The sequence below is a fragment of the Micropterus salmoides genome, unplaced genomic scaffold (genome assembly GCF_014851395.1).
Source record: "Micropterus salmoides isolate LMB-PRFRI ecotype aquatic unplaced genomic scaffold, ASM1485139v1 Ms_hic_scaffold_5, whole genome shotgun sequence".
Taxonomy (NCBI): domain Eukaryota; kingdom Metazoa; phylum Chordata; class Actinopteri; order Centrarchiformes; family Centrarchidae; genus Micropterus; species Micropterus salmoides.
The window spans coordinates 15,794,471-15,938,649 of record NW_024044237.1 but is presented as its reverse complement, the minus strand read 5'-3'; the positions used below and the strand labels follow the sequence as shown (position 1 = coordinate 15,938,649).

Sequence of the window (144,179 nt, the reverse complement as noted above, 5' to 3'; positions counted from 1 at the left end):
AGAGAAGGACGACAGAATGGGTCCTCTGGTTCATGTTCACCCCTGTTCATAAGTGCATTGCGTACACACACATTTCACACAGACAGACGGATAAAACTTCCAGTCTCTGCAGTGTTCATGTTCATAGGGTGTGGTAGACTTGAGGGAAAATAAAAAACGAATTCAACACAGATAACAGCAGAAGCGCGTTAAGGAAGCAGAATAAAAGTAATGGGCTAGTTTTCATAGAATTCATGAATATCTCTCTCCCTCCCTGCTTTTGCAGTCCTCTCTGAGGTCTTCTGGCAGCCAACGGTGGAGTTCCCTCACACCCACGGCCCCGGGGTGGCACGGCTTTGGCTCCCAGTGTGCACTACTTCCCTAGGAACACCTCACCATTTGGGTCAGTCTCCTATCTCTCTTTCTATCTCTCTTCTGGTGTCTCTCTCTCCCTCACTCGATCTCATTTTGCTGCAGTAGGTATGAATAATTAAACCTGCGTTTCCTCTCCTCTCATGTCATGTCTCTGTCTGCCACCCCTCCTCTCGTCCTCTCCGCTGCGTCTCTCACTCAGGCTGAAGTGTTATAACAGAAGTGAGTCATTTAGAAGAGGGAAAAGGCTGCAGATCAAGGAGGGTTGAGTTCAGTTTGGAACTTGGCATGTTACATAAGCTGTCACTGTGTGTTATTGACTGAGGGGTGGGGGGCAGAAAGAGTGAGGTGAGACTGTGATAATGGTGAACGGAAAGAGCGAGTGAGAGAAAGATGGAGAACGAAGGATCACGAGTGAGTTAGTGGCATGTAGAGTGATGTCGCAACAGTGGTGATAAAGTTGCATCTTCTCTTAAAAGGTTTTGTAAGCTGCCCTTCAAAGGCAGAACACATTTCACAGTTTGCAAAAAACAAATGGCTCTTCAGAACCTGAAGGATCCATTGTTTCATGTGTTACAAATGTGGAGTTGAAAAGTTACCTTTGTTTTCAGTTGTTTTGTGTATCGATTTAACTAGCAAGGAAATTACATATCTTCCAATGTTACAAAACATATAACACAGGCTTACAACAAAATAGATCAGATCTAAAGACAATATGAGCATGGAAGTTCATTCTTGACACTGGGAACATGTTCACAATTAAAGAGAATAATCAGTGACAGATATGATCAGTAGGATTATGTTAAAGATAACTAAAGTCAATGTATCATTACAAAGATCGTGAAACCAGATAAGCAGTACATTAATGTGGTTATAATCAATATTTTTTATTAATGATCACATGATTACTTGTATATGAAAGGGATTGCACATACTCATGTACCCACAGAATTATCACAACTCTGCAGTTCCCCTTAGCTCTTGTAGTGTCTTTCAGCTCATTGTTATTAGTTTTAAAGTTTTACTTTTATTCATCAAGTGGTGAGAAACACAACTTCATGTGAATGCTTATGTTGCTCTTTGCATCTGCCTCTATATGCAAAGAGGCAGCTGTTTGCAACATGTTTTTCATTTCAACTTAAAAGGTGATGACTTGTCAGTGCTGTGTTCACAGCTTGTTTGTGGCCAAAGTATCAGTTATTGCAGCTTTAACCGTCTAACTCGCTGATGGTCACAATAAATCCAATAAAGAATTCAATAAACTTGAAACCCAAAAACTGAATTGTTGATAAATGATAAATAGAGATGAAGAAAGAGAGAGAAAAATCAGCTTGTGAGAAAGATAAATCAGCTTGTTTGTCAAGATTACTTCAGACGAGTGCGAGACAGTTTCAAGATCAAGTCACGACCCAATCCTGGGGTTGATAACAAGTCAAGACCAGAAAAACAAAACAGTGCCCATTTAATATTCTTCATATTATTGTTTTACTGTTATTCTTGGTGAGAGTCAGTGGTGATAAAACCTCAAATATCAAGTTTGAAATCTGATGGGAACAGAAAATAACCTACATTTGCCTAAATGTTGCATTATTTACTAAAACTGTGTGTGTGCATGAAAGTCTGAGGAAATGAAATCCAACATATTAGACATTCAAAGATTCTTGCACAGTTGTACCACATTTTCCCGCACATAAAACTACACAAATGAGGATGCTTGGTTGTTAGGTGGCAATAAAACACAATAAAATATATTGTAAATTACCAGTGCATGTAATATTTGTCATGGGTTTGGGTTGGTTGGGTGTGTTTTGTATTTGTTTCTGTGTTCATTCCCTGCCATTTTGTTCGCTCTTCTCTGTAGTTTGTGTTGTGTTACTTTGGTCATTTGTTTATTCATCAGTGTTTCCTTGTTATGAGTTATCATCAGTGTTTCTAGTCTTATTTTACAGTCTCTATGTTCTTTGCTTATGTAGGTTTTGTGAGCAAGTCACCTAGGTTGTTTGTTATGTTTCATTTTGTGACAGTGTTCCTTGTGTGTTTCAGTTAACTTTACTTCCTGTGTGTTTGTAATTAGTCTGCTCGTGTTACTTGTCATGTTTTACTTCCTGTGCTTGTCCTTGATTGTCTTAGTGGTCTCACCTGTGTGTAATTAGTTTCTCCCTCACCTGTGTATTTAAGTGGCTGTCTGTCTTTGAGGGGTTGCCATTCATTGTGGCTTTTGTTAGTGTTTATTTCTTGTGCCTAACTTCCAGTGTAGTCTCTTGTTTCCCGGTTTCTTGTGGACTATTCTCTCACTTGGATTTTTGGACTTTGTCAGCCGGACAGCTGAACTTAACAATATTACTGTAAAGAGTTTGTGAATCTGTGGAGAACTGACAGCTGTCTGACAGCAGAGCAGCATCTCCAGCCTGAAACGAGGGCTGCCAGTGACGCTGGGTGAACCCAAAGACTGGGTTGGTCTTTGACTTGGCCAAGACGGAGACAAGTCCAAATACATACTGAGTCCAAGACAAGCCCTAGATAAAAGGGAAAATGTCTCGAGACTAGAATGAGAACCAAGAATGGCACTGCCCAAATCAAGGAGAATTTTTTTCGTCGTGTGTGTTTATGCAAGTAGATTCCTGAATCTTTTATGTCCAACCATAGACTGTATACTATAGATGTAGCCACTGTGATGTCACCCATTGGTTTGTGGACTTCTCGACTCCTCGACAGCACATTGGCCATTGCGATCTTGCTGTTTTGGAAGCAGAAGTGATCATAAAGTGGACGAGAGGGTGGAGCTGGGGAGGGATACTCATTGCTACTCATTAAGAAAGTATTTACTGAGGTAATGAATCAAGTGAGTATTACTTTTGTCTAATTTTGACTCCTATGCTGTCGGACTTCTTTTTGCAATCAGTGGACTCACTCCCTGCTGTTCACTAGAAAGAATGCAAGTTGAAGGCGCTTCAGCATTGCTTCACTTTGTCAGACCTGGAGGTGCCCTCTTGTGTCCAAGTGAAACATGTTGCATTTAGAGAGAGCAGCATGCGTGAAGTTTCTTAAATCTTCTTTCAGTTCATAAGGAGTAGTTTCCATTTTAAAGTTCACAAGCTACATTATCACTTTTATTCTCCTGCCTGTAAACGAAACATAATTCATTAGCCTGCAAAGCACATGATATTGCAGAATTTTCACCAGTAAATACCCCTTTACCCTTCTCTGTGCACCCATCTACCTCTTTGTCTCATCTTTGCCCTTCCCTCCATCTCTCTGGCAACTCCTTCCCTCTTTTCGTCTCTCTTCCCTCAGGTGTCATATTACCATAATGGCTTCTTGTGACGGTGATGTACTAAGCTGAAGTATGGAAATGCAATATGCCACAGCACACATTATGAGAGCTGAATGCATTAGATGTCATTTGTGTGAGTATACGGCTGTATGGTCATTATGTGTTAAACTGTGGGAAACAGGGGGGTGGGGGAGTTGGTAAACTATATTCCAGTTACAGTGAGGTTCGGGTATTCTGTAGCTCGCATGCAAAGAGGAGTGAGAATTAACAGGGAAATGAATATATGGAATGAAAATGGCCTCTTGTCATTCTTTTCTTGCATACCTACAATATTTACTGCAGCACAACTGTGGCGTGATTAGACACTGAACTGACTGAGTTTGGTCTGCGTGCGATGCGTACACCTTCATGCTAATCTGTTCATAATAGTTTCTTTTAGTTGCAGGGATGGTAATACCTATTTGTAGGTCACTCTGTCCACCACTTTGGTCCAGACTGAAATATCGCCAAAAACTATTGGATGAATTGCCACGATATTTTGTACAGACAAACTTTTCTTCCAGTGCCACCATGAAGTTAGGCTTAATTTAGGGGTAAAATGTCACAACTAGAAAGATTGCCATGAAATGTGGTTCGCACATTCATGTTTTCTTATAACCAGCAGCTGTCAGACCAGATGCTCTAAATAGAGAATCTTCAGTGTCCTCAAAGTGTGAACTTGGCAAAATTGCATTTTCATACTACTGTATCAGTTCAACCAAACAACATTATCTGCCTCTGTATTCAGAGAGAAGACCGGAAGTAGGCATGGTTAATAAGGAAGTCACATTAAATTGTGCTAATATTAATTGCCAATGGTTTTGCTAAAGCATCAAATCCATTTTCTTTTCATCCCCTTTTCTTTTCAGTTTTAACTAATCCAAGTTCTATGAAGTGTCTGAACCCCACCACCACCCATTAACTGGGGGTCTTGATTTGCATTGGAAACTATTCACAGTAAAGATATAAAGAAAAATATCCTTCAGTTAAAGGGAATAATCTTTCATTTCAATGGGCTACAATTGCATTAAATATCAATCCAACAACAGTAGTGGAACATCATGACACCAAACCAACAATAAATTCCTTTTGTAGACAGATTTTGAAGCTGTGCATACCACTGATTATCAATAAAAATATTCACCACCCTTCCTCTGTATAGCCTCACTACAATTAACCAGAAAAGAGACAAAGCTCAGATATTTAAACACAAATGACCAACAATAAATAATAAGAGCAATGGACAGCTATGAAATAACTGCCATTATAACAGCATAATAAAACATCTCCAAAGCAGACCAGACAACACAGAGATGTAGAAACAACATAAACTCCAGCACAAATATCAAATGCAGAGATGCACAGTTTTTACACACCACGTAGTGCGCATATAATGCTGCTAGGCAACGCAGTGGTTGTACTCACCTGTCTGTACATCACTCTGTGAGTTTTGTGCACAGCAACAGTCTGCTTTTAGCTCACCTTGTTTGGTTAACCACCCTCAGTTCATAGTATCACCTGTCTGTACCACTCTAACCAGCACGCTTAGCCAAACATTTTGCGCTGAAAGAGGCTCCACAAGCGCCGAAAAATAAACAGCATAAAGGTCTCACACACCTCCGTTAAAGTAGAAGTCCCACTGTAGCAAATGTAGAAATCACAGCTGGAGGATCCACTGTGAGCATTTAATATTTAGCCAAACCATATATGCAGCTGTTGGTCATGCAACAACTTGGGTGCGATTGATTTGTGTCACTTAGTGTGTTCGCCTGGTGGTGCATTAAATCAGTGATTAATTAAAGCAGGCAGGTGTTGTTGACTTGAATGGTTTAGGCCTACATGACAAACTTAATTTGGAAACACTGTCTCATATCAGGCATTCAAAAGCCACATTCAAAACATGTTATTATAAGTATATCTATGTTGAACAGTTGTGCTCTCTCCTTCTCAGGTCCATATATTATTGTGCTATGTTGACTTTTTTTATCTGACTCTACTATCTCATCTAAGCTTCTATTTTGGCCAGGTCTCTCCTGTAAAAGAAAAAAATATTTTACAAGACTTCCTGTTTAAAGAAAGGTTAACGTTTCAGCGAGCACCACAGCTAGGCCAGAATTTTAATTTGCTCATTACTTTGGTTTATGACTATATACCTGCAAAACGGATTGCATATGGGTTTCTCTGTGTGCTTAGACCATTCCAGCATGATCTGGCACCAGATCCATCGGCAAAGGTGGAGAAAAGTGACCTCCACATAGTCTTTTTGGACCTCGCCAATTCCTTTCATCCTACTTCCAGGACCTGCAGTTCTACTTTTCCACCTCTGAGTTTATCTCCAGAGGTGTCGTGAGCTCATCAACGAAACGTCACAGAAGGAGGGTGTACTCCTCTTACAACCATCATTAGTTACTTCATAGCTGAGTTTATCATCAGCAAGAAGACTCTCTTCTAAGTGCTTGGACAAAGGATACGGACATCGCATCTTGTGTTTTTGAAAAGGGATATTATTTTACAATACTGAATCACTTGAAATTTTACTTTTGTGACTGTAATGAGGACTGTTCCTATCGCTCTTTCTAAGAACATTGACCTCTGCAGTCCAACATAATGTTTCCTCTGTGTGTTGGTGTGTGTGTGTGTTGCAGCAGGTGTGATTATGTGGTCTCCTCAATGTTACAGGACCCTAGGATGAGTCACTGTGTTGCTGTGGGGACACTTCCTGCACTCCTCATAAATATAGCAAACCTTAAAGTGCAGAAAAATGTTCCTTTTTGAAAATGGGCAAAAATGAATGAAGGGAAAAATATGCATGTATATGAATATTTCAGTATTTATATAAGTTCTAAAAGACTCTGAGGGTCTGTTGTGGCATGATTGTAAGGAAATTAAAAAAGAAAGGTTTATTGTGATGCAGGTGAGAAAAGTTTTTAAATGCAAAGACAGAGCTCAAAGTTCATAGAGTCACAGAGATGGTGTGCTTTTTTGTTACATAAAGGCAAAGAGGGTGGGGGGGCATATCCGTGGGCATTGCTTCAGGGCATCACACTCTGTGTGCCAGAGAGAATGAGACAAAGGAGTAGAGGAGCATCCTGTCACCTATCAATCTCTCCTCTTCAGGTTTTATTTATTTTACTGTTTTTTCCTTCACCTGTTTACACAAATTGTTTTTTCCTTCAACTTTTCTGCTTTTCAAATTATGCATTGCTCAGTGTGAATGCACGTTATTGTTGTGGAAACTCGAGAGAGGGGACAATGAGGCCTCCAAACTCCAAATCTCTCTTTTTGTCTTTAGGCTGTCAAAGTTATCATTGTCAGTTTTCATTTACTGTACAATAACAGTACAGTTTATGCTTGTTTTAGTTCAGTGAAATGTGTTTTTACTATACTGTATGCTCTCTCCTTCAAGTACTTCTGTGCTTTTGCCACAATGTTCCCCGCTTTTGAAATGATTTGTTGTATCCCGACAGAGCAGACGATGGAAATCAGTTTTTGCAGCACTACTGCAGTGATTCAGTGATTCACGCTAACCGCAGCCTTAGAAACACAATACCATTTCCCCAGAACTGGGTGAGAAAGTCAAGAATTCATTTATAGTTTCTACCCACTCAATTCTTTTCACAGTCACCAGGGAAAAGATCACCAGTCAGTCAGTCACAGGGCCATCACAGATAGACAAACGCTCTCTCACAGTCAGATTCTTACCTAACGAGGTTTCCTGAGTGTGGGAGGGAACCACAGCATCATGAGGGAAGCCATGCAGGGCTGGATCGGAGACGAAAAATGGTCCTGGACTTTTTGACTCAGATGGACATTCCTGAAACACCTTGACTAACAGAACTGGTATCGCTGTTCTCACTGGGCTCCTTGCTCTCTCTTCTCTCTGCTGCCAGTGCCTTTGGGCTCACTGGCCTGTGATGATTGAATGGTAATGGTGCCAAATGAATAATTTGTTATTTTAAAACATTTGGCTCTGCTCCCACCTCTCCTCTCTCAGCTTTTCATCACACCTTTACGTTTTTTCTCTTTATTGGTCCAGCTTGCTCAGCTCCACTGTTTATCAATGTAATGTCACCACTTAACAGAGATGGGAAAGGTAAAGTTAGAATGATGTGGACCGAAAGTAATTGGCTGGGAGAGAGAGGCTGACAGATGTAATACCCAACCGCAGGGCCGGTCAGTCAGTCACCTTGGTGCATAATCAAAGTGTGACAACCTCACCTGCAGTAACTTTTGGCATTCTGTTTTTGCAGATGCGCTGTTAAATTAAGGCACTTAGCCCAAAGGCCGGACAGGGGTTTAGAGATGTAGATGAATATTTCAGCAAGCACATTTCAACAAGTGTCAAGAAAAAAAACAATTGGCTGATACCTGTTTAAAAAAAAACAAATGTTTTGATGGCTCAAAAGGCACGTCAGCCCACCAGGAAAGTGCCCAGTATGCCAGATGGCCAATCCAGTCTTGGCATTGAGCACTGTGAAGTAACTGAGACACCTTTATGAGTGAATATAATTTCTTATTAAATCAGTTAATAAATAAATGCCTAGGCTTTCAAATCAGAACAGACCAGAAAAGGAGCCTGTTCTCTGTTGTTATTTTGATGTCGTTACCTGCAGGACATTTTTTTTTTTACACTTTATTGAAGCTGTTGATTTGTTGGCTGCATTATAGTTTTATGTCACCCAGCATCTGTCTGGCATCACAGCTGGACTTGTTAAATGTATGTTATAAAAACAAGTCAAGAATCAGCGCAATGGCACAGTTGTCTCTGTGTGTGAATTAAGTGTACAATTTTATTTATAAGACAAAAACAAGCAAAAAATAAGCACAGGAACAGGCAACCCTTGGTCCAACAATAAGATGACGTAAAGAAGCAAAGAAACAGATTTTCCGAACAGACCTGAAGATGGCGTCTGCTTTTATGGACTATCAATTGTTTTATTTAGTTTTATTTATTTAATTTTAATTTATTTTTAAGAACTTCATAGCGTGGCATAACCAGGTTTTTGTCATAGTGTTACTAATAGTAACCACACATATTACCAGAGGCATCCTAATTGCCTTCATTCATTTGTCAGACCTTCTGTGATTTACGGTCGCTTGTTACCTCACCAATTTGCAACAGAGCTACATACTAGCAGCCATCAGATTGTCTTTTCCGCAGTGTGTGACTATGATGTGGATTGTAACGTTAGTGGGATGTATTCATATGATGGGTTACTCACTAACTACCTGTTGCCATGACTTCGTCAACCCTGCAGAGACAATGCCCTTTCCTGTTGCTAGTTACACAGTCAGGCTTTGATACTGACTCTGTAAACAAGTGCTTGCGATCTCCTTATATAACTATCAAAAATAGAGCAAAAAAGGATATTTCTCAAAATGTCAAAATATACATTATTAACATAATAGATCTTTTACATCTTTTACTGATGGTGAGTTTCTGTAGTGGGAAGATGTACACTATCTGTCTGTGTGAATTCAGATTACAGATTTGTTGTTAAAGTGACTCTTTTTGTCATTGCAATATATTAACAATGTCAGCTCAAATTGCATCACAGAGATCACTTCACCTCCTTTTTCCCTGGTTGCTGAGGAGCTGCTGTTGTTTGCCGTCTCCAGTTTGTGGGACTGAGGGGGACAGATGGAGGAATCCCTGTCTCATCGCCCACTTCTGCTTCAGCTTTCATCCCCCGGGAGGACTCACATCTCCCTCAACACAGAGGTGTTTTCAAATTAAATACTATCTAATGAACTGGAAAACCTGCCCCCACCCTGCTCTGTGTGTGTATGTGTGTGTGTGTGTTTGTGGAGTACACGTTGGGGAAGTGCTGGTGAGCAGGACGAGAAAATGAAAGAAAAACTGTGCAAGAGATTAAAAGAGAGAGGTATTTGGATTGCAATCTAGTGATTGCACAGCCTGTGTATGGCGTCATGAAGCGTGTGTTCGTTAATTGTATATCTCTGCAGTTCTAATTGCTTTAATTCCCTGTAATTAATCAGTAATTGCAGTGAGGAGCCACGCACAGCTTTGCTCTGAACGCAAAAGAACTTTTCAATATGGAGTACATAAATATAGATGAGAGAAAGGAACCAGTGGAGATGGTGTGGAAACGGAGACGAAGGGAGAAGAGAGAAAGAAAGAAAGAAAAACAGAAAGAAGGAAGAACAGAAAGAGAAAGAAAATCTGCTATATTTAGTCTTCTCTGAAACTATGAACAGTATATGGCATGGTCTCATTTCTCATTAATGTATTCTGATGCGAATGAAAATGAGAGATTATGGGTGAAAGTGGAGCAGTCCCTACAGACTTGCAATAGTGCTGTAAATAAATCCCCACAGCTCAGAGGGAAAACCTTTTTATTGCAGAGACACTCGAAGGTTTGTACACGAAAGAGCTACACTGTTTGGGCAACATTTTACTGCACCTCCTTTTTGAGAATCTTGGGTTGATCTCGGGGTTTCTGTCTTTTAATGTTTTACTTGTTCAAAAGTCTTTATGATGCGAGTCCATCTTTCTATGTGTGCACACAGGGAGGGTGTGGCAGCGGTTTCCAGGGAGATACCTGTCCCATCAGTCCTCCAGAGGACTGGAGTGAATCTCTCCCACTCATCATGCTGTTGCAAGGTAATCCCTTCCCCCCTCCCTCTCTCTGGATCTCCTCCCAGCCCTCACGTCCTGCCTCACCCTGCCCCCATCATTAATTCCCAATTAAATCAGCAGACCACCCCCACACACACCTTCTTATTGCACATATTGCACATAAATGCCTTTTCTGGTCAGACTTTTAATTTACAAAGGTTTGAGCTGAGTCTAGCAGATTCAGTGAACTGTGTGAATATGTGCACGTGGGGGTGTATGCGTATGTTGTATAATGATCGCTTCTCTGTTGCTTTCCTCAACCCCGGATGAAAGCAAACCTTTGTCACTCTCTATCGTTTTTTAAATGAGAGTTGGTGGCTGCTGGTTTTCGGTGACCTGCTGCGCCCCTCCCTTCTCCTCTGCCTTATATCTACCCCCCTACACACCACCCCACCCACACCCTACTCATAAATGGCCCCAGCTCCCTCATAACAAGCTGGATTCTCATAGATCTCCATCAATTTGTGTCACACCAGGGACTCCCTGAACAAAGATGCCTTTGCCACATCACCCACAACATCTATGCATTATTAAGGCTAGAAAAACAACCTGCAAAGTGTCTGCTACAGCCTTGGTTACAGAGCTAAAAGATGCGAAGAAGAGCGGGAAACAGGAAGACAAAAGGCAGAGAGGAAGATAAAAGGCATTTTAAATGCTGATATGGCCATGCATTCCTGAGTATATTAGTGATTCGACTGTGTAAAGCTCTCTATACTGTGTTTGTTCATTTAAGAGATTTCCAAGGATGCATCTCATCCACTAGCAGGTCACATGTTCGCATTGATCTCTTAATGGTAGCACAAGTGCAGCATGTCAAAAGGCACTATGTCAGATACAGGACATTTAAGCAGCCTAATATTCAGCTAGTGATTGAAGAGCCCTCAAACTGCACGCTGCTCTGTATAGTTCACACCAACTGTAGCTGATATGCTTATAAACTGAGATTCATTGCGTGTGCAGAAAGGGCAATTAAACTAAAATAACATGCCATGTAACCTGAAAATTCCCTCATGGGCAACAATTCACCTTTAAACTTAATTTATGATGTCATGATCTTTGAGAAATCATACATGATTCATGAACATGAGCAGTTTTCTGTGGCACAATTACAAACTGGACAATCATGCTTTAATTTGGGGTTTAATTAAAGGAAGTCAACATGAAGAAGCTGCGCTGACGAAAAAAATGGCAAATACGTTAACTCAGTGAATGCTTTAGTGAGTATTTGGCCACTAATGAGTTTCATTTAACTGCAGCACTGAAAGGTCATGAACTTCAACATGGGTCCATAAACCATAAAATCACTGTACAGATTAATTCTCATCCTCTACGGAGATCTGCAATTGATAACAAAACCACAGAGAGTAATAGACAAAATTAGGCCATAAAATAAAACAAAACAAAGCATGTGTGACTCAGGGTGAACTGTAAATCTAATGAGGGTGACAATGACATTGAAGGACTCCCTGCACTTGCACCTCCACACATCACGGTGTGTCCAATACCACGTCTGTGTGAGTGCACAACCAGTGGAGCCATTTCTTGCCATGGGTTGGAGATTTCAGCAAATGCCCCAAATCAACATTTTTACCTTCAAGTGACAAAGCACTGTAGTGACAGTAGTGGCAGTAATAATAAGATGGGATCAAAGGAGGAAGTCAGATGATGGTATTAGAGAGCAACAGTGGATGGATGGGACAACAAAACTTTAACGCTAGTACTGAGAGGTTTGAGTTTTAAGTTGCCTTTCTTTTTACAGAAAGTAAATAAAAATCTACTACACTCTTATGACAGTGGCAGAAATACAAAATGACCTCGAGTAGAGTAGTTAACTCAAAATGCATTAATAACACTGACAGACACTAAGAGATGTCTAAATATACAAGGTTGTTTATTAGTCATTATACAGCACAAGGCTGAATAACAAAATGAAAATTATTGTTCCTTCATGCTACACACACAACATATAATTAAATGTAGGCCTATATAAAAATACAGTAATTTATAAAATAAAACAAACCAATATGTAGGCTACACTTATTTATATACATATATACACTGAACAAATGGTCTCAGATGATCTTGGAGGTGAAGATGCTGGATGTGGAAGTCCTGGGCTGGTGTGGTTACACGTGGTCTGCGGTTGTGAGGCCGGATGGATGTACCGCCAAATTCTCTGAAATGCCTTTGGAGACAACTTATGGTAGAGAAACATTCAATTCATGGTCAACAGCTCTGGTGGACATTCCTGCAGTCAGCATGCCAATTGCACTCTCCCTCAAAACTTGCAACATCTGTGGCATTGTGTTGTGTGATCAAAATGCACATTTTCAAGTGGCCTTTTATTGTGGCCAGCCTAAGGCACACCTGTGCAATACCCACCATGTCTGATCAGCATCTTGAAATGCCACACCTGTGAGGTGGATGGAGTATCTTGGCAAAGGAGAAGTGCTCACTAACACAGATTTTGACAGATTGGAGAACAATATTTAAGAGCGATAGGCCTTTTGTGTACATAGAAAAAGTCTTAGATCTTTGAGCAGGGTATATACAGGAATCTTGAAGTAAAATTCAGTACCTTTTTAAAACCTTTTCAAGACTTTTTCAACATATCTTAAGACTGCCACGCCACTTTGAGCTAACCGATTAAATCAGCCACACATTTTTAAAAGGGACATTTTTGAGGTTTTACAAGGAATTTTAGGTATATTTATAACATATTTATTGCCTATATGTGATCAGGTTGTAACGCCACCTAAAAATTGAGGCATTCACCAATGTTCTCAGTTGCCTATAACAGCCTGTATGGGCAAACTGTTTTCTATGTGAAGGACTGGTCAGATTTCCTGCGAAAAGCCACCGTCATACATAAACTATGACGTGTATTTACGCAGTATTACAGCAAAATCATGTGAACCACAGTGTGATTTTGTGTTTTAGCTGGTTTAAACTAGATAATGTGAGCTTGCCTGCAATGATATGGGGATAACTTTCACCGTCCACTTGATCAATACAACAAAATTCAAACAGGCCAGGATAAACAAAGATGAAGAGAATAAAACTGAGTGATGAATAAAATAAGTAGTGTAGGCGGTGTAGCACAAGCACAACCTGGAGGAGGAACTAGTCTAAATGACTATATTAGTATAGCCTAATATTATAACATTAAATTAAAAGTGCATTGTTAATGTAATAGTAAACTTTAAGTTTGATATTAGTATATTCATTATGTTACTATATTCAATATAATTTCATATAATAGTATATAACTTACCACTAGTATAATATTAATTCAAATTACAGCTGTTTCAGTTTGGGGTTGTTTTTTATTCATTAACTTTGTGCAAGAAAAATACTCTAGGCTACATGATAGTCTCCTGTTACGAGGGTGGTGTGGTGTGGGGACAGAGAGGACCCAAACGCAGCATTCTGAGCGAAGGAGGTTTATTTAGGGAAAAAGGGGGTTGAGGGACTGGAGGGAGAGGAGGATGCCGGGGAAACACTGGCACAGGGAAACCGACGGGATGGGAACCAGGGAACCAGGGAGCCAGGGAACACTGGGGCGGAGGAAGGGAGGATGCAAGGGAGAACTGGGAGGACGCCGTGGGGGAAGCCCGAAGAGGAGAGGTCCCGAGGACGAGCCCAGCCGACTGAATGGAGGACGAGGGTGAGTGAACCTGGGAGGGAAACAGACGGAGAGACAGGGTTAGAGATAACGGAGACTAAGCACAGGGAAAATGTGAGAAAACTAGAAACACGAGAGCCTGAACACAGAGGTGGCACCAGGTATGGAGCAACGACGATTAAGCAAAAGTGGTGTGGAGAACCGGGGTTGAAATACAGGCAGGGATGAGGTTGACTACTGGCAGGTGTGGCAGGCTGACGAGGTGGCTGATGAGGTGCAGGTGCGGGTCGTTGGCTGGGCTCAGGAGCAGAGGGAGAGAGAGCACACAGGGGAGAAAACACAGGGAGGCAGGCAGAGAACAGAAAACCAATGAAAAAGCACAATAACTGATAAAAAGGAGAAAAAAACCAGGAAACTCACTGTCAGCCGGGCTGCCACCACAACAGGGCCCCCTCCTCAACGGACGCCTCCCGGCGGCCTTCCCACTGGACTAGGCGTGGCTTGGCAGACGAACGTCGGGGGGAGGAAGTCGCACTGGGGTCCGGCTGGTGGGGGTCCGAAACAAAACACAGGGAATTCAGGGAGGGCTTCAGGACTGGGAAGGGTTAGGTGAACGGGCAGGGTTGAACTGAAGACCTAGGGCTGGACTGGGTGCCAGAGGGTAGAGCTGGGGAACCAGGGAGTTCAGGCGGGGGGCCAGAGGGCAGAGCTGGGGGGCCAGGGAGTACAGACAGATATCCAGAGGGCAGAGCTGGGGGGCCAGGGAGTTCAGGGGCTCCTGAGGGCGGAGGCAGAGGGGCCAGGGGGTTCGGGCGGACGTCCCGAGGGCGGAGCAGAGGGACCTCAGGGTTCAGGCGGATGTCCCGAGGGCGGAGCAGAGGGACCAGAGGGTTCGGGCGGACGTCCCGAGGGCGGAGCAGAGGGACCTGAGGGTTCGGGCGGGCAGACCAGGGGAGCCAGGGAGTTCAGGGGGGCAGCTCAAGGGCAAAGCAGGGGAGCCAGGGAGGTCCGGTACTCAGCCCGAGGACAGAGCTGGGGATCCAGGAAGGGCAGGCGGGCAGCCCGAGGACGGAGCTGGGAAGCTTGAGGGCAGAGCAAGGGAGCCGGGAAGGGCAGGCGGGCGGACCTGGACCAAACTGGGGGCTAGCCGGTTGGGGATCAGGAGGGATAGGCTGGAGGCTGGGGGCGCTAGCAGGCCGGGGAAAAGGCTGGAACGGCAGAGGGCTGGAGTTTACAAAATGTCTTGCTCACTTAGGCAGCCGACGCTGCAGCCATGGCCTTGCGGCTATCTCCCAGGGAGTCTGTATGAGGGCAGCTTGGCGGGATTCGTGGTCAGATGCCAACTGCCACGTAGACCACAGCTCAGCCAAGACATCCAGGAACATGTCCCTCTCCGCTCTTAAGTCTGCTGGGTCCATGGGTGGCTTGATCGTTCTGTTACGAGGGTGGTGTGGTGTGGTGTGGGGACAGAGAGGACCCAAACGCAGCACTCTGAGCAAAGGAGGTTTATTTAGGGAAAAAGGGGGTTGAGGGACTGGAATGGAGGGAGAGGAGGATGCCGGGGAAACACTGGCACAGGGAAACGGGGGTGTTCAGGTGGCCACAGAGCGACTGGCCAACCGGGTTAAGCCCGTTACTCCTGATCGCCACTCCGACTATGTTTTGGACGATTAACATTGCATGTCAGGCGGGGTGGGAGATTACAGTCGGTTGTATATGTAAATCTTTTTCCGGTTCGCATTGATCTATTTTTTGGAGCTTTTAAGAGTGAAATAGGCGCACGGAAGATCGCTGCACCTAATGTTACAGAAACGAATCACACAGTCGCTACTCACTGCCTGTCTAGTATTTTTGGCTATGCATTATAAATAATACGTTCATCTACACTTTTAGCAAACAAACTTTTGGACAAACAGGATTTTTTGAAATTGAAACACATTGAAAAAAATATCTTCAAAATTTAATACCTTGTTTAATGGCGATTAAGACTTTTTAATACTTTTTAATGGTCTTAATTTTCGCAAAATTTATTTATTACCTTTTAAGACTTTTTAAGACCCCACGGACACCCTGTTGAGTTTAGCTCATGGTGAATGGGGGGAATTTGCATCTGGGGTTAATGTAAACAGCAGCAACCACATGATAATATGAAAGTAAAACACACTTCCTCTCATCTTGCCGAGTCTTGCACTGACAACGGAATTCAGAGACTGTTGTGCCCACATCATTACAGAGACCTGCCCCATCAACATCCCAGATCAAGCACTTGGCAGGTGGTCCATGTTCTGCATGCACAAGACTCTGGCAAGATGAGAGGAAGTGTGTGTTACATTGATGATGCTTGGTGCACAAATGCAGTCAAGATGGACTCTGTTTCCCAAATGTCAGACTGTTTATTGTGAAGATGAAATATTAAGTGCTTGTGTTGATAGGGCCGGTCTGTGAAACAATGTGGTCACAACAGTCTCTGAATTCTGTTGTCTGGTCAATATGCATACCATTTTGTCTAGACTGGCAGAATTAAGTCCAAGCTGCAGCATTGTTCCTCTCCTGGCTCTCTTTCCTCTCCTCTGTACAATCACCGCACCCGCCGTGGTGCCTGGTCCGGTTGTTTGGGCCGGGTGGATCGTGGTCTGCTGCTCATTAATCCAAAAACCCCATCTTCATCTTCCGATGACTGTGTCAGAGTTGTATTGGCAAAAAAGCTGGAAGAAAACAGATAATTAAATATCAACCAAACTATAGCAGTGAGTCTCAACAAACTCCGCAGCCAGCAGGAATAGTAGTCAAGGAAAGTAAAGGAGCAGTCAATCGTACAGGGCCACTCCCTTACCCCACCCCCTATTAAATTTGTACATTTATTTTATGTTTGCAAAATTTGCACTTTGTACTTATTTATACTTATACTTATTTTTAACCCTACCCAAATTTCTAACCTAACCAAGCAGGCACTTACTTTACATTAACTCTACTGTCTGACTCTGGTGCAGGAACAAATCTGGCGAGCCCCTGAATCTCCCCAAGAGGTCTTTTCAGTATTCTTTGGCGTACTGGCTGCAATTTAACATGTACGGGAAGTGTCAAGGACAATACAAGAGCTGGTATCATCAGCAGCCTAGTCGAGTCAGGACAAGTCGAGTATACAGGTTTGTAGTACTGAGCGGTCTTAGCAGTGAGCGCATACACCTACAGTAAGCCCATAGGAGAATACATGTGTTAGTCACCACACCACACTGCTTAAAGCAAAGTAAACTGGTCAGATTTCCTGCGAAAAGCAACTGTCTTACATAAACTATGACATGTATGTACGCAGTATTACAGCAAATCATGTGAACCACAGTGTGATTTTGTGTTTTAGTTGTTTTAAACTATATAATGTGAGCTTGCCTGCAATGATATGTGGGATAACTTTCACCGTCCACTTGATTAATACAACAAAATTCAAATAGGCCAGGATGAACAAAGATGAAGAGAATAAAATTGAGTGATGAATAAAATAAGTAGTGTAGGCGGTGTAGCACAAGCACAACCTGGAGGAGGAACTAGTCTAAATGACTGTATTAGTATAATATTAAATTGAAAGTATATTGTTAATGTAATAGTAAACTTTAAGTTTGATATTAGTATATTCATTATGTTACTATATTCAATATAATTTCATATAATAGTATATAACTTACCACTAGTATAATATTAATTCAAATTACAGCTGCTTCCGTTTGGGCTTGTTTTTTAATCATTAACTTTGTGCAAGAAAAATACTCTAGGCTACATGATAGTCTCTAACCTTGATTTTGGGCAGGCTACTAACTCGTCAATAATCATAACCGTTTATGCAGAACATTGAGTTCAACATTTATAAAGGTTGTTGCAGCACATCAAGCTTCTTTTTTAATCCTGCTCCATCTAGGCTGTGATTGATTTGTTCACAAAAAGTGATACTGACGAGAGCATTGGCTTTATGAAAAGGCACCGATTTAGTAAATAGCCGGCTAACATTAGCCAAACCCACATGCTCCTTGAATTACGACTACGTTTTGGACAATTAACATTGCGGGTCCGGCAGGGTGGGAGATTACGGTCGGTTATATTCGGAAATCATTTTCCGGTTCACACAGATCTATTTTTGGGAGCGTTTAAGAGTGAAATAGGCGCACGGTAGATCCCTGCGCCTAACGTTACAGAAAGGAATCACAGTCGCTCTGTGCCTGTCTAGTATTTTTGGCTATGCATTATAAATAAATACGTTCACCTACACTTTTAGCAAACAAACTTTTGGAAAAACAGGATTTTCATATTGAAAAAAATATCTTCAAAATTTAATACCTTGTTAAATGGCAATTAAGACTTTTTAATACTTTTTAATGGCCTTAATTTTCGCAAAATTGATTTATTACCTTTTAAGACTTTTTAAGACCCCGCGGACATCCTGATATTCCTCTTACCCTAACCATCACAGGGTATGTGCCTAAAGTTATTGTTACAGCGGTGATAGGGTTAACCTCCATTGTGTTGCTGTGTTACTGCAGCTATATAACACCATAGACTGTATATAGTATAACACCCGTGGGCACCATGGTCGGCACTTGTGGAGCTTCTCAACTCCGACGTTTTAACACATTTGCGATTCGCCGCCAATTTTCGTAAAACTGCCGATATTCAAAATCTATACAGTTGGTTTCTTGCCTAAAAACTTCTCAGAAGTGTATTTAAAGTTCTGTTGTTGGCTTCTAAAGAATAAAACGGTTTGCATTAGGATCTATCCTGTACGTGACCCGAGATAACGTCATCACGTTTTGTGCGCGGTGTCTTCTGGGACAAACCATATTTGAAAGTTCGACTTCCATCAACTTCCGTCATGTTTGTCTGCGGTCTGCGGGCTGCAGCTGGATATACTTGAGAAATACAATGATCACGATGTTGCCTAGTAAACCAAAATCTGGTTTTCAAAAAGGAAAGAGAGGAAAGAGAGAGAGGAAAGATAAAGGAAAGGATGTCACTCTGTAACCCAGTTTTTCAACCAAGAAAAGTGGTAGCCTTTAGTCTGTGAGTGGTGTTAAGCTGTCGGCTTAATGTCCACAGTGAAATAAGCTACCTAGCTACAGACTAGTGTTAGCCTACATTTCATCAACATATAATCAGTGCATGGAAACGTTTAGCAAGAAATTCATATTAAATCATTTTCCCTGCCAATTTTAGCAGACTTAACAACAGATGAGTCAGCAGCACTGTCTCCCCATAAGTGTAACCCTCCCCGTCCCAGTGAAGAAGGTGAGCACTGTGTTAATGACATGCCAGTTAGCATTATTCCAGGGAGTCTGTGAGGATTTCTCTGTCTCTGTTGCTCTTTATACCATAACAAAAAAGAAAATGAAATGTTTATTAATGACAGAATTTCAAACACAATTTCACATTATGTTCATTATGAAATAAAATAAAAACAACCTCCTGTCTGTACTGGATGCTGGACCGTTGGAAACAGTGAGTAGCTTACCTCAGCCTGCATGTAATTTACAGACAATATTAAAATAATCCAGTTTGATAAGTTCATTTAGATTTAATTATGGCCATTAAATGACAGTTCATTTTACTATAAAAATACATTGAGACTGTAAAAGATTGCCTTAAGGACATTTTTATGGAGGCTTTTAATCTTGCATGAAATAGTAAACTGCATACTGAATGCAGACTTGCATGTAAAAATCACCAGCAGTAAATATTGTGCTGGTACTAGTATTGAACTACAAGAAACAAGACAGTTGCAAGCCTTTAATTACAGTTATGTAAAGCTTTTGATGGGACAGTTTGGTCCTAGAGATGTGGTGACAACAGCTGCGCAGAGGGGGCCCAATTAGATTTTTTGTCATGGGGCCCAAAGTTTCTGGCGGCGCTACTACTGATTGTTACTGTGCTGTCTGACCAGCGATTGACCGCTCACCGCAGCTGGAGATCACGTGATCATGTCACCTGTTTACGGTCAGTTTCGTCAGCTGTTGAGGATGCCGGCCTGCCGTCACAGTTCCGGTTTGCCTTGCTCAATGCTCGTTCCATTTCTAACAAAACTTTTATTCTTAACGAGATTTTCACCAGTGAGAATATGGATTTTATGTTCCTAACTGAAACGTGGCAAAGGAAAAACGAGTTTGTTAACTTAAATGAGCTCTGTCCTGTCGGCTGCTCTGTTACTGGGACGCCCCGCATGGCACGCCGTGGTGGTGGGCTTGCTGTTGTGCATTGTGACAGATTTTCATGTAGAGCTATAAACTCTGAAAGTTTTTCCTCTTTTGAATCACAGATGCTCAAATTAGGTGCTTTTAACGCATTTTACTGTGTGTTAAATTACCGTCCTCCAGGCCCGGCTGGTGTCTTTCTTACTGATTTTACTGACTTTTTATCGTCTATCATCCTAATTATTGGGGATTTTAACCGTGCATATTGATGATATCACATGCAACACAGCTGCGGATCTCCTATCTCTCACAGACTCTTTTAAATTTACTCAGCATGTTACTGGACCCACACAAATTAAGGATCACATCCTGGACCTTGTCTTCTCACTTGGTCTTGATATAGTAAATGCTTGTGTAGAAGATGTTCATGTGAGTGATCATAGCTGTGTGTTCTTTGACATTAACTTTCCTCTGGATTCTCCGCCCATGGGAATTAGGGCCCAAAGGCGAATTATTAATGATGATGCTGTGGAGAGGTTCTCTGCCTTGTTTGATCCATGTTCACTAACGGGATGCAGTGATGCAGATGTTTTTATCCATCCTTTTAATAATAAGTGTTTAGCTAGCTTTTAGATAAAGTGGCACCAGTGAAATCTAACATTATCTCCCATAAAAACCCTTGTCCTTGGATTGATGAAACAATCCATAGTTTTAGGAGAAACTATCTATGGAAATTTTCTAAACTTGAGGTTCATAGGCTTCATCTGAGAGAATTAAGGGTTACCTTAAACGAGATGCAGAGAAATGCGAGAACTCACTTCTTTTCTCAGCTTATATCCTTAAATAAGCACAATCCTAAAATCCTGTTTGATACTATAAATACAATAGTTTCTCCTTCTACTCAACAAGCAACTGTGTCTAAATCAGACTGTAATGAATTCTTTAATTTCTTTGTAAATAAGATCAGAGATGTCAGGGCAAACATCTCACCATCACTTTCTCAGAACTCTGCATGTGACCTGTCTTCTGCTCATTCTTGGTCCTCTTGTGTGAGGACGTGTGACATTACATGACATCACCATATATCGAAACCCTCATCTTGTCAAATGGATGTTCTCGCTACTGTGCTATTTGTACAAGCGTTTGATTCTATTGGCCCCTGTATTGTGGAGATGATTAATACTTCACTTTTAACTGGTGTTCCTAGTTTTTTTAAACACGCTGTTGTTAACCCTGTACTTAAAAATCCCAGTTTGTATCCATTACAACCCAGGAGCTACAGGCCAATATCCAAACTTCCATTCATTCAAAAATTCTCGAAATAGTTGTAGCAGAGCAACTCACCCTTTTCTTAAAGAATCACAAGCTGTTTGACAAATTCCAGTCTGGTTTCCTTAAAAAGCATTCCACGGAAACTGCATTACTTAAAGTTTCTAGTGACATTCTGATGTCAGCTGACTCTAAGGAATACACCATTTTGGTCCTCTTGGACCTTTCATCTGCTTTTGATACTGTTGATCACAATATTATGATAAATAGACTCCATGATCTGGTTGGGATGTCTGGATCAGTATTAAAATGGTTCTCATCCTACCTTTCTGGTAGAAGTTTCAGTGTTGATGTAAATCGGATCATGTCTGAAACTGCAGAGTTGTCGTGTGGGGTACCTCAGGGTTCTGTTTTGGGACCTATCCTGTTCCTTTTGTATATATTTCCTCTTGGAAAGATAATTAGTCAATTCAATGACATATCTTACCATTTGTATGCAGATGACATTCAACTGTACTGCTTGTTTAAGGAAACTGAGTTCCACAAATTGTCTTCTTTAATTAACTGCTTAACCAGTATTAAACAGTGGTTATGTGACAACTTCCTGCTTCTGAACTCAGAGAAAACAGAAACACTAATTATCACCCCTGAAAGTAGAATCCCTCAGATTAAACAGCATATTGGTGACTTAGGCTCGACTGTCCAGCCGATCCTCAGGAGCTCAGGTGTTGTTTTTGATTCAGTGATGTCCTTGGAATACCACAACTAAACAATTAGTCAGAAACTGAATATTTCCAAATTAAGAACACTGGTGTCAAAGGGTGAGTTGGAGATGATCGTTCATGCTTTTATTTCCTCTCGTTTAGATTACTGTCTTTTTACATGTTTGAGCAAGAAGGAGCTTTACCGTCTCCAGACTATTCAGAACACTGCTGCAAGGTTTTTAACTCACATTAACAAAAGAGCGCACATCACACCTGTTTTAGCAGCACTTCTCTGGTTACCAGTCCAGTATAGTTTTACTTTTACAGCCCTGCATGGTCAGGTTGCTCGCTACATAGCTGAGTTGATACAGCTTCATACTCAGACCCGTAGTCTGAGGTCATCTGGTCAGAGGATGTTAGTGGTTCCTCACACTAATTTTAAAACCAGAGGGGATTGATCATTTCACGCAGTGGCACCTAGGCTGTGGAATGCTTTGCCTCCCTTTCTACGTTGTCTTAATTCTGTCGATTCTTTTAAGAAGCAACTGAAGATACTGCTATTCAAGCAGGCTTTTAGTTAGACAAGGGTTTTTTCTGGTTTTGTTCTATGTTTTCCATATGTATTTAAATTTTCTTATGCATTGTATTTTTATATGTTGTATTGTTTTTATTTTATTGTGAAGCACTTTGTGATTTTTATCTGTGAAAGGTGCTATACAAATAAACTTTACTTACTTACTTACTATTCCCAGCTGCGACTTCCAAGGTAAATGGAATGCAGCATTAGTTTGGTAACATACAAAAGCTGAGTAGGCAGGAGAGAGCCTTTGTTGTTTTGCCTTGTTAGTTCGCAAGCACATGTCTATTTCCTGGAGGCAGTATGTACCAGTGCAGACCCAGGACGTATCAAACTCACAAAACTCAAAAGTTTCAATAGAAAATAATCTTTTGTTAATTTTTGGCCTGCATTATTTAACAAGGAGACTGCTGTTCGTTTCCCATTTCCAAACCAATAATCACTGTTGGTTTTTAAAGCATTAACCTAATGTTTATTATAGTTCCCATGATGACAAAGCTCCCGTAACCTTAACAATTACTTCAGCTGAAATTATGATCTATACCTAAACCTAGCCTAACCCAAGTCGATTTTAAGCCTAAACTTAACCAAACCTCAACCACAGCAGTCTAAGATCAGACAACTGATACATTGTTCAACAGTGATTTGTAACTGTTTGGAAAGGCACATGTAAATATTTGTGTCAATTCACTATTTTGTCTTTCACTTTGAAGGACTTGTTGAAGGGTTGTTATCATGACCATCTACCCTGTTGGTTATCACCCCCCTATGATCTTGCCCTGCTGACACCAACATACACACAAACACCCACCTCCCTGAATTCACAGTGCACCTTTACCTTCTCAACAGTTGCAGTAATAAGATCAAACTTGCTCAGTGAAACCCAACCTTTGTTTTATCCGATGGAGGCATGAAATGAGATTCTATTAATACCCGCAGCCCAATTGGGCTGGCTGGCTGACTCCCAACAGAGGCAGCACTGAAAAGGTTAGGTGCGGCAATTATGCAGGTGGAGTTGCAGAGGAGATGGGGGTGAGGAGGAGATGATTCTGCCTTGATCGCTGGCTCTGAACAAGGTGTTATCAGCTGCAGCAGAGGGGGGCGAGATGGGAGAAGGGGGCAGGGGGGCAGAAGGGGAGGTGGGTTGGCTGCCAGAACGGCGTTAATGACTCGCCTTGTTTTTTGAAGCGAGGAGTTGCTTTTTCAAAGGCAAGGCAATTAGAGGGGGACTTGTTCCGTTGTGCCCGGGCTACTGCAGTGACTTAGTAAAGCTGTCACCTACCAGCCAGTCAATGCTGGACAGGAGCGACTGGTGAAATAACACACACAGCAATATGATGTAATGACTGCGCTACACACACGCACACACACACACACACACACACACACACACACACACACACACACACACACACACACACACACACACACACAAATACACGGGATACCTACAAATATCAACCTTTATCTGTGCAAACACACTCTTTAAACACACCTTCCTTCTTTCTTGTCTCAGCGAAGACGACATGCATGCATTAAGATTTCAGTGCATGGTGACATGCATACCATATAGTTATTATATGACTTTCCATGGCAGCCAAACACTGTATGTGAAGCACGGGTGACACACACAATTGGAAACCTTCAAATCACATTATGCTGCCTTGCTCAAAAGGAAAGAGAAAACAAAGAAATTTGCCCCCTCTCGCTCCCCAGCCTCTCTCTTTGTCTCTTTGGATTATCCGGTAGCACAGCAACACACCCACCATTAGTTTTCTGCTGCGGCTGACCCCAGTCATTCATTTAATTGGCTGTTAATTGCTATTCTCTCTACAAGACACAATGTATATGTGGAGCTATATTTAGGCTCGCCCCTCGATGGCTCTTCATGCTAAATTACAACTTTCAGCCAGGCGCTGAAGGGCCCCATTGTGGCCTGTCGTTCTCCCCCTCTGTGACTGACTGACAGGCTGGGAAGAGGGGGAGACGTCCCTCCCTCCTTCTTTCCTTCCCTCTTTCTATTAGCTGCTGTACTGTACAGTCTGACACCTGGATCAGGCTTGTCTTGTCATCCTTTTCTGTTACACAACTGCAGCAACTTTTTTCATCTTTTGCCAGGGATGTCTGAGGGCTTCACCCAGTCTGCATCTGTTTCTCATCAACTTCTGTCTGGTGTGCTACTTGCTGAGGGAAACAAGATCTTTTCATTTGGCAGATTTTACAACAAGGACTCTGAGATGTATTTTATCATGTATGACTCCCTAATTTCCCTGCGCCTATTTCACTCTTTCTTTTTTGTGTTTCCAGAATGTCTTGTTGAATGATCACAGAACATCAAAGTTAGTTTCCTAAAATTGGGTTCTTTGTTTATTTTTTGTATTTCTCCACCCGTCGCTGTCCCCGCACGTCCACTTCAGCAGCACAGAGCAGACCAGCTGCATCTGAGTCATGTAGCATTGCAACACACACACACAGGAATGTTTGTGAAACAGATGTGAGTTTGATGGATGACATGGGCCAAATGCTGACGTCATCCGGTGGAAATCCCGGATTACTCAACCCCCCCCCAATCTGTCCCTCTGTCCATATCTCTTATTTCTCTGTCCTTGTCTTTTCCCAACCGACAGGACAGACAGCCCCACCGTTTGTCTTGGTTAGACGAAGATGGGAGGGGAGAGTGAGGGAAGTGGGGAGGAGGGTGGGTGAACGAAACTTGTGGGTAGGAGGGGTGGGGTGCGTTCCTGATTTATGGCTCTGACTTTTCATTTGTAATACCCTGATTATCTCTGGGGAGCTGGGTGGGAGGGTGGTGTGGAGGGGGGTGGGGAGGGGGAAGAAGAGGGGCAGGGGCCTGGCGCTGGTGAGAGGCCTGTGCAGCTTAATAATGTGTACATGCCCACAGCGGCAGGGGGATGTAAGGCAACAAAAATGCTGCCCTCTTAAAACGAGACTGGGAGATGCCAGAGCAGAGCAAACCTCTCATTTCAGCAAATTTAATTGTAAAAATGCGTGTCTTTGATTTCACCTGCTAACCACTTATGTTCCCTGTCATGTTTTTGTCATCATTAAGCATCTCCGCACCTTTTTGATAGAGATTGAAGATGATAGAGACTTCAAATGAATATGCGCTGAATTCCTCCCTTTTGCTTCCTTAGCTTTTGCAGGATGTGAATCAGGTGAGACAGGCGGTGATGAGACAATTAGGGCAAAGTCTCTCCTAATGACAGCTGCTAACATTAGTTACGAGTCCCACAGACGCAGGTGTGTCATTGTAGAGAAATAGAGATTTATACAATTTGCAGATTTGAGATAAACTCCTCACTGGCTTCTTTAACTAAATAATTCAAACTGCATTATCGAGGTGATAATGCTACTTTTGTGTGAAATGTGACAGATGATGTTTCCTTCACACATAAAATGATTTCAGTGAATAAGACCACTTTCTGTTTCAACCATTTGCTCACTTTCCCTCTCTCTTGCTGACACCAACGCACATGAACACACACACACACACACACACACACACACACACACAGATGTTGAACACACAAAGGTAAGCTGGGCCCTGGAAATAACACCCTCATCATCGCCACAATCGTCCTAATAATCATCATCACAAGACAACATACACTGTTGTTATCGTAATCAGACCTGCGGCGGTACACAGCTTTAACAAAATGCAGCATGAACCCTGCTCATAATAATTGGTACGGTTGTGCAGGCACGTTAGCCGGGAGTGCATCTCCAGTTTTCACACGGTGCTATTATCCCAGCACATAATACCTTGCTGATTATCCATTCAGCGAAGGCGTAGCTATCGTAACTGTATGATAATAGCACGCGTGGCTGTGATAATCCACACAACCGGTGCTCTCTCTCTCTGTCAGATGTTAATGATGATAGTGGGTGGTCATACACACAAACAGCAGTAGCTGGTGGGAAGCTTCTCGTGGTTCAGTGGTGACCCAATTTAATGGCACATCGCCATGTAAATCCATTTGACCCACGATGGGCCTGTGCCAGACAAGGGAGGGCTCGCACGGCTCCTTCTCAGCCCTGCGGATCATATCACAAGTGCCGATTAGCTCATTTACTCAGATTGATTAAGTTAAAAGGAACACCTGTTTACCTTAAGGCCTGCTAATATGTTGCCATGACAACAGCCAAGGACCCAGTGTCTCCAGCTCCGTCTGTCTATCTCTTACGTCCTCCTCAATCTCTGCGCTTACTCTGATGGTGTGGCTCTCCTTCTCACAGCCACACACACCTACATACACACACACACACACACACACACACACACACACACACACACACAGATGTCTCTCCACTGAGTCCATCTGAAGTTGCTGAGGTAAGAAGATCAGGTTTTCCAGTCAGTGGAGCGAGAGCGCTCTCACTTCTTCCCCACGGTCCACCCAGCAGCACCTGTGTGTGTGTGTGTGTGTGTGTGTGTGTGTGTGTGTGTTCATGCATCTGTGTGACATTTTGGGCCCAAAGTGGAGGAGGTTAAAGCGCACAGGAGCATTTCACATGTTTATAAATCACCTTTGTGTGTGTTGTGGGGATGTGGAAGATAAAAGTCATCATGTTTTTAAAGTTTCTAGGCTGGCGGATTTCATCCAGGTTATTTCATCCAAATAGTTGAAAACAAAGGCAGAGCTAAGGAGGTGGTACTTAAATGCATAGTTTCCGATGGGAAATAATCAATTTTAGTCTCAGCATGACATTAAAGTTTGGACAACAGGACGCACCGGAGGAGGATCACTTTGCTGTCTTCCTTCTTGTCAAGTTTGTCTTTGTCCCTTCTACCTCCCTCTCGTCTTCCCTCAGCTCCCCCCCTTATCACCCTCTTTCACTCTGTTTCTCTCTTTCACACCTTACATCCCATGGTGGTTGACATGTGTCTCAGTAATGTCTCTGACTCTGTCTCTCCGGCTCTGCCTCACAGCTCCATTTAGGTCAACTCTCTAATCTGAAACAATGTGACGGTCTCTCCCCCCATAACTTTTTACATATCTTCCTTTCCTTCACTTCCTGTGCTGCCCCTGTCTTTTCTCCTCCAGTCGTGCTTTTTTTTATTAGTTGTCAGTCTGTAGTTGCATTGGAATATCTGTGTTTTGTTGAACTGTCACATCCTCTCCTCTCCATCTCACTCCTCTCTCCTCGGCTGTTTGTTTCTCCCCTTGACTCTGGCAGACTCATTATCTTTGTAGAACAGCAGTGTGCGTTCGTCAGCAGTGATTAGCAACGTTTCATTCTAACATCTTTAAGGCAAGGCAGATATTTGACGAATGCAGATATGGCATTCTCTAATCTTCCACCGCAAAACTGTGTCGTAGTAGATAGAGGCTTTGGTTAAGTTTCCTATAACATTAAAGCTTGGATTGATCATAATCCAATTAATGACAAAAAAGAGAGAGAAAGTGACAAAAAGGACAGGGAAAAAAAAGAAACGCCTGCCTCATTAAATAGAAAGAAATCAACTGTAATCAAATTGCTGAGTTCTCAGAACTGAACAGAACTGAAGTGTACATATTTAAAGATCTAATGAAAATTCTTGCAGTTAACATAATTAATTTGCAGCCCTTTTGATAAGTGGTAATGACTTGAAGATTATTGGTTTAAATGAATAGTTTTGTTGTATAGCTGCAGCAGAAGAGAGAAGTTGATGAGGGGGGGAATATCCTACTTTCAAAGTTCCCGAGGATATGAAACAATGTTTTTAAAAACACAATAAGACAATTAGGCTCCCATATAAACTAATTACTGCTGCTTTAATTCCTTTTCAGATTAAACTGCAATTGTAATAAGACGACGTCTCAAAGGAGATGTTTGTAAGCAGTGAGGAAAGACACATTTGTAATTAAAGGTAGGAATAATATTTTTCTCATTAAACAGATATTTGCACAGGAGATAAAGGTGCAGACATTCATTCTGAAGGCAATCGAAGGGCTCTCTCGCTCTTCTCTCTCTCGTCCTATAGCGGTGAATTAGAGAAGATGCTGCTCTTGTGTCGCCTCAAGAAACAGACCAGCAGCCTGCTAACAGGAGGTGAGCCAGTCAGACATCCTCCCTGACAAGATATTAAGATCTGATGAGTTAAGATTGTTTTGCTCTGAGGCTAAAAAGCGGGACATTTAATGTACAAAAATGGAACTTTTCTTTTATTCCTGCAATGTTATTATTGTGAGAAAGCGGTGATAATGTTATTATTCCTCAGATCCACCGCAGGCTTTTTCCCATGCTGTCAGCTAATGTTGATGATGCCCTCCCTTCGTCGCTCCGCACACTAACAGCGTCGCCTCTGATGGACTCAAAACAACTAGTTTCAGCACGACTGACTCTCTCTTATCATAATTTGATTATTTTAATGATCTTGTTACTAAACCTCAGAAGATGCACTTGAAGATTCACCCGGAGGGAAGCCATGGTTGAGCGCATTGTATGAATCTCACATGAGGCTCGGGAAATGTCCAAGGGTGACCATATATAGTGGTGTGTTTACCCGTGTGTGTGTGTCTATTAATGCGTGCATCCAAATGTGTTTGTGTGCTAGTGTCTCACTTTCCACAGACAAATGCAACCCAGCAGCACCGTCCGCAGCCAAGTCGCCTGACACAAAGAACAAGGTTATGGAAAACTATTCGCATAAAACAGCCCAGTGCATTATCAGTCAAACACTAGAGCCAGAGGGGGCTTGATTGTGGCGTTTCATCATCGCCTATTGAATTATCTGGATTAATTTAACGCATTTAGGCCTGTGTGTTTTCCCCAGCTCACAACTCTCCCGTCTCTTCGTTAGCGATAATTACACTAAGTGGGTCATCTCCTTCTGCACTCCCTTTCTTTTCTCTCTCCCTAAATAGTATTAGCATTTTCAACTTCTTAAACAAAGTTTGGTAACAAAAAAAATCTCATGACATAAACGTTGTGATTCACTCTGCCTTGCACTGTTGAAAGCCTTGATAAGCAGGCGGTTGACTCAGTAAGTGGAGGAGTGGAGAAAGAGAATAGCAGGGCTGAACTAAAGGTTTTCAAACTCACCTTCAATTTTATTTTACTTTCCTTACACATTTGTGCTCTGAGTCACACAAACTTGTGTGTGTGCCCGTGTGGTCAGTAGAACTACTAATGCTGAGTTAGAACATATATCACAAGTCATGCTGGAGCAAATTTAGCAAAGTGGGACAGATTAAGTTAAAAAATAATATTTTTTCCATTGGTACTACAAAATGGTTACAGTGAGTTTCTCAGTCACTCCACTGATCAACAAACTGCTTTAAACAAGTATTAGACAATGAAAAGAATCAAATGGTTGCCATGGTAACTTTAACATGGTAGCCTTAACTCAAATCTAGCATGTGCTGGTGGCTTTAATTGATTTCTTATCAGCAGTTTTGCATCAGATTAGTCTGATCTCGAATCAGCTCAACAATGGAAGTTTTCATTGAACTTTATTATTTGGACCAGAAAAGACAATCCACAAATATGTACCATGATCCACAAATATCTCACTATCAACTATACACTATAATATCCCATGTAGAGTGGTACTTAGGCATTTGTGGATACATTTCTTCATGTGAAACTGTTTTTGGATTGCTTTGTGTCAATTTGTAGGTAACGTCATTTGTGACTTCCCTTCTGTTTACTTGTGGAATTTTGTACAAAGTGTAGATAGAAAAATATCAGAGGACGTTTACTAGCTACATTGTGGTGACATTTCCTCCTCAGTTGATGGATGGATTACCACAACCTAGCATCATCCACATCCTTCTTTCTACAGATGTCTACAGTACACATGGGGCAAATTCCACGAATAAATAGAAGGCAAGTGTATTTTCCCACAATCCACAAAAAGTGCAGCAATCAACAAATATGCAGAAACTGATTCACATGTAGGAACTGATTCACAAATGCATAAATATCACTTTACATGTGAAATTAAAAGACACGTTTACAGAGTAAATTGTGTGTATTTGCAAATCGTGTTGCAAGAGAAGTCACAAATGTAACGTGACACAAAAGCACACCACAAATGTGCAAAAACTGTTTCACATGGACAAATTGCTCCTTATTTTTGTGGATATGACTTTACACACCACAAATGTGAAAATACATGTTAGCAGATAGTGAGGTGTTTGTGGAATGTGGTACACATTTGTGGATTGTCTTCTGTGTGTTCAGTAAAAACTTCCACATTTAATTAGCCAAGACTAAATTTACGCACCTGACCGCATTCCAAAAAAAACAAAACAACACAGAACGAGTGAAGGGAGGTCAAGAGAATAAGACACACTGACAGCATAACTGAGTCAAAGCCCACACCCACTCCATGACTCGTGTTACCCGCTCTCGCCCTGGAGGGAGGCAGAATGATCTCTTGCCGGGAAACATCACAGGAAAAATGGCTGTTGAGTCTTTTGTCTGCTCATTAACACCTTGTTTAAATTTACGTCTAATTGATCATGGATGTTTTATAAAGCCGTGAACTTCAGGGGTGTGTGGCGGCATCGGTAGACTCTCAGGGGAGCCCTGGACTCAGCTAAATACTATGAATAGACTCACAATGTCAATACTGTGCCACACAGCTGTGTGAAGACCTTAACTTGTCTTAGAATTCAGTTTCAGTTCAGTCAATAAAGTTGCAGAGCCTCCAGATTTGGTTTCTACATCAGAGTGATTCATAGAGGGCCAGTTCTGATCAGAGGGTTTAGTCATCATTAAACAGTTTAACAGGAAGTTAAAGTGGGAAAATATGTGCTAAGAAATTATAAGAGGTGCAGCTGGAGGAGAGCAGTGACAGAGGTGTTTTTTTTCACAAACAAACTGCAGGAAAAACATCTCAGGTGGTCTTATGGAGGAAGACGTTCCTGGCCCGATGTTGTGACCTCTCTTTAGCAGCACCCACTTCCTTTTTATATTTCCCATTCTCTGCCAAACACTAAAGGGGAACACACTGGGGCTCAAACCTTGTACCACTTTTCAAATTATTTTAATTCAGCTGAAAGTCACTTTCTCATGTACCAGATGAAAGAAACTCTCAATGTGCAATCCATATGCTCAAAGCCCCGACTGTGCACTCTGTTACAAGGTTGTAGGCTCACATACATAATCAATGGCCTTTGTGTGAAAGTCTTTATGAGTTAATGGAAGGTATGAAGAAACGTAGGCTGCCACTTCATCACTTTCTCGGCATATGCCTTCTTCTATTTTTGTGCTTGTTTTTTCACGCGGAGCGCTCTGCTATCTCCCCCTGTCATTTTGTGACGAGAGCTCACCTGTGAATAATTCATGAGGAGCAGCACGTACGATTACACTGGTTAAAAAGTAATGAGGCGCTGCCATAATAAAAGGTTGTCTTGCATTGTTTTACCAAGTGTCTCTCACACACCTATGTCGTTGCTTGCCCAGAGTTCACATGAAAGCACATGCTTGTCGCCCCTGACAGAGCGCAGCGTTAGGAGAGAAAAAGCAAGAAAACAAAACCTCGGCCTGTGGAGCAGGTGGTTAGAAAACAGGCACCACAGAAGCCCCCACCACCACCACAGCAGCGTGATCTAGCCCAGGCTATGAGCTGTCACTGGGGGCTTTTCATGTCTGAGCTTGGGAAAGATCAGTAGACTCCCCGTCTGAGCTGGGAGCCCTTTGATAATCGATGGAGCTTACAGTGGTGCTTTGTAACGACAGCGACCGTTCACGGCCCAATCAAACTGCACCGCTGTTCTCCCTTGTTTGTTCCCAGAATTGTGCAGGCTATTTCCTATTTGACTTAAAATGAGGCCTTGTGTTTTATGAGCACGCCAGTGTTGACAGCAAGGAGATGCGTCGGCATTACAAAGCTCCATGTTTTTGAGTTTCAGTACATATCAGTTTTCTGCACATCTCGGTATTGTTTTCTGTGTAGATGGAACAGATGTACAAGGGTGACACAGTTTTTACATAACCTGTACTCACACTCTGTGACACACTTTGACTTTAGCAGCAATGAATCAACTTCTTTGTTATACATAGAAGCATTAATATGTGATTAGTCATTACCCATCCTTGTCATATGGACACACAAGTTGTAATGAACACCTTAACAGTGACACTGCATCCACAATGCATGGCTAACTTAGTGCATTTAATCAATTCAAAGTCAAATTTAGGTAATTAAAGCAACACTCAACCCCAAAGGGAGTCAAACACCAACCCTTTGCAGATTTGAAAGATAGTTGTAATCGCATTGATGGGGATCAACAGCTGTGAGCATACATTTTACATACTGTAAAAAAAATCTACAAATATCCTTATACACTTCTCAAACTACTCCTGCATCTCAGTTTCTATCTATAAGCTCAGTATGCTTGTATTCCATTATGATCCGATGTAAATTGACCGAACAAACTGAAGTTCAAGTCTACAGAGAGAGAGAGATATTTGGCAATATTGTTGTTATACATTCATGCCAATAAAGCTAATTTGAATTGAATTGAATTGAGAGAGAGAGAGAGAGAGAGAAAGCATTTGCTAATATATTTTGTGTGGACTTTATTAATAACCTAAGAATCCTTGAGTTAATGACTTGACCAATCAATTGGCTTCCCACCAGACAAGCTGTGCAGGAAATGGAAAAGAAAAACATGATGATTTCAAACATGTTGATGTAAAATGTGTCAAAAATGTCCCCCATCATAATCTCAGGTATATTTCTGTCCTACAAATATATTATTCAGTGACTGTGAATCTAATTAAGTATTGAACATGCACAGATGGTGCTCTTGACCTCCTGTGAGTGCTGTGTGTTGTATGACTAGGCCACAACAACTGACACACGTGTCTCTGTTTGCATGTGAACATACAGTACTTAAGTTTGTCCACATGTTGCCATATAGGCTGTATAAAAGAATTGCTTGCACTCTGGATGGCAAGGACACACTAATATATTTATGTTTTTTTCTGTGTGTGTTTTTGACCTATTTGTGCATGTACATTTCTTTGTGTGTGCGTGTGTGTTTAATGGCATGATTCACACACTGACAGATGAAGGAAACCTGTTTATTTGTTCCCCTTCAATCAGACGGACCATGTTGGACCATCATGTTGGCGACACAAGTTTCCACTGGCTGCTCTGAGTGCATCACACACACGAATTTGTCGGTGTGTGTAAGTGTGTGTCTACCCCACTGCTTTACCATAGCCACTGAACAGGACAAACAGGACAAAAACACAAATGACATGAGGGGAGAGATACAGAGAAACTAATGGATGAAAGAGTAGAGAGCAGATTGACTGAGTAGGAGCGGAATAAAGAGCCCATGTAGTAGAGGCACACAGCGTTCACAGCAAACTCACACTCCCCAAGGTTATTTTGATATTTCTAAGCCACTTCATTCAATCCGCTTGTGTCTATATAGTAGAGCTGTACACATTTATTGCATGTGCGCACATCTCTGTGTGTGTTTGTATACACTATATAGAGTTTGTGAGTCACTGTTGTGTTTTCTTGGTCACACATAGTTTCCCACTCAGTGTCCATATGTTGCTTCCTGTCCTTTCTCTCTCTCATTCTCCCCTTGATTCTTACAGTCATTGGTGAATGTCACCAGCTGTGACTGAACTGGGTAATACTGAGAAAACTGTGAACACGGGGATCTGCATCCTTTATGTTGCAGTGTTAAGATAAAAAAATAATTTTAAAATGCCTTAATTCTCACATTCTTAGTTAAATCTTTAAGTGTGTTCTCTACTTTTTATACTTCAAAATGTTTGGCCTTGTATACATTCTCTGCACTTGAAGGCAGAAATGTTCTGCCTGCCTACAGCTCCTTCCTCTTTTATTGCCATCCATCAATCTCTGCATCTCTCTCCCTGTCGGCCTCAGTCTCTACTCTTCTCATTTAATGTCTCCTGTGGGCTGGCCAGATCAATAGTCTAAGACAAACATGCACAGACATAAACACATACACACAAGCACACCAATAGACATGCAGGAAAACGAACAAACCTCTCTCACACACATACACACACATTAAAGGAAGATATCTGGGCCCCTCCGCTATAGTCACAGGGGCTCTTACTGTAGGCCTAAAATTGTTTCTCACCGATGTTTTTCTTTTTTACAATTACAGCACCTGATTGTTGAAGACCGATGAAAATAGACCGATATGGGGGGAAGTGACTGGAATTCAGGGTGAAAAGTAAAAAAACCCCAACAAAAAATAGGCAGATAAGTAGACTAAAAACCATCAATTCAGGCAACCCCCTACATTCACGGTGTCACCCAGAGAGTGCATAAAGAAGATTACCATCCTGTGAATGTGCATGAGCGTGGAGCTGAGGTGAAATGACTTGTGTCACGTCTGCAGGACCACTAGTGGCTGATGGCCTCATCGCACACAGCCTCGAGCGGCCCGCTTGCAATCCCCGCTTGCATAAAAAACATGATTATGACTTTTTAGCTTTTCAGATTTTCCCTGCCCCTCACTTGGCAACGGATGCGCCCAGTCACTGTTACTCAATCCTGGCCTCTGGACGATTAGGCACCATCTCACTCCAAGCATGACCGATCTTCTGCTCTCCTCTCACACACTCGTGTCTCCCCAGCGAGGTCAGGGGACAGACGATCTGAGGACTTCATTCCTTACGCTTCTGTCGTTTGAATCAGGTCGGATGAGTGTCATCCTCCCCTCCCCTTTAACAGCACGGTAATCTAATTCTTTCTACTCATGCCCACAGACTGTATAAAACAAGCTCATGCCTCTATACGCTCTCTTCTCCTCTGCCTCTAACTCTCTCGGTTTATCCCCCAGCTCTGTCTTTCTGTCTTCATCACGGTTGTGTTATGATTGAATTATGGCCTCTGGAGTGGCTCTATAGGCCCCTGTGTGGCTGCTGTGCTGTCACCAACAGACCTACATCCCCCCTCCATATTGCCCAGGCTGCTCTCTCTGCCTTTACACTTATGCTCGCTTGCCCTATCTGCCCCAGCATTGCCCTGTCACCTTGGATCATAAGAGAATACTGAAGAGAGGGACAAAAGGAAAGAAAACAAACACTAACCTCATGGCAGCTTCTTTCCCTGCGACATTTATGTGTGTGTAAGTCTATAAGATGTGGCAGGATGAGGTGGTCTGGTTGTTATCAGGAATGTAATCCAGTAGAGCAATGCACTTTAAAGCTTTTACACCATTTCTCAACTCTGATCTTTCTCTCCTTCTCCGTCTCACTTTCATTCTTAACGGCTAAAAGCTGCAACAAGTTCTCAAAACCATATTCACTTTCAATAAAGTCCTTCTAATTCTGTTTTTAGATTAGATGAATTAGATGGTAGAGATGAACAAGTGAAGTATTTTCCTGCCAGCTTTTGCCTTTGATTCAAACTGTAAAAGTCGATATAATCTCTCTGATACATAGAAAGCACAGACGCAGATAGACGCAGCAGTTAATTCAGGCGGAGATAGTGTGAGGGGGGGTAGGGAGGCAGAGGCTATCCAATCAGGCTTGTTTGAAGCATGTTGTCTTAATTAGGACTGACAGCCTCCTCAAAGAACATGATTAAAAAGCGTGGAACCACATACCTGGACTCATGCATAATGGTTTAGTGCGAGGAGTAAAAAAACGTATGGCTCGCGCTTCAGACACGTTATTAATGCACAGATTAAGGCATTGATAGTGCAAGAGATGTGTGTGTAAAAATATGTGTATGCAAAAAAATAAAATAATGACTGAAGAGCCAAGCAGACAGCGCAGCATCTTTCGCTATGTTTGGCTCTGAGTATGTTTGTACATTGGAAGGAGAATGATTTACATTCTCGATCAATTCCTCCAATTGATAGTCTCTGAAAGCAACACATTTCCTCCATTGTGTTCAACTCTTTTCAGAGCTATGAATAAGAAACAACTTATTTTTCTCTCTTGAATCGCAGGCATCGCTGAGTCGTGGCCTTTGATTTTTTGTCACACTTTATCAGGTTGACCAGAGGGCCCTTGGTGTGACTTACCTTTACTACGCTCGCTTCCTCTCTCCCTCACTGTCGTGTCTCTCCGAATATGCTCGTTTCCAAGGCAACCAACCAGGACTGTGTCCAGAGAGGACTGACAGACGTTGAAGAGAAGAACGTGAAACGGTGGCTGTTTTCACAGAGCATCTGTACCTTTTATTAGACATTACCTCTGAGCTTACGTGATATGAAGAGCCAGTTAGCGAAAGTGATACTAAAATATCAAAACTTTTTTTTTGTCAGGATCCATTTTATCCAGGCCTAAGAAAATTGCCTGGTATAATATTTTCCCTCACCAAACTGATGAAACAAACTAGATTTTTTGGGGATAAGCTGCAGCCCCCCTGGAGGTAAAGAGACTCCATTTTCTTCTCCCCTGGGTCACTACACCAAGTAAGCCCCATTAACGGAAAGAGAGAAATTAGAGGCTTACAAGAAGCGAAAAAGAAAAAGAAAACTCAGTGGGCCAGCACTAAGAGAGAACACTGCTATCAGTTGTCTAATTAATCTGTTGGCTCGGTGATGTCCAGGGAGCAGAGGGAGCGATGAGGAGCTGCAGTGACAACAAGAGACAAGAAGAACAATAGAGATCTCAGTTTCACTCTTCTTCACTGGGGTGTTGTATAATCCTGTGATTTTGAGCCGACAGGGACAATTAATAGCAGGGCACTCAGTATAAACCGCTTCAGGGGTCGGACATTTTTGAATTATTTTGTATGCATTCCCATGAGGTTGACATTACACAAAAAACTTACACATAATAGTAGTGAGGTTGATATAGACCATCACCTATAAATACTGCCCCTCAAAGAAATGCTATTACTCTCCAGTAGGGGGTGCCGTTTCCTGTCTTCTTTTTTAGGTCAACTATGTGATTGGGCCACTCAATTAAAGAGAGAGAGAGAGAGAGAGAGAGAGAGAAAGCACTGGAGCTGGGCGCCTCAGGCCGAGTGACCCTCACAAATGTATCCCAGCTGTCACCAGCTGAGTCAAGCCTACATTTCTGCTCTATTCTTCTACTCATTAATTTGGACATTATATATGGAGAATAATGGTGTGAATAAGGTGCAGGGTTTTGGTATTTGTCAAATAAGCACACCTCTTTTTAGTTTTCCTAAAATGGCTGCAGAAAGTTCTGCGTTGATTCAAAGTTGCTTCTGTGCTCAGCCATTTATAAGTATAAAACAAGCATAATGTGCTGGAAAGACTAAAACTCAACAGTAATATCCCACACAGCAGAGAGTATAGAATCATGGAAAGTATCAGAAACATGTACATGTGATGACCGTTGTAGAAGCCAACATTTGGCATTTGGTGTTATCACAGCAGCATTACTCACTGCAAAGTGAAGCTTGGGTTAACGTATACTGTGTGAAGCTCAGCGTTCAACCAGGAAGACTATCTTTATGCTTAATTTACTCACAACTCTCTCTCTTTCTCTTCTTGCTTCTCTAATCAGCTGACTATGGGTGTTCACTCATTAGTTAAACCAACCAGATTTTGTAGTTGTTCTCAAATTTTAGATCTGTTCTCCTCTCTCCTGCTGTCAGCTGTCAATTCAATGCATAATCACTGAGGCCCTCTGCCAGTTATCATATCCAGGCCCAGGTCAAGCTAATCAGAAGTCCACTCCTCATCTCATCTAGATCTTCAGCATTCTCTTCAACACCATCACCACTACCACCACCGGAATCCATTGGGGTGTTTCTGTACCACTTATACCTTCACCACCCCTTTTAAATACCATGACATCATGATAAGGTTTAATCCCCAAAGACCATTCACATTTCCCAAATTCATTGTGCAATTGTCAATAAATTATTTGTCCACTCAGATGAAGTCTCTCCAGACTGAAATAATGTTGAGACAATGTTACATTTACTGAGGTCAAACTTGGTGCAGTTCACTCTGTGATTAATGAAAGAGAGAGAGAAAGGACGCTGCTGATGGCTCATTTGCTCCGCTGTTGTTAAACGACAATATAACGTCAATATGTCTGGCCCAGCTCCGGCTCAGGGAGATAAGACTTTTGGTGCAGACACCAGTCCAAGCCCAGAACCTTTTAACCTACAGAAGATCCAGAAGAACTAGACCAGGAGTCACAGAACACTTTTCGTCACAGAGATCCTCTTAAAGATCTTGAAACTTTAAAGAAAAGTAAATTATTTTCCCTGGTTTGTGGGCAGCAATAATCATTGAAGCAATTATATCTGAAATTAATTTTAAAAGTTAGCCTTCGTTTCATGGTCTCACCAATTTATTGGACGCACTTTCATTTGATTGCCAAGTTATACTTATTTTCACTTAAACACATAATACAATGGAGCCATGTGGAGTGAGAATGGGGAAAAGAAATTGAAAATTCACCTCTTTTATTTCTTGCATTGAAGATTATTCCCTGTGAAACATTTCTTGATGCACGAGAATATGAAATGATCAAGGACAGACAAACCAAGCCTTTCTTTTGACAATATGGTCCCTGGTTTTCTTCTTTTCATCCAAATTGAAAAAGTAAAAAAAAAAAGTGTGCCGCACCTCTACCTGTCCATCAATAAATGAAAACCAAACAGAAAAGATCAAAATTGTAAGTGAGAAAAAGAGGCTGCACTAAAAAGGCGTTGTGTTCTCAAATTCAGGTCTTGTACTGTAGATTAGGAAGTCAGTCCTTCACTTTTCTTAGAGTAACCCTGCATTTCCCTGTGATGAAGTCTTAAAGATCTGAAGAGCATCAAGAGACATATCTAAGAGAAGTGCCTTCAGTTTTTATTCATGTTCCTTCCCCTTTCTTTTTCAAGTGATCTGCAGCTTCAGAGAGAGAGGAGAGGGAAGGAGAGAGAGAGAAGGAGGGAGAGGGAGAAAGCGAAGTGTTTTCCAATAGAAATGAGGCGAGTCGAAGTAGACTCTTCAGTCGGGCTGAGGCTGTCACCGCTCGGTTCAAAACATTCTGCCATGCAAAACAGCCAAAAGCCCCCAAAACCTGTTATATGACTTCACTTTGAACATCAGGGAAACTCATTCACAAGCAGGTCCGACTCTTTCAAAGTTTGAGACATTTTGAAATCGGTCCCTGGAATCACTTAAGGGCTGTCAAATTTCTTGTGGTGAATCTGTACATTAAGCTCAATTTTTTATTTTTCTTTGTCAGTGAAAATCATTGTCTCATTATTGGCAAGTAACAAGGAGTGAATTTGTCATAACCACAACCATGCACTGCAAACACACATGGTTCTCATATTCTGGATGACAGCTGCAGGGGTGTGGAAACCTTGGGAAAATGGATCATGGAATTAGTCCAATCAACTTCCTCTCCAGCCGGCACCTGTTTGTCCGTATCTGCTGCTGACAATTTCACAATAAGAGGTGATTATGAAAATATACAGAGATTAATTCCCACACATAAACTCAATAGATGATTGTCACAAACATGCTTTTCTTCATATTTTTTTAATACTGAAGTCACACAGTACAGTAAGTTTGTATGATTTTCTGCTTGCGCGTTTATCACAGAGATTATGCAGATTTGAATCTATTACACATCCTGCCCTAATTCACTAAACCCTGTTATAATTAAGACACACGTCCACCGTGGAGAAAACCACACACACAAATCACTACAATAAAGAAATGTTACCTTGAAATATTCCCTCGACCAAAAAGAGAGACGAAGAGATGTTGAGATGATGACAGTTAATATGCCTTGATGTTTTTGTCACTCAGAAAACAGGAAGGATGAGTATGTGTGTGTGTGTGTGTGTGTGTGTGTGTGTGTATGTGCACATGTGTGCCATGAGAGAGGCTGTGCACGTGTGTGTGTGCTCACGAGCTGAAGGGGGAGAAGGGGGGGTAGACGATCTTCTCTGAAGCGGCCCAGGCAGGCATCAGCACTCAATCATCCCAGATCTGCCAGACGACACCAGCAGAGAAAACACATTACCCGTGTCGTGTCGCCTCGTCTTCTTCTGTTGTCTTCTCTTTATTATATTTAGGGCTGCCTTGCCTCAGGGTCAGGTGACAATCTGCATTCTCTTTCTGCAAGTTTTCTCAAAACTGTCTGGAGTTTTTTTTTTTTTTCTATTTTATTTTTCAGCGTTTTTTTTCCTACCACCTCTGTTAAAGGGGAGCTGTTGATGGTTTTTAATCCCTACATGAGTCCCTTTGCAGATGACTCTGCTGGCATGGTGTCAGAAAGAAACTAACAGAGAGCAGCGCTACGCATTAGACAAAAGATGAATACCCTAAGAAGGGAGGGAGGGAATAGAGAGAAGAGGCAAAGAGCCCATTTGAAGTGCCTGTCTAAGTTTTAGTAAAAAATGAGTTCTTTATAATGGCATATAAATATATAAATGAAACACTTAAAGACATTATCAGGCACTTTCATTCCCCCTGCCTTTTGTGTGCTGGTTGAGGTGGGAAACAGAAGGGAAGTAAACACATCTGCATATCTGAGTCATTGGTTCCAAGGGAGCTGTTATGGGCTGTCTCTGCAAATCTCTTCTCTGTGTTGCTTGCAGCCCACCAGCAACAAAATCACCCCCCTGCACCGCCGATGCCGGGTCAGATATTTCAAAAGTCTTCTTACTGATGTGGTTAGAGTTGAGGGTGGCAAATCTGATTTCAGATCTCCTGATTTCAAATGGCTGTGCATCCTTTTAGTTTATCTTTTCTCAGGTTCCAACACGTGTGCCCACAGTCTACAGCAGAGGAAGGCGGCATATGTGTCGCTGCCGTTTAGCGTTCTGTTGACGGTAAGTTGGCACAGTTGGTGTAACAGAGTGGGCCAAGACCGGTCAGGCCCCTGTCTCCACGGTGGCCATCACCTGGACAACCAAGCGTGCCAAGCCTGTGGCCACATCTGAGTACATCAGAGCAACGGCATCAACTGCTCAACAGCAAGTACGAGGCCAGGGACGTTTTCTCCCTCCACCTGCTTCATAGCAAGCTCATGTATACAAACAATCACAAAAAGGCAAATACGTATTTACAACGTACAGTGTAATTCATCCCTCCAATGTTAGTAAGTTTTAAAATAAATCGCAGCTGATTTGAAGTGCTAGAGAATCTTCGCCCCAACATGTTGAGCTTTGTAGCTCAGTAATGGTTACACTGTACCCAATTTTATCAGAATAGGTACCAATTAGTTCAGAAAAACCTACAGCATAATTTCTTTTTAGGGGCCAGGATTGTTGCTCAATATTCATATCTATTAATATTTTTTCATTTTGTACCTACATGTAGCCTATGTATCGCTACGTGCTATGCTGGTACATGTTGATGCTGTAAATTGGGAATATTTACAGTGTATGTTGCAGGCCATAAGCAAATATTATGCATTTAAAAATATAAATGTCCAAACAGCACCTTTCTAAGTGATTCATTCAACTGTTTATAACAAGAGGTCAGAGGAGGGACAAATTAAGCACATCTTATTGCTTTATGTATTAATGGCCATGCCTTGATTTCCTTTTACCTTGAGATCCTTTCCCTTATCTCCTGTTCACTTTATTTGTGTGTTTGTGTGTGTTTATTCCTTCTGGTCAGTGAGGACTCTTTCACTATGGCTGTCACCCTCAGGACCAGGTTCATACAACAGGAATAATGAGCTATTCAGCTCTGTCGCAGCAAACCAAACAAGATTTACAAAGAAGAAGGACTCGGGGGGTCACGGCTGGCTCTCTCTCTCTGTCTCACATAAGCCACACACATACACACATACTTCTTTATGACTTCCACTTTCCTATATGTCTCCAGTGTGTAGGGGTCACCATGGAAACATTGTCGTCTGCAGCAAATGGGTGGGATGTTGTGATGGGGTTTTGACCAAAGTTTATTGATCCACAAGATTTGGTGCCTGTTTCAAAGAAAAATCTTGTTCTTCGTTGTTGAGACCTGCTATCGATAAGCTGAAATCCCTGGAAACAAACCTGATGAATTTATACTCTTGAGATATTTATTTATGTGTTATTTCTAGCCTGTCGTATGTTCCAGTAGATCGTTCTGAGTGTGTTTGGTTATGCTTTTGTATACTGAGTGTGTATATCTATACGTGTTATTGTTCCATGGGTACTTCCTGTGGTTATGTCTATGCAGCAGAGATGATTCATGACTTTCTGTGTTGTTTCAAAGAGAGAAAATTCACACTATAAATTTCTCTCTTTCCAACACTTTATGTCACACTCATAGATACACACACACACACACACACACTCTCTCTCTCTCGCTCTCTGGCGCTGTTATGTTAGAGTGTTCCAACTCCCACGCAAATAGACAAAAATGGTTGCATCTTCGTTTATGCTTTTTTGGGGTAACTGACACAAATGAACCAAAAATATCTTGAACATGCACTCATTTCGCACTTCCTCTGACTAGCAGCTCATTATTGTGGTTGTAAATATCATAATCACATAACAATAGGCAAGATTTTCTCAGTGGTGTCTTAAAATTTAATTCATATAAGTAAGCAGTTTATACAACAGATTACTCTCTGAAATCTGACTCTTAATTTGATGCTCTGCTCTTCTTTATCAGGAAACGTTGCAGCACATTTGTGTTTAAAGTACAAAGGATAAAGTCCTTTTTTTGTGGTCCTGGAAAGGCTGTGTGTTCTGCTGTGCACTGCGTGCATAGCGGAGGTCACAACAAACAATAGCCCACGGGAAGTGAGAGCAGCTACAAAGGAGCGAGAGCTTGAGAATATAAAAGAGAAACAAAGGATCCATATGTGTGTGTATGCTTGCTGAAATCGATTTAGGTGTAGAGCATTTTTGTGCATTAAAGCATAGAAATAATTCCACAGTCAGTCAAATTAGCAGCTGTGTATTAGTCAGTCTGTTGCTCACCTTATCATCACTGCCTATCGTGTTATCTTAAAGGGGAAAGTCCGCACACAGGAAACTTACAGTATCCACTTACAGTTCAGTCAACAATTTTCCTTTTTCAAATGAAGCCACAACTTCCTCATTGCTGATTTTCCACGCCTTTCTGTTACTCTCTTTCTTTTTTTTCCGAACACCGCGTCACTGGGTTGTGGTTTTCTCACTACTCACAGTGACAGGAAGTGTGTTGTGGCAAAAACAGGTCCCTGTCACTGTTTCCACTCCTCACTGAGGACCACAGATCTAAATTTAACACCAATGACAAGATCACAGGTGCCCAAAATACTCACTTCCACATACATAGAAGTTTATTTTAACTACTCTGAGTTATTTATAATACCTTGTTAATATACTTATGTCTGGTCTGAGGTTAAGTTTACTGTGTGACGCAATCTGCCGCAAAGGAAACAGCCCAAGCCAATTAGCGAGCCTTGGGGTTAGACACCAGCTAGTCAGGACAGTTAGATGCTGAAGCTTATCTTGCCAAGATGATCACATGAATGAAGTCTGGTCAGAAAATAGGCTGATTGGCATTGATATTTGTGTCAATCTGACACCTAACTGAGTGCCAGTCATAGTTGTGACGTAGATGTAGGCGTCATTGATCAGTTTAATATTAGTCCTTTGGCAAAAAGTGTGCCCAAGACAAAATAAAACACAACTACCGACGTCTGTTTGTGGCACAACAAACACTTACTGTAAACACGCTGCATTACTGAGTTCAGGTCAGTCCTCGTCACCAGCAGTCGAATTTAAGGAACCGAAATGTCTGCCACCTAAAAACCTGTCACATGTCGGTGTAAGAATAGAATATGATTGGCTATTTTGATGACACCGAAAAAAGGAAGGAGGAGAAGACTTTTGTTATCATTAAGTCGGAGAGAAGCACAAGCAATGAGTGCAAAATGCAAAAATGAAAGAGCAGTGGAAAAAGAAATATATAAAAATAGATAAATAATCCAAACAAGCTATGGGGTTCAAAAACATGTGAAGGAGACCATGGATCAATCTGATTCACATCTCCTATGTGCCGTGTAACATTTTTGCCTTCAGATCATGTCCGGAAATATCTGTATAGGCAGTATCAATATCACACCCTTTATCTGGAGCAGCTCCTCACTCCACTCTGCCTTTGTGTGGAGGGTTGTGTGAGGCCTCGACTGAGCCCTGCCATACTCTCAGTATCAGTGCCGTTGAGATGAGGGGGGTTGAGAAAGAGTCCAGTGGACTTGGAACGCAGCCAGGGCTAGAGTGGGTTTTACTCAAGTTATGCACTGCTTACTGTGACTGGCTCCGCTAAGTCAGTCTGGCTGGGAGCAAGAGCCAATAGCGGGACAATTACCCTGGACACTGCCGAGTTGGCCAAAGTCTGGTCTGTGTCCATGTGGGTGTAAGTTGAACCACACACCCGCACACACACAAACACACACACACACACACACACACACACACACACACACACACACACACACACACACACACACACACACATACACACATACACACACACACACACACACACACACACACACACACACACACATACATATACACTCACTTCACATGTGCTGATAGGTACAAATCTAGGAGACTGTTTAACCCCTTGCCGTAAACTTTTCCTACTTTTTCCCCCCATAAGTCAGTTTAAAAAAGGGGAAATCGTCTTATTCCACACTGCTGACATCATCACATATACATTTTATATCTTAGATCAGCATGTTTTAGCTTTTCATTGAAGAAATTTGGTGTTTACACTGAGTAAAATATTTTAAACATTCTAACTGTAAGTTTGAATAATATTTGGCCACACAACACAAGACTGTAACAGCTAAGTTAAGCTTTATGGATCAAGATCTCTTTTATATGAGAAACCTGAGAACAAAATATATAAAAATGGACATACATGATTAACACATAATCAGAGGCAGCAAAGCTTCAGTCTGTTAGTTTCTATTTCACTGTCTCTCTCTTTTTCTCCTGTAACTCCCTCCCTCCTACTCATTCCCTCTCATTTATTCCCAGCCCTGTCTCATCTCCATCCCCAACTCGTACCATCCCTGTCCTTTCTATTTGGGTATATCTAGATGTCAGGTAGATGTGGTGGGGCTTTGGAGAAAGCAGATTAGCTCTTATTGTCACTAGTAGAAAATGAGCCAAAGGGCCTGCTATAAATAGGCAGATTTAGTCCACCCCACTACTCAGAGCTTGGCAGGAGATCAGGCTCGGGAAAGCAACTTTAAGGCCAGGGTCAGTGTGTTACTATGGTGACACAGCCATGGCAGTGTGTGTGTATGGGGGGGGGGGTGAGGGTGTATATGAATGTGTGTGTGCGTGCCTGAATGTGTGTGTGCGTGCCTCCCCCTCCCTGTTCTGCGGGCCCTGTGTTTCTCCAGCAGCAACAGCAGCTCCCAGCCCCTGTTGAGAGAGAGCATGTTGGGTAACAGCAGTCTGGAGTTCCCCTGGACTCGCTCCAGACCTCCTCTCCCTTCCCTCCTGCCTTTCTCCCACAGTCCTCCCCTTCTTCTCCCCTCTCTCCCACTCGCTTCCCTTTGTACCCGCTGGCTTTTTCACCAAAGAGTGATATGGGTTTGTGTGTGTGTGTGTGTGTGGACATGCTCCCAACAGCCCATACAACACAACCGCTGGTTTATTTGTCCTGTTCACAGCGGATCGTCTCCTCTTGACTTTTCAGTGTTTTCAACACCACCCTTCCTTTCCTCTCTTTCCTGTCTTTCCTTTCACTCCTGTAGGATCAATCTTCCTGTTAAGCCATTATGTAGAACTTATCTAGAGATCTATCTCAGCATCGCGACACATCTACTCTGACTCATTTTCTCTAGTTCCCCATTCTGAAAATGAGAAATGAAGGCTGCTTTCAAAACAATTTGTGCCCATTTGTGGCTTTGGCCAAGCCCAGTCAGAGTAGCATCATCAACACTATCGTCATCATCATAGCAACAAATGTTGGGTAATGGGTGATGAAACACTACAACTCAAGTGTGTTTCTCTTGGGATGTTTGTTAAGGTGGGCAGTCTCTTTCAAAAAACCCTTAAAAGAGATTTACAGTAACTTACATGATTCAGGTACTGAGTAGGAAGTAACCTATTTCTTGTTTTAGATGATTCAAAAAGTCAACTCTGAGTATTTAACATCCACATTTATGGTCAGATGGTAAAATTCGGTTCTTTACAAAAATATATTTTGCTGGTTTTTCACTCTAAAATGCTGAGTAGAAGCATGAATCCTCCAAGATCCCAAATACAGAATACAGAGATGGAATGACGACAGATATTGACAAAAAGTAGGTGTACAAATGTGACAGATGTCAACAAGGCAGCACATTTACTGAGAGGGCCAGTTTTAGCATGTTTACCTGCACCCACTCCATTCAGTGTTTAGCCTCCATGCCAGAGGAACAAGCTGCCGCACGCTTCTGCCACAACAGTAACTCACCCTGCCTTGCACCCAGTGCTGACAAAGCATAGCGTCACAGTTTCCGAAACCTCTCCTTCCACTTTTGCATCACCTTGCATGCAAAAAAAGAAATGTCAGTGTTTTTGTGTGAATTGACAGGTCATACACACCGGATCTCTGAGAGTTTTATGGTTGCATACAGTACATCAGAGAACTGTAGAGGAAATGGTATCACAAACACACATATTCCTTCTACTTATTGCTCAGTCTTTTAAAAAGTAACGTGAAAGTGTAAAATATTTCTATACAATCTCATTAGAATTATTAAGTGAAACCAAACTGAAGTGCAAGAAGCAAGAAGCAAATTTAAGAACCGGCTGAGCAAATGCAACTTCTGACGTCAGCAAAGTCTAGCCCAAAAATATTTATGTGTGTATGATTGTAAAGTTTCCAAAAAAACTTTATTTGTGGTGATTCAAGACGGTCATTTGAGGTTAAAGCAGAAGATGAAGACTGCGTGTTTGTAGCCTCTCTGATTAAGTAGATAAGTGACTCAAATTGGATCAGTTTATTTGTCTGGCTGGCCTTAAACAAGACCACAGTGTCTGGGATGTCTGAGCCACAGCCACTGAATGAGAACGAAACACAGACAACTTCCTCTTTCCACCCATCAGCCGCGCTCCCCTCTGTCTTTTTTCTTCCTTTCACTCTATCGTTTTCTCCGACTCAGCCCTGTGATATCACGGAGCAACGGATGTGATGTCACTTCCTGTTTGGTTTTCAGTCGAGCTGCCAGCGACTACAGAAGTAGCAGCTTGCTGACAGCTGTGAGCGAAGCTGGAAACATGCAAATAAACGGGGTCAAAGGTCAGAGCTCGCTGATTGTAAGTGTTTGTAAGCCCTTACAGCTGCTTTTTAAAGCCACATTAGAGTCACTGAATATTTTTTCTTTGTTGTCTGGTATGTGGTTCACATTAATGTCGTTTTGTGAGTGCACCGCTCTTCTACAGGTGTCTCCAAATCAACATCTCCAACATTACAGGTGCACAAATCACTGAAGGTGAAATTGTTCATAGTACAACAAGCAAGGCCACTATGTACTGTATATACTGTATATACTATATATACCCTGTATTATCTCTTCTGCCAAAAAGAGCAGCAGTAAGAAAACTCCAACTCCTTTTCCTCATCATCTGTCGCTAGTTGAGAGTCTCCCGGTGACAGACAGGCTGTGACACCCAGCCCGAGTAATAGAAGGCAATTATAAGCCCTGGCGAGAGCTGTGGCAATGGGGAAAACTTTCATGCAACCCCCCTCCTGGGGCGCTGACATGCAGACACACTGAAATTAATTGCTACAAAACATCAGGCAAGCTTGACGCACACATGCGCATAGTCAAACTCCTGGAAAGGAGAAGAACGAAACAATACACATCATGCGACGCTGCACTGATGCTCGTGAGGAGCAAGAAGAAGAAAGAAAAAGCAGCAAAGAGAAGCAGCGAAAAAACAAGTAGATCCCTTCCAACAAATCATGTTTTCATCTAAATAAAGAAGCCAAAGACAATAGACTCCGGTACCTTGGAGACCAGGAGGACTATTTCTCCATGGCAACCAGTGTGGTGTGTGACAATGCCGCAGTGCGAGGGTTTGAACTGCTAAAGCTGTCTGGGAATGCAAAGATAGATGGGGAGAGAGAGCGAGAGAGACTCAGAGAGTGAGACCCATGGAGGGCTGTCTGTGCGCTTGTAATGAGAACACACACTGTCACAATCCCACTGCGAGAAAAATGGAAGTTCATGACTTTCCAGCTCACGTTATTTTCTTTCTTTGACTCTTTAAGTCAATACAGAGAGAAATCGTGTTCCTAACTAAATTATGACACCAAGCCTGTTTATGTTTCCAACAGAGCATATCCAAATATTCTCACACGTAAACATTTCTCTCTAGTGTTGCTATGGAGTTGTTCCCCTGCTTGGCTGTAAGAAGAAGCAGCGCCATGTGGCCTTGGACGGAGATTTATTTTAATTGTTATTGTGGCCACGAGAACATCGGGCTATATGCTGGGTGTGTGCCGTCAGCACACTTGTGGATACATGTAGTCACGTCGGCCCTTGGGCTCGACTGTGTGTGTAAGTGGGTGTTTGGGCTCCGTACGCCATGTGCATAGTGTGTTTGGATAACAAGACAAACACAAACAATGGAACGTGGTGGTTTGTGTCTTTGTAGCAACCCGTGCATGTATTGTTGTTGAAAGGTTGGTGACGAAAGAAATATAAAAGCTTTTTACTTCCTGTTTGATCACTCCTCCTCATACATGTGTTAAAATCCCAGCTTTCATTGAGATTATTGTTCCATAATCCTGACTCTAGCAGCTGAAAGGAAGAAAAAGGCAATATTTTTAGAGTAGAGCGGCGCTACTGGATGTCTTTTACAAACTATACTACTGCAAGTCTCAACGCCATCCTCACTCATTTCTCCTTGTCAGCATCACCTGACAACCATCAACATGCAATCTCCTTTGTGTGTCTTTATTTTTATTTGCAGTGCGCTTTATAGAAATTCATTACACTGTCTGCCGCCAGCGTAGGCAGAAAAATATTCCCTCAGCTCAACTGGACTCTCACCCTCCTTTAATGTAAACACCACTCCTCAGTCACGTTCCTCCCATTAAGGTAAATGCCTGCATTATGTATGAATCTGCTCTCCTTAAACCAGTTGCACCATTAACCTGCACACCCAGTCATTTCCAAGTCCTCGCATGAAGAGAGAGAAAGAGTAATTTGTGGTCATTTGTAATAGATAATCTAAATTTAAAGCATTAAAGCTAATTAAATTACCTATATTTGCTTATCACTTGTGTCTCCCTTGATGTTTTGTCATCAGCAGCGTTCATCAGCTGGTGAATATTCAGTCCAAGTGACCCGAAGTGACATTTGGCCCCCGAGCCTCAACTCCTGAGAAACCCAGTGTCCCATAAGCCAAATACTTCTGACAGTTATTCATTTATTCATTCTTCCGCCTTCTATTCCTTCTTCTTTTTCCTTGGAAGCACACAGCGTTGTGTTGCAGTGTGTTGTTTGTCATCTTGTCTGTCTGCCTCATCAGCCGTCATGCCTGTTGACGTGCGGCACTCTGAGTTAAATGATTATCGTATGATTGTAAAAGGTTGCGGGGCTTTCTGATGGAGACCTGTCTCCTCAGCCCTGTAGGCTATCCCACATCGGCAGTCTCCAGCTGGGGTAGAGGGGAAGGTTGGAGGGTGGGGGAGAGGAAGGAGAGGGGCTTACCTGAATCAACTTGTCGTACCTGCCCTGAGGCCCACCTGTCAACAACCCAGCAACAGTCGCTTTCTCTTTCACTCTCTGTCTCAGTCGTTTTCTGCCTCTACTTTCCCATCACTTCCCCTGCCTCTGTATCTCTCCTTACCCATTTATCTCTCTGCCTCTCACCCTCTCTACTCCTTCCCTTTACTTCAGCTTTGACACTACAAAACAAATAACTCTCACCTGAGCAGATGTGCCTCGCTCTGACTGTCATTTTCACTTCACAGCAAGTTATTGAGAGCAGCTTTGGCCATTGGACCCAAGGAGACTATTTGTCTTGGCAACTTCTGATGTGACTCAAAACTCAAATAAACTCTGGAGAACAACTTAAAGGTTTATGTGTGTGTATGTGCATGTGTGTGTGTGTGCATGTGTGTGTGTGTGGGGGGGGTATCCCTTGCCTGTTTGTATAACACCAGGTTTAGACAGGTCATCCTTTGAGAGACAGGGTGTTTTCGGGGTAAGTTTACCAAATTTTCAGTAGCTCAGGCTTTGTGTTTATAGCTTTTGGTTCAGAGAGGAAAAGATAAAAACCAAACTATCTCACCTTTTCTTACCATTCTCTCAATAAACGTCAAGAGCCAAAGAGTGAGCAAGGGTGATGGCGTGTCTGATGCAATAATAAACCCACGCTGCATAAAGCCACTCATCCACATAAACAGATGTGGACTGGCAGAGCTCCATTTGACTGTTAAATAAAGCAAAGTTTAAATTCCTAACTAAAAATCTGAAGACTGTAGTAGAATAAAAACAGGTCTGTGAGTCTGGATATTTTCTGTCTGCTCCGAGTACGTATGCACATGAGTCACACTCAAAAGTGTTCGCTAAAGACAACAAACCACTTGCTGCTCAGTCTGGACACTGAGGCCACATCTTTCTGCCTCCGTCGCTCCTTCCTGTCTTTCTCTTTGTCCACATGAAGACGTCAGCAGTGTGAAGAGCAGTTGGTTTTAACCAGCTCGGTCAATCAAGCAATAAGGAGCTTTGTCCCGGTGCAATAAGGCGTAACGTCCAGGCAGCTTTGAAGTAAACTTAAAATGAATCTGGAAAAAAAACTCCATTACAAGTAAAAGCCCTGCATTCAAAATCTTACTTAAGTAAAATACAGAACAGAGGGTGACAGTAGGGAGTGGAACTAACCAGCAGCACAGAGGACGGAGAAGAAGTTTGCGCAACACCTGAACCCAGTCTTGTTTAGCCTTGTATTTAAAGCATTAGTTTTTGTTGCTCAGTACTTTTGATCCCGCTCCTCTGTTTCTCAAGTATCCCCTGGCCTTTTTAGTTTTTAGAGCCTAGACTCTGTTGATTTTGCTCCACTTGGCCTCCAACGTTTTCAAGTAATGATTTTGTGATCTCCTGTCTCCTGCATACAGGTCTGACTTCTTCGGGTAAAACAAAATTACAAAGAGTTCTTAAAGCATCAAAAGTAAAAGTACTTGTTCTGCTTAAAAATTGTCTCTTTAATCAATATATAACTATATGATATATTATTCAATTGCTAATACGCAATCTGTATTTACACAAGCAGCATTTCACTTTTGTAGCCAGCTGAGGTGGAGCTAGTTTTATTTATACACTGTTAGGGCAGTTTAATTCAGTGGTCATGGATCTTTTACTTGATCTGGAACAAATCCACCAGCATCTCGAGTCCCAAACAATGAATCAAATATGACTATACTGAACACTGAAGATGGCATACACAGCGCTGACCTATTATACATGAGGTCTGTCAACATGCTGGGGTTTTACCACCCACAGATTATGGTATACACAGCCCAGACAAATACAGAAAAGTGTTTTGTGAGAACCTTTAAATGTTACCCATTTCTGTACTGTGACAACTGCATGGCGTGGGGAAGTCTCGTCTGTCGTAGCGCTACCAGTGACTCATCAGGAGCGGAAAGGTCAGGGGTCAGATCTTTTGTCACAAGCATGAAACAAACAGACCGGGGGGACTTAGTGAGTCACACATCCTCTGGGACGTATTTGGTAATTGTCTCTCTGTCACCTACCACCTTCAGGAGACAATAACAGGCAGATAAGCAGATACAGCGGTTATTCGATGCTGGGGCCCTGTTTTTGTGTGATACGCAAACACTTATCCTACACCGCAGCCTGGGGGGCAATACAACAGGGAGGGACGCCTGCAGTGACTGTGAAGTGCAAGCAGATTGTCTTTCAAAAGTCATAACCAGGGCCTAAATCTTCAGTAGGTCAGCTCCCGCAGTAAAAGAAAACTTGTGATCTTACCCACAGTATAATCATACGCCGCCAAGACAAGGCCAGCATTCCACAGCGGCATTCCTGGACTCCTCTGAACAGAGCAAAGAAATGTCTGGCTGCAGCAACAGGTGGTATGCTCTAATCTGCTGCATTGTATTGTAATAGGCTGTTAGATTTCAATAAGTGAGCCAAGATTTACAATGACTGGAGTGCTGAGTTGAGATGTCATGTAGTTAAACAGGTATACAGTGGTGGATGTCTTCATAGACAGCGGTTTCCAGAATCCCATGCATGTCAATTAGTCCGGAGATATTCTGCGACCCTTTTACCCTGCCGCTTTCCTCAATGTTTCTGACAGATTTTTATCCCTCACATGCCAGTTTGTCTTTTCCCAGGCGTATCTTACCCTGCATGTAAAAGGTCAGGCAGCATACTCCTCCTGGCGACACTTTAAAAGCTGGGAGAAAGTGACATATATCAAATACGCTCCTATCATATTCTCTGCTCCTCTCTACATTACTCTATGACTATGGGCTAACATTCAGCCTGTCACTCTGCCCGAGACCATCAGGCCTCCACTCTTCTCCCATTTAATTATCCACACTTCCTGTGTGTTATATAGGCCGCAACGCATCAACACCGCATTTCAATTTTGATCATCTTGAAGTCCACCACTCTCACTCCATCCCACTTGGCAATACAAGGCAATTATTTTTGCATTCTGTGCTGTGAAATAACCAGGTCCTCTCTCTCTATCTCTCTCTGTCATTACATTATTCGCCCCTCCTCCTACATTATGTAACATGCAGGCTTTGGTAACTGTCATCATCCACCCTCTAATCTTGGGCCGCCCATCATGGGAGCACACAAGGCTGAGAACACCTGTATGCTAATGGGAGGGATTGCACCACCGGTCGGTGTGGGCGGCTTGCTAGGTGAGGAGGTGTGACGGAGGAGCAGGAGTGTCTCTATGTCTGTCTGTCCTGTCTTCCTGACTGACTGCCTGGCATTGGCTGCTGACAAATGCCAGCTCAAAGCTTGGTATTTGCTCCCACGTACAGCATGTGGGTGTGAGGATTCTCTCTCTATCACTCTGTTTTCTATTTTTCTATCGCCCTCACCCTTCCTTCCCACCTTCTCCATCTCTTTTTCTCAACCTGCCTCCATCTCCTTGCTCTACATCTCCATTTCTTCACTCTCTCTCCCTTTATTTTTGTGTTCCAACTCCTCTCCTCTCTTCCACCTCCTCTCTCTTTTTTTGGCTTCCCTATCTACTTCCTCCATCTTTTCTCCATGGCAGATTGGGGCATGATTAAATATCAACCAGCTATCGTGCAGGGTGTGTGTGTGTGTGAACAGGGGTGTGGTGGCTGCATAGGTAATGGGAGAGCCTTTCTCCCTCGCTGGCTGGCAAAGCATTGGAGTTTCATCAGGCTAGGACTCCTTTTGTTGGTTTGTGTGGGCAGCAATGGGGAACACACCGAGGAGAAAGAACCGGCTGACCCAAACACACACACACAGACATGCAACAGTGCACAAATCATGCACATCTACATCCACACACACACAAACACACAGACTAATTCTCCTTCCCCTGCCCTTACAGCATCTGGCTTCCACCCCCTCCATGCATCAGAGTGAAGGGAGGCCCAAACAGCCGCTGAGAAGTGTTTATCATCTTTATTACTTTATTACTTTTCTGACAGTTTTCCCTAACCTGATTTTATTACATTGTCATCAGATGATGAGTTCTCTCATCTGCTCTCTCTGCTCTTTCTTCTTTGCTTTGCCACAAATGTATCGACCTTGGTAATGCTGATGCATGACAGCCGTGAAGGATGCAGACAGGAGTTTAGATTTGGCATCACCACCTCGCCACACAGTTTGTGTCACTTTGTGTAACTCACCGTCATCATGTCCTGGGCTTCTGGTCTTTGTTTTCCTCAAATGCACAGGCCTGGAGAGGAGCGGCTCCCTTGCTGAAAAACTAAACGTTAACTCAAGTATTAGGAATGTGTGCAGGCCAAAATACAAAAACAGATGCCACATACCTTCAAAAGTGATTAGATTTTGATCATTTATACCTATCTGACTGTATGAATAAACAACATTACACATTCTCCAGCTGCGTCCTACACTTCAGGCTTATTTGGATTTTGTGAAGGAGCCTCTGCTCCAGATCATCCATAATATATGACAGATTTTTGTTATCAGTCTAATGGGGTAAACAGAGAGATTTGCCAGAGGCTGAATGAAAACGCCTGGGAGAGAATGCAATCCAGTGAAGACTAGGCAAATCTATCTATCTATCTATCTATCTATCTATCTATCTATCTATCTAAATGAGATGGCCTATTTGAAGAACGGGCAGTCTCACCTGTGCTGCCCTCTGCGCACCAGCACATCTCTCTCTCTCTCTTTCTCTCTCTCTCTGTCTCGCTCTCTTTTTCAGGCCACCTCGAAGTGTCCTGCCCACGATGTTTCCCAATGAGGTTGCTTGCATATAGATCCAGTCAGCAACAAGGGAAACACATTGATTTCCCGTCAGCATCCACCTAGGAGTGCTGGCGCGCCAGCCGATGTTGGAGCAGCCGGGGGGAACATCGGTATCCCGCAGGCGTCCTGGCAGCTGTGCACAGCGTTGTTAATGCGGCCCATTAGGCCGCTGAGTGGCAGAGAGATTCCCCGAATATTGAGCCGAGGACACCCCTCAATTAGACTGATCGCCCCGCACCTCGTCAGCATCCGCGGCTATCCGTTCTCATTAATCAATGACACAGCCGAGAGAGATGGAAAGTTAATTTAGAGGAAGTTTGCTACCAGCCAGCAGAGTTTACCCAGTCTTATATTTTCAAGCTCAAAGCATTAGCATGTCGAAATCAATTTAACATGTTGGCTAATTAGGCTATTAGTGATCTTTGATGGTTTGTGTGGCCTATAGACTATAGAAATGCATGTAGTTTCCAATAACACTGTATGAAAATTCTGTTCCTGTCTAAAAAAAAAAGCGTAAAATCACTTTTTAAATATAATTTTATCTTTAATTTTGTCTGTTTAGGTTGAAAATATAGCCCGTGTAACTGTGTATGTGTATCGTGAAGACAAATAATTGTGTTATGGGTTAAAACATGTTTTCGTTCTTATTTAGCGCTCATGCAAACAGGCTTGACTGTTCCAACATTGACGATATACATGTAGAGTAGTGTGTCTGTTGCACAAGTCTTGCAAGTCTTAGTTCAGCTGAAGCTGTGCTTTTAAACAAAGAAACAGGATTCTGCTGCTGACATTAGTTATTGTGAGCGCTGGACATGATTTGCACTCCAGCCTCTCATTCACTGCCAAGCAGCGATCAGCGCTGCCTCAGGAAGTTCCAAATAAGGACAGGGAAATGGAAACCCACCGGAATAGGTCCTTATGTAGTCACGACCTTATAAGGCACGGCGGAGCCGGGCTTTCCGGCAGCAGCGCAGCCTGCTGCACAGATGGGAAATCCAAATCAAATCTATGGGGCGACGGGGAGAGAGCAAGAATTATGCTGCTGTCTCACAGAGCTGTTCTGCTATGAAGATACATTGATTCAGGACAGAGGAAGAGCGGCGTTGTCTTCGCAATTTACTGTGAGAGCTTAATATAAAGTCTCTCCTCTTTGCTTTTCCCCAGGCCAGCGTCATGTGTCCTCCACTGCAGTGCCTAAATATGGGCTTCCTCCACTCCATATATGGACATCTACGTCACGGCAAGAGGGTATAAAAGGAGCGGGGAAACCTCTCAGCTCAGAGAGCCCTGAGAGCCCACAAGAGCAACTATTAGAGCAGAGACAGAGAGACAAACACATAGAAGTCCCTTACTAAGAAATATCACAACAAAGTGAAAAGTCAATTCAAAACAATATCCATCCAAGAAGGTCAAAACCTGATTGGAAAGTAATTTAATACAGAGATTAATCAGAAAAACATTTGAAGATTAATCTGTTGTTTAATTTTGATGAATTTTAGGGAATGAGTATAAATGACACTTTTGATTTTTTCTGAAAAGACAAGTGGATCTTTACTCATCTCTGAGAGAAAAGGAAAAACAACAGGACAACTGGAAAACACGGAGCAAGGCAGAAAACAGCGTCTTCCACGGAATCAGCAGAAGTGTGAAGCTTTCTAAGTGATTCCCTCCACCTGCGAGGCACCGCTCTGACAGCGTGCACCCAGCCTCTCTGCACTCCGCACCAACCACCAGCGCAGCCTCAGCCCTGCAGCTCCAGCACGAGCAGACAATGGCTGCAGCCAAGACCGAGATGATCCTCCCAGCCCTGCAGATCTCAGAGCCCCTGAGCTTCCCTCACTCCCCCATGGATAACTACCCCAAGCTGGAGGAGGTGATGATGCTCAGCTCGGCAGGGACCCCCTTCCTCACCGCCTCCGCACCCGAAGGTGCAGGCTTTGGCTCCGGGGAGCCTGGAGAACAGTACGACCACCTTGCTGGAGGTAAGAGCTGGAGATTTGCTTCTTCTACCTCTGGTTCTCTATGCTGCATGTAAAGCTGATTAGATCACATCTGCTGAGCTTCACTAAATCAAGAAAAGAGAAATAAACAGCTGCATAGCTTTAATTATTGTTTATGTTTTGTGTGTATTATTAATTTACAATATTAACTGATCATATAACTACAGCTGACAGATTTTCAGTTACAAGTCTATATCATTTGTTTTATTATGGCATATGGTGAGAAATGTTAAACTTAAAGTGGAATTGCAGGCTACAAGTAAATTATAATTCAGCTGACTGGACACAAAACAGTAATGTAATAAAATTCTACAAATGAACAAAAACAGGGAAATAAAAAATCATCTGACTTAAGACCAATTTATTGACAGCTCTGTCGACTGTCAGAGGACTCAAACACTGCTCAGTCACCGCATGCCTCTAGACACTCTTACAGCTCAATTCAAATTGCATTCCTAAAACCAGCTGAACTGCAGTTTCGGTAATCAATTGCCTCGGGCTCCGTGATGGGCTTCAAGAATGTGCGTGTTTGTGCGTGTGTATGTGTGTGTGCAATACAGGAAGACAGTAAGAACGAAAGAAAGATCGAGAGTGTGTGAGCAGAGGAAAATGCGAGTATAGAAAGCTTGCACAGCAGGTCTTGTTGAGGTCTGGAAGAGACAGCTTTAGAGTTTAGGGGGAAAGAGTTTAGTTGGTTTCTGCGTGGGCACCTGACTGATCTGTCACAGAAGAGAGGGATGACACACTGTCCACCATTCTGGCAGGATTCCCCCTCTCCCTCCTGGATATTGACAGTTTGATTAATGTCTCCTCTTTCTTTGTGCTCCCTGCAGATACGTTACCTGATATCTCCTTCAACTGTGAGAAGTCAGTGGCAGAGCAGACCTACCCCACCCAGAGGCTTCCCCCCATCTCTTACACAGGCCGCTTCACCCTGGAGCCCGCCACCACCTGCAGCAACAGCCTCTGGGCGGAGCCCATCTTGGGCCTGTTTACGGGTCTTATGGGCAATATTGCCCCTAGCTCTTCCTCTGCTGCCTCACTGACCACCTCGTCCTCCTCTTCATCCATCCCGTCCTCCTCCACTTCCTCCTCTTCTACCTCCTCCTCATCTCAGAGCTCCAGCCTCAGTTCCTCCATTCACCACAGCGAGCCCAACCCCATCTACTCAGCCGCCCCGACATACTCCAGCCCCAACTCTGATATCTTCCCAGACCAGGGCCAGGCTTTTTCCAGCCCAGGAGCAGTGCAGTACCCTCCTCCAGCCTACCCCAATGGCAAAACCTGCAGCACTAGCTTCCCTGTGCCCATGATTCCTGACTACCTCTTCCCTCAGCAGCAGGGAGAGATCAGCCTGGTGCCCCCTGACCAAAAGCCCTTCCAGAATCAGTCAAGCCAGCCCTCCCTCACTCCTCTGTCCACCATCAAGGCCTTTGCCACCCAGACTGGTTCCCAGGACTTAAAGAGTGTCTATCAGGCCCAGCTGATTAAGCCCAGCCGCATGCGCAAGTACCCCACCCGGCCGAGCAAGACACCTCCTCACGAGAGGCCCTACGCTTGCCCCGTGGAGACCTGTGATCGCCGCTTCTCACGCTCTGATGAGCTGACTCGTCACATTCGCATCCACACGGGCCAGAAACCCTTCCAGTGCCGCATCTGCATGCGCAACTTCAGCCGCAGCGACCACCTGACAACACACATCCGCACTCATACTGGTGAAAAGCCTTTTGCCTGCGAGATCTGCGGACGCAAGTTTGCCCGCAGTGACGAGAGGAAGAGGCACACAAAGATTCACCTACGGCAGAAGGACAAGAAAGCAGAGAAGACAGGAGCAGTGGCAGTAACAGCAGCGCCGGTCTCAGCCGCATCACCTGCGTCCAGCTACCCTTCTCCCATCACCTCCTACCCATCTCCAGTGTCTTCATATCCCTCTCCCGTCACCTCTTGCTACTCCTCTCCTGTCCACACTTCCTATCCATCTCCGTCCATCGCCACCACCTACCCATCGGTGTCCATGTCCAGCACCTTTCAGTCCCAGGTCGCCTCCTCCTTCCCCTCCTCAGTTGCCTCCAATATCTACAGCTCCCCCATCCCCACCCCGCTATCAGACATGCAGACCACTCTCTCCCCAAGGACAATCGAAATCTGCTAAGGAAGAGGAAAACTTTTTTTTTGTCTCTCCGTACCTCTCCTTCCTTAAGGTTCTTTGAGGGGAAAGAAATCAGCATCAAAAGACTTTGTTTTCCCCTCCAAAAAGCACTTTTCTGTCTGCTCCCTGTGCAGCGTTAGGTGAATCTTGAGATTTACCTGAAAGAGAGAAAAAGACACATGTCAAGGACTGGGCAAAGACAATACAAGATGAAAAGGGATTTTTTTCTGTCTCTGTAAAACAAATGCAGCACTTCAAATGCGTAAGGGACTCAACAGATAAGAGAATAGAAACCGGCACTGACGGGTCTCTACTATTAGGTACACACAAACCAAGAGACAAAGAGATTGCCAGCAGTTGTGATGCTAAGGCACGTTCGCCCTTGCAGGCACTAATACAGTACAAAAGACATTGAATGATATACATAAGCTACCATATATGTATATTGTACATGTGCCATGTTTTGTTTTTATCATTTTTTTGGTACCATTGATGTGAAAAATGATTTGCATATTTGCATTGTATTATTTGAAGTGAGCAGGGCCATATTTTCTACATACTTTCTCTATTATGTAGTGATGATGCTGTGATACGTTTTGACATTGTTTGAAAAAAAGCACTTAAGTATTCAAGCATGAGTAAGAGTGATGTTAGTTTCTGTTTGTAAATATCATCCACTGGTACTATCTCTTTCTCTCTTTCTCACATGTGACATATCGCTCGGTTATATGGACAACCAGAGAGAAAACAAACAAAAAAACATTTTTAAAAAATTGAAACAAGACAAACACTCCCGTTATTTGGTGCCTTTTGTGAAGCCTTGCTGATGTGTGACTCGGCTGCGCGCAAGAGAGAGAGAGATGCACTGCATCTCGCCTTAAGGGTTGAGGGAATATTTTTGTTACAGAATGTAAGTCATACTCAGAGGGAGGAAAAGGGACGAGCTATGAGGGCACCGCTTCATTTCATTAGAATGTAAGCAAAAAAGGAGAAAAATTATAAAGTATATTTTTGTAAAACTTAAGTGTAAATATCCACATCTTCAAGAGCTGGAATGTTGAAGTTACCTACTGAGTAGGCATGGGATTCTTTTGTATGTTATATACATGCAGTTCATTATTTTGTGGTTATCTTTATTTTGTATTTGTGTTTGTTAAAACAAGTGACTGTTTCTGGCTTCTAAACACATTGAATGCGCTTAACTGCCAATGGGATATTTGGTGTACAAGATATCCTCCCAGAAATAAAATATAAATAAAAATATAAATATATATGTATATTTGTTTTCATTCTTTATTGTTTGAAATTTGTGTTTTCAAATATTTCCATTGGTGCTCCAAACCATTTTATAGAGACATCTTCATGACATTACACTTCAAGTTTCATTTTGTCATGTACATCCCTCATACGTGAACATAATATATTCAATCATCCTACATTTTAATTGTATGCATATTATTAGTTGATTTAACCACAGCCCCACATCACAGAGAGCCTCCCTTTAATTTGAAAAAAATCTGCACAGGATAATCTTATGAAACTCTCCGTTTCAATCGCTGTTCTCCAATTGAACCCTGTATTAATGATAACACTAACGCATGACTCCCATGCCTATAGACACTGAAGATGAGGAATTCTTATCTAGATCCAACATGCTCTTGAAGATAGTAAGCTTATCTAAATGTCATTTTATTTTAGATGTTATGATACACACTGGCCCTTACTGGCAATTTGATCTTTAGGCAAAATGGCAAATGTATGCTGTTCGAGAAATTTTTTTTTGGAGAGGGATATTTTAAACCAACTGTGCTTAGACATGCACAGGGTTATTTTCACAGAGCGCAGGTGAAATCCATCACATGATAATTACCTCCTTTTCCACAAATGTGGTTGGCAAGGTGCTGTCATCTCATGAGCTGTAACACACAACTGGGCAATGTCCGTGTAGGTTAGGCTGAACTGTTGCACGGGTACAGGAGAACAGACTGGCCCTGAAGGTTTAACCGCTGTTTCTCTTGGTTTTTCAAGCAGAATATAATAACAGCCTCGTCGCACCGTCATTATTCATCCGCCACTCTTCCTTAGGCAAGGAACTCTTGTTACATGTCTGGGTATGAAAATAAAACATTTTGGTTTTTTAGCCTATGTAGACAAGAACTCCCTCTTAAGTTTTTCTCTCGGAGCTTTGGAGTAATTTTGTGTTGTGAAATGCACGAACCAAAATACTCACAAATGCAAACACAGCTAAAATAGAAAGCAGGAAAACAAGTAGAAGAGAGTGATTGAGGGAAAAGGAAAATAATTAAGATAATTGGTCTCCTGATCCCAAATTGACTTTCTAAATTGGGTCTGATGAGTTGTGTGTGTTTGTGTCAGTGTGTGTGTGCGTGTGCAGGAATTTGTGTACAATATATACAGTGACTGTGTATAGACTGACTAATGTAGTTGTTTCCTGCTGTGTGTCTGCATGCTGCTGCGGTCATGTTTAAGTGTGTATTTCTGTGAAATTTGCAGTGTTAGCAGCTATTGTTCTGCTCTAAGTTTCCTTGGTTAAAGCTCAGTGTCCCCATGAAACAGATCTACCTAGACACCACCCTCTCATCTGCTGACACAGTTTGCATGTGTGTCAACTTGTGTGTGTGTGTGTGTGTGTGTCTGACCAGAAGCCCTTCCAGAGTCAGTCAAACACTCCCAAATGACACAGCAAAAGGCAGAAAAAAATAGCAACGGATGGTAACAATGGTCCATTTTCTTTGATGAAATCTACACCACATGCTACAATTAAATAAATAAATGAAATACCAACACATAATAGGATGCTTCGGCAAATCACACAAAATCACAAATCAGCACTGTGGTTGATCTCTATGCTGAGTTAAATCATCTTGATGTTTAAATAATGATGTTCTCCACTCAAAATTTGTCATTTCCTGTCATTGTTTTATGGCATTATTTTGGTCCCTGGCTGCAAATCAAAAGCCATTCAGCAGCTTTTGCATCACAACTTTCTCATACGACCATGCTTTTAGGAAACTCTTTTACTCAATGTGAAAACCACAGACTGTGCTTCGCTCAGCCCTTTCTCATGTTCACAGACAATATTTTAACCAGTCTTGTCACAGTCCATAACCAAAATCCTAGAAAGACAAACGGCCACTATCCCTCAAAGTATAAGGGATGTGTGTAGCCCATCATATCCTCTAGCTCTGATTCAAAGCTCTTTCTCTCGTATCAAAGATCACCTCTGGGCCTGTTCTGTTTCAGGAGGTGTGAGGGGAGCGTGAGAGGAGTTGGGAGAGCAGTTGCGTTGTGGCTTCACTCTGTTGTAATCCACAACGGAGCCACCTCACGCACCCACTGGGCTACGACTTCAAGAACCCTGCCTTTGTTCAAAAATTTATTTGTTCTCTTATTCTTTTTGGGAACTGTGTAAAACAAAAAAGGATGAATGGCAAAAAGAAGCATTCTTTCTCCCTCCCCACCCTCCAACCCCATCCCGCTCAATCTCTCTCCCTCTCTGTCTCTACCTTGCTCTCCCTCTCTGGTAGTGCATATTTTGCTGGAGATGCTAATGATCCCCCCACCCCCCCCTCCGTATTCTGATGCAAGGTCTGTCTACACTTTTCCCTTTCATCCACATACAAATGTGCTCTTATTGCCTCTTCGCCCTCGGGCCTTTTAAGATGCCTTTTTGAAATATGCCGTTTGATAAGCACATCATTGGCCAAGTCCCCGCAGTGATTAGAGCTCTCTTTAATGTGAGCAAGTTGGAGAGTGAACGAGGGGCTCTGGGGCCGGCAGCTATCCGTTCTCCTCTGCCCTCACCCCTTGACATCTCCCAAGCCGCTGGGGAGAGACCAGTGTCGGGTAGGACGACCCAGAGACAAGCTTAGCACACAAGCGCCATTGGCCATCCTCCATCCTTCATCTCCACATGGAGAATAAATATGGGAGGGAACACATTGGAGAATTGCCTTCATAGAGACACCGTACTGTATGCTGGAAGGCTAGATTCCTGTACTTTATCACAAGGATATGACAGGAGGACTGCTCTCTAATGTCTTTAAAATTTGCTCTTCTGATCTTATGTTCAGAGCCTCGCTTTGCCTCGCTGGGATGGTTTTTTTATCTTGCCAGTAGGGAACGCTGATATTGTAGTCAGGTGCTTTCTCCTGTTCTGCCTCTTGCACCCGACACCTGTTGAGCCTTTTGGGATAAGTAGGTTATATTTAAACTGCTTGATTTCCAGCTTCCTTACATTTCAGGTTGATTGCAACATTGACACAGCGTTCAGAAAACGTGCTTGGCATATCACAGTCTGAATATCCGTCAGAAAGTCTAAGTGTGATAAACCTGGACAAAATGTTGCAGCTCATTCACTTTCAATAATCTCCTCTTGCTGTAACTGAAACACAGACAGACCAACCTGAAACATGCTCTGCTTTAAGACACAAGCACATAATCAAGATGTCACAAATGTGCTCTTCATATCTGGGTTAAGATGTGTAAACCTTTTGTATGTGTGTTAGCTGTTCAAAACACACAAGCTGTAAGAGCAGCACAACTCACAAGCATCTTTGAAATTATTTGCAGCACGCAGAAGAGATTTTTGATGCATCACTTCCACAATAATCTACAGGTGTCCTGGCAACTTTAGCTCTACTTAATAAGCCATGCTTGTTTGAAGTACATGGCTTTGAACAGACAACAAAACAGTGCATGCTTAAGCACCTCCAAATATGACACCTCTTCAACTCAGCATCAAGTGCACTACAGCTTCACAAAAGGCACCTGGGTGGCTCTGAAATGCAAACAGGCCCTCATAAGTCTTTATGTGTTAAGGCTAGTAAGTGGGCTCGAGCTGTTTTCTTTTCTGTCTGTGAGTCTGACTATCATATGCAGTCCCTGAGCAGGGTCTCTGAGGCTGGGTAAATAAATGCATTCATGCCTCTCAGTGCCTTGTCTGTTTTTATCAGAGGCATGCATGCTCTGCAACAGATGGCTTTCTACTGCAAATTAGAGGCTTCCTACGGCACCGTGCGAGACATCAATTCCTAAATAACAATAATTCAAACAAACAAAAATAAATGGAAGTTTTTAGAGTGGAAACTAGTGTAAATGATTGTACTGTCTCGCCATACTTTTGGGACATTAGTGGAGTAGTGTTAGATTAGTAGAGGGCTGTACTGCCCTATTTTTGCAACAAAACTATCATTGATAACTCGTCCTGCTTTTTTTCCACATAAATCTGCTTGTTTCTATGACCCATTTTGTTCCACATGAAGCAGTAGGGATGCATTTTAGGGTCACTGGTTTTACTTGAACTGTAGTTCAAGAGTTCAGAACAACCACCCAGTTGTCACAACAGCCCTGATTAGAGGTGAGAGCTACAGTGCTGTAAGTATGTGTGAGTATACCTGTGTGTGCCTAAATATAAGTCTGACCAAATTTGCTAGATATGGTTTGGCTTTTATTTACATGTTCCTGACCATTGATGCATTTGCATATTTTCATGAAGAGCACTGCTACAAACACTACAAAATGAGATTGGAATAATAAAGTTCATACAAAACCACCCCCTGTGATTAGATCAGGGCATGCTGCATCTCACTCTGATAGATCAAAAGCTGAGCGACAGAGACACAGACCTAATAGAAAATGTGTCCCCCACCCCCCTTCCCACTCTCCAGATGTGCCCTGCAGTGACTTCACCACCTGTCATTCAAAAGGAGGAGGCCAGGTGTCTGATCCGGCGCTGCAGCCACCTGTTATGAGATACACCATTCACAATTCTCTAAGTGCACTGCTTCTCTACAGTACACCAGCACTGACCACAACGTAATCTCGCCAAGTGTCTTTTGTCCATGCAATGCCAAAAATAATCCCTAACCCACTTATTAGGTAATACCTGTGGAATGAGTCGATAATAAATAATGTAATCTGCCACAGATATGAAGCTTTAGTCACACAACTGAAAGAAGATAAAATAATATCACTGGCTCAGGGCCAAAGATAATAGATTCATTACTAACAGCGGTGGCAAGAGACATCCTTTGTCTTGGTGTTTTATAGATTTGACTTACATTGACAATGGTACTGTGTGTTGCCGCTCGGCTTTCATAATACAGCATCAGGTACAAACGCAGCACTTGTCATCCTGCTGCTGCTAAGCCTCATTTAAAGCCTCAGCCACAATCACATACAAAAAATTGGAAATTCCTGTGTGGATAGGATGTAGAATTAGGTAAACAGGTGTGTGTGTGTGTGTGTGTGTGTGTGTGTGTGTGTGTGTGTGTGTGTGTGAGCGTGCGTGTGTGTGTGCGTGCGTGCGTGCGTGTGTCTATATGTGTGTGTGCCTATGTGCTGCAGCCATAAGGTGTTATCAGTCTCAGGGGTGACAGTGTGAACGCAAGGGAGCGAGAGAAATTACAATTGGAGGAGGAGGAGGGATACGGTAAATGAGTATCATCATCTGGCCAGGTTTCCTTTCCTGTCCCCTCACTACAGCTGTCCTCCATGTTTGATGAAAGCCTTACGCTGCTATATTTGTCTCACAGTGATGAGGTGGAACTAATGGCCACTTTCACACCAGCTGATGTCATCAGTGTGCTGCGTCTGGGGAGCACGAGTGTGGGAACGGCCGGGATACCTGCTTTATAAATGGTTTACACCAACTTATCAACTTTTCTACTAATTGTTCTCATGGGAAACTCTCAGGTCCCCACTCTCCAAGGGTGTGCCAGTGTTTATAGCAACTTTAAGTGGTAATTTTACCTTAAAATAACAGCTTAAAAACATTTTGATGGTACACTGACTTGTCATAGGGTGTATGGAGTCGCTGTCATTACCACTCTGGGCTGGCTGCACCAGCTATGTAACACTGAAATCCAGAACTTTTATCATGACAACGGAGTTATGGTTTAGGGCACCACCATGACTGTTCAACAAGCAAGCTATAAGAAGATGCAAAAAGTATATAATAAACAGGAGACTTGACCAGAGTAAATATCAGACTGGCTGTCAGGCCCTCTGCCTCTGCTTAGTGGGAGCTGCTGTGTTTCTCCCTTCCCTCTCTGTGGGTGTGTTTGTTTTATGATTACAAGAGCGGAGCCAGGTATGTGGCAATCGGATACCAGCTGCCTATCAACTCCGCGTCATATCCCTTGTTCCTTCCTCAACACATCGCCAGATCGTAGAATATACTACACAGTCAGTCTTGCTTCAACTACAATATTGCTACTTGTCTGTTTGCAATCTTGTTTAAGTATCATTGCCTGGACCCGACTCCTGCCTCTACACCACTCCCCCATATCTGGACCTCAATCTGAAGAGATACCTGGACGCCTTGTCGGACTGGAATCTCCTCCCCAGAATTCTGGACTTTCTTCGGACCTCACTGCCAACTCGTCTGCCTGGCTCAGCACATTCCAAGCCCCTCTGGACCACTTGGACTTTCCCTAAAAGCCATTTGACTCTGCTCCCTGCACATTCTATATTTTGTAAATAAACACTGGCTTTTACTCATTGGCCTGAGCAAAAAGAGCTGAAAGGATGCAAGACAGATGCTGAGCTGGCATTTCTGCTGTTGGACTCGTAAGTAATAACTTGGCTTGTTATGTCTTGTGTTGCTGCATTTGCTTGATGTGTTAGCAAAGTTGTCAACTTGAGCAAAATCAGCCAGAGGTTTCACAGAGGTTTAGCCACAAGCTATTAATCTTGGGTTGATTTTAGCAAACTTATTAGAAAACACACACACAAATATCGATAACGTTAAGTGCATCAGTTGCTGTCTAGCTTGTTAGCTACCCGGTCTCTTGCTCGGTCACCCTCTCTTCCACTGTCAACGTCCTCTTTGCCTCTGCCATTAGCTAACGTTATTTCCATAGAGGCTGCTGGAGCCTGGTTATTTTATGGTAGAAAAGTTACATAATGTTGCTTGGCCACTCGCTACTAGCTTTAAATCTCGAGTCGATGTTTGCAAGCTTACTAGAGAACGACACTTGGAAATCGGTAAATTTACTGTAAGTGATTTTGAGATAGTTGCAGTTTAACTTTGTTGGCAAGCTTGCCACCCAAGTTTCAAGCAAGCGGGCAACATAACCGGGCTAAGCAGACTCTGTGGACATAACATTTGTTAATGGCAGAGGCGAAGAGACTGATGAGGACATTGACGGTGGAAGCTAAGAAGTGACCATGCAAGAGATTCCTGGATGTTTGGCGAGAGCTGTGTGAAATAAAAGGCTGCTAGACAGTACACAGTTGGACTAGTAAGCAATATGTAATTATAACATATACACATGTACAGCTGTCCTTATTGACAGTGGTGAATTACACTGTGAAACAGAAGGGGCACCAAATCCCACACAGAAACAACTACATAATGTTGTTCTAAAGGAATGGTTTTTCATTTTGGGAAACACGCTTTTCTCTTTCTTGCTGAGAGTTCGATGAGAAGATTGATACCACTGTTATGTCTGTACAAACAGTATGTAGATATGAAGCTACAGCCAACAGCCGGTTAGCTTAGCTTAGCATAAAGACTGGAATTGCGGAAACAGCTAGCCTGATACTGACCAAAGCTAACAAATTCCACTGCTTCATATTTACCGTCCAGACATGACAGTGGTATCATTGGCATCATCTGTCTCTCAGCAAGAAAGCAAGTGTATTTCCTGACATGTGGAACTAGCCCTTTAATGCAAGCGCATTTTCTGCTGATTTATAAAGATAGAAATCTAAGCAATCATCCTCCTTTCCTCTTTCTCTCCCTGTCTGCCTTTCCTTTTCTGCATCCCTAACAGCTAGTTAACAGTAAGCAGTCTGTGCTGTTGCAACCCGAGCACAGCCACATCTCTGTCACATCCACACCGTTAGGTCCTCATTTAGGGCCTGTGACTGCATACAGTAGCATGTCAGCATCTGTCAGCTCTGTCAAGTGTGTATGTAGGCTTTTACGCTTCCTAATGTGAAACAGTTGACAGGTTATTACTGCCAATGTGAAGTCATGAGCCTTGACCACAGCTATAACCCAACTTTAACCCGGGAAAATTTTGGCTCAGCACTGAAATGCTTTGACAAGGTGAGACATGCAAAGTTTTCCATATACCTGTAGTAGACTCAAACATCCAGCCTAGCGTGAGCTGTATATTACTGTATCCCGGCTATCCTGTTTCCATTAGGATACATCTGTGATCAGATCATGAACTCTGTGCGCTTTCAACGCTTCAATCGTTTGGCTATAAATACCTGATGCCCCCTCAGTGAAATTACCCCTTTCAGCTGGCCACTATCTCCTCCTGCCCTCCATCATGTTCATCCTCTAATGTACGTGAAGCCGCCAGTAATGGTGCTAGATTACAAAGAGTGCACGTAGCTCGTGTGTGTGTGTTTTTTTAACAGCTTGAAATATCCCTGCAGTTAAGTATAATTCACACACAGAGGGCCACACATTTGACCCGTACACATGCACGAACATGCACGCACTTCAGTGTGCTCACTTTACACCCCAGGGTGTGTGTGTTTGTGTGTGTGTGTGTGTGTGTGTGTGTGTGTGTGTGTGTGTGTGTGTGTGTGTGTGTGTGTGTGTTTGTGTGTGTGTGTGTGTGCATTTAGCTCTGTACAATGCCGCTTAATAGAGTCCTCCATTGTGAGTAATGACCCCAGCCCTTTTCTGTTATTCTATCTGGACCAGCGGGCTAAAAGTTGCTGTGAGGATGAGAATGAGGCTCTCTCTTTTCCTCTAAAGCAGTAAAATGAGGAGAAATTGCAGTTAAATAAATGGTTGTTTACTCGCTGTGTCGTTCCCAAATACACCTCATTCATCTTCATCTGTTAATGTGCGCACTTTTACATTTCTCTATTTGACTTTTATCTTTAACATACATTATTGCTTTTATTTGCCACTGCTTTTTTCTGCAAACACGTTCATTGAGGTCTATATGCATTTCTCTTTACATCCACACATGCTAAACAATGTTCAGGCTCTATAGCTTTGCTCATGACTTCAAGGCTTGAACACGTCTCAATACACACTCACACACATATTTTCCCTGGCAGCCTCAAACACCATCAACCCCACTCCAGCCATGCCAGTGATGCTATGAAGCAGCGGGGCTGCACTGCTGTGCATTATAAAGTAATGGTCCAGAGAGACATGACAGTAGGAAAGACATGGGTGTGTGCGCCTCAGGTTGAAGTGTGGATGTCTACTGTCCATCCTCTCTCTCTTTTAATTCCTTTTCCTCAGTCTGCTACTTTTCCTTAGTGTGTGTGTGTGTGTGTGTGTGTGTGTGTGTGCATATGAGAGAGAGCGAGAGAGAGAAAGAGGAAGAGAGAAACAGAGCAGGTGCAGGACTTAACTTGTCACTTTACAGATTTATGTCTGATTGGAGCACTCGCTGTTTATCAGGAAACATCTGTCTGTCTGTCTTTCTGCCTGTCTGTCTGCCTGTCTGTCTGAGATCTGTCTATTGTCAACACAAATGCACAAAAGCAATGAAGCATGATCCTACAACAAGGTTTCAGCCACTGACGGAACAATGTCTGGGTTTTAGTTTTTGGCACCCATTTTCACAGCTTCGGAAAAGGCAAAGTGAGGAGGAGAGCGAAGGTCACCAACACCACTAAATGCAGACTAACTGAGAAGAGCGCATGACAAGTCTTTCTGGACTTTTCTTCAAATCAAATGGAAACAGGATGCACTTTGAATGTCAGAGCTCAAAATATAAGCACTAAAAAGGAAATAATTTAAATATTTTTCATCACAGCTATGTTTTTTGTCATTTAACACATTATAGGAAAATAAGTCTGCATTTTCCATTAGCTAATGTATCGAAAATAGCTTACCATTGCAGAATCAAGTCAGGCTGCCTGAGTGCTGGTGTTACATGAGAGACAAAGTAAACAAACTTGTTCAGTAGTCTACAAGTCATTGGCAGACAGTGTGTTGTTAGTGGTATTAAAGAGTAAGGACCACATCAGCAACTAACCAGACCAAAGTGACCTTTGCGAGTACGTTCACATGCTTTTAATGTGCTGCAGCTGAGTAGCTAATCAGCTATCTAGTCTGCACTTTTCCCTAGTGAATGTTTGTTTGGTCGCTTTTTCAACAAACCTAGGTGCAGGACAAAACGTGTTCACAAGTGAGATTTTAGAGACTTTAGCAGGAAGCTTATGTGGATCTTGTGTTATTCACCAGGCTGCTCAGTGCTGAGCACCATGCTGACATTATAGCTGCATGCAATATTTGATTGGTTGTATTGTAACATGGTCTACATCTACATGGATAGTTACTGGAACTGTACTCCCTAGGGGACACAATCATGAAAAAAATATAGATATACACACATTTTTCCTTCTTGCTTTCATTTGTTTCTCAAAGGAGAACACAAGGACAATGCAACTTAATTGCAGTCCAACTTTAAGTCAAAGCTAAAGCAAAACAGTTGACCTGAATGTTGAGTAAGACTAAGGCTACATTCAGACTGCAGGCCTTAGTGCTCACTTCCGATTTGTTTTCCCATATCTGAATTTTGACAGTTCACATTGTTGTTTAAATGTGGCCCATCTCCAACTGTCCACGGCCTGAAAGTGAAATGCATGCACAGAAGAATGACACAACGTCACACACAGCACGCTGTCGTACAGAAGTAAACAGAGCTACAGAGTTTAGCTCCGGTTAGCTCATTCTTGCTAACCTTCCAAATTTTCATGGGAGACTCCCATTTTTTCCGTTTGTCCTCTCATGTGTCACATTTCTCCCCAATTATGACAAGTGTTCACAAAATTTTGTTCTTTTCATTACAGTTTAACGCAACTACCCCACAACTACCTCCCTCGCTCTCTCTCTCCACTGTGTCAGCACGGACACAAGTAGCATGCACTTAGCCTAACTCAGAAGAGAGCTCGCTGTTCGGTGGATTTCAGGTGTAAGAAAGGGAATTTGTCTACAGCAGAACTGTGACAACAGCTGCTCTAGAGTGACGTCAAAGTCACAGACTGAGGTCGCAGACAGCTGTTGTCACAGTCCTGCTGTAGCCTGAGCCCCGGTGAATGAAAAAAGCTCCACAAAAAGCCATAATTAAACATGTGGCTCTCCTTCTATTCTACCTTGCTATCATCAGCTCACAATTTCCATTTCTTACACCTGAAATCCAACGGGAGCTAACCTCTGTGGCTCTGTTTACTTCTGTTTACTTCTGTAGAACAGTGTGCTTCTTCTGCGCATGCGGGTCACTTTAAGGCCACAAACCAGTTCACACTGAAGTCTGATATGGACCATATTTAAGCAATAATCTGGACTGTCGGATCTGGGGAAAAAACTGGAATTGAGCATTTAGGCCTGCAGTCTGAACGTAGCCATAGTTATACATATGTATGCATAGTTATAAGCAGATGCAATCCACATGTTCAGCATGCTGTCTCAAACCCATTATGATCTATACGGTAAATGCATCACTATGCTAATAGAGCAACATGTGTTATATTACAGACTGCACAGTGTTATACCGTATGTCATTAGTACAGAGAATGAATGCTGTGTGTCTGGCTACAGCAATAAGCCACTAGCTGCAGGCTGTACAGAGAGCGAAGCAGAGACAGAGGGAGGGAGCGCTGGAGCTGAAACCAGAGAGCGGTCCCAACCCAGCCCAGCCCAGCCCGACTGGCGGCCCACCACCACCTCTGCTGCCTCCCTCAAGCCTTCATTTGATCCCCTCTCCAGGAGCCAACCAGTAGAGGAAATGTCAGTCTTCTAGCCAGCCAGGAAACCTCCATGACCAAACAAGGAGCTTCCTTCCCTGACACAGCTCTTCCTGTGGGCTATGTAAGGACTTTCCTGTCCTCTCTCTTCCCCCTTGTTCTCTCTTTCTCTCTCTCTCTCTCCCACTCTTTTGGCAGGCTGCCCTTCGGCAAGCTGCCTCAGTGCAATCCTTTTTTTCCTTGCCCGTTTGCTAGTGTGTGTGTGTGTGTGTGTGTGTGTGTGTGTGTGTGTGTGTTTACATTATTTTATACTGGTCCATCCACTTTCAAAATAATGCAGTGTGTTGTAACAGAGAATATTTAACCATATTTATAGAACATTGTATGCGATGAATAATGTGTGTGTTCTGTGTATCTTTAGAGAATATGTCAGCAGGGCCTGTTGTGTTGATGAAGCAATTAACCTCATCCTGCTCTTTCCAGGCATCAGTTGGACGGTTTTACAGACTAGTAAATGTATTATATCACAGCTCAGGATGGAACAGGTATGCAAACTGTCTATAATATGACCATAATATTAGAAGACACTTGTTTTACTTGTCACCAACTCATAGAACTGCTGCCAAGGCTTTTTTGAGACACATGTTAAGGGTTACAATGTCCTTTGATTAACTTGAAAAAAGACAGATATATTTAATGCAATGATGAGTGTTTAGACTAACTCATTTAAGACAATCAGCCAGATAAGGATATGAAGACAGGCCTGTGACCTCGTAGAGAACAACATTTTCTGCTTGTCAAAAAGCTTCTCAAACTTGCCTTTACAGTTAGAGTGCTGTGTATGAAATTTCATAATCAATTACAGCCCGTCCTCATCAGAAAAATGGCTGCATTGTGACTTAAGTCACATCACATGACTTACATGAGTTAAATGACTTACTTAACATGCTTATTTTAACCCAAATCAAAATATTTTATAAACCTAACCATGTAGTTTTGTTGCCTAAACAACAAACAGGAATTTCACTCGGGAGTCAAGTCCTGTGTGAAACCAAGTCAATGTTAAATTATTTACAGATAAATAACATTACATAGGTGATTTTCGTACTTATGTTAAACCATGATCTTTTCATAAACCTAACCAAGTAGTTTTGTTACCTAAACCTAACCAAACGACCATGTGACCATGTGGTTAACCATGTGTTTAACATCATATCACTTACGTAACGCATTTAAAGGGTCCATGCGTTGTTTTCAGTGGGTTCTACCTGTGCAGTTTCAGATTGCAACCACTACCTTCCCAAGCGTGCACTTGTGTACTTGCTCGAACTAGAGACTAAGACAGCCAAAACAGAGACCAACACACTGAAACACCAGAGATAGCATCACACAAAATGCTAGAAACTCAGGTAAACTCCAACTGCAACGTTACATTAATATTTTTATCAACTTGACGGTGAAATAATCCATGCTCCATGCTATAGGAAATAGACTTGTTGGCTTTAAGGATGGCTGTAATATATCACCCACTGTGGATTAAAATGAAATTGTGTACAAACATTCATGGTCCCCAGAGGATGAAGCCTGCGGACTTCCTCCAGCACCTCCATGAGATTGACATTTGTGGTTTTGAGGTAAATGTCTATTGTATACATTAAATTAAATTTGGTTAAAACATCTATGCTCCACTTCTGGATGAACTGTAATAACTTTTCTGATCCATTAACTTTTCGTCTAGCACCATCATCAAAATTCATTGTCATAAGTTAAGTTCTCCTATAACCAAATTTCTTTAAAACAAATGACATTCCCAGCAGCCTCAGCTTAAGTTGGTGTTTAGCTAATTAGCAACTGTTAGCATGCTACCATGCTAAACTAAGATTCATTAGGATTTAGCTCTAAACACCACTATGCCTTTGTGCAGCCTCACAGAGCTGCTAGCATGGCTGTAGAGTGTTCTTGTTTACTTGATTACATGCCAGATTTCTCGCTATGTGCATGTACCCATTGTAAATATCTCATTTATCTGATAGCAGATAACCGGTGAACACTGGAGCTCTGACCAACAGTACTTTACTGAAATTGTTTTATTGCTACAAAGGTGAAAAACAACTGTTACGATCAGGTACTCTTATGGTCATTTACAACCTTAATCACATGCCTATTGTTCACACACACAGACGGGCCGTTGTGCGTATGCATTTGATAGCACATACACTTGTGGTCTATCTATCACACAAGACAAAATCCCTGTCTGCCACCACAGCAGTATGTGGCACAGTATTTATCTTACAGCTGTAGTTAGCCCCGAGTGGTACATTTCATCTGTACCACTTTCAATTGTATTCAGACGTGGGAGTGGGAGCACAGGGTTGCCTCGCTGTATCTGTATCTCTCATAAAGCACAGCGGCATGCTACTGTTACATTATCTGATTTATAGCAAAGGGGGGCGAGTTAGAAGCTTTGCAGCTCAGAGCAGGTTGGCAGCATATATCAGCTGGGTCTTTTGTACAGAACAGTGGGCTTTTTTCCTTCTGAAATACATTACTGCAGAGAGTATTGAATCAGTGGTTGAAACGATTAGATAGATAGATAGATAGATAGATAGATAGATGATTTTATAAGATACCTGGAAGTTATTTCCTTTATCAGTGACTGTATCAACAGCATTATAAGGTATCAACCCCTCCAAGGTCTTATGTATTTGCCTTGTAGTCATATTTTTTATGTTCAAATCAGAGACTATGTTCAACATAATATTCCTAAATATTAATTTTAATTTTGGATTTCTGCTTTTCTCTCTGCCTTTACTCCTACTGTAAACACTTGTCATCTTGCAGATGCATGGGCAACTGATTTGGCTGTCTAATCTGATGAGATGTGGGCAGAATGACTAGCAAGTGTTATAAATTCCTGATAAGTGCAACTGCAGGAAACAGAAAGCCTGTGATGACAGAGGGAGGCATTTTATTTGTCCATGCTGTGAAAGAGGGCAAGGCAGTTCATCCACTTCTCTTCCACTATACACCGTGTGTACACACACAATACCTCTAGCAGCATTTTAATTATTAGGCTGTTTACAGTTAAGTGCTTGTATACTTACATTAGGTCTGAGCTGAGATCTTGATCACAGCTATTCCGTAACTTCTTCTTGCACGCTGTCCTTGCAAAGTGATGCCTTGTAAAAGCATTTAAGGGTGCTGAAAGCATGCAGCCTCTACCTTGTCTGGATTGTTTGCCGAAACACACCTGGAATGACCAAAGGATCAGCAAACTTAGTATGTTTCAGTCTACAAACAATCACAAAGCCCCAACTGACCTCGAAACATTTATAAGCAGAACTGGAGGATATAAACAGGCCATGGATGTCTCCTCTTAAAACCACAGCAATGTCACTTTGTAAGAATAAACAGATTCATTAAATTCCAAAGGGGAAGAGGGGAAGAATTTCTTTTGATCGGTGCAAATTGATTTTTAACAAAGTGGTAAGTAGTAATTTTACAGAATGCAACTGTTTGTTGCATCAAAGCTGTTAAGATTTTGTTCTGAAGGTGTTGTGGTTTGACAGGAAGTTACTTGACATGCTATTACAACACCTTTGGAAGGCATCACCATCATCAGACTCCTTTCTATCTCTTTCACACACACACACACACACACACACACACACACACTGTCGACGTGTACTCACACACTCTGATGCACACATACAGTAACATGAGTTCTCTCATATGGCTGCCTGTCTTGCAGCAATTACATGATGTGCGGTAATTGCCAGTCTCTGAAGCGGGCTCTTCAGACACACTTCAAAGGGAGCGGAGCGCGTCCACGGACGCAATTAACAAGATCAACGGAGCCCAGATGAGCTGGCGGGCCCCGCGCTCCTCTCCCCATTGTTCTCATTTTCACTCTCATTAGCGAGTACGGGGGGGGGGGGGGGAATGCGTTGGACACCTGCGGAAAAGCGGGGTGCACGCTGTACAGCTCAGGGAGAGAGTGGCACGGTGGAGCAGACACCAGCACAGCACAGGGACAGTGGTGTTAATGATGGTTGTCTAAGCTACTGGAGTGAAGGGCACAAACAGCCAGCTGTGGGTGTCGAGGCATGTGAAGAAGGGGAGCGGACTCATGAGACAGAGGTGTGTGTCCCTTTGTCCGTGTGTGTGTGTGACTGATGCACCTGGGAGAGGATATCACCACGGCAACTGGATTGAGGCTGTCAGTGCACAGGAGAAGCTGCAGCTTCACTTCTCATGCACGTGGACTCTCTCTCTGTCTCTGTCACACACACACAGACACACTCCATATAAGTCAACCTTGTCTGGTCCATGAACATCTCTAGTGACACCTAGAGGACACCAGGCGGAAACAGACAGACAGGGAGTCAGACAGACAGATGGAGGGACACCTCTGGTTACAGTTGATTTACTGTCCAACACTAATGCCATTTCTCAACCGAAACCAGTGAGGAATTTTTTCCACATTTCCCCGGTGAAATTTGTCATTGCCCCTGTTTGAAATAACTGGAGTTGATCCTGAGTGATGGAGACAGTGAAAGTATTTGATGATGCATCACAGTTCATCAAACACTTAACAAACTCTCCATCCTTCACTCATCTGTCTTTATGGCCGACCAGCCGCTCTCCACCAGCCCCCTTAAGATCTGAATATTGCATCTCTGTGGCACCAATTCAATTTCTGCAAGCAATAAACAAAATTAGTGTGTATATATATATATATATATATATATATATATATAGTAGACTACAATGTATCCACCACCACCAAAGGGGAAAACATTTAACTTCGGTTGTTGTATTCTTTCAAAGTTGGATTTCCTGCTGTCTAGACCTCTTTAGTCTTGGTTTTTATTCGAATGCAGCCTACTAGGCTTGTAAAAGCCTATTGGTTAGAGCTTTTAAGAGAGCCTTTCATTTGTTTCTCTTGAATGTTTAATGCTGCAAGGCACAGTGGTGCATAGGAAGAAGTGTGTGTGTGCGTGTGTGTGTGGGACACATGTAGTAGCAGCCAGTCAACCTTTATCATGTAGAGGTGCATTAGAATGCATTACTGCTGTTCTGCTTCAAAGTACCTCTGACATAAATGGACCAGAGAGATGAGGGGAAAGTAATCACATTAACCTGACGCTTTTCAGCAATTTCCATTCTTGCCCACTGTGGGGAAAATCATCCTACTCTAAAACGTTCACTATGCAAGAATCTTGAAGCAAAGGCAGACGTGTGACAAGGAACAGGTTTAATTTTTCACACAATAGCAAAACTGGACCAAGCATTGTATTCACATTGTACGGTGCAGACAAACGACATTAAAACATCTAACCCTGACCATGCTCTATCTATTGAGTCTTACCCTGCCCAGACCACATGCTTCCTGTGCCAAACCACAAGAGGACAAGAGGGTGGGGGAAGAGGGACCATTGGCCTGCTGCAAAAACATCAGCTTTTAGAAGACTTCAGTTTAAAAAAAGAAGCTGGTTTTCTTGTACATGCAATTGTTATTGTCATTTGGCTTTTATAAGCTGGAGTGAAAAATTGCTTGTGTGAAAACAAGGTATTAAAACTGTTGGATGTGTTTCTTCTCTTGGCAGTTGGCCTGTTGATGGTAATAGACTGAGCTAGCTATAGTTGGCTGCCTGGCTGTAATTTGTACAGCAAGGCAAGTGCTTTGGAACAAATTGTACCATGCGGCTCAGACTATAGAAATTGCATCGTTTCTGGCTGCTTAAAGCAGTTCCGCTCCATGTGTAAGAAAGAAAATCTTGGCTGACCATGTGCACTTACACACATTAACACACATGCAGGTGCACATTCACACACATACACTCCATTAAACCACTCTTGGCTGGTACGGATATGCGACATACAGCACAGTTTGGTAAATGTCTGTCTCCGCAGCTTAGGGAGAAAGGGAACACTGTGTGAATGTGTGTTTACATCTCAACTCCAATGCTGTGAACTTCGTTTCACAGCGGCCAGATGGAGATTTAGCATGTGAACATGCGCGCCACAGAGATGAAAATACACATAGCGAAAAAGGACTAAAAACAGAGAGTCTTGCCCCTCTAATCTGACTGAGTGTGGCTTTTGCATGGGGGGGAAGTGTAGTTCGATTACAAGGATTTTGGAAACTCAAACTCATTGAGCAGATGGGCTCCAACCAACAGTGTACAAGCTTAATCAATAACCTAAAGATCCCTAACCAATCACGGACACGGACTAGAAAAACGAGAGTATGACACACGCAGATCAGATGTGGTCCTCTAAGCCTGTACATCTGTAAAGAAAAATAATCAAAAAAAATGTGGTTTGTTCAAATACATAAATTATGTAATAGACAGTCACAATGTTTTAAAAGTCCAGACAGATGTAGAAAAACAAAACTTTTGACCCACATTCCATCTGAAAGGGATTCTGTGTTTGTGTTAATGTGTGTGTGTGTGTGTGTGTGTGTGTGTGTGTGTTTGCGCACGAGCCTGTGTGTGTGTGTGTGTGTGTGTGTTTGCGCACGAGCCTGTGCATGTGTGTGTTTGTATGTAGATGGGAGTGGCAACGGCTGGTAAGGGAACCAGCAGACAGACAGACAGAGAGCGCGCCTCGGCTTTAACAGGGCCTGTGTAATTATGGTCAACCACACTCCCCACCGCCACCTTTATTTATAGGGTTGCAAACACACTGGGGCTTCAGAGTGCTTTTCCCTGTGCATTCCAGCGCATTGGGAATTTTTGGTGGGGGGTGTAAACAAATTATATTTTAAGTAGAGTGTAAAGGGGGTTGGGATTGTTTGTTCTTGTGTGTGTGTGTGCATGTGTGTTCTCAGATTTGAAGACAGATCAAATTTGCGAGATAGAAACAAGAATCTAAATGTATTTGGGATTTCTAAGATTCCACAGTATGTCAAAGAAAAACTTGGCTTTCACCAGATTGTCAGTTCAGCGGTTATCACAAGAGTGTCTCTCCTTGTTTCCCGGCTTTGGGGACAACTTTGATGAAGATGGAGAGTAACTCATGCTAACTAATCTGGACAGAACTCATCAAAGAAACATGCCGTTGAGGTTTGGTCAGAATCAATGTGGAGGGACAGCCTCTGGCCACAAACCTCTAAGGACAGCGTGCCCATTTGCCCTGTATAGCCTTTAGGCATGAGCCACGGTGGCCCGAAACCAGCCATCACCTTGGGGATACGGCAGAGTGGAAGTGAACAGACATGCGAGTTAACATGAAGGGAAAAGAGGAAACACATGGATGTGAACTGGTAGCAAGGGTGAAATAAAAACATGTATAAACAGAGGAATTATGATTTTGCTAGCTATATATATATATATATATATATATATATATATATATATATATATATATATATATATACACACTGTAAAAACACTGTAGTATTTTTTTATTTAAATGTGTGTGTCTCTCTCTTTCTTTTTGTGCCAGTCAGTCACATCTGCTGTACAACTGAAGGATTGAAGGAAGTGTAAAATGTTCAGGATATCCTGTTGTAATGAAACTCCAGGTTGAATGAAAGAGAACAGGGTGGGTGTAGCTCATGTGTAATGCCTGTTTGTGGACACATGACACAGAGTGGTGACGAGGCTCAGGGCCGCTTAGGAACACATGAGCAGGTCCTGCAAACTGTGTGTGATGTGGTGGGGAGGGCAGGGGCCTCATATTGAGTGCAGGTGCTGTGAGAGACAAAGATGGGGGGCGGGGTTATAAGATATGAACAGGGAAAATTAGGGGCTTTGATGAAAACCAAAGACATCTGTGATTATGGTGTATGTGTGTTCATGCATGCCTGACATATGCTTGGCTGCAGCAACATCAGGTGTTCTATCTATCTATCTATCTATCTATCTATCTATCTATCTATCTATCTATCTGTCTGTCTGTCTGTCTGTCTGTCTGTCTATCTGTCTATCTGTCTATCTGTCTGTCTGTCTGTCTGTGATCACCCAGTCTGACAGCAGTTGGATTCTTCATAATCACCAGGAATATTTTATCCCAAATGCAGCTCATATTCAGAGGAGAGTGAAAGTGATGGAGATGGGGTGCCATAAATAAATCAATTAGTATCAGTTCACTCTCCACAGCGAGGCTAAAACCTCGATGCTCAAGCTGGTGGCATCTCACTGCGGCCAATGAGCTGGATAATTGATAGAACTTGAAGTTATTTCATGTGATATCAAACTCCTATGCTTGCACACGCAATCACCTCTTCCCAAGCCCTCTGTGGACCGGTGCTTTCATTCTTGCAATGGTCTAATTTTCTCTGTAATGCACTGACAGAGCAGCTGACCCAGTTGTAACAAACACTTTCAATTCTCTGGATTCAAACTTTTTGTTTCTTCCTTGTCTCTAGGATGTAATGCTGCTGCCCAATGCTTTCTCAGCTTTGTGCAGCAAATGCATAAAAAGCGTACAAGCCGTCTCTATAGAACCCAGATGGCTGACAAATAGAGAATCATATGAGCCGCTGATAAACAGAAGAGAGAAAGACGGAGAGGGAATCTTCTCACAATAATAAGCGGTGTGTCGCGAGCCTCAGCGGTTGTGTTTACCCTCACTTAGTCCTCCAGGGGTAATTTGGGGAGAGGAAGAGAAACAGAAAGTTAGACAGAGCACAGAGAGACCAAAACTAGCAAATAACTGTCAGGAGGCAGCCTGTCTCCTTCAATGTTAGGTGTTTGTGCTGACAAACACACAAAGTCAAGTACACAGTGGCACACTGATGCATCAGTGCACACACGTATGGTACGTTTCTACTTTCTCTGTGTCTCTTTCCAGACGCGCACACTGCGCTGAACTGAAGATGAGCTTTAACAGTACAGTACATGAGCATGAGGATTGGCTTTGTTGTTGTCGTTTGGCAGAGAGCAGTTAACGATGCACCTTCAAACTTAAGCATCAGTGACAATATCTCACTCCCATCCATCACTCACAGCTGGCTCACAGCACCAAGAACAGATTCACACCCTATCCTAGCCTGTTCTTAACCAGCAGGAGGATGAGAAAATACCCAGACCAGGGTCAGCGGTTGGGTCAAGCCTCTGCCGGCAACTTGGTCCTATCTGTGTGTGAGGGAGTCAAGGTGACATGGAGGGGGGTTGGGGGGGGGGGGGGGGGGTGTTGAGGTTTGTTCCTTGTTTCCACAGAGAGACATGGAGCCCAGGGTCAATATTGACCGTCAACCATCCGTGAGCTTGGCTGGACACCGCTTGACTTTTCAGACTTCAGTTCATTCTGCTTCAACAGGGGGGAGGGAAAGTCAGGAGAAGGGACTCCAGCATGGAATAAAACCAGGCTGAACAGCTCTCACACACTCGCACCAACACTCATACATGCTCATGCACCTCAATCTGCCATCTGGAGAAGACAGGCAGGTATGAGGAGGCATTAAGGTGAACTGTGTGGGAGTTGCAGAGGTTTGGGCAGAGTGACAGAAAAGGTGACAGAGAGAGGGAGAGAAAGTGAGAGGAAAAAAGAGAGAGTGTTGGAAGGGGATAGAGGGGGGTGCGGTGAAATGTAAAATGGGATTATAACAGCATCACTGAGGCCTCTTATATTTGTTTTAACTGGACGCGGTCAAACCATCTCGGCTGCCGGTTTGTCTTTTGGAGCACTATTCAAGCCTGACCTGGCAAGCCCTTCACCCACCTTTCCTGCACTTACACACACACACACACACACACACAGTATTGCAATCCCAATCCCTCCTGAGCTGAATACTTTCACCACGGTGTTGTAGTCAGAGCTGAAACCTCTGAGATGTGGTCCATCATGCTCTCCTCTCACTGGCAGACAGACAGAAGCAGCAGTTCAGCGCCAAAAACAGTACTACATGAAAACACTTCAGACACTACCACAAAGCAACGCCACTCAAGGGGAACTATGCTATGGCTATACTGGGATATAACAGTCCAGATTAAGGCTTTACTTTAAACATGAACACTGTCTGAGCAGACTCAGGGATTCAAAATAAAAACCGACATGCTGACTGGACATCCGCTGCTCTGATCTGTGGGCTTTTCATAAGAGTCGCCTGACAGGGGCAACTCAGACTAAACAAGTGGTCTGCATGCAGCCCCGTAAGAAGCTTCTCATAATATGTGACAGGACTCGGATGAAGCACATAAAGATGAAACAGATGCTACCAGATTTTGTCCTTCAAGAACGCCTTGGACTTGTCAGGAGGGCCAGAATATCGAGTGGCTGCGCAATGAACTCCTGTCAATGCTCTCAAGTCTTGTTCATGTCTTCATACCATTTATGAAAGTTGTCTGCAAAGAAAAACAAGAAAAAGGAGGGAGAGTAAGTGGATGATGGAGGAAGAGGAGTGTGATCATCTTGGAGAGACTGCTCCTTTGTTCTGTTGCATTAATCTGCTTTTTTTCCCCCTCCGCTCCCCTGCTCGTTCTTTTGATCCGCTGTTGGATCATCCCCTTGATGATTCACTAACAGCAAAAGAAATTAAATACATCGGATTGACGACCCGCTCTCCCCTCATCCCCGCCTCTCCCCTCTCTTTGCCACCAAAAACCTCCCTCATCTCCTTCCTCTACTTGTCTCCCCCAGGCCTCCATTTATTCAATAGATAAGCAGCGGATCTGTTCTTTATCAATTCTCTCTCCATCTCTATCCCTTCTTCCTTCTTTTCTGTTTTTTCCCTCTGCGCTGGGCTTAATCCCAGCCTTGCGGTGGATACATGTCAGAGATGTAATTCCATTGTTTGACATGCTCTTCTGAGCCCACTACCCCACCCCAAACTCAGTCACTCCCAGGGCCACATGCATATTCATCAGCTATCAAAAACAAAAGGCAGATCACACTGTTTGTCATGTACCACAACTAGCACTATTCAATTCTCTCCCTTCTTTGCTGCTTCTGGCAGATTAGTGCATGTTATACATATCTCAGACACACAAATCCTAAGTACTAACATATAGACATTCAATCAGAGAAAGAGAGTTTTTTAACATGCATGCAAAAGCTCCTTATACTTTCTATTATGTGTAGATACTGGGAAGTCTGGGGAGAGTGTGGAGCTCAGTGATAGTTGGAGGCAGATTTAAGATCAATGTTGGAAAAAGGGGTCAGTTATGTAAAGGGACAAGCATGGCTCCGTGAGACTGTAGGCCATTCATCAGGCTGAACCTGAGTGAGAGTCAATCCCCAGGTCATGCTACAGTCTTCTGGGTGATGTCCAGGGTGCACCGGTGCACAGCTCCAGGTTCCAGGCTCCAGGGCCAGACAGATGTAAACACGGCCTGACCGCACACAGAGGCGCAGTGCCAGCCTGCCCTCACCTCGCGCATAAAACAGCCAAGGAGGCCACACTGTGGGCTAGGGGACAGACAGTGCTGAACTTGGCTGGAGGCAGGAGGGTGGAGAAGAGAGAGTGGAGGAGAGGGGGGATGGAGCAGGGAACAGCGAAGGAAAGAGAGAATGAGGCAATGATTTTATGCTTGTTAGAGTAGTTCACATTTATATAAAAAACTGTGGCATCAAGGCTTACTTGCCTTAACATTGTATATATTCTATTTTGCTTATTATTTGCAGTTCCTAATTGCGGTTCATGCCACCAGCGGTGTGTGCATTTGGGTGGATCTGCTTAGATATTTTCTCCAACGCCCTATCGTGACAGATGCGCTGGGCTTCTCAGCGCCTGTTTGATTTATGCGTCAGGACAAATATGGGTCAAAATGAAACATCCAACACGGTGGCTTCTTCTTGCTTGTTCTTCTTTCTTCTTTTTCATTCCCTTTGCACTTTCTTCTTTTCAAAGCTCAGCGGGACTGTGTGTCTCTGCTGCACCACAACCAGGTTGTGGTGTGTGTGTGTGTGTGTGTGTGTGTACGTTTGTGTGATGAGACGTGACAAGCGCCTTCATCCTCCCCTCAGACGCCGCATTCCACAACGCTCCGCAACTCGCTACGTGTGGCGCGCTTTTCATCTTTCCTCTCCCCATTCCTTCCTTATTCTTCTTCTCTTCTTTTCCCTCCCCGTGCTCTTCTTCTCCTCGCTCTCACAGGTGTAAGAAAGGCGCATGGAGGAATGAAAGGGACAAGATTCTAATTAGAGGAGGAGGCTGAGACAAAAGCAGGGGGATAACGAACGGAAGCAATGATAACACATGTAAAACACAAAAGCCTTAATCTTAGAGAGCGTTTGGAGGGATCTCTCATTTCTCTCCCTCTACAGTGAAGCGAGGTAGGGGGGTTGTGTGTATGGGAACACGAGGGGATAGGATGTGATTATGAGCACTGAGCTGACAGACACAGAGATTGGCTTGTTTGTATCTGTGGATGTGTGTGTGTGTGTGTGTGTGTGTGTGTGTGTGTATCCCCACAGGGCCTTCAGCTCCCTATGTTCATAGGGACCAACATAAAAAAACACAGCCATGTAAAAACAGTAGGCTGTTGTACTTTCAGTATTGTTTACTTATTTGGAAAAAAGTGCAACAAAGTATCAATTTATTTAAGTAACTTCATCTTAATTCAGCGCCTGTGAAGAAGTTTCATGCACAATTTAAGATGCTCTGCTCTATCTACTGTAAGTTTTTGTTTAAGAAAAAGGAAGCAAAGACAAAACATCAAGTCCTCAATCCACTCTTGCTGCCTCTCTACTTGGCCAAAAGGAACGGCTGGCTGCTTCTCAAACTCTCTCAATCCTCCCCTCTAGTGTTTCTTGCTTTCATGGATTCTTTCTATTTTCTTATTTGTGTAGCCTCTGAGCTTCTCTGACATGCTACTGCACCTCCAGGGTCCTTGGGTGTTATGATAGGGTTTGGGGACTTTGGTTTCCATGCCACTGCTGTGAAACTCCATTCAGATGATGAAACTGTGGTGCAGCTGTGTCTGCGGCTCACGGTGGGATGCTGGTGTCTTACATGGCTCTCTCAGCGAGGCTGAGGCGAATTCTCACTGATGAAAGAGCCTGCAAATGTGCCTCTTTAGCCCGGGCCCATACATCTTCTCACTGAGAAACCATTGTGACTGTCATCTGCCGATGCACGTGTGTATGTGTGTGTGTGTTTGTGTACAGGCTAATAAGCCCACAACATTCTCTTATGGTCTCCTCACACACATCACTACTGTCAGAACAGCAATATACAGTATATGTGTATTGTTAATTCATGTGTGTAGGCATTGGAGTGAAGAAACAGGTTAGACAATCTGTCAAATTATGTTTCAGTGTATGTGGCACAAATGACAGACATGTGTCGAAAAGATTTTTTATTCTTGCACAAATCTTGCCGTGAAGTTTGAATCCTGTGAGTCACAGGGAGACTGAAAATAACAGCAAAGATAACCTGGCAAAGCACATTTCCACAGAGTCTTCCCTGAGGTGATGCAAGACTTTAGACAAATGTCTTGTTTGTTCACCACTGAATGGCCATCTTTCAACGGGTGGCATGCCAGCACAAACACACACACATACACACACAGATATGCACACTAGAGCAGATCATTTTTCTCCCTCATGAAGTAGGTAGCGAGAATATTACAAACCAAAATCATAATGCATTGCCGTAGGCCAGAGGTCGGACGAGGAGCGGCAGCTGTGTAACTGCTTTACTGTCAGACAGTCAAGGGAATAGATAGATAGATAGATAGATAGATAGATAGATAGATAGATAGATAGATAGATAGATAGATAGATAGATAGATAGATAGATAGATAGATAGATAGATAGATAAATGGATGTGTGTCTTTGTGTGTATATCTGTGTTTGTGTCTGTGTGTCAGTGAGAGTGACAGCAAAGAGCCTTATCCTCCATTAATAACAGCCACTAATCCCCTGATGTGATTACCTCTGCCTCTCTCTCTCTCCCTTCCTCCCTCCTCCTCTACTTTACCCCCTCCCTCCATCCTTCCACACTCTTTCTCCCATTCAACAGCGCCAGCCACTTGTCTTCTATGGCAGAGCTCAGCCGGTCCAATCCCCTCAACAGATGCAAGACTTCCACTGTGTTCAGCTGCCAGGACGATGGAGGTCTTCCAATTTGACGCCTCTCCTTACTAGAACTCGCCTCTGGGCAGGTGTATTAAAAAAGCAAAAGTCAGTGGTGTTAGTGCTGAGAAGGAAGCACATTTAAACAGATTAAGACCCATGCTTCTGTTCAAAGCTCTGACACTTAATGCTGCCTGAATGAGAGGTGACGTGTGATATGAATCGTACAAGATATGGTTTTGGATGTTCAAACGTTTATGGAAATATCTGCAAGCATTAAGGATTATGGGTGTGCAAAGGGAGGCAACAAGCATGTCAGTATAGCTATTTCTGTCCTCAATGACTGGCTGCCAAATACATTTTTTTCAGCATTTGATAAACTCGCTACAGTACATCAATATAAAGTCTAGCGTGTTTCTATGGAAACTTATACCTCAGAGAAGGTTGAAATTTGCCGCTTAGCTCAAGCTTAATAATAACATACTATGAACATACTTTATGCATCCTAACACTGTCAAACATGTGTTTTAACACACAAAAGGCTTCCTTTCTTTCTTCAAACAACTTTAAAAAGTATCACATGGTTGTGGGACTGAAGGGACATCATTTGAAAATAGACCTTAATGCCTTTTACATGTAGATGCACAAAAGCATAGTGCAGAGCGACAACTCCAACTGCCAGGCAAATGCTCTTACAGTGTACATACATACACATCAACACGCACAAACACACGCACACACACACACACACACACACACACACACACACACCACACACACACACACACACACACACACACACACACACACACACACACACACACACGCACACACACACAAAGCCTGATGCATGTCCCCCGGGGAAGCGACAGTGCAGTGCAGCGTTGTACTTGGTTTACTTGGTCTACTTGGTGATGTCTCCATGGAAACTGTTATGTCTGACCTTCAAACATGTGCGCTGCCTTCCATCTGGCTCAGGTTGGCTAATCAGATCACATCAACACACACACACACACAAATGAACCATCAGATCTCATCATGAATGAAGAGAATTTTTCTGGCAATTTTTTAGATTGCCACATCACCATCCTTCTCAACACGTTTGTTATCAGTCACTGTAATATCTGAATATTTCTCCAGCTCACGCAGAACGTATGGATGTAATTGCTACGTGTTTTCATTTGCACACTGACAGGCATGCTATGGCTCTAACAACATGAAAAGTTCCCTTTGAGCTGCTGTAGTTTGCAGGGATTTTGGATAAAGACTTGATTCAATTAGTGCTTCTTTCATCAGCAAATAGGCCATACCCCCAGCACTGTGCATGCTTCCACAAACTGCCTCTGTGTCTATTTTTTGTTCCACCTCAACCTTTCATTTCTGTTCCTTTCAATACTTGCATCTGCAGTGCTGTTTGCAAATACATAAGGCTCTCCAGAAGGTCCAACATCTGGCAGCTCCTTTAGACCCACGGCCGTGCATCCGTTTGGGGGCAACGAGGCCTGGAGACCAGCCCCTCCTGTGGAGAGCCTTTGGTGTGTGTGGTACCGTTCAGAGTCTCCATTTCCTGAGTGCTGGCGCCTTGATGTGGCCAGAACCATAGTGCATGATTTATTACAGTACTAACTCTGTCCCCACTGCTAATACTGCCATTATTATGACCATACACTCCCCCCTCCCTCCTCAATCTCCCACCTGCAGTCTCACATTGAAGCCTTTACCAGATACAGCTGACACAGCTCTGCATGGCTTACATAGGGAGTGTTGTGTTGTTGCCTTAATGGATGTTTGGTCTCAGTAGAAGATGTTTAAAGAGGGCGGGGGAGCCATGCCGTGGATGAGGTGACAAAATTGTTGCGGTGATGACACATTGTTAATCATCTGCAGGTCAGTGAGTTTAGCTGTTTCCATCTGTGTCCCAACTCCTTGTCCTAGTTGCATTGAATACTGGTTTGTTGCCTTCTGTGGTTTACTGGTGGCAGGCATGGTCCAAGGGGAACCAGAAAGAGTGGGGGTGGAGGTGGCTGAGAGGTAAATTGGTTTTTGGCTGTGTGGTCAATCAAAGCGACCTCATCAAAGTTATCCAACCAGTGCTTCCCACAACCTTCCTTGCCGCTTTCCTTCTGTTTATGTAAGTGCCACACAGTGTAATCAGCAGAGCTTGAACAGAGAGGAAGATGGATGAAAGGCAAAGGGGTCGGAGAGGTGCAGATAGGGAGGAAAGAACCAGAACAGGAAGGCGCTCGTGTTTGTGTAAGCAAAGCCAGAGTGAGGAGGAAGACGAAAGAGGGAGAAGGGAGAAGGGCAGCGGACAGCGGAAGTGAGGGGTCCAGAGATGAGAGGAAGTCCAGAGAGGAGGGATGTGGTGGGTTTGTGTTTATAGGCCACGGTCACACAGAGTAATGTGGCTTTGTGTGTCAGCAAGTCTGAGTTTGTGATGGGTTACCACTGCAAACCAATAATCAAGCCATATTTACACCACTGTAGACGATTAGTCCACATCTCAGGAAGTGTAGCACGTGAATGCAGAAACAACAAAAACAACAGTTCTTTCATCAGTGGCTTAGTTGTCTGCCTTCTTTAGAAAGAGAAATAAACAAGCAGAAAAGGAAGTGGAAGCCCTTTTTTAAACACCCATTCATACGCTTACAAACATTGATCGCTGTTGTGGTCCCTGCTGAGACATGAGCTTTGGTATCCCCCTTGTGAACCCCCATTAGTAACAGACTCCCTCGCAGGCAGCTGCCTCAAAGCTCCGCAGAGGTATCAGGTCTCCTCCTCTTCCTCATCTCCTTAATTAGGACAATTAAGAGATTTACAGCACAGATGGATGGAAATCCAGCTGGCTGCAGTGCCTGCCCCAGAGGATTGCTCCATCGACGATGAGGTGGAGTGGAGATCAGCAGATCAACTCACTGGTGGGAATCTGCCGCCATCTTGTGGTTGTAGGTTGATACTGGTGGTCAGTGTTGTGAGGGTTGTGGAAAGGAAATGTCACGCATATCTGTTTTCTTTAGTTTGTTCAATGAATGGAATTGTGTTTTACAGTTTAGTATTAATTGAGGGATTGGTCAACAGCACCAGGCCCTCTGTTTTAAAATGACGCACACCCGCTGAGTGTAGACTATTCAGTTTTACAATAATGAATCAAACTTTTTTTTCATTGAAAATATTTTAGTCAGGGAGTGATCTGTTTAAGTTTAACCGTAATTTAAAGAAAATAACGGGATAGAGGTTTTTTTGAGTTCGAATCAAAATGTTATCTCAGGAGTGCATTCATAACCTACCTTTCAGAGGTTCAAATAGTCCTTTAGGGCTTTTACCAACTAATCATTTAGCATATTTTTAAACTGCCACATCCAGTATGGCCACAGCTTGTGGTTGTAACCATTAGCCTAGGTAAATCTGTTGTGTTCATTTTCTCAGTGATGGTTGTACCAACATGACACAAAATGTTTTACCCAGTAAAATAAATCAGCCTACATGTTGACCAGCAAACACTGTGGACATTTATTACCCTAAAGGCAAATGATTAAAGATGTAGTACAATTCCATAAAGCGATATAAAAATAAAATAATTGATTTAATGACCTGTTGATGCTTATAAAAGTGTAAACAGCAGTTTGCCGGTATAGTTAGAAAAAGATGAAACAAATGAACAAATGCAAAAAGTGCTGCAACAAAACAATATAGGAGGCCCACAGTAGGCTAATATACAGTAGAAGTAGGCTAGTACAAAAGACATACTGGTATGGTATTGTAGGTATAAAATCTAAAGTACAATGGTGTTGTGATTAGAGCTTATTTAGTCAGTGTTTCCAAAGCAGAGATTATTTAGGCCTATTCGTTTGGTTAGTTTGAATCACCTAATCTCCTCAATCTTCTTAATGACATAACTAATTAACAGAAATTAAATATTCTTTTGCAAATTTCATTCATTCTGTCTGCTTATTTATTATTTGTGTAAAGAGTTAACTGAGAATTTTACAGCTCTTGTAGTGACTCAGATCCTCTGTAACGTAGCACTCCACTGGCCAGCCACCTGCAGACAAGAAAAAGTAACTGTTCAGTCCAGTAGAGGTGTTTTCAAGTGTTTAATTCTCTACATAACTGACCCAAATACTGCAAACACTCACATGTTGACGCTGCCCTTTTTGTGCCTTATTCCTGTAAACAGCCAGTATGAGGATCAAATTAAAGAAGGAAATTTATTCCAACTTCTTAATTTAAGTTGCCATGCTGTTTGGGATACTCACGTCTTAGTTGCCAAGTGGTTAATATGGCAACAATCAACACCACCAGCACAACCGGCACCACGATGGCCGCTAGGTGACCACTTGGACTCTCCTCGGCGATCACCTGGCAGAGGGAGTTCAACAAAAGGTCTACTTTATCTCCACTGGAGACCTAACATTAAGAACATACAAACAAGCTAGCAGATACAAAGCCTGAAATTCACAAGCTAATTTTGTCTACTGAGTTATCAAACAGTTGCATACATTTACATTTACTGTACATTCACATCCTGCTGATAAACAGAGAACCATTAGCATTCAGTTGGAGTCGTGTTTCTCCAAGCATGAATGTAAGTCCAATAATCACTCATATTTTAGCTCTGTTTTGTCTCTACCAACACCTGAGAAAATAGCTTAAATGTTCAGTGTGTAATATTTAGGAAAATCTATTGACAGAAATGCATTATAATATCCATAACTATGTTTTCAGTGATGTATGAAGACCTTACATAATGAACCATTATGTTTTGATTACCTTAGGATGAGCCATTTCTATCTACATACACTGCGGGTCCCCTTACATTGAAGTCGCCACGTTGTGGTGCCATGTTTCTACAGTAGCCCAAATGGACAAACTCTACAGAGCGCATTTTGTCTCTAAGCTCACTATGTACAAAGAAGAAGTAGTAGTAGTTGACTAGTTCATTAGACTCCTGTTTGTCCCGAACATTAGACTAAACATGAGTTTTGATTATAGTCTAATAAAAACATTAAATACACTACTGATCATTGTGTGGTTCTCAGGCTACTGCAGAGGCTGAAGGGCAGGGTGGACAATGTGTCAACAGCATTGTTATAGCCTGAAAAGTAACACGCATGCTCTTTTCCCCTTTTTGTTTTCTAGTGTAGATGAAGATTGTGAAGTTACAGTTACGAGGACATCGGAGTGCGGCTGCAGGCGACCATGGAGAAGGAGCGATCTGACACGAGTGTTGCGCAGACAGATTTGACAGACTCTGCACTGATCAAATAAATTAAATTAAATAAACTGTATACCAGATCATCATGATATACCCACTGTTACATCCCCACAGTCAACGCGTTTTTCATAAATAAAAATAATACATGATAATAATACATGTGAACTAGTTGTCTGTGTGTTGTTTACGCTCTGATAATGCGAATCCAACACATCTTTGTAGTAGCGTCCATGTTGATTCCACATTCTGACTTAAAAGCACATGAACACACACTAAAGTCAGAAGAATGACTTAACAAGAAATGGGACCATCCAAGGAGCATGAGAATGTACCGTGAGCGTTGGTTGCAATTTGCAACCCTTAACACTATATGCCACTAAAACTTACACATGAACCTTTAACTTATTTTAGCTTGCTTGATGCTCAACTATTTTCACCAACTAGCTAACTTAGGCAATTAAGTTTGCCTGCCTTTTGTTGTGACTTACATTTGAGGAACAACATGCAAGCATCAATAAAGCATCAATAGGCCTAAAACATTAATGAGGCATCAATACAGTAAGAGATCCACAAGTGACAATAGATTCAAGTAAGAGCAGCAAAAAATACTAATAAAAGCTATTGTGCATACTGCGTCTAAATGTAAATGTCAGTGTTGCTGAACAGGAAGTGAGCTAGTTAACAGTTGGGTGTAGTTTATCTGAGCTTTTTGCTAAAACCAGCTGCCTACAAGATATAATAAGTGTCTCTGACTCGAACATAGGACAAGTGTGGGCAAAACAAGAGGCTAAAGCTCTGTAGATAGCTCTCTGTGGGTTTATCACTGTAACATTAAATTATACATTGTTCTGTGATAATTCTGTGTTAATATCCACATACTTTGTAACTGAAGTCAATGGTTTCATACTTACAGGAGCTTGAGTGCCAGGAAATAAGGTTGTAACGAGAACACCCCCACGATGACCTGTCACACACAACCACAAAGTGAAGTTGCTAAGAGGAAGTTTTGAAAGTATTGCTAAATTGCTAAACTTAGAAAGGAAAGGAGATGAGAAGATATCAGGACACATCAACTATGTTTCCTGTTCTCTGAGGATCTGCAGTTGTGTTATAATAAAAGCATAGTTTAATTATATTTTGGGGCTTCCCCCCAATTTCATCTCTTACAGAAATGAAGGAAACATTTTGCCACTTGTTAATGAACCACAGCACCATAGTAAACCTACTGTAAAGAGTTGAGCAATGGAAAAAAAAACAGTTATAATCAAGGAACACAACACCTGTTTCTCCTGTGGTGATGGTAAGGACGTTGCTAGCTTTACTGGTGGCCAGACTGTTCTTGGCAAACATGCGGATGTTGTATTTTGAGGGATTTATCTCTATGATTGTAGCCTCTGTCTGGTTGGGGCCGAAGTCTACAACTGTCTTTGTGTAATCCCACGAGGCTGTGGGGGGGGAAAAACACAATATTATCAAATGCCAAAAGGATTAATAATATAAGTTTAGCTTTCACAGCTGAATCATAGTGAAGTGGCAACAATTTAATTCCTCCAGTGAATTGTTCTCATACCATTGACTGCTTTATACTCCAGGTAATATCCAGTAATGGGGCTGTCACCTTCAAACCCAGGAGTCCATAAAAGAGAAATTGCATTGTCTTTGACCTCCTTTAATTCAACCACTGGGGGATCCGGGGGCACTAGGAGACACAAAGTGTGTGTGTGTGTGTGTGTGTGTGTGTGTGTTGGTGGGGGGTGTGGGGGTTACAGCACAGTTTAATTTTGTGAATTTGGACATGTTTCTTTCGGTAGAAAGACAGATTCACAGCTCAGATAAAGTTAATTTGGATGCAATGTCTGAAATAAAAGTGATGTGAGAAACAGCAACATTAATTCAGGGAAACAACTTTTAACAGTTTCTTAATGTCCATGAAGTACCTGACATGATAGTTGTAGTGCTGTCTCCCCAGACTGTGGCAGCAGCAACTGTTGTCTCAACTGTTGTCTCAACTGTTGTCTCAACTGTTGAAGTTGTATGACCTTGGGGCAGAGTAAGAAAATACATTTTCCTGTCATAATTAATTTACTTATTTTTTATAGCTCTCAAGATGTTAATAAAGCATTCAGAAATATATTAAGCTTCACCAATCCAATAACAGGTACCTGAAGTGAAACTTGTAGTGTCTTCTATCCACACTGTGGCGGCAATGGAAGTAGTCATAATAGTTGACGCTGTTGAAGTTTGTTGAACTAAAACAGAATAAAATGCATCTTCAGACCTCGGTAAATGATTTGATATTAAACCGGCATCATAACAATAATTTAATGTATGTTTTTAGTCATATTCTTATATCCTCTCCTGTTTCCCGACTTACCCTTATCAAGAGTGGAGCAGAGAGGTGCCGTTGAGGCAGGTCCAATTCCTGCATTTGTTTTGGCCTGTACAAGCACGCCGTATTTGGTGGAAGGGTTCAGGTTGCTCAGGATGACGCTCTCCAGTTCCCGTGTGGCTGTCACACTTAAGTGCTGCCACCTTTTAAACTGTCTGCCAGCAGGGTCATACTCTCTGTAGCTAATGCTGTAACTTCGAAGAACTCCATTTCTCAGATCGAGCCTCGGAGGCTGGTCAAGAGAAAACAAACAGAGGGTTAGGGTTAACCCAAACCCGCACAGCCTGGACAAAAAGGGTAGAGTATCTTTAGCCTCTTTATTTTAATTTTTTTTTTTTTTCTGCAAATTGAGAAAATTGTTAAATGTTTCTGCAAATGAAGTTTCAAAACTGTGATGTTACCTTCCAGGTGACTTTGATGCTGTGAGAAGTGAGCGCCTCAAGCTTCATATCCAGCGGAGGACCCTCTGGTGCTGCAGGGGAAGACATTTTAAACAGGACATCAATGCCAAAAAGGTGGTTCTGCATAATTGTAATTATTTCTTAAACAATATATAATGACTGACTCTACCTGCTTCTTTTGTTGTGACTGTCAGAACATTGCTGGCCTCGCTCATACCCACACTGTTGGTAGCAAACATGCGAAGGTTGTAGCTCTTGGCAGGTCGCAGATCCACCAGAGTCAGCTGAGTCAATTCAGGATTTGAGACTTGAGTTGTTATTGCAGTGTCCCATGATGCTGTGCAACAGGAATGCATAGATAAGATCCAGCAAAGTATATTTCGAACAATATAGTCAGCTGCCTAATGCCCAAATTCTATTAAGATTATTGGCACAGTTTTCTTGTGCTTACCCTGTTTGTTTTTTAGATCAATCCTGTAATGTGTAATGGGCTTGCCGCCATCAAACACAGGAGTCCAGCGAACAGTGACAGTTCTTTCCTTCACCTCTCCTGCTTCCACCTTCAGAGGATCAGGGCGCACTAAAAAGACAAAAACAATCAGTCGATTAATCAACAGATAAAAACAGAACAAACTATTTTACAATCAATTAATTGTTTAAGTCACTTATGAATTTTGCTTTTTCCAGCTTATTAAATGTGAGCACTGCCAGTCGTCACCTTGGAAATTGAAAAGGACATTTGTAAAACAGGCAGGCAGTCACCGGGGTATTCCAGTAACCAAACTTTGAATGTTGTCACAAATACTGATCTTCTTTTTCGTCTCCCCCTCAGAGATTATATTATGTCCTTGTGGGTCTCACCTGCCACTACCGTCAGAGTCAGCTGGTGTTTGTGATCATTGAACCAGCCCGGTATATCCACACGGCAGCCATACGTTCCTGAGTCACTCTCCTGAGCCTGCTTGATGGTCAGCGACACATCACCCTCACCAAGGTTACCACTTAATAGGTAACGCTCTGACAGTCTTCGGAGCACTGACGTCCCGTCTGACTTGATAACTTCATTGGCACAGCCTCTGTTGGGGATGTCTCCTCGACCCCAGCATACAGGAAGCCTGCCGTAGTACCCAGCATCATAGTTGCAATTCAAAGTAACATCTTGCCCCACTGTGGTTATGGTAGTTTCTGCAGACACACAACCTGAAAAGGTGGAAACTCCTGTTGCAATTAGGAATATTTGGAAATATTTATTAAATAAACACATAATTAATTAAAATGTATATAATTGTCATGACTGTCTTACCGATGAGTAGACAAAAGAGGAGAGTGCAACACAGAGGGACGTGTCTTCTGCCTAAAAAGATCATTTTACTCTCTTGTCTCAGTCGGATTTAGATCACCTGCTAAAGGACACTAAACCAAATCACATTGTGGTTTCAGCTTTGAAATCTTTCCAGATCACATGATGCTGTCCTTGGGATGCTCACACAAACAACTTCTGCGGGCAGAAGAGGAATGTAGAAAAGAGCTGTTTCCTTTTCTGCGGTTTTGGTTCCCTTATTCCAGAAGTGGTACACTGTTACATTTTGATGATTAGACAGAGACAGAATCAAGGTTGTCAACATAATGTCTTCTCTCCTGTTGTTTGGTCTCAATCCGTGAAGTGATAGGGATAGAAGGTTTTAGTTTAACCATTCAAACTCTTAACTTCTCCCTTGGGTGTAGGAGCTGTAGTACTGTAGTGCAGTACTTTTTGAATTGAGCACACACTGGAAAATGATTTTGGTCCAGTAGAAGACATTCAAGACTTTAAACACTAACTTCAACGCTAACTTCAATATTAACTTTAATTATCAGCATGTGAGCAAAACACAAAATGGTTTCCGATATATTATCTTCATCTTCATTTCTAAAAACGTATACCCATTAGGTCCTGATAACACTTAAAAATAGAAAGTCTGGTTTACTCAAGGGCCATGAACTGTTGTGTGCTTCTTAGACTGCTGAGTAAACATTTGGGTCTGCTGGATGTTTAGTAACCCAGCACCGAACTTCCTCTTTGATCACTCCCATAGACACGTTCAACTAACTGTTTATTGCAATATTTCAAAAACACAAAGCTGTAGATTTTTTTTTTACTATTGTTGGTATTTGTAGGATTGAAAGAAGGTTGACTTTCATATTTGCAGAGTCAGTCTTAATGGATTTAGTCATTCCTGTATAGCATCACAAATGTTGAGTTTAGCTCTACATTAAATCCAAATCCAAATGGATTTATGGGATAGCTTCACATATTTGTTTAACTCAACTCATTACTACTACATGAGAGCACCAACTCTGTTGTACATGTGCACCCTGGTACACCCACAAAAGTAGACAGCAATAAAAGAGAAAGTTACATACAACAGCAATTTTAAGATGCTTTTCTCAGATTTTGTCGGTCATGACATTTGAAATTCCTGAAAACAACAGTCATAGCCACATAAAGAGTTTTCTCACTGATTCAGAAAAGATGCCTCACCCATGATTTCTTGGATTTTGCTTACCTTGCTACACTAATTAATTTTTTTAACACTCCAAAAACCAGAACAAAAACAGAAAAAGAGCAACTTACTTTCACTGGAACGTGAGGACTTCAATTCAAAGGTGAAATTCAATGGGAACAAAATTTAAAAAATGGAAAATTATGTAATTTGTGGAACGCACACTTTTTTTAAGTTTGATTTTAAGATTTGAGTTAAAATATATAAAATAAATACATTTTGTTAATACACAAAATCATTTTGAAAGGACCCAAATCTTGAGATTGAGAATGTGTATGATCACAGCAATTCATCATTCTTACAGAAAAAACACACAGCACCATCAAAATGTGGACAATGTGGAAGACTGAGAGCTGTGTTCAAGGTGGAAATTTCTATTATATTATTATTATTATAATATTTTGATGTGTTTATCCAGTAGGTGGCATTGTGTCCACGAATCAGCTTCCATTAAACTTTAGTTTAAGTACTGAGACTTAATAAAGCATGCTGGGAGATTAAATTTGCCATCAAAACAAAAAGAAAGAAAAACAGGAAAAGTAAATTAATTAATCAGAGAATAGTGGGGCACTGTAAAATGCGAGCAGCAAATTTGGTTTAAAAAAAAAAGTGTTACTTATTAAGTCAACTAAGACTAAGACTATATTAAATAGCCCAATATCACAAATCACAATTAGCCTTGAGGAGCTTTGCAATCTGCACAGCATACAACACCCCCTGTTGTTAGACTCTGGATTCGAACTCCCCCCAAAAAACCTTTTAACAGGGACAAAATGGAAGAAACCGCAGGAAGAGCAGGAAGGGATCTCTCTCCCAGGATAGACAGATATTGAAGAATCATTTTGGTATTTTAAACCTGGGCCCTATTTTTACATATGTCTGGTGTTGAAATGACTAGATCCAAAATATTTTGGAATCTTTGCAGTAGATGCCTTCAGCCGACAGCCACAAAACGGGTGCAGTGGCTGAAATGCGCAATGTTCCTTTTTGGCAATTGTACGCGTCAAAATTACATCCACAAAAAAAGCTTATTTTTGCCACAGACAGGCTCAGACTGTTATACCAGGTGTCTGGTAACCGGTGACACTTTGTTTTTAAGCAGAAACACAAGTCTTGCTCAAGGACAATTCTTGCTCTGAAATCTTGTGAGAGGCAAGTTGTTTGGCAACTACAGTAAAACATTTGGTTAAGGTTATGGATTATTATTATTGCTAGATATGTTGTTCATCCACGACCACTAAATAAAGGCTCCTTACTTCCTGTAGTGGTACTGAATGTTGGCATTGGATTTTAAATTGTTCTCTGCAAAATCTTCCAAGTGTGTTATTAGGACAGGATAAGATGGAAGAAGGAAGGCTCACTCAGTGACTTCAACTGTTCGATAGATGCCCACTTTTATATATAATCCTTTCCATCCTTTTGGAAAATAAAGACGAGGATTAATATTATAGTGAAGATAATCTTATATACAGTCTGGGCCATAAAAATGAAGTACTGTTATGTTTTTAATATTAAAACATTACTTTAGGCACACATCACTAAGGCTTTAATTATAGCCAACTGAGAGTATGTTACCACTTTTTTTTTTAAAGTAAAATGATCTGTAGAAATTTTGTGCTAGGAATAATTAAACAATATTTTTTGATATTCTATTTTGGAAATAAAACATTTACTGTACCAGAGATGTGACAATTCCAATGCTGAACAGTTCTGGCCCAGCTTCTTCTACAATTTTAAATGTGGATGTCGTCAACACTTTTGCAAGGAACTGATACAGCCAATTAAGTCTGTAAAAAAAAAAAACATTACAGTCATAGGCAGTGTACCATGTTTTATCCCTGCGTATGAAAACACTGCTCATAAAACAAAGGATGTAACGCATCTGCAGGGGAAAAATTTATATTTTGGGCTGTCATACTGAATGCTGCTGACTGCAGCTCAGAGGAACAGCAAGAAAAGGGCGAGATTATCTCATACAAACATGATTGAATTTAGTGATGTTGAAATGAAAGACAAACACAATGTTATCACGATCATTTCCATTACATTACATCTAAACCCATTTTAATGTAATATTTCAAACAAAATGTCTGTGAGTCACTAATTCAGTATAAAAAGACCAACAGACAACCATGTCACCTGATGACATCATGTTATATTCAAGCCTTAATTCTATGATTTCCGAGACTTTGTTGTTCCAAAATCATTATCATTATGAATTCTCTCTTGAACCAGTGAAACTCATGAGATAAAAATTACAATATGAAACACATGTGGTGCTTCGTCTGCAGACTGTGGCTGCAGCTGAAGTGCTCCTAACCCTCTCAAATTTTGAGGTGGTTTGAACTGGTTAAGGGTAGGAACAAATGCATTTTCCAACCTCATAACTACCTTAAATTAAACTGTGATTGTCATGGAAACTCTGGCAGAAATACCTTTGTGGATTTTACTTTTCTGTAGCTTAAAGGTTCAGTGTGTGTGTTTTAGTGGCATCTAGTGGTGAGGGTTGTAAATTACAAACAATGGCTCAGTCACCGCTGAGACTTGAAACTACAGCGGCCAACACGCACTGTCGGCTCTTGTGCTGAATAATACCTGCGTCCTCCATTTGTCCAAATTTAATTTCTCTTCTTACTTCTAAAACACCAGACAACTACTACTACTACTTCTTCTTTTTCTTCTTCTGCTTGTTTTTCGTAACTATTGAACATAGTGATGCCATGTACTCTGTAGAGCATTTTGTCAGTTTGGGCTACTGTAGAAACATGTTTCTCTGTTTCTCTGTGTGCTGCCTGCCACTACTGTTAGAGTCACCTCTTGTGTGATCATTGAACCAGCCGGTATTTCTATCTGACAGCTGTAGGCTACATCCCTGAGTTGCTCTCCTCATCCTGCCTGATGATGAGGGAAACATCACGTTTATCAAGGTCAACCAGGAGCAGGTAGCTAAGAGTGCAGTAAGAAAGGGCCCCTCGGCCCCAGCATGTAGAAAGCCTGACATAGTATTGAGCATCATAATTGCATTTCAAAGTAACATCTTCTCCTGTGAGTATGATGCTTTCTGCAGACACATAACCTGAAAAGGAAGAAACTCCTGTTGGTCACAAGGAATATTTGGTCATATATAGGGGAGAGCGGGATAAGTTGTCTCGTGTGTAAGTTGTCACACTGCTCATAACTCCAACACTAGAGGCTCTGTGTCAAAAACCATTTTGTGTGACTTCTTTTTCTATGTTCAACTTCCTGTTCACATGTGGTCAAGGTCACTCTATTCTGCGGTGAGCACAATTTTATCATTTTTTTGCTTCAAAAGTAAAACATTTGCACTTTACATTTTATGTATTCCAACCTTATTAGGTATGAATGTTCAAAATGATAACTTTGCACAAAGTAGAGGAGACAATAACGCGTCTTTTAATACTTCAACTGAAGTGCTATGTTAAGCTAACCTTGAGAAATAGCCTACATTAGCACACATGTCAGTTTGGGGCAAGTTGTCTCAATGACTTTGGGGCAAGTCATCACATGTGCCCCAGTACAAATAAACACATAGAACATGCTCAAAAAACTATGTGAAATTGTGTAATTACCTCTGACACTAGTATTAAATGATACTGTAAATAGAATCTTACACACTGTAGTTTACAGCAGCAGCCATATGCCTTGACAAGACTGAATTCATGACAGAGTATATACGGTCTTATACCGTAGGCATGTAGTATGTTAGTAGATACAAACACACACACACACACTACATGATCCAGTTATTAATTTAGTTAGGCAACAAGGTTAATAGACAAATAAGCTTGTAATTGCAAGGAGGAATGTGTTTTTGAAGGAAGGAAGAAAATTATAAACAGAAGACAGAGAATGACAGTACACCGCCTGACATAATGTTAAAAGCAGTCAGGCAGGTGAAGTTGAATAACTAATCAATCAGAAGTACAGCTAAGGATTTTGATGTAAGCCGCTGACATCTCTTTTGGCTTCATGTGGAGCCATTTTCATACAATATTCCAAAGAAGACGTGGTTTAAGTGTGTGAAATGCAACAAATGGGCCCGCGATGCTTGCACCTCAGGCCTGGCAATTTATGTGTGCCAGAACTGTGACTCATGTCTGATTAGTCAGATACATATGTACGTCATACAAAAATGCACATTGTTGCATTAGTGTGTTTAAACACCACATCTGTTTTGTTAAGAAGTTACACATTTAAGCAAGTTATCTGCAGCATTACATTCAATTACCATAGATCTATTTGCACTCCAGAGAACGTTTGATTTCAAAGTTCAAAGAAAGAGGTTGTGCCACTTAATGTGTGCTCTGACAACATTTTTGTTTTGAATTAAATTATTTATTTTCCAAATTCTCTAGGCTTGATTGTTGATTGATTTCACTTTTAGTTCTGGTTGCAATTTGAAATTGAAATCAATATTCACAATTAAGTGTTCTAACTGTTTGATAATCCAGTGTGACAATTTACCCTATGCAGTGTGACAACTTACCTGCCGATGGGGCAAATTGTCACAAGCGCACACTCTCTATTCAACAGTCTACAGCTCCATAATGAGATAAGATATGAAGATGTAATGAATACAAAACTTCTGCCCTAGACTTCATTCTTTCATTTGGTTTGACATTTGTACCATTGTGATGTACGGTGCTCAGTAAATATTAGATGGTGTGAAAAGTGTGACAACATACCCCGCTATCCCCTATTAAATAAAAACTCATCATTGAATAAGTGCATATAATTCTCATGGCTGTTTTACCGAGGAGTAGACAAAAGAGGAGAGGGAGGCATCTTCTGCCTAAAAAGATAATTTTACTCTCTTGTCTCAGTCGGATTTAGATCACCTGCTGAAAGACACTAAACCAAATCACGTTGTGGTTTCAGCTTTGAAATCTTTCCAAATCACATCACGCTGTCCTTGGGATGCTCACACAAACAACTTCTGCTGACAGAAGAGGAATGTAGAAAGGGAAATTTTCTTTTCTGTGGTTTTGGTTTCTTATTCCAGAAGTGGTTTCATTTTGATGATTAGACAGACATTATCAAGGTTGTCAACATAATTTCTTCTCTCCTGTTGTTTGGTCTCAATCCATGAAGTGATAGGAGGTAGTTACATTTATTAGATTTTGCTGAAAATTGCAGAATAATGTTACAAAAGTACCAACTCTTTTTTAGATGTGTGCCGTCAATTCACAAAAAATATACACCTGCAAATGAGAGACCTCCATAGAGCAGCAACAATTTTAAATCATGCAAAGTGACACATTTCTGCTGCTATCAGCCATGAAATATGCTGTGAACACAAAGTCAGAGCCTCATTCAGAGCATTTATCTCACTGATTCAGAAAAAATGTCTTCACATCTGATTTCTTTCTTTTTGCTTACTTTGTTGCACAAATTCATATAAATAATGCATACATGTTTTACTTTTTATTTTATTCTTACTGGGAATAGTTTTTCAGTAAACAATTTAGATGTTACCTTTCAACTTTATTCAAAAACATAGTCAGGTAAAGTCCCTTGAGGCAAACTGTGATTTGTCATATTGTGCTATATAAATAAAATTGACTTGACCCCAGTATGAATTGACATTTCTCCCACACTGTCCTCCATTTCTATCTCAGCTTGCCCAGCCAAACTGTTAACCAACCAAACCTATTCTCTACTTTGAATTAGAAGTCCAGTAATAATGTATTAAATCCAGTAGGTGGCATTGTGTCCACAAGTCTGAACCATCCGCAAGCTTTTAAGGTCTGTGACATCAGTTTTTCCATGAAAAACAGACTGGGAGAAAATAAAAGCCAATCAATTAATCTGCAGGGTGTATGAAACTTTTTTTCAATGCTGTAATCTGATTAACTAGGGACATAGGTCATTTTCTACTAAACAATAGACAAGCGTTCTAAAGGTGAATAGAGTCAACACATGACAAGTTCAGCAAGCAGTTGCCTATAGAAATCTGCAAACTCCTTTGTTCTCGCAACGTTGACCATCACTCAGGCATCGGGACGCTTTCATAAATGTTCTCAGCAGCTGAGGTGTTGAGATGTTGAAGTGTCTTCCTCGGCAGAAATCCTCTCTCTGGTTTGAAGAAATACAAACGTTAAAATGATATCTGATGATACAGAATATAAAGTGTTCAATAGACGCCCGATTTAAATGTGTAAAGTAAATCTGAATGGCACATGAGTCACAAACTATAATTCGTTCCACACTTACGCATAAATAAGACGAGGATTATGATGATGGTGAGGAAGAAAATAGCTACTATCCTGCCAATGTTCCCCACTTCCAGGAAGGCTTTGAATTCTTCCTGCAATGAAAATTAACCTTCTCATGAGGGACTTGGTCGTTTATAAGTGGCACATAGTTTATGTGCCATAAATATTCAGTATATTGGAAACTGTTTTCTTACTTTCAGCCTTAAAGGGTAATCTCGGTATTTAAAACCATTTAAACCTTTCACATATTTTGGGGTTGAAATGACTAGTAGGTACCAAAAGTTTTGGAATACGAGTAGCTGCACGCTCAGACTGTTATACTGGGTGTCTGACAACATCATGGAAAGGATGAGTGACTCCCGGTGACAACCCTTTGTTTTAAACAAGAAACTGAAGTCTCACTCAAGGAAAAATCTCGCTCTGAAATCTTGTGAGAGGCGACCTGTTGCAGGAAACCCCATCTTGAAGGACATCTCAATTCCTAAAAATTCACCTCGAGGTGCGAGGATCGAGGAGGCTAGCTGGAGGAGCTATAAGCGAGGATACCTGTATCCAACGAAGGTTAAAATCAAGGTCAACTGGACTTGGTTGAAGATACTGGAAGACGTTTCGTCCTTCATCCAAAGGACTTCTTCAGTTCTGACTGACTGGCAGGGAAACAGCTATTTAACCTCAGTGGGGTCGTTGGCCCGGGTCATCGATACCGCTGGTTCGTTAGTGTTCCTTGTTGCTGTGACGACAGTGGTTACAGTCGTTAAGACTACCTGTGGCCAAGACTGAACAACCATCGTTGGTATCTTCACCTGAGGCCAATAGGTTACGTTCGTTGAGTTTCCTGGGAAGTGATGAAAGGACCGCATTGTAAGTGGGGGATAAGTGGTGGCGTAGACCCCCTCCTCTGTTCAATGACGGCTTCTCAACCCTGGTGTAGATGCTTCCTTGACACCTCTTTCAAACCATCCATCTTCTCTGTCTAAAATGTGCACCTGGTGGTCCTCAAACGAGACCTTCCTCTGTCCTTCAAATGTAAGTAGACTGCAGAGTCTTGACCTGAGGAGTTGGCCCTTCTGTGTTGAGCCATGCGTTTGTGGTTGTTAGTGGTTGTTTAGTCTCCCCAATATACAGGTCTGTGCATTCCTCACTGCATTGAACCGCATACACTAGATTGATTTTCTTGTGTTTGGGTGTGCGGTCTTTGGGGTGTACCTGCATCTGTCTTATTGTGTTCTTGGGTTTAAAAAACACAGGGATGTTATGTTTGTTGAAAATCCTCCTGAGTTTCTCTGATACTCCAGACACGTATGGAATCACAATGTTGTTGCGTTTGACCTTCTTTTCCTCCTCCCCTGTAGTTTTGTTCTTCTTGGATCTTGTGGCTGTCTTCACAAAGGTCCATTTAGGGTATCCACAGGCTGTAAGTGCCCCCTTCAGGTGGTTCTGTTCCTTCTCTCTGGCTTGGGCGCTTGTTGGTATGTTTTCCGCTCTGTGGTGCAGTGTTCTCATGACCCCTAGCGAAGAGTAGGTATTGGTCTGTGTGTGTGGGTTTTCTGTAAACACCAATCTGCAGGCTCCTGTCCTCTTCAATGTGTACAGCGCAGTCCAGGAAGGCCAAACTGTTGTTGTGAACATCTTTTCGTGTGAACCTGATGTTACTGTCCACAGAGTTGATGTGTTCTGTGAAGGCTTGCACTTCCTGGCTTTTAATTTTTTATTAATTTTAATTTTATGTCGTCCACATATCTGTACCAGTGGCTCGGTGCTATTCCTCTGAAGGAGTTGAGGGCTTTATTCTCCACTCCATGTAGATGTTTGCCACAATCGGGGATACCGGTGAGCCCATGGCACAGCCATGCTACTGTCTGTAGAATCCACCGTTCTACTGGAAGTAGGTGGTGTTTAGACAGAGGTCGAGTAATTTGCAGATTTGGTCAGGGCTGAGTCTAGTTCTGTTGTCCAGGGTGTTGTAGCCGTTTCCTAACGGTTTCTACTGCCTCTATGGTGGGGATGCAGGTGAACAAAGAAGTCACGTCATAGGATAACATGGTTTCATCTGGATCCAGTTTTAGTCCTCGAACTTTGTTTACAAAGTCAATAAAGTTTTGGACGTGGTGAGGCGTGTTTCCCACCAATGGAGCTAAGATGGTGGAAATGTGTTTGGCAATGTTGTAGGTGACCGAGTTAATGCTGCTGATAATCGGCCTGAGTGGGGCTCCTTTGTGTATCTTGGGTAGTCCATAAATGCAAGGAATGGCTTCTCCAGGATACAAACGGTAATATTGTTCACGGGTGATGGTGTTGTCCTTCTGTAACTGTTGTAGACATTCTATGGCCTTTTTCTTGTATCCACTGGTTGGGTCTCGTCTCAGTGTCTCATATGTGTTTGTGTCCATTAGTAGTGTGTTGACTTTGTTCTGGTAGTCAGCTGTATTAAGTACTATCGTTAACAACGATACCTGTATCCTTTGCGAAAGTTTTTTCAGCCGCTTTGATGTTAAAAAGAGGCGTGACATGCAGCTGGACCAACCCATGACCGGAGCAGGACTCTACAGTGTTCCTGCTGTATTCACAAGTTGTATTAATTATTTAAAATGATCAACTGCGCGATAAAACTTTCTGCCCTTTACTAACCGCATTCCTTAATGTCATTTCACTTTGATATCACTGATGTTGTTGCCTCCAAAGAGGCTGTGCACATTTACGCAGGAGCCACAGCAACATAAATTAATATTCCGTTAATGTAGGAGCCGATCTGCACATGACACCAATTCAGTTGCTATAGGCTAATCTTGACAAAGTGCAATCAGCTGCTGAAGTCAAATTATTAGGCTGGATTATGAACCAGAGCATTCAGCAATGATGTTTCAAGTTATTATAGTGCCCATGTAGTCTGCACTCATTACAACAGTATAATCCTGTGGTGACAGTTTTAATTGGGGCTATATGAGATAAATGTTAGTAATTTTGTAAAGGGACTGATGATGAAACTCTCACCTCATCAGGCTGAGGGCTGAAATGATCTCCTGTGTACAGACAAAAGGCGCACCCAAAATAACTTTTTGTATTGTATTTCTGTTTAGTGAATGATGGTAGGCTACTGTAATCTGTAGTAGACAGTATTGGACAGAGGCTCGAGATGTTTCTACATGTTATAATACATGTTATAATATTGACAGACATGTTTCTTGATTGTTAAGATGTGATCTGTAGCTTTAGTGCCAAAAGCCTGTCAGCTCTTCTGATAGAGATCACAGCTCTAACAGTGGACAGATGATGCAGCTTTGCAACATGTCTGACGACGCATTAAAATGGCTTCGAGGAAAGGACATCTCACTTCGTTAAATGCCTGTTTCCTTGACTCCTCACTCCTTGCCTCCCCTCCTCAACTCCTTGAGCTCGCAACTCTGGTGGGAGGGACTAAGACGCGCCACGAGGAGTCAAGGATCGAGGAGTCCAGGAGACATAAATTTGGGAAATGAGAAAGGCCCAAGGGAGAGGAGTTTGTTGTGTAGCCTGTACATAGAGGAGCTGCTAGCAAGACTTAATTTCCTTATGTTACTCCATCACAACAAACTCCTCTCTCCAAATCTGACTCACGTTTCCCCCATCGTTTTACTGTAACAACTCGCCTCTCACAATTGGTTTTTGGTGGGTGTCCCACATGTGCAAAATCACATAAAGTTGAATTATGTTTTTCAATAAAAGTAAAATGGTAAAGTCGCACACTATGACATGTTTTTTATTCTTCAGACAAAATGTTCCTGAAGAAGCCCAGATGTGCCGCAACTACGGCTGGGCACTCACTTCATCCACAAATTACTTGAGGTAATTGGATTAATTGTTATATTAATTGAGCAATTACAAAATAATATAATAATATTTATTCGCTAAATTAGTTTAGATCAATTGACTAATCGAAAAACTAATCTGTAGAAAAGGCTCCAAAGTTATGTTAGTGTTAGTATTATTTAGTACAGTTGACCATAATGGGCTTTGTGGTTCACGTTTATTTCCGTTTATTTAGCATTGTAACCGGGTAGCCAAAGCGCGTGCTGATTTGTATATTATCTGACCTCACACAATTAGTATACAGTATGATGGAGATAGTCGGTCAGCTGTATTGTAGTTGTGAGCTGCTCTTTTCTTCAGAGTGTGCGTAAATGAGAAGAGTAAGTACATCTGTGATATTGAATTTAGTTGTCAAACCAGTTGTTATTTCTGCTGTTTGATGTGGATAAGAGTTATGAGTTTAAGGGACGCGGTGCTAATTAACGTTAGATCCGCATTCGTACATTCACTTTCGAGCTTCGGCTCATCTGATTCGGTACGTCTGATTAAAAATATGTAATATCGTGTTTAGACATGTTTATACTTTACTGCTTGTTGTTAGGATTGTTCAGCACTGGGTGGTTGAGTAGAATAAGAAGTAAGTGGTGTTAAATATTGTTATTTGGAGCGCTGTAGATGCTTCTGAATCAAGGCCTTGCTAGCTCGAACGGAACATAGCAGCCGGTACGGGGTTGTCACAATAAAAGCAGCCAGCCGTTTAGTCAGTTGGAGGCTATAAAGCGTATCAAAGGTGACAGGAAGTGCTGTCTGTTAAGCGGGAACTTAACGCATAGTAGAAAATCTGAGAATTCCATATAATAAGGGTGTGAATCCTTTCTTTATGCTTATATTATTAGAGTTTAAGAGATATATCGTCATATCCTGACTATTGTTTTTGTTATGTTTGGTAATGTATAGTAGTGCTTAAGGAGGAATGACTGTACGCATATGTTTCCTTTATTCATTTGTATTTGTTTCTCTCTTTATAGAAACCACACTTAGCATTACACCCATCCTCCAACTCGTTCACACAAGAAAGAGGAATAAAGAAACAGAATAAGAATTATCTCTCCGCTCATCATTTCATACTCATACATTTGGCCTAAGTGGTGTTCTGGCTAACACACCTGAATGAACTTGTTGAAAACCCAGAACTAGTACATAAACTGAGTGTCTACCCATTATCTTCATTATATAATCTTAATAATCAATTATAATAATAATAGTCTTTATTTGTAGAGCACTTTTCAAAAACAAGTTACAAAGTGTTTTAACAAGTGTAAAGACAATGATACCCAAAAAACAATAATACCCAAAAAAACAATAATACAAAAACAATACAAGATAAAGAAAAGAAAAGACTAAAATACACATTTAAGATAAATATAAAATTAGTAAAATAGAATAAAATAAAAGGGATAAAATAAAGTCAAATAAGATCAGGAAAGGCTCTCCTATAAATTATCATTTGGTGCAACCCCAGCCAAAATGAATGAATTCTCCAACTGAGTCTAATTGCAAGCCAACACCTTAGATTAGATTTGCAATTTCCTTCAGTTCTTCAAATAAAAAAAAAAAAAAGCATTACTTTAGACACAAAACACTGTAGTTTTTCATTTTAGCCCTCTGGGATTCATCTTGTACAGTAAAAAGTATAATTATACATTTTGTTCTGTATCACTGTATTATATTTCCTCATTTTTGAAATAAACAGTACCATACCTTAATTGTTGCATTTCCATTTGTGGCAAACGTTGGGTCACCAACTTCTGCATTTTTTGTTGTGAAAGTTGTCAATATTTTTGTAAGAAGTTGAAACTGTCACGACAACGTATAAAACTTTATGCATAAAGTTAAATGCCATACAGTATGCTTTATCATTGACTACAAAACATTGCCAATAAAACAGCTGCTCCAAGACATTTAGATTTAAAATTTTGATCAAAATCACCACTTTATGACCTTATTTATTCATTTACAGGAGATTGCTCACCTTGTGTCCCACCAGTAGTAAGTGTCCAAGCATCGGTAACATGTTGTTCCACGGGAGCTGGAATAAACAAAATACCTTAAGATGGAGTAAGTTCATGATCCCCCCTGGATGATTTTCATGAGCATTACCTTCCTCCATGACAAGGTATGTGTTGACCTTATAGTCATTGAACCACCCAGGGATCTCAACCCTGCAGCCGTACACACCAGCACCACTCCACTGAGCGTTCAGGATGGTCAAGGACATGTCTCCGTCTGTCCCCCTGCCCAGCAGCTGGTACCTGGGGGACTGCCTGAATTGTACAGCCCCATCCTCGGAGGAGAGGATGGTGTTGGAGCATTTGGACATGGGCACCGTCTCTTGTCCCCAACAGAAACTCAAGACACTCTGAGATTGGGTGTCATACTTGCAGGGCAAAGTGACATTGTGCCCAATGACTTTCAAGGTGCTGGAAGACACTGTGGAAGACATCAACGACTTTGGTCAAACTGGACGATAAGATGCAAATTGCAATTGTAATTCTGAAATGCGAAGCCCACAAATGCAACCACCCTTCTCCCCGCCATCATGCACATACACACACACTCCGCAACTCTTATATCCACAAGCACTCTACAAATAGAAGAAAACAAATAAGCACAGAATATCGACTTACCTTGGGTCAGGATTGAGAGGAAAAAATAACAAAGACCACGCATGTGTGTAGGCTATTGTATAACTGTCCTGAAATGAGGATAAGATGAATTTCTCCCCCCACACACACTGCAGGACAGTATCATTCACTGAATGTTTAACTTCCCTTTTTTGAAAATCAGGAAGGAAATCAATACTAGTCTTGTCTATGTTTGGACTTGAATCCTCATAATATGCTTACTGTTAAAATGAGCTGTCTTATCTGCTGTTGTAAACCACAAATGAGTTCATCATTGTCCATATAAATATCAGCTCTCACCAGCTCAAGAAGATAAGCAAAAATATTTGACTATGTGAAATATAAATGTAACATACAACACACAATACTGCATTTATTCTGTGTAGGGAGGTAAAAGGGGCCAGAAGATGACACAACATGACTGAGTAATTGTCATATACTGATAAAAGCAGTTTTTGTCACTTGAGAAACCTTCTTTTGTCTTATAGCTTGTGTGGTCCCTAAAAATGAGCTAAATCAATGATGTCACTCTTGGGTTTTGCACATGTTTGATTGAAATCCCCAATTTCCCTCAGGAATCATTAAAGTTTCCTCTTATATTCAGCAGTAATAGTGGTAACTGGAGTAGCAGTAATGATAGTGGTGGAAGTACACTGAAGATTGCTGTGGTCAATTGGATGTGATTGATTGTTTTCAAGACATTTCTCTCTGCTGGCCCTGGAGGAGACAGTGTTTTATATACAGTAGAATCACCTGCATGTCCCTTTGATGATTTTTATATAAATTTTATTTATCTATTTAATGTTGTATGTTGTCTGAATGATTGCACAGCCCTTGAGAAACGCTATTTCATTCTGCCCTGTACAAGTAACTACATGGACAGAATGACTTTTTATGAATGACTTATTTTTATTTATGTGTGTTGGTCTCTGTTTTGCTCATTAGTTCGAGCACACTCACAAGCACCCGTTTGCAAAGGTAGTGGTTGCAATCTGAAATCTCACCACTAGAGGCCACTGAAAACTACACATGGCCCCTTGAACCTCATCTTACCAAACCTGTCTGACTTTCAACCACATGCTCCACTCTCTAAATAATGTCCTTTTAACATATGAATCTGTATTTTTTTCAAATGTTAAGCTAGAAGAAAAACTTGCTAAAATTGTTCCTGTAGTCATATTTATTTCTGTCATTTGTTTATTTGTAAAGTGTGTATTAATATTTGGCAACACTTTTTTAATGTAAGGTAAGGTAAAATCCACCACTGACAGGTTCCAGTGAGTGTCTGTGGGTGCCTGTGTGTATTTGCATGTGCATTATGTATGAGTCTATGTTCCATGTTCATTGTTCTGTGACCATTACTAATGAAAAGGAAAAGTCAGAGTGTGTATGTGAGGACAGCAGCCTAAGAAAAATATTTTGTCTTTGCCAGTCTTATCTGCCCTCTGCTCACCTCTGACAGGCCTGTCTCCACCTCCACTTAACACTGTCAGCCACCACTGAGCTGCTATAGTGCGCCATAAATCACTGTCTTCCCACAATGATGTCCTGAGTTTTTGTCATTTCTCTTACACACACTCTCACATTGCCCCAACTAACGACAAACTGAAACTGAAACCGTTCAATTGACTTGAATATAGTAAGAAAATATTACTTAAAGCTGGCTCATGTTTAATTTGGGGTTTCTTTGTATCACTTATTGAAATCAAACAGTGTAAATGAATGAAAAAACTTTCCTGAAGTCATAGAAGTTTCTCTCTATGGTAGCATTTGTTTTAAAATATGAAAATAAATACCAATGTGCCTGTACTACAGCAGGGATTATAAGACAACTCCCATAAAACCTCCATAAAACATGCTCAAACTTGCTGGAGGAGCTTTGTTTAGCTTGATTTCCTGTTTGGGTTGAAATTGAAGCCATTACATATCTGCTGGAGAGATAAAGGTTTAAAAATGGCATTTAGAGTAGAAAAAATTGTCTGGTTCAAAGCCAAAGTGGCAGCACTGACAAATTAGTGGCTGAGTGACTTTTGCCAATGTTTGATTAAGCAAGGAGCCAACAGGAAAGGAGAAGTGAGACAACAGAGGTCATTCTGTCATATTTAGAAGTCTCTGCCTGGTCAGCTCCACTTCTGGAGGAACTGAAACAGAGAAGCTGATCTTGAGTTTTTCCTCCACAAAATGTAAAATAAGTCAAGAATAATAGGTATGCTAATACAGTACATACATCACAGATTCATTCTTTTTCAGTCTGAGGTTTCCCAAAATGATCCATCACTGCAGGCGGGAGAAAGCATTGATTAGCAATATTGCTGATGCCAGAGGATCCATGATGAGCTGTCAGACAGCTCCTTGGTCCTTCGGATAACCTCTAGTACTATGTGTTTTCCTGATTAGACACAAACCTGCTTATGAAAAAATGGGACAACAGCATTCTGGAAGATGCTTCTGTCAATACTCTCTATAAAGCACATTTAACACATTTACCGCTCCACTTATCAAGAGAATTTATACAAACCTTAAAAGAGAAATGGTGGTTTGATGTAATTCTTTCAGTGAATATTACTAATGGAAAAAATATTTTGACACAAAACATGGAAAGAGATAGTGGTGACATTGTGAGGTGCTACAAAACTCCTTGTGTGAAATGTATTTAATCATTTTAATCAATCGTGCTGTGGGGTTGGTGACGGCCTTGCCTGATCTGGGGTTCTTGCCTGCCTGTTGCTGGGGTAAGTGTGGCACAGTCGTGGCGTCCCACTCTCACTAACAACTACATTCTTTAACAGGCTTATGCGCACACACATGTACACACACACATACAGACACATTCACCCACACGCACACAGACACACACAGTCTCACACATAGACACAAACAATTTTAGGTTGTTGGTAGAATTATTCCTGATGCTTTTCTTTCAGTTACTTATTTAAATTAATTATTATTCCAGCTCTCGTGGCTGTGCTGTGTTGCTTGTTTAGTGTGTGTGACTGTTTCTTGTTTTCATTTTTCTCTTAGTTGTCTTACTATGTCAGCTGTTTATTGCTGCTGTTCGGCTGGTTGTCTTTTACTATTATTATTATTTTTATTGTTTGTTTTTGTTTGTGTTTGTTTGTTGTTGTTTTTCTCCTCCCCAAGCCCCCCACTCTGTTCTATTGTAGGTTTCGTTGCTTTCTGCAATTGGTGTTTCCCTCTGCTACTCCCTGTTGTCCCCACCTTCCATCCCCCTTCTCTTACAGGTCTTGTCCTTTCTCTGTGCTGCCTGTTTGTGCCCCCCCCCCCTCCCCGTGTCTGCCCCCCTGTCCAGCCCGCTGACAAATCAATACATAATTAAATAAATAATAAAACAGACAAAGGAGTATATTAATACTCTCTTGTTTAAGTAAAATCTGTCTGGCACAATATGGTATCCAGGTCATCATACTCTATACCAGGCTGTTGGGCAGGACAGGTTAAAAAAATAAATAAATAAATAAATCATTTATATTCAACATCTGATGCCCTGATGACATCATGGTCGCAGTGTTGAACAAATATTTTGGTTTGACAGGTTTCATCTGCCCTCTGTTCACCTCCGATGACAGCTTTTTTTTTTTTTACCTCTGCTTGTCAGCACTATCAGTTAGATAAGATAGACCACCACCGAGAACCACTGAGTAAATATTTTCGTAATAAATATTGCAGTCATCTTTGTGTTATTGCGCTGTGGCCCTTCGACATTTCACGTCTCAGCCATCTTAAGGTGTATTTATAGTTGTGTGTTAAGGGGTTTCAGCTTAACTTTGGAGCATACACACAAAGCATACATATTTTTACATTTTAATGACCATCTCACAGCCAAAGTAATTGTGACGGGAGCAAAGGAGGAAGTCAGGTGACATAGTCAGTGTGACACAGTCTGCATGTGGAGCAGGTTAGGGTGGATGGGTCAGATAATAAAACATTGAACAAGGGATACCCCTGTTCATTTCCTGTTTCCAGCCGGCGGTCAACATTTGTTTTAATAATGACCATGATCATTCTCTATAGCCTTAACCATGTGTTTGTTATCATAACCATGACAATTAAGCTCCCCTAATCTTAACAAAGGGTGCGTTCATATCACCTAATAGTTCCCTGCAAAGTGGACTGCACAGGGTTTTCAGCAATGTCAAGTTAAATTCCAAACTGTCATATATAGTTACATATTATTATTGGTATGACTCTTTAAGTGGTTACCTGAAAACAACAATGTTTGTAATTATTTATAAATCAAATAATCCAATATCTCTATGGAAACAAGCTGTTCTTGGATTTTGTGGTGTAGCCTGGCCAGAGTGGCTAGGAAGGTGGTAGGTAGGCAGACTCCAACATCATATGTTTGCAGAAGCGATTATTTTATTGACCATGGTAGTACATGGATAATTCAATCCAAAATAACAAAAGAAAAATAACACATCAAACTTATAGCAACACTAACACGAGGCACGTGTTCACAGCAGCACACCTTCACCTCCTTTTTCTCCCCCCTGTTTATATAGGGTGGTCAATTCACACCCAACTGCTTAAGCCCATCCCATTCTGATGCAGGTTGATCTACTCCACAACATCTATATCTAGAAATCTCTTAATATTTGGAACTTCGTTATCAGTTCACTCTGCTCCCACTGCCTAGAAAAACAGGTCAGGGTTATTCACACATTTATTCATAATAATCAAAAAACAACCAAAAGAAACATTCCTATAAAGAAAGAAAACCCTCTACTTGGTTTGGCCCGGTGATGTCATCCATGACCACCCTATTCCTATAAAACAGGAAATGCTTAGGCCGGCCCCTCCCCAAACAATTATCCTGCATGGTGGAACTGAACAAAGGAACAAACAATTAAGGTATTAACACAGGAAAACAATTAAACCATGTTTAAACTTGCAACCTAATAAAATTGAGCTGAAACTAACTTATGACTATGTGTTTACTCTAACTTATCATATGCTTTGCACTCGCCTGTAACATTATACAAACACAAACAACCCGGAATAGTAAATTGTGCACTTTTACACAAGCTATGGCAAATTACCAAAAAACATAAACATATATGTATAAACTAGAAAGTCATGGCCTGTATGGGACAAGTGGTGAGCAAACCCACTTCGTCACAGATTTATACTTGGTTTGACTAGCATAGCCATGTAACTGCAATATTACAACGAACATCAGTGCCAATGTTAGCTGCACTTACAAACGTAAGTAACCTAACGAACAGCGGAGGGACCTGGTGTTAAATGTATGCACCATTCATAATTATCAAGGACAACATAACATGAATATTACAAAACAATAATCTGTGAATAATCTGCATATAATTTAACAATCTGTAATCTACGTATAATCTAGTCTGTAAATAATTTGCACAACATTCATCTCTTTTGGACACATTTCTAAATTAAAACCAAATCACATTTATTCCCAAGTTACATACATTTCAATAGAAAAAGTTTTGCAATGGTATCAGTTTTTGTTTCAATATTTTATTTCAGTAGTTTACAATTTCCACATCTGCAGCAACAGGTGTCCGGGGTGTGTTACCAGAGTTACACACAGAGGGAGTGATGTCTGTGTTGGTGATGTTGCAGGATTTTCCGAATGGAGGCATTCTGTCGAGGGAAGTTCCCTTAACCGACATCCTCCTGGGAGTAGGGAGTACTGTTTATGTACACTGCGGAACGGAACGCAGCTTAAGTTATTTGGACCCAAACCATCATCTTTCCCTAAACCTAGCCAAGTTGTTTTTGTGCTTAAACCTAGCCAAACTTTAACCATAGCATTGTCATGTGATAAAACTGTTTTATTTTCCAGCTGATTTGATTTGTAACAGTTGTAGAAGGAATAGACAAATGATATTGTTCTGCCAATAGTATCATCAAATCAGAAAACATGTGTCACTATAGAGGGCATGGACAAACAACATATAATATTTGAGGAGCTGTTGACTATAGCTGATGGCCATCTCTTCCAAAATGTAACTACATGTTGGGGCTATGGCTGATACAGAGACAACAAGAACTGTGATCTGCAAGGGGCACTTGTGGTTTGTTTCAACAAGTTTCTGATACCAGTGTTGAGAGTGAAGATAATGAAGCAAGAGTCTGACTCATAGTCTTCTCATTTTCATAAACACACATCTCTCGAAGCAATCTTCCCTGCAAACCTTCTGCTCACGGCAATTCCAACTCTATAATAGTGAATGAGACAACATAAATCAACAGAATAATCACATATCCAGAGATGAGACGAGACAAACATTTCCACTGTTTTTTATCACAATGGGAATTAACACAATACAATTAAAAGCAGGATACGTTCAACATATCTGTCTAGTTTTGCAGGTTTGCCTAGGTGCTGCCAATGGGTAAAATGTAAATGCTCCGTACTTGTATAGTGCATTTCTAGTCTTTTCGACCACTCAAAGCGCTTTTACACTACATCTGCATTCACCAGTCAAACACATTCATACACTGAGCGTAAGTGCTCAAACGGAAACTAACATTCACACACATTCATAAAATTGGCGGAACAGCGGCCAGGGGCAAATCGGGGTTCAGTATCTTGCCCAAGGACACTTCGACACGCAACCAGGGGGGCCAGGGATTGAACCGCCGACCTTCCGATTAACGGCCAACCCGCTTTATCTCCTGAGCCGCCCCAAAATCCAAAGTTAAAGTATAACTCAAACCCTAACCTAGCCCAAGTGGGACTCTTGTTAACCTGCTGCATTACATACAAAATCCAGCTTTAAACCCTTCAAAATCTCTCTATGAATCCACGAAATCACCAGAAAATACAGGATTTTGCACGGATTCAGTTTACCTGTGAAGAATAATGAAAAGAGTAAGCATGTGAAAATATTATAACATTCTTGGTTTTGTCACTTTTTTCAACCATGAATGAGAGATTTCATGCCAATTTTTTATGGACTTTTTGTGGGAGAATCGAGTCAGCGTAAATATAGTTTAGATGGAGTACAGAGTAGGTTTTTATGTCTACTCTTTCTCTCTGTCCATTTATTACTTATATCCACTACAAGAACATACTGTAATCTCTCTCTCTTTCTCTCTCTCTCTCTCTCTCTCTGTGTGAGTGCGTGTGTGTGTGCGGAATTCATGCATTGATAGATTAATGGCTGCCGCTCCCGGTGACTGTGGAGCCCCGGCCCTTTCCCCACTTCTTACTTCCCACTCTCATCCCCCTGGGAGTGTGTCTCATTACCCTCCTCCTCTCTCCTATTAATATCCCACTAGGGAGACCAGTGATCATGGGGAGCTGGGAGCGGAAACGCCTCCAAGCACTCCTGGAAGACACAGAACTTGATGAGGGACAGAGAGTAAGGCGAGGGAGGAAGGAATTTCATTTTTGAATGTGTGAAAGAAGATTTGAAAGTGAGTAAGGAAAGGAAATCAGGATGGAAGTGAAAGGAAGAGGAAATGAAGTAAGAGAAGTTGGTGCAGGACAGGATGTGTAGATCTATCCCAAATAGAAATACACCTCACACTCTGCAGTACACTTGCCTGTAGGATTTTCAGGGAAAGAAAGAGTATTCACAGTGTCTTATTTAAAGGATGTAGATTTAATCAATGAACCTTTGCTCTGAACATTCCCAGTGTTTGTTTAGTTTCTTTTTTTCCTCCACCCCCAGCGTGTTGGGACGCTGCCATGAATCGTCACTGTTAGTCATTGCAGCATCGTTGTGGGAGATGCAGTTGCAAACATGTTTTTTCCCACAAACAGTCGTTTTCTAGATCATTGACTTACCACTTTACCATGTTCACAGTCATCTGTGCTGTGTACTTGGTAGTTGATTATGGCCTAAAAATGGGCATGAGAAAGGTAGGATGCTGAGACTGTGCCTCCATGCCCACACAGCGTGATGAAGAGAGGTACTCCAGGATATTGGCTACTTAACCAACAGCATTCACATGAGTTCAGTCTTCTTCGGCACAATCGAAGGGGAAAAATGTGCAGACATAAACATGCCCTTAAAGGAAAGATGATTAGGAGTGTACAGAAAAGAAGAAGTTCTCCTGACCCGAGGCTGATACAGATCCAACTCTGTCCCTCCACTGGGAAACAAAGTCCTCTTTTCATTTCTCACATGGCCCGGCCACCCGTGCAACTAACGCAGGACAGAAAGATTCTGAGAAAACAGTACGAGGACGTGAGCAGGGACCAGTAAGGGAAAGATTATCCTGTGCACAAAGTCCCGTAGTGGCAGTGATCTAAAATGTTTGGACCTTATAGTTTTTTACAATTTTGTTATTGCAGAGCCTACCACTTTAAAGGACGTCGCTTCGTGCTTCAGACACAGGTGCACCGATTTGAGTAAACTATAGGCTCAAAACAGGGATACAGACTTACACAATCAGAGGCAAACAAATTTAGCAAGAGCAAGTCCTCTTGTTAGCAAAACCCCCGCGGCTTTTATCAGACAGTTTTTTCCTGTCGGGTTGTCCGAGCAGACAGAGCATGACACAGCCACAATACTGTGAATCAACCCAAGGCCACGAGTCCTCAGCGCTAAACACAGCAAGAGTCAAGGTTCATGAGAAAATTTGTGTTCTCTCTGTGTGTTCACACATGTATCCTTGCTGTTGTCATGCATGTGGTGCACATTTTAAAGTGATCAAGCACAACAACGTGAAAATATAAGCATCTAAATCAGATGCCCAGTCATAAATGAAAAATATATTTTTATCATGCAGGTGCACCATAGTACAACTCACACAAACAACAACAAAGCTTACACACTTCAAATCACAGCAGGTGTTTGTAAAATCATAGAAAATCTGCAGCAGCACGCACTGAATATGAGTGTAACCTGTTAAAATGCTGACGCTTTCATGATGCCTTGCAATATGATGCGAGACTCTCAAGGGACTGCTATAACCTGCAAGGCGAGGTTATTTGAGACATAGATTGTCACATATGTTAGTTAGCTACTTTTCAGTGCCCTTGCTAGCATGTCTACTTGTACTGAAGGTAATTAGTGAAGAAGTGTACAACACAGCTGCTCTATTTAGTTTTAAAAAAGCAGTACCTCATCACGCTGATTCAACTACAATCAATGCAGAAAAATCTCAATGGTAACAACAATGATCATGAGAGAAAGACTTGTATTGAGCCAATCTCCCTCTTGTCAATCAGATTTTGAAATCCATATTTAAGGATCCCCTCAATATAATTTACTTTCCAGCTTGAGTTATATTGTTGTATAATCACAGAATTTCCACTCAAAATTAATAATGTCTATGTGTCAAGATTTTCACCAATTATCCCTTGAAACATCATTTTGAATGATCAATTCCACCAGAAATTCTGAATATGTAAATGCTCCGTACTTGTATAGCGCCTTTCTAGTCTTTTCGACCACTCAAAGCGCTTTTACACTACATCTGCATTCACCAGTCACACACATTCACACACTGAGCCTAAGTGCTCAAACGGAAACTAACATTCACACTCATTCATACACTGGCGGAATAGCCGCCAGGGGCAAGGAAACTTCGACACGCAACCAGGGGAGCCAGGGATTGAACCGCCGACCTTCCGATTAACGGCCAACCCGCTCTATTCTGAGCCACAGCCGCCCCAATATCACCCCAATATCCATTGTAACGTTTGAAAAATAAATAATCATAGACTATAATAAACCCATAGCCAGTGTGGTCAATAAGATAACTATTAGCAGTAGTGCTAGACATGTTCAGTACATGTACATACAAATGTTCTCTTGTTCTCACCGATGTATGTACTTATTTTGAATGGTGAAGTGGTTGGGTAGCCTTTGAACAAAAGTGAACACACAACATAGTCAGTGACTCCGAATCTTTGAACGGAGCTAAACGCAACGATTTGCTACCTCCATCGGTCACCCTGGCCTTGCAAGTTGTAGCTGTTCCTCGAGAGTCATGATGATTCCTACATCACGGTGTTCAAGCATTAGTAATGTGCCTATTTTTGTCAAAGGTATAAACTGTAAATTCCTGAGTTTCTAACTTGTTAAAATCAATGACTACATAAAAGTGAGGATTTGTGCCATTAGTCTTTGACACAGAAGCCAGAAACAACAGTGCAATCAATAGATGCATGACAGAGAAAGAGAGCTTCTCTCTTCAATTCTCAATCACTCAGTCTAGACCAGTGGAAGTTACGCCCATTCACTGGCCTCTGATTGAGTCATTCTTAAAGACAGAGCGGGTTGATCTATTACAAATCATGTCAAGACAGACATGTGGACAGAAGGCTACTGCAAATACCTGCCTAACACATCAATCAGAAGAATAAACTAACAAGTGCAGCACTGTGGTAGGTGGCTTTAAAAGAGCTACAGCACTAAATTCACATCTTGTCACATCTTGGCAAAGGTTAAATCCAGGCTCATTTGAAAAGGCATTTAAACAGGATGTGATGTTTTCAGAGTAAATAGGATATGGTATCTCACAGTGATTTAAAATGCCTCTAAATATTATGTCAATTCTCACATCTCAGCTGGTGTTCCTGCTGTGTTGGAGTCAGGGTTGCAGACTGAATCTGTACCTTGATTTACGCGCTCAAAGCATTTCAGGAATCTTCACACACACACTCACACACACATTTCTTCTTCCTCAAGTCGCCTTGTCTCATCCATCATGAGCCAATGACACCTGTTTAGTGGATTCATATGGGGAACCTTGACAAAGACGGGAAGAAAACACCATGTCTGCATGGACGGACACAATGGGAAGCTGGAGGGAGAGCAAAGAGTCAGTGGAAAAAACTCACCTGAGAAAAGACACACACCACATTTCTGTTTAATTTATTATTAGTTTCCAGTAACATTTTACTCAACAATTCACAGCATAACAATGTGGAGGCAAGAAAAACAAGTGTGATCAGTTAAGCAAGTTGTAAGCCACGTGTTTGCAAGTGAAAAGAGAATTGAGCATATCAAAAATGTCCATTAAAATTATTAACTGCATCATAAAACTGTGTGAAACAACAGTAAGTACAGTAGCTCAACCACAGGCAGGATCAAATGAGCATGTATTGTGGACCATATGGCAAATCATTTTAACATTTATCTTTTTGGGTTTTAAAGTACATTCTTGAACTTTGAAACAGCAGCTGACAAAACAATCCTAACCTCATTCAACCTGTTGTGTAGTCATACCACATGATCTTCATCAGCAGATTATTATATTTTACTGTGATTGTACCTTATATGATTATATGTTACAAATAAACTTGATTGATTGATTCACTGGAGTTTGTCCAGTTGTGATGGAAATGTATATTTTGAAATTTCCATGTTGGCAACTCGGTTATGAAAGTTAACCAGAAGTCCTTAAAGTGCCAGGTATAAATGGAAAAGTGAATGTCTACATTTCGAGTGACAACTGAGCAAACTGCCTCTGCTGATGAAGACCATGCGATATGATGCTACTAAATGGAACTTTAGCTGAGATTATTTTGTCTACATATTACTTTTTGTTTTCAAGTATTTAAATAAGATGGTTAATGCGTGGATTTGTTTAAATATGCTTCACTGTGTGTAACGGATTTTTGAAAAATTTGAAACCTACGTTGTTTACATTCATGTGTACTTGCCAGCTGTTTACTGCATCGCTGCATTCCTTGCTGCATTACCGCCACCTGTAGATCAGTAGAATAGTGTGAAGCCTTTGCTCAAAAGCGTCACAAGTGGTCAAAACTCAAAGCAGTCAAACTGACTGTTGGTGTTGTTTGCGCTGATAGACTTCTGTAGTTGCGGTGGCCCCACCTCTCAGCAATGAAGTTTGGGAATAAAATATAATCATGATAAATTGGTATGGCTGTCATATATAACTTAGACCTTTTAAGAAAATGACTTAATATGGTTCTGTTTTTGTTGATTACTTTAAAATAGCATGCAGCAGCGTTTAAAGATTTTGCAGAGCCATCTCTGTATTTCTGGACAAGACTTAAAATAGTGCTAAAGTATATTTAGTGATACAAAGTGATTTAAATCTTGTCTTTCAGCCAAGAGGAAAGGCTACTTTGATGAGACATTTTAACAAACCATCCGTCCATGTTGGGTCTCTCTCTCTCCCGCTCTCCCCTCTTGCTTTCTACTACATGGGTTTCTGGTAAAGTCTATCAGCCCGGGCCCAGGCCTGAATGACCAATCAGTGAAATTACTCCCAGGTTATGCAATCAACCTCTCTTCTCCGCTGCATTGTGCTGCACCCTGTAGACAGGGTAGAAACATGGAGGCACTTCTTTATAATCACACTGCAATCTCCTTGGAGACCTTGTAGCTGCAACTGTGCAGCTCACTTGGCCCCGGGTCGTGTGGGATGGCCTGAGTTTCTCACAGACGCCTGTGGCATTTCAATTAGGCAAAGAAAAATACTTCCACTCAAGACACACTGGCAGCTATTTATTTCCTGTTTGAGACAGGAAACTGAGATGGCTTTTTAACTGACATAAATGGATATTTTTAAACATATGATCTAAACCAAAGAGGACAGCATTCCACAGAACAATTTAAATGATGTATCCCCTTCATGTGGAGCATTCAGCTTTCTCCACACTCTATATATATGGCTTCAGACATTAACAAGTCATTAGAGGAAAAGAGATTTGTACAAATTGCTGGCTGTTCCCTCAACAACAATTTTGTAATATCTTGTGCTCACGATTTCTTACAACTGTCAAAAATACCCTTTGTTATGTTTTTCTCATAATAAACAATGCTGCCAATAAGAGCAGAGAGGACTATGAATGAGGGATGTTATTGTACAACCTCCTATTGTATCGCTGTTTAATCTGGCAGAGGTCTTTGGATTTCAAAAGAGCAATGTTTGTGCTGAGAGGCTGCAGTAAGTCTTGTCTGCAACTCTTTCATCAATAGACACTATAAACATGCATCTTATGGTTACGTGGTGTGTTTCCGCTCAGAACATTTTGGACTACACACAAAACATTCTTGTGAATAAAAGACTGAGCAAAATATCACTTTTCAGATGTGGTACCAGAAGGCTTGATAAAACGAGAAGAAGAGGTGATGATTTTTCTTTTCATTTTTACTTCCCCTGTTATCTTTTTTCCCATCTTTTTTTTATTGTGGTGAAAAACGTTGTGACACTAGATCTAAGTTATATTAAACATCAATATACGTGCAGGGAAATAAGGTGTTTGAACACAGATAATGCAGCATGATAAATACTTTACCTAAGACAAAACATGCCAAATGACCTTCTGATGGCTGATCAATTGATTTATAAATTATTTGAAATGCCTATTGATGATTAGCATTATTAGTGAGGATGTCATGCTAATTTTATATTTTAAATATCAGTCTATTACAATGCAAAAAGCTTCATATTCATGTTAAATGAATGCACTTGTCTGTGCTCATGTTTAAATTATGTATTATAAATGATGCATTTGCTAAGGGTTGGATTTGAATGATTATTGAATACGAATAGGCATCTAACAATATATTTTCTAAATTGTTTACAATATATATATATACATTTATAAACATGATTACTGTCTCTTAAAAAGTTTAAATTCAGAAACATGAAAAATGAAACATTTAAAAGACTCCATCAGCATAAATAAAAGATAAAATATTATGAAGCATTGACTGCAGTTTTCTTTATTCATTTGGTGGCACCCCATGCACATGGCTTTGGAAACCCTAATGTGAAGCAAATGGAAACAGAGTCAAAATCAAACAGTTTTGCACAAAACCTTTAAATACACAAAAACATCATCATTTGATCTCATCAAAAGATTAACAGAGCTGGAGGTCGCATTACCCAGGAGGGGATTGAAGGGAACATCCGTGATGTTGATGCCTTCTGTTTGATATTTTGGAAAAAAAATTTATCACAGAGGGCTTCAAAGCCTCAAAATCTGCCATGTTCCCGAAGTACACAGCAGTGTGGCGCAAAGCTCATAAATCCGACTCGACATGTGACACAGTCTGTGTTTTGCAGCTGAAGAACTTTCATTTTTATATATTTGAATCATCTTTTCATTAGTTCCACAGCAGATTCAAAAAACAAAAACATAAAAGAGACTGTTCATCAGCCATGATGACAGCAAGGTCAAGTTCTCAATGTTATTTTAGGCATCTGGGATTTCTGTGATGTGTAGGAGTGTATGTTCTAATATTACAGACAATTCACACATGGTGGATTTTTTAAGAGTTTATGCTGATATTCTTTAACCTCACCACCTTTAAACATGACTGTTTAAATAAAATATTAGTTGTATAGTATTAGTGTTAGTATAAAAGTAATTAGTGGTTATCCACCTGAATTATCTTCCTGGCCATGTGGAGCATTTAGACTAAAATTAGACAGATTAATTGGCTGATATCCAATAAATAACTGGGATTTGCAGTACTGAGATATGTTTGTGGTAGTTTAAAAACATTGTTAACATTTCATCCAGCACTGACAATTTTATTTTTTAAACTTCAAAATCTCCCACTCATCACAAATCAATGTCAGATCAAGTCTTTAATAAACCAACTGTAAGAAATCCTTATTAAAAACATTTATACAAATACAGCCTACATCAATATAAATATCCATACCAAAAATCCAGAATCAGTTTGGCTCTAATTTAGATCATCATGGAGAGAGATAAAATGTACAGAAAGTGGAACCTAACAGTTAAATTAACAAAATATAATGTTAAATAAATGCTTAGTGTCCAGTCATACTTGAGGGGTTAGGTTATTGGGAGAATGTGGACACTAAATTCCTGGCTGCATCACTGCTGTTTAACAGTTTTCACATAGTGCGTTCCATTTGACATGGGAAGTCATAATTACCGAGTTCAAAGTCGGAAATTTCAAAGGGAACGCCCCCTTAAGTTAGATTTCCGACTTGGAAAGTCGCGAGAACCGCACTACCCTGACTTCGTGATCCAAGACGGCTGCTCTGATTATCAACAGTTTGTGAAAGCTGTAGTTTATACTGTTTATTAGCACTCCGGTGTACTTGTGTCTCATATAAATTTTCGTACACAAAGTGCTGTCCAACTGCTGTCTGTGGACGTGTTGCTACAGTGTTTAGTGTGAGTAAATACCGCACAATGCGTTTTTTTTTTTTTATCAACCGGCGTATCAATAGCTAACCTGGCTAGTTGTAAACAACGGCTGGCTGAGCGAGGTTTTCCGACTTGTTAACTGGAACGCTGTCAACTCGGGTGTGACGTCATTCCCAGCTCTGATCTCCGACTTCAGAGATAAAACCACAAAACACAGGAGTAAATAACTTCCAAAATCACAAGAACAAATACTTGCAGACCAACACAATGGGTAACGTTACTTACAAATTAACTCACTACAAACTCCTCTCACGCTAGATGTGTACATGTGTAATGAGAGAAATCCCCTAATTTGGGAGTCGCGGTAAAAAAATAAATAATTAAATGCTGCGTCACAAGGTGCTAGGCTAAGCTAGTGAGTTCAAGTGAATGGGCATATAGCTAACAAAATTAGCATTGAGTGATGAACAGTGCAATTAGCCTACTGTTGTAGACCTCAACTAAATTTAATCTGTTTGACAACTCAACTGAGCAAATGTAAAAATGTTGCAGAGTGTTTAATTGCTCAATGTTTTTCTGGAAGAAAATAAGAGAAATAGTTGAGAATAGAACAGTGATTTTAGCCAAGCTGAAAAGGTAATTATAAGAGCTCAGTGGTTTCAACCTTACAGAAAGGTGACTAAAAAAATAATTGGTTAATGACTGAAACTGAGGTGTTTCTATAAAGTGAACTGTATATTGAACCTATGGTTATTATTATTTTGTATTTATTGTTTAAAAAAATACAAGGTACCAGTTCATAACTCACTGTCTTGTGTGGTCAACATTCTGCTCCCTGCCGAGTCTAGAAAATTCTGATTCTCGTCCAGTTAGCTGTAATCTTTAATAACTATTATTTGACTGTCTGTAATTATTCATAGTGTTAGGAGCCGTGTGCTACACATATTATTTTAGACAGGTTTATTGAGCTAGTTCCCATTTTTCTTTCAGATATCGCAACAGCAATTGACGCCCACGTAGCTGAATGGTTACAGCACCTACCATATAAGGCCCCTACTTGCTGCATGTCACACCCCTCTCTCTCCTCCTTTCTATCTGCCTGCTTACTATCAGCTGTCCAACAAAGGTGAAAATTACAAAAAGCAATCTTAAAAACATGTCTCATAATGACTGATACCGACGACTAAAAACAACGTACATGAAATTAACTGACCAGCTAAACTGCCACATGAGACAAACAACCATATGCAGTAAAAGCAGCTCCATTGCTGCATGTAATATTTTTGAAAGCACACTCAAGCACACTACATTCTGGGAAATGACAAAATGTGAAAATGTAAAAGTTTAACATGTTTTTCCTTCTGACAAGTCTTCATTTTTAAATCAGATATAGTCTGACTGTGATAAGGTAATGCTACAAATCTGTGGTCCTCTTGCTGTCAAAGAAATGCTCAACAGTGCTGAATAAGACGGATGATTTAGAAAGGCGCCCAGGCCTGGGAATACCTCCCCCCCGAACGCTGTCTGGTTGAAAGAAGCAAAGTGGGAGAAAATAACACAAACTTGTCTACACTATTTCCTGTAATGACAGTAATTAAAACAGAGAGAAGATAGCAGCTCTGCTCCCAAATGGCATGCTGGCACATTTTAAAGCCCATTGTGTGTGTGTGTGTGTGTGTGTGTGTGTGTGTGTGTGTGTTAATGGTTTAGGGATGCAGTGTGAGGACTGTCAGACGGATGGATGGCATCAAAAAATCTCAAATACAAAACTGCTTCTCTGTCAATCAACAGCTCCACCAGAAATGGCTTTACAAATTAAAACTCTGATGAAAAACACTCAGCAGTTCATTGCCCACTAATAATTTTTTCTTACTATTATGTGTTTTTCCCTAATTTGTTCTACTAAACACTCCCTTCTGTGGGGAGCCAACAGCGTTCAGCTGAGCTCGTCTTGTTGTTCTGTGGACATGAAAATATTTTCATTATTTAAATATGTTTGGATGCTGCAGAGATTAAACAATAAAAGGAAATTGATATAATTGGGTCCATTGACTTGCTACAAGTCTGGCTCACTATTCACGTGGTGAGTGGGCACTTCAGATATTGGAGAACTGGAAATGGCACAGCTCATTAAATATCAGTTGCTCCCATTGGAAATCTCTAATTTCTTGGCATCCCACATTAATGTGACTGTACAGTATTTTTTTTAGATTACGACAACAGCCCGTCAAGCAACTCAATGTAATAAAATGCTTTTTTATTTTGTTCTAAGTTTATATGGGACAGCCATTAGACACATACTGACAGTACAGTTTTTAATGTGTCCTTGATGGTATCCTCAATCATTTTTGACACTTATCTTCACAACGTGGTGCACATCGTCATATCAGCGTGTTACCAGGCTGTCAATTTTATTGTGCTGGCTAACCTAATGGCTAGGGATGGGGATCGTTAATTTTATTGATATTGATACCCTTGTTGAGACTGCTCAATGATCTGATTCTTTATCAATACCACTATCGATACTTTACTATTATTTGGTGACGGTTATTGGTAAGACCAGCCCCATCTGGCATGAGGTAGGCCTGCAAGGTATGAGGAAAATATTCAATGTGCAATAACATTGTTATATATTGAGATGACATATGACTTTAAAATTTGAAATTTACATATTGAAGTGTGCATATTAACTGCCTGGTTGTTTTTAAATGAATTATAGGATTAGAATTTAATATTATAAATGTTTCTAGAGCAGCAACATTAATTTTTTCCTCCTCTCTGCTGTTATTCACTGCCTGGTAGAAGGAGGAGGGGCTGATTTGTCTCAACCAGCAGAGACTACAAACCAGGCTATGCTACAGATAATCAGCTTTCTATGTAGCTTCTTTTTAACATTTGGCCAATTGCCAAGCTCACGCTGGCTGTGCTTGTATAACATACAGGATGACAAACTGAGGACAGAGATGATTATATTAACCCTTTCTACATGTTTACCCTACACTCAGGTGAATTGAGTATTGTCTTTTTACTCACCAAGGTTTTATTACACGTAGCCTACTTACAGTTAGGCTGCAAGCGTAGCTGTCGGCAACTCGGCAACTCAAGTAGTTTCGAGGTAACTTAACTTCACAGTCTCCACTGCGATGGCGCGGCGTCTCATTTTGCTGCCGCTGTGTGTGTGTGTGTGTGTGTGTGTGTGTGTGTGTGTGTGTAGGAGCCGACAGAGAGCCTGATGATAAACTGTCGAATTTTAATTAGAAACATTAGTTTTCTTATTTCAAGTTAATCAGATTTGATGCTTGATATATAATGTGACATTGTAGGACCCACTAGTCTCAATAGCAGTATTGAAAAGTCCGGACCTTACTGATTTTCAGGTTTTGAGAAATTTTGGAACTCGATCCCCATCCTACTAATGGCTAACCTAGAAATTATGAAACTTGTCCTATTGATATCCTTACTTGCTTTGGACAAAGGTGTCTGCTAAATGCCCTAAATGTAAGTAATTAATCCCTTAAAGTAGCCTAATTATAAAATTATAAAAATATAAAAAGGGCGGTGGATCAATGAGGGGCAACAGCTAAAGTTTGTCTGGAGAGAGTGGCAGTCCAGATGAGCAAAGGGAAGGTGCAGTGGCCAAAATGTTATGCATATCATTTGACAATAAAATGCCTCCTAAACACCAACACCCTGATGTTTTTAGTTTTTTTCTAATGACATAAATTCTGTCTTAGTTTGCTAATTACATTTATGTTCTGAATAATTTTTAAAAGATGTCAGAGACTGTTCACAGCTGAACGTCATTTGACTGTTTAAATTTAAATATGCAGCTCTGTGTCATTAGCTTGAATATTACTACAGCATCACTGTGAAGTAGGGCCAAGCATGGAAATAAGAACAATGAACTGTCAAACAGCAGCTTGTCTCTTAAGTCTGGAGTGGAATTTCCCTTTTATTTGCTTTGCAACATTGTACTTTTGTTTCTGTAAGGAGTTTACGTGGTATATCAAAGATGGCCTAAATCTCTAATGACAAGTGTCACTGCCAGCACGCCAAGTTAAACTTGGCCTCTGGTAATCTTGGATGACCCATTGCTCTTAGCAATACAAAAAAACTAAAGGCTGCATCTTTCTAAATTAAGAGCTCCCTTCAACCCACTGAGTTACTGCTTAAAATGTTAAAGTTTTGCCTAATATTGATTGGGTGCCTGTGACAGTCTGTTTGGCAAGTTAGAATACTTAAAAAGAAAAATATAATACTGTATTGTCACTACTAAATAATTATTTGAGTTTCTTTACCACACACAAATAGCGGTTAATTAATTTGGTCTGCAACAATATCACTGGACTCAAAAAAAAATAATCAAAATCATAATTCTCAACATAAAGAATCCATTAGACTATAGTCTCATGAACTGTAGAGCTTCACCCTGATAAAAAAAACTACACTAATAAGTAAATAATGTCCACAACAGAACATGGAGCAATAAAAGGCAGCCCTAATACATGACCCTTATAGTATAACAAAATATTTTTTATAACTCTGTCGCACAGCTGTCAGAGTTGACAGAGTTATAACGCAATCAAAGCAACCAATCTCAGTTTATCATTTCTGTAGATACTTTCACCTAACTATCATATATGTTTCTCCTCAATGCCTTTAGTTTGCCCCGGGGAGGGTCAGAGCCATCCTGCACCCCTGTCCGGGCTATGTCCCTAAGGTTCCGTCCAGGTTGGCAGGGTCTACGGTGCTGCAGGCGTTTCATCCCCCACCTCGTGTGACGGTGGAGGATGGGAGACTTCATCTGCTCTGCCCGGTCAGAGCACTGAGTATTTACACTCTGAGGTCCTCCCGGTGGAGGAAAGCAGACCAGTTCCCATAGTGTCGTCACCGACGCAGTTCGAGTTCCCTCGAAGGGGAACGTCTCGGGTTACGTATGTAACCCTTGTTCCCCGAGAAGGGGAACGAGACACTGCGTCAGTCCGCCACACCTCGCCCCGCCTGGAGTGCCTTGCTTCATAGCAAAGAGCTAATGTGTCCGGTGTGCCGGCGTGCTTATATGCTCCCCCAGTTACACCGTCACACACTACCGTTCTAGCAACGCCAATAGGATTGGAGTAGTTTCATTCATGATTTCAGCCCTGCCACGCCCAGAGGCGTTCCCATAGTGTCGCCACCGACGCAGTGTCTCGTTCCCCTTCTCAGGGAACAAGGGTTACATACGTAACCCGAGACGTTAGGCTACTAATCCAAGTAATGCTTTTTTAAGGAGTATATGCTGAGTAACTAGTTGGTAATAACTATATTATTTCTGATATGTGTCACTCTGCCAGGCAAACAAAAGCGAGGTAACCATGGCAACGGCTTCTGTGTAACTGGCGTGATCCCGAGAAACTGTCGCGGTCGTTCTCGTCTCACGCACACGCCCGCCCGCTGCCAGAGTTGAAATGTCAAATTTTTTTCTACAGTTAATCAATAGACAGAGACTGATCTGCTGTTTGATCTGAGTTTCCCGAAGAATATAACCGTTTCTTTAACAATTACGCCACCAGATCTTAAACAGGCGACAACCTTTGCTGCTGTCTCTTATTCATTAAAAATCATCTATTAACTTCTACTGAACTAATTTGAAAGTTAGTAGTTATATTATTTATGTCACAGGTGTGTGGTTGGGTGAGCAGGTTGGTGGACCCAAATGCAGGACACGTAGGCTGACTGGTACAGTTCAAAAGGTTTATTCCATAAACAACAAAAAGCGAGCACACCTACTGGCAGAGTGGCTGATTAACAAAAACAAGGTGATCCAAACAGAAATCCAAAGAAGACAAGACGAACACAGCAGGCTAAACACGACAACATGAGACAGAGCGTATACACACGACAAAGACTGAGGGAAACAAGCAAGGATATATACACACAGGGTTAACAAGCTGGGAAGAGGTACACAGGTGATAATAATGAGACTAACGAGACACAGGCAGGCGGAGAGAGAGCAGGGGAAAACAGAGAGACTGACATGCAGAGGGATTACTGGGGTAACAGACATGATACAGGTTACTGAACACTAGACGATGGACAAGACAGAACCCCCAATACCCAACAGACCAAAATAACAGATAATAAACTGATCAAACTCAAAAGTGCAAAACATGGCATGGCTGAGAGGCAGAGTGTGACAATTTAGCCTAGTTATAAACTCAGTTATTCCATGTTGCACTTTTAGCAGTTGAAGTTTGGTAAAAAATTAATATAAAAATTATGATTATAGAGAGGTGGCGATGGTACAGTGGATTAGACACTTGTCTTTGATTACCACTGCAACACGTCCACCAAATAAGTTATTGTCATGGGTCATGCTTTACCATCCATGTTATAATAGAGCCACGGCCAGTTTTATAGGGGGTCTCAGTATATTTTCCTGCTTTTTTGCCCTTTGCCAATCATATGCCTGAGTATATTAGATGTAAAATCTTGTAGTATACTCAATATTTCTACTTGTAACATTTTAACACTACAACTAACAAGGACTCATGTTTGTCTGATCACATTCTTCGAAATAATAAAAGTAGATTGAAGTATGTGTATTATATGAATGTATATCAGCAAATGGAGCCTTTTTCCGCCGTCAGCCTTTGCATGTCAACAGATCCATCTCCATGACGGAGAAAACTCCATTCACTGATGGTGTGATGCATTTGAGAGCTCTGACCCTTTTATTGTTATGTTTTATACCTGTATTATGATGTGCACTAATTAAGTAAGCTACATAAATAGCATTTTTATATCCTTGTAAAAAACATCTTCACAAATGTATGAACTGTATCAACCATGCCAGTGTTGTCTTGTCTGTTTATGTAAATTATTGCTACGGATTGTGGCAGCCGTACCAGATGGTGGAGACAAATTGATTAAGACAGCTGAGGAAAAACATTCTGTTCACTCATTGCCAAAATCTAGAAGCACATTTGTGGTCAGTATATTTGAGTACATAAACTCCAAATATAAACCTCTCTTGGGGGTTAGCATAGTTACATATGCACGTACAGTGATCGTCTCCCCTTTTTGTAGAGCAACATGACAACCACAACAAAAGCACATGCAGCATGAGCAAACTAGTGTTTTTGACTGTGTGTTGTGTTTGTAGTAGTTTCCACATTTACAAGCTACAGACATGAAAAACACATTCCAGCCAATGGAGGAATAAATACATTTGTTTGTCTGTGAGGAAAGCTGCTGAGGCACTGACTTCCTAATTGTCAACAAATCAAAAATGTTAATACACAACAATCTCTTCAAATTTAAATGAAATGCAAACTTATAACTGGCACAGTCCCAGCAAGCTTGGGTAAAACTCTCTAACCTTCTTTTCAAAAGTATTAAAAAAGGTTATCTCTGTGCAACCTACGGCTCATATAAGTAACAGCAATATTTTTTAACTTTATCAATCTGCCTTTAGGGTTTGTCATTCCACTGACACTGCACTGAATACCACTGATCATGGCATACTCCTAGATCATCTAGAAAACTACTTTACTACATCTGTGGCCTGGCTCTCGCACTGTTACATTTTTTTCTTTCTGGAAGAACACAGTGTGTTTCTTATAATAACATTACATCATTATTTTCTGATGTGAAATATGGAGTACCTCAGGGCTCTGTTTTTGGTCATCTTGGCCAAATTATACGCAGTTTGGGAATTAATTTCCACTGCTAAACTGATGATACTTGTCTTTATGTGTCTGTAAAGGCAGATCATATTGCTCAAATTAGAAATCTAAAGGCCTGGTTATCTACTGTGAAATCCTGAGTCTCACATCATTTCCTGCTCTGAAATTCTGATAAAACTGAGATGCTGGTCATAGTCCCAGCTCAACATGGACACCAGTAGGACACCAAGTAACAGTAACTCTCGACAACTATGTATTCTCTCAAAGTCTGACAGCCATGAATATTGGTGTTACACTTACCGTGCTACCATCTCCTTTGCATTTGCATTAAAGAAGTCACCAAGATAGCCTTTTTCCACTCATGCAGCATAGCTAGAATTAGTCTTTTCTGTGCTTGGCTGATGCAGAGATCCTAATTCATGCCTTTGTTTCCTCTAAATTAGATTACTGTAATGTTTTGTTGTGGGGCCAACTGTGCAATACTACTGAAAGACTTCAGATGGTTCAGAATGCTGGAGTAAGGATCTTAACTAAAACCTGAAAATTTGAACATATTTTTAGCACATTATATTTTAACTTCATTTGCTCCCTATCCATGTCAGATTGGACTTTAAGGTGCTTCTGATGACCTATGGTGTGTTCACCAAACCACCAAAAGCTTGATGAGGTGGAGGCTTGTATAGGCAAGATGTTTGCAACAGTGATGTGAAACACGTCCTGTAAGACTCTCAAGAAAAGTGAAGTAACACTCTGTCAAATACATGCGTTACTATTTGAGATTCTTAGCTTTATAGGTGAGTTGGGTCTAAAATGAATTCCAGCTCAGCTTTATGGAGGCCAGTTTTGTCTCCTCTGAGAAATGAACTAAAAGTTATTCAAGTTTTATGATAATGTCACTCACATTAAACACCAACACCCACCCTGATTAACCAGATTTTTGTTGTGAACCAAAGCAGTTATCATTATATCATGTTTTACATTTCCTGTGGTCTGGTGATAGGCAATTTCTCTGTGCACCACAAAGACTCTCTTCTTCATTAGTTACACAGTAACACAGTTATCTGGTATACAGAAAGTGGAGGAGATCAGTGACATGTTATACCATGCGTTATAGTCTTCCAAAACAATGAAGATTTACTTCCTAGCTGCTACAACATGAATGTGAAGAGTCAGTGCTGCATTATCTATAGGCAGGCTGTTAAACAGGTCTGCATATTACTGTGTGTTTTATAGCCCACATCAATCTCATTATGTAGGTCCAGGGCCTTCTTTGACCTTATTGTTGGACTAAATGAGGAGAGTACAGGCAAGAAAACATAGACGTCCCCAACTGCTTTGTCCTCATTTCACACAGCTAGTGACAGTGCTCAAAGGGTAATTCCAATTGGGAGTCAGTGATGGTCAACTCTGAATGATCCTAGTTTGCTTTGGACCACACAACTGCATCAATGGGGATTCTGTGGAGATTAAAATTCCATGTCATTTGTTGTGACAGTTAATGAAGAGTCACATTTAGCCCTTTGGTACAAGTTTCTAATAATTCCTCATAGGGTTTAAAAATTGTAACTAGTGAATTTATTAATCATTAATGAATTTGTTTTTAATGCTATAGATCAGTTGTAAGCCATTAATAAGAAAAACATTTTGGTTGCGAGTTTATGAAAAGTCTCTCTGGTGTTTTCTATAGCATGATGCTTTGTCTTTTTATTTGCTCTTTAATTCATTAAAATACCCTTCAAAAAACAGTTTGACAACTTACATTCTAGAAATGGGACTGCCTTAGATTTTCCTCTTCAATTGACCATTTAGTGTTTTCCACAAAATGACAGTGTAACTGTGGCGCATGGGGGGAGGCGATATTGACTACCAGCTATATACAGCGTTCTAGCCTCGAAAGCCCAGCTGTATTCTAACATTAACTTAGCTCTCATTATTAGCTAGGCTCCTTACATGTTTGCTAATAACTTTTTTTAAGCTGGGTCTTTGACTTTGGCAGCATTTTGTTGGACAGATTTGCACAGCTGTGTCCATGAGGGAGAGGGAGAGAGAGACGGGTGATCAAGAGGATGTGCTGCGCGAATGCACTACGGCGCTCTGCAATCAAATACGATTTTAAATAGGCCTGGAACATGGTTTATTTCGGACTCAGAATTTTTTATCAGACTGTTATTTAGTTCCAACATAACCCTAATTGTCTGCTTAGCTTTCAGTATAGCTTACTGAATGTGCCCTATCCACACAGTGGAAACACGATATAGTGGATGTGCTAGTAATCTTTTAAAGCAACCTAGGAAGATACTTCTTGGCCTTGGAAGTAACATTACTACTACTACTGTATGTAGTAAGCTGGCTTGACATGCTAATGATTGCCGCTTAAAGTTGAGAAGATGCGGGTATCATCGTGGAGTAGAGCCAGGGCCTTTTTGGCAATCCCAGACAGTTTTCACATGGGAAGCTGGTCACAACAGCCTCTCGTTGGGACTCATGAGGAAGGCATGGAGAGACAGGAAGCCACAAATGAGAACAGAAGCTGTTTATATGGCCTTGTGCATACCAGACTGTCCATTGTACATGCCTATATTACCCTCAGGGCAAGTGGTCAAATGCCCCAGGGCCATGGACCACTGTTGTACATGTAAACAAATCACCAAATAATGTTATGTCAGTGCCTCTGTGCATACTCAGGTAAAATCAAACTTTAGGGTCACCTTGTAGTACATATTTACTCTGGGGCCCTTTGCAGTTTAATGTGGAAGTGTATTTGTGAAGAGCAAAGTGAATTAAGAGTTGAACAGGCCCGCGCAGTAGAGAGCTTATCTCCTCAAGTATCATGCTGTGAAAACATTATAGTCACACTGTTATCCACAGGGGTAGAGTATAATCATTCCACTCTAAAGCAACATTTTTATATGAACTGATTGATTCTAGAAGGGTCAGTCAAAGCCAAAGAGCATCCTTTTACAGCTCGACATAGTATCCCTCTGTGCATGTAGCAAAGAGAGAGAGGAAGATAGTGCTGCAGTTTTATGCAGAAGGATACATTTCTGGACAAACTGGAATATCAGTCATCTCAGCCTGGTCAGGTTGTTAGAAAATCTGTTTCATAACATGAACCCAGATGCTTAACTAGCTTAAGAATTTCCGTAGTTTGGGGCCGGATGCTCTTCCACTCTCTCACTATCTCTCTCTCTTCTCCTAAGGGAATACCAAGCTAATATATCCCTTGGGGCTGTGTGTTTTATCAACTTGGCAGCAGCCAGAGAGGTTTAAACAGTGTTAAAAACTATATCTTTAAAGTCTCCTTCTTAGTGTGGACAGCAGCAGATAAAATGGCCCAAAACCTACAAGATGATGTTTATGATTGTCTTTGAACTGTTGAAATTTGAGGGTGGTAGGGTAAGAGCCTCCTCTTTAGTATTAAGGCCAAAGACATGACTAAGATTACAATCACATTGGCTAACAGTTATCAAACCTCACCAAGACAAGCAGAGAGGGGGTGGGGTGGGGGAACCCAAACAACAGGCCGCAGTGCAGCAGCTGCCATGGGTTTGGTGAGTTCAGTCAACCACAGTGGCTGTGGTCTGGAAGCAATTACTGCTGGCTCACAATGACATTGAAATTACAACTATTACTACACTTTGGTCTGGAATAGAAGATCCTGGTAGATTTTGAAGGTAGTAATTAAGTTTGATCCGTCTGATTCATTTTGACCAATTTCAGAAAGGCAAATCTCAAAGTGACGTATTAATCATAGAGTCAGTTTTACTTATATGTTTTAAATATGTTTACAAGGTCTTGTGCATTAGAAAGTATTCAAAATACTCACTAATAATATTTAGCAATATGGAAACCATTAACTGTCTGTGTATAACCCAGGCCCAGTTTACACACCGTACCGATGGGCTACAAATTACAATTAAAAAACAAAACAAAGTAAAATGTCTTAGTATGGTGTTGAGCCACTACAAGCAGGCAGAACAGCTTCATTGCTCCTTGTCAGACTCTCAAATAAATCCCTCAAGACTCTGCTGAAGGATGACACCGTTTTTCCAAAAAATATTCTCTCATTTGAAGATGGTGGTGTAGAGCGCTGTCTAACACCATAGCCCAAAATCTCGCATTGGTGTTCCATTACGTTGAGAAGTAGAGTAAAGGCTGTATGGGTCACATCATTTTTTCAGGTTTTCCTTCAATTCGTGACCTGTCTGCACTTGCACATGAGTGTGCGAGTTAATGAATAACAGTGGTAGTCCTTGAGAGCAGGTGGTCTTTACAGAAACATTCATGTGAAGTCAAATGTGACGTTGGATTTAGTGAAGGCCTTTTCACAGCAGACATTTTGACACTTTGAGAGTAGGAAAAGCACGGGTGTTGCTTATAACATTAACAACGGACCTGTTCTTTTCAAGTGTCCCAGTTTTTCAGTGACAGTGAGCCAGCATGCAAAATACGAGGACCCTGAAACTGAAGCAGCTAAATGGGATTCAGCCATCATTCATTTTAATATGTACACCTGTTGCCTCTTACTGTGACATGTCCGTGCGTCCTTCGTGAAAAAGGCTTATTGTTCTCTGTCATCCTGTAACCAAATTCAGGGTGTTTTTTTGGAGAATGTTCCACCATCTGTAAAAGCTCATTAAAACAGATGCACTCAAGTAAAAGCAACGTTTAAAGCTTGCAACAGGCGGTGAACAATCATTGTAAAATGTTTTTTATTAATTTTTTGCATCCAAAAGGTGCTGGTAGTAACATAACAGAGACCATGGAGCTTAATGTCAATGTTAATGTGGAGCATAAGCCACCATACAGCCACTGATTATTCTTCTTTAGTGCATTAAATACATTTATACTTGTCCTGATGAATCAAATTGAGACAGGGCCAGTTTTTTTCATGTGGTATTTATCAATCGGACAGTCTCTCTAATAAATTCCATTATAATATTTCCGCAGAGTTTAAAGGAAGCAATTTTTGATTAATCCTTTTTTTTTTTGGCCAAAATTTCATTCATTGTTAATGAAAATGTATTTCCAGTTATTCAAGCTCACACTGCTGGCTCTCCAGAAACCAATGTTCCTTGAAATTAGCTGTTTCTCATCACTATCATCCAGGGCATTGATCCATTACCTGAGCTCAAATTGAACGGCACCTTTTCCCTCTAATTAAGAAAATAACTTCATAGGCACACATCTGCCAAATGACGGAAACAGAAAATAGAAAAGAGAAGAAGGTGTGGTATGAGTTGCAGAAAGGGAAAATCACAACAAAGAACAAGAAAAAGCTCTGTTGTACTAAGTACTACTCATTAGTTGCTGGTCAAGCAAATTACATTGATTGTTTTTTTCTGCATCAGTAGCCCAAAGGGACTTTTAAAGGTATATTAGACATGCTGTCAATCAGTGTTTCCAATGTAAGAAGCTTGTAATGACTAAACACAGAGCTCTCTGCGTTGAAATTTAAATTGAATCTGCTGTACGAAGGTAGGATTGGTTAAGAAATTATCAAAAAATCAAATTCATGGTCATGCTGAAATTGTAACAACAGAATATACAGGAAAGAGTAAATTGAATTAAGTAGTTGCTTGAAAGCATCAACAGACTGCTTCACTGGTCTTTCATTGAAGGAATAGTTTGACATTTTAGAAAATACACTTACTCAATTAGTTAGATAAGAAGTTTGATACCATTCTCATGTCTATACATAAATATGAAGCTACCAGCAGCCAATTAGCTTAGATTAATACAAAGCCTTGAAACAGGGTTGAGGCAGCTAGCCTGGTTCTGTCCAAAGGTAACAAAATCCACCTACTAGCACCTCTAAAGCTCACTAAGTAACACATTACTGTTTGTTTAATCTGTACAAAAACCAAAGGGTGAAAACGCAACTTTTTGTGTTGCAGAAGGTTTCTGCCAGACTATGTCTTGGTAACTTCCTGCAGTCTCAATAGCCAGTGGTACACGCACAATCAGTACACATGCAGTAGATGCACTCAGGCTTACATAAATAAAACATACACATGCAAACACATTTGTCAATGTGCATGTCTAATATCTCTCCCAGCACTAACTGCAACCATGTGTTCCCAATGTGGAAGAATCTGAGCTTTTCCTAAATATTTATGTGCTCCAAGTGGCTGCACTCACACACTTCCACAGCTGAGATTTGTTTTTATTGGGTTACACTGCTGATGATGTCCTTAAAGGGAAAATGCATTGATTTTATAAGCAGATATTAATGCTTGAGCCACTCCTGAAATTGTGGATAAAGAATAACTTTATCACGGCCTGAGCACTTTTCCTCACCCTTCCCTTCTGGGATGAGTCATAAATCACCAAAGTGATGAAGGACACTAAACAGAAGTGGTTTTGATATCTGTGTTTGATCACTGGCAAGGAAAAGCACCTGAAATTAGTTTCCGATGGGAGCTGAATTAGGAAACGTTGCTGCATGTCTCACAATTTGGAACTCAGCAAACGCTGGTAATCCATCTCGCTCTCAGAGGCTACGAATAGGTCCAGACCTTTTTTTCGATCATCTACAGAAATATTTTAAGTCCGTGGTCCCCTGCTGCCCAAGGATCTCATGGTCCACAACAATTCTCAGGATGAAAATATCTCCCTACTCACAGAGGTTTGGCCATGGTCAATGTCAAGAGAGCTATCTGTTAGGCCTTATTTTGGGACTTATTTACAAACTTCCATGCAAAGTTTATTTTGACTCATGTACTTTTTCCCTTTTGGCATGTCATCCAAAAAGATTCTAAGATGATCACAATGCTTCAACTAAATGTTTTTGCTATTCATGTTACATGTCCACATGTTTCTTTGCACATTATGTAAACTTCCCAAACAAGAATACAGGAGTTACGTTTTCCACAGTTTGTTGGAACGGCCACAAATCACTCACATATCATCTTGGCTCATGATTACTCACAGCAATACATCCAGATTATCTGTTGCCAGTTATCGACTCTGCTGTGAGGATGCACTTGATGTCCTCACACTGTGGAGGATCCAGCGAGATGAGATTTATAATAGCAGCAAAAACTTATGACCCTATAAATATACCATCTACCTTTTGGTATGATGACTCTTTCCAGTGAGGGAAGCATCTCTTTTGTCAGACTTACTGTGATGAGGTCTTCCGCCTGGCAGTTCACAACACAAAACAGAGCAGTCTCTATCCAACCACAAATAATGCTTCCAAAAGGTGAACAATGGTGACCTTGTCTGATAATATTAAGGCACCTGACAAATTTTGAAAGATACAGATTGCCTCGCAGTTTTTCACCTACTTCCGATCACACTTTGCAAACCAGATAATCAATTAAAAATTTACAGCGTGCCTTGCAGCAGTCTTGCTTTATCACTTACTCCAAAAGTGGCCTTGCCTTTCACGAGGTTCGTGGTGACGAAGGATTTCATCAGGCATTTAGCCTATGTCCAATTATAAATATGTTTGCATACATGAGAGCGATGTCAGTCTCTTCTAGGTCATTGTGCTTCTAGAAATTTTAGAATAACAAGATTTCCTGATTCCTTTTACTCTCTAATTCTGACAGATAGATAGGTGTGTCCAGTGATTATTACCAAAATATTTCAGTAATAACTCATTTATCACTATAGTGATAACATTTTTTCTCATTATTGATCAATGAATTATATAATTCATTGATCAATAATGAGAAATACCTCTGCTTTTTATTTTATTGCAAATAAGACTTATATTTACATTATTTTATTTCTTATTTTACATACTATGTGTTAGCAAAGGTTTCTTTTCAACAATGTTATAAAAGTTCCTTAAATCTGTGGAACATGTTAGTTATTATGTTTTGCAATTAAATAAATTTGAATAAAATTGTAATTTTCCAAGTCATTTCCATCCCTACCTGCTACCCCACTTAAAAGTAAAAATAGAAAATGTCAAACTGTATAGTAAGCTACAGTACATTAGTTGCATTTTTATGTTGTGGTTGGGTTTAGTGGTCCCGGCTGTGTATATAAAATCTGGCTACGGCCCTATGTACAATGTGAAAGTATTTCTTGTAGAGACAAATCCATGGAGAATTATAGTGCCCCTTGTTAGGTAAAAGGAAAAAGTCTCACAGTTGGAGTACTTCTATGAATCAGATAATTACAACAGGTCACTGAGCCTAAAACTCTTTTACAACGTTTTTCAGATTTTGGTGTACACAGTCTTTTGCCTCTTTCAGCTCTTTGTTTTAGTTTTCCAGCTGCTTATTCTTTGGTTCACTCTCACAGCTTTCATAGCATTGTTTTCAGCCACAGCCAAAAAGCTCTAAAAGGTTGCTACACTAACTGCCCAATACCAAACTGCATACAGACACAGTTAGCAACTAGCTGGTGAACACAGTGGAACATTTAGCAGCTAAAAAGCCAGATATTTTCCTCAGGTGTGATGGAGACCAAAATCAGGCTAAAAGTGGAAATTGGACTTAAATTCATCAGGTGGCCAGAAACATGACTCCAACTTAATGCTATGTTGCTCTGTGTTAGCTTTATGTGTAAATAGGCAACTGTTTGCAGTGAAGTTCACAACATCAGCTTCAAAAGTTAAGGGTAATGTCCACATTGTGTTCACAGCTCTCACATGGCCACAAAATCAGTTATTGCAGATTTACATTTTACATAATTCATTTCAAAACTTTTCAGTTCAGCAAACATACCTGTTCACTTGCAGTTGTTAACACTGATTTCTTATTGTTTCATATATATGTAACTGTATTTCGAGAGGTAAAGAGACATTAAGTCTCACTAAGTGTCGAGAATGGCTCATGGCAACAAACCAACAATAATTAGAATAAAATTCATAATGAACGATGAAAAATACCAGAATTCTCCTTTATAAAATGCATGATCGTATTGTTGACAGTCACTAATTTAACAACATGCTGTTAAGATTGAAGTCACACAGTATATTGATGCTTCATGGGATGTGATGGAAAACTGCTGCAGGGGCATTGACTTTCAACTCAAGCACATACCAGCTAAACCACAGCTGTGTTGTAGATATTTTTTAAAAAACAGAGAAGGCAGCGGGGGCTTAGAAGAGAATCATGTTTGATGAGGAAAAGCCAGTTTTATATACTGACAGCTTTTTCTTCCTCTACAGGGGGCCTGGTGTGACCTCAGTGTGTCCGGGGCCGTGGTCATATCATCAGAAACCTCTTGCTGCTTTCAAAGATCTTTTCCCATTTCAGATGTCCTGGCTAACCAAACAGGCCAATACTATGAGATATGGAGCCACTTCCCACAGAAAATGTCACATTATGGTCTATAAATATGTTGGGGGTGGGGGTTTACAAGAGAGGCCTCCTGTAAATTCCAGAGCGTCTTGTTTTTACTTTTAATTATAATGTGTAAATTATTTTATGAGCCTTTTTCCAAAGATCAGGAATCCCTTGATGGGTTTTAGCAGCTCAAAATATACCAGTTCTGAGAAGAGAAAAATGAGTGTGGGACGAGTACAGTGCACCTGGTCCTGATGGAGGACAACGTGTTCCTTCTCTTCAATGAATAAAATCGATTTGAATAGACAGCGTCAGCAGATCATTACTCATCTGTCTTGACCTTTCTGCCTGCTTCCTGAAGAGCAGTTTATACATTTTTTGGCTTTGTATAACCTCAGACACAGCACATGTATTATCTAGTTTTTACAGGATATTCTGAGAAACGGGGAGCCACTGACGCAGGAAGACTCCCCATCACTTCACCCAAACTGAATAGGTTTTAATTGCAACTTCTGAGCTGAGGTCAGGTTACCTATCATGGCATTGCGTTCAGATAATCAGATCAGATCATCTATACTGGTTAAATAAATAAATAAATATACATACATACATACATACATACAGTGGGTACGGAAAGTATTCAGACCCCTTTAAATTTTTCACTCTTTGTTTCATTGCAGCCATTTTCCAAAAATCAAAAAAGTTCATTTTATTTCTCAGTAATGTACACTCAGCACCCCATCTTGACAGAAAAAAACAGAAATGTAGAAATTTTTGCAAATTTATTAAAAAAGAAAAACTGAAATATCACATGGTCATAAGTATTCAGACCCTTTGCCGTGACACTCATATTTAACTCAGGTGCTGTCTATTTCTTCTGATCATCCTTGAGATGGTTCTACACCTTCATTTGAGTCCAGCTGTGTTTGATTATACTGATTGGACTTGATTAGGAAAGCCACACACCTGTCTATATAAGACCTTACAGCTCACAGTGCATGTCAGAGCAAATGAGAATCATGAGGTCAAAGGAACTGCCTGAAGAGCTCAGAGACAGAATTGTGGCAAGGCACAGATCTGGCCAAGGTTACAAAAAAATTCTGCTGCACTTAAGGTTCCTAAGAGCACAGTGGCCTCCATAATCCTCAAATGGAAGACGTTTGGGACGACCAGAACCCTTCCTAGAGCTGGCCGTCCGGCCAAACTGAGCTATCGGGGGAGAAGAGCCTTGGTGAGAGAGGTAAAGAAGAACCCAAAGGTCACTGTGGCTGAGCTCCAGAGATGCAGTCGGGAGATGGGAGAAAGTTGTTGTAAGTCAACCATCACTGCAGCAATCCACCAGTCGGGGCTTTATGGCAGAGTGGCCCGACGGAAGCCTCTCCTCAGTGCAAGACACATGAAAGCCCGCATGGAGTTTGCTAAAAAACACCTGAAGGACTCCAAGATGGTGATAAATAAGATCCTCTGGTCTGATGAGACCAAGATAGAACTTTTTGGCCTTAATTCTAAGCGGTATGTGTGGAGAAAACCAGACACTGCTCATCACCTGTCCAATACAGTCTCAACAGTGAAGCACGGTGGTGGCAGCATCATGCTGTGGGGGTGTTTTTCAGCTGCAGGGACAGGACGACTGGTTGCAATCGAGGGAAAGATGAATGCGGCCAAGTACAGGGATATCCTGGACGAAAACCTTTTCCAGAGTGCTCTGGACCTCAGACTGGGCCGAAGGTTTACCTTCCAACAAGACAATGACCCTAAGCACACCGCTAAAATAACGAAGGAGTGGCTTCACAACAACTCCGTGGCTGTTCTTGAATGGCCCAGCCAGAGCCCTGACTTAAACCCAATTGAGCATCTCTGGAGAGACCTGAAAATGGCTGTCCACCAACGTTTACCATCCAACCTGACAGAACTGGAGAGGATCTGCAAGGAGGAATGGCAGAGGATACCCAAATCCAGATGTGAAAAATCTTTCCCAAAACGACTCATGGCTGTATTAGATCAAAAGGGTGCTTCTACTAAATACTGAGCAAAGGGTCTGAATACTTATGACCATGTGATATTTCAGTTTTTCTTTTTAATAATTTTGCAAAAATTTCTACATTTCTGTTTTTTTTCTGTCAAGATGGGGTGCTGAGTGTACATTACTGAGAAATAAAATGAACTTTTTTGATTTTTGGAAAATGGCTGCAATGAAACAAAGAGTGAAAAATTTAAAGGGGTCTGAATACTTTCCGTACCCACTGTACATATGTGTGTGTGTGTGTGTGTGTGTGTGTGTGTGTGTGTGTATATATATATTATAGAGCCCATTACGTTTAGTTTGCACCAAAACCCTCACTATTCATCATCAGTCATTTGAAACAGTATAAGCGATAAGAAAATGAAGTTATTGGAAAGTATGACAGCAAAAGTGTCACCAAATCCAACAAATTCATCAGCCAAATTCTAAAAGATTGATGGGGTACAAGACAGATTATGCCAAAATGTTGACTGTCTCAGCCAAAAGTACATCAAGTACACTCCAAACTGCTACAAATATCCTGAAACAGTCGACCAAAAGAGAAAGTCAGATGAAACCCTACAGGCTAACTGCAATTCTGATATTTACAAATTCAATTCATGCAGTTAGATAAACCCACTATTTTAAATTATTAACTTATTATAAAACATTATGAGAGTTTAAATAGGACTAAGAATTACAGCCACTCCTGTGGCCTGTGAGGCTGTACTTGCTCCACATACTATCATGCTCACAATTACAATGCTAACATGCTGACATTTAGCAGGTAAAATGTTCACCATCTTTGTTTAGTGTATTAGCATGAAAACAATTTCTAATTAGCACTAAACACAAAGTAAAGCTGCAGATTATGGGATTGTCATAGGTTTTGATTGTCTGCAATAAATAGCAATTCATCCAGCAATTGTTGAGACATTTCATTCAAAACCACAAATGTCAACCTCATGCTGGCTGGTGGGGTCTAACTATAGGCTGTAAAGAAGTGGATGTATTACCGTGACCTCACCCATTGGTTTGAAGGTCACCACAAGTCACCATGGTAGAGACTTGTCAATCACAAGGTAGTCCCGCCCTAAAGTATACCCTGCTCTCATCTATTTTCCTCTAAATGGGACCATAATTTACTAAATGA

General features: G+C 41.4%; 3 protein-coding genes and 1 long non-coding RNA gene across 7 annotated transcripts; 2 read left to right on the top strand and 2 right to left on the bottom strand.

Moving 5' to 3' along the window:
* Positions 1 to 56,237: 56,237 nt before the first annotated feature.
* egr1 (early growth response 1) lies at positions 56,238 to 60,394 on the top strand. Its single transcript, XM_038699512.1, has 2 exons — positions 56,238 to 56,950; positions 57,802 to 60,394. Exons 1-2 carry the CDS (start codon positions 56,740 to 56,742, stop codon positions 59,118 to 59,120), a joined length of 1,530 nt encoding a protein of 509 aa, XP_038555440.1. The 5' UTR covers positions 56,238 to 56,739; the 3' UTR covers positions 59,121 to 60,394.
* Positions 60,395 to 66,285: 5,891 nt separating this feature from the next.
* LOC119889045 lies at positions 66,286 to 91,155 on the top strand. The gene is made up of 3 exons (XR_005441988.1): positions 66,286 to 66,710; positions 85,736 to 85,877; positions 90,928 to 91,155. It is a non-coding gene; the product is annotated as an uncharacterized LOC119889045 (long non-coding RNA).
* Positions 89,275 to 95,252, bottom strand: LOC119889044 (Down syndrome cell adhesion molecule homolog). The gene is made up of 14 exons (XM_038699890.1): positions 95,097 to 95,252; positions 94,655 to 94,993; positions 94,245 to 94,373; positions 93,963 to 94,130; positions 93,794 to 93,864; positions 93,378 to 93,624; positions 93,166 to 93,252; positions 92,941 to 93,042; positions 92,574 to 92,702; positions 92,284 to 92,448; positions 91,915 to 91,967; positions 90,045 to 90,147; positions 89,925 to 89,955; positions 89,275 to 89,830 (listed from the first exon to the last, which is right to left on the bottom strand). The coding sequence occupies exons 1-14, from the start codon at positions 95,158 to 95,160 to the stop codon at positions 89,773 to 89,775; spliced, it is 1,746 nt and encodes a 581-aa protein (XP_038555818.1). The 5' UTR covers positions 95,161 to 95,252; the 3' UTR covers positions 89,275 to 89,772.
* Positions 95,253 to 101,854: 6,602 nt separating this feature from the next.
* On the bottom strand, positions 101,855 to 109,790 carry LOC119889423 (T-cell immunoglobulin and mucin domain-containing protein 4-like). 4 transcript variants are annotated; one of them, XM_038700358.1, is made up of 5 exons: positions 109,046 to 109,790; positions 108,519 to 108,848; positions 108,391 to 108,447; positions 102,571 to 102,664; positions 101,855 to 102,432 (listed from the first exon to the last, which is right to left on the bottom strand). In XM_038700358.1, the coding sequence occupies exons 1-5, from the start codon at positions 109,086 to 109,088 to the stop codon at positions 102,378 to 102,380; spliced, it is 579 nt and encodes a 192-aa protein (XP_038556286.1). In that variant the 5' UTR covers positions 109,089 to 109,790; the 3' UTR covers positions 101,855 to 102,377. The 4 variants fall into 4 exon arrangements, with proteins under 4 accessions (XP_038556286.1, XP_038556284.1, XP_038556287.1 ...); XM_038700356.1 differs by having other exon boundaries at positions 108,391 to 108,848; XM_038700359.1 differs by lacking the exon at positions 102,571 to 102,664.
* Between the last annotated feature and the right edge of the window lie 34,389 nt (positions 109,791 to 144,179).

Excerpts from the sequence above, each read along its gene's own strand:
- egr1 (XM_038699512.1), top strand. The coding sequence starts at position 56,740 with ATGGCTGCAGCCAAGACCGAGATGATCCTCCCAGCCCTGCAGATCTCA. Across the intron at positions 56,951-57,801 it reads GTACGACCACCTTGCTGGAG|ATACGTTACCTGATATCTCC; the intron begins GTAAGAGCTGGA and ends TGCTCCCTGCAG.
- LOC119889044 (XM_038699890.1), bottom strand. The coding sequence starts at position 95,160 with ATGATCTTTTTAGGCAGAAGACACGTCCCTCTGTGTTGCACTCTCCTC. Across the intron at positions 92,703-92,940 it reads CACTACAACTATCATGTCAG|TGCCCCCGGATCCCCCAGTG; the intron begins GTACTTCATGGA and ends TGTGTCTCCTAG. Across the intron at positions 89,831-89,924 it reads AAAAAGGGCAGCGTCAACAT|GTGGCTGGCCAGTGGAGTGC; the intron begins GTGAGTGTTTGC and ends TCTTGTCTGCAG.
- LOC119889423 (XM_038700356.1), bottom strand. The coding sequence starts at position 109,088 with ATGCGTGGTCTTTGTTATTTTTTCCTCTCAATCCTGACCCAAG. Across the intron at positions 108,849-109,045 it reads CCTCTCAATCCTGACCCAAG|TGTCTTCCAGCACCTTGAAA; the intron begins GTAAGTCGATAT and ends TGTCTTCCACAG. Across the intron at positions 102,433-102,570 it reads AATCCTCGTCTTATTTATGC|AGAGAGGATTTCTGCCGAGG; the intron begins GTAAGTGTGGAA and ends TCTTCAAACCAG.